The sequence below is a fragment of the Rhinoraja longicauda genome, chromosome 27, assembly GCF_053455715.1.
Source record: "Rhinoraja longicauda isolate Sanriku21f chromosome 27, sRhiLon1.1, whole genome shotgun sequence".
In the NCBI taxonomy this organism is placed as follows: Eukaryota; Metazoa; Chordata; class Chondrichthyes; order Rajiformes; family Arhynchobatidae; genus Rhinoraja; species Rhinoraja longicauda.
In genome coordinates this window covers 4,387,978-4,507,913 of record NC_135979.1, presented here as the reverse complement: position 1 = coordinate 4,507,913, position 119,936 = coordinate 4,387,978, and the positions used below count along the sequence as shown (strand labels likewise).

At 44.3% G+C, this 119,936-nt stretch overlaps 4 protein-coding genes across 7 annotated transcripts; 1 reads left to right on the top strand and 3 right to left on the bottom strand.

Annotated features, from left to right (window-relative positions):
* Positions 1–2,098: 2,098 nt before the first annotated feature.
* Positions 2,099–25,703, bottom strand: selenon (selenoprotein N). Its single transcript, XM_078423037.1, has 12 exons — positions 25,419–25,703; positions 23,991–24,108; positions 20,198–20,328; positions 17,885–18,097; positions 16,592–16,716; positions 14,958–15,095; positions 14,351–14,432; positions 13,271–13,459; positions 12,252–12,357; positions 11,657–11,769; positions 10,716–10,817; positions 2,099–6,290 (listed from the first exon to the last, which is right to left on the bottom strand). Exons 1-12 carry the CDS (start codon positions 25,620–25,622, stop codon positions 6,123–6,125), a joined length of 1,689 nt encoding a protein of 562 aa, XP_078279163.1. The 5' UTR covers positions 25,623–25,703; the 3' UTR covers positions 2,099–6,122.
* A 4,719-nt stretch (positions 25,704–30,422) lies between these two features.
* On the bottom strand, positions 30,423–46,580 carry znf593 (zinc finger protein 593). 3 transcript variants are annotated; one of them, XM_078422951.1, is made up of 4 exons: positions 46,443–46,580; positions 32,442–32,655; positions 31,081–31,143; positions 30,423–30,663 (listed from the first exon to the last, which is right to left on the bottom strand). In XM_078422951.1, exons 2-4 carry the CDS (start codon positions 32,639–32,641, stop codon positions 30,531–30,533), a joined length of 396 nt encoding a protein of 131 aa, XP_078279077.1. In that variant the 5' UTR covers positions 32,642–32,655; positions 46,443–46,580; the 3' UTR covers positions 30,423–30,530. The 3 variants fall into 3 exon arrangements, with proteins under 3 accessions (XP_078279077.1, XP_078279075.1, XP_078279076.1); XM_078422949.1 differs by lacking the exon at positions 46,443–46,580 and adding an exon at positions 34,934–35,098; XM_078422950.1 differs by lacking the exon at positions 46,443–46,580 and adding an exon at positions 33,680–34,063.
* A 194-nt stretch (positions 46,581–46,774) lies between these two features.
* Positions 46,775–91,827, top strand: rlf (RLF zinc finger). Its single transcript, XM_078423006.1, has 8 exons — positions 46,775–46,909; positions 76,262–76,416; positions 76,965–77,046; positions 77,693–77,828; positions 81,292–81,494; positions 81,987–82,123; positions 83,933–84,074; positions 85,172–91,827. The coding sequence occupies exons 1-8, from the start codon at positions 46,781–46,783 to the stop codon at positions 90,770–90,772; spliced, it is 6,585 nt and encodes a 2,194-aa protein (XP_078279132.1). The 5' UTR covers positions 46,775–46,780; the 3' UTR covers positions 90,773–91,827.
* An 11,836-nt stretch (positions 91,828–103,663) lies between these two features.
* Positions 103,664–112,210, bottom strand: dynlt1a (dynein light chain Tctex-type 1a). Of its 2 annotated transcripts, XM_078423039.1 has the most exons (5): positions 112,110–112,210; positions 110,264–110,305; positions 109,435–109,558; positions 108,250–108,327; positions 103,664–104,164 (listed from the first exon to the last, which is right to left on the bottom strand). In XM_078423039.1, the coding sequence occupies exons 1-5, from the start codon at positions 112,134–112,136 to the stop codon at positions 104,094–104,096; spliced, it is 342 nt and encodes a 113-aa protein (XP_078279165.1). In that variant the 5' UTR covers positions 112,137–112,210; the 3' UTR covers positions 103,664–104,093. The 2 variants fall into 2 exon arrangements, with proteins under 2 accessions (XP_078279165.1, XP_078279166.1); XM_078423040.1 differs by lacking the exon at positions 110,264–110,305 and having other exon boundaries at positions 112,110–112,204.
* Between the last annotated feature and the right edge of the window lie 7,726 nt (positions 112,211–119,936).

The window sequence follows — 119,936 nt, the reverse complement described above, 5'->3', positions numbered from 1 at the left end:
ACCCCCCAGCTTAGTATCATCTGCAAATTTGCTAATGGTACTTTTAATCCCTTCATCTAAGTCATTAATGTATATCGTAAATAGCTGGGGTCCCAGCACCGAACCTTGCGGTACCCCACTGGTCACTGCCTGCCATTCCGAAAGGGACCCATTTATCCCCACTCTTTGCTTTCTGTCTGTCAACCAATTTTCTATCCATGTCAGTACCCTACCCCCAATACCATGTGCTCTAATTTTGCCCACTAATCTCCTATGTGGGACCTTGTCGTAGGCTTTCTGAAAGTCGAGGTACACCACATCCACTGACTCTCCCCTGTCAATTTTCCTAGTTACATCCTCAAAAAATTCCAGTAGATTTGTCAAGCATGATTTCCCCTTCGTAAATCCATGCTGACTCGGAATGATCCTGTTACTGCTATCCAAATGCTCAGCAATTTCGTCTTTTATAATTGACTCCAGCATCTTCCCCACCACTGATGTCAGACTAACTGGTCTATAATTACCCGTTTTCTCTCTCCCTCCTTTCTTAAAAAGTGGGATAACATTTGCTATCCTCCAATCCACAGGAACTGATCCTGAATCTATAGAACATTGAAAAATGATCTCCAATGCTTCCACTATTTCTAGAGCCACCTCCTTAAGTACCCTGGGATGCAGACCATCAGGCCCTGGGGATTTATCAGCCTTCAGTCCCATCAGTCTACCCAAAACCATTTCCTGCCTAATGTGGATTTCCTTCAGTTCCTCCATCACCCTAGGTTCTCCGGACCCTAGAACATTTGGGAGATTGTGTGTATCTTCCTCAGTGAAGACAGATCCAAAGTAACGGTTTAACTCGTCTGCCATTTCTTTGTTCCCCATAATAAATTCCCCTGCTTCTGTCTTCAAGGGACCCACATTTGCCGTGATTATTTTTTTCCTCTTCACGTACCTAAAAAAACTTTTGCTATCCTCCTTTATATTATTGGCTAGTTTACCCTCGTACCTCATCTTTTCTCCCCGTATTGCCTTTTTAGTTAACTTTTGTTGCTCTTTAAAAGAGTCCCAATCCTCTGTCTTCCCACTCTTCTTTGCTATGTTATACTTCCTCTCCTTAATTTTTATGCTGTCCTTGACTTCCCTTGTCAGCCACAGGTGTCTCTTATTCCCCTTAGAGTCTTTCCGCCTCTTTGGGATAAATTGATCCTGCAACCTCTGCATTATTCCCAGGAATACCTGCCATTGCTGTTCTACCGTCTTCCCTGCTAGGGCCTCCTTCCAGTCAATTTTGGCCAGCTCCTGCCTCATGCCTCTGTAATCCCCTTTGCTATACTGTAATACTGACACTTCAGATTTTCCCTTCTGCCATCTCTGCCTTGTGGGCGGCCGGCTTCATCTCTGTCTTGAGGGCGGCCGGTTTCTTCTTTGCCTTGCGGGCGGCCGGTTTCATCACTGGTGCTGGTGGAGTGGTTGGGACAAGTTTGTTCTCCTTCGAGGAAATGCCCAGATTGCAGCACAGCTCTGGATCTGCATTATTCAGACTCTGAATTAGTTTTTCAATGGCACGAGGTCCCTTTCCCCACACCGTATCAATAAGGCGTCTAGCCTTGTTTTTGGGTGTTTGATTTGATTGATCAATCACTTCAAATTCAGAGGTGTTTATCACTTCTGCCTCCAGCATTGCATCCATTAGATCACCAATGACGCCCTCACTGATCCCTTTCACCAAAGCGGTCCTCAACGTTTTCTGCCGCTTGTTTGCAGGTTCCATCTTCTCTCCGTGCACCTCGAAACTAAACGCCGCTGCGCCTGCAGAGCGGATCTAAAAAACTAATTGCGCAATTTCCAATTATTGGAAGTGAAACAAGTTCCGTCATCGAGAGTGCAAGAAGGAACTGCAGATGTTTGTTTAAACCGAAGATAGACACAAAAAGCTGGAGTAACTCAGCGGGACAGGCAGCATCTCTGGAGAGAAGGAATGGGCGACGTTTCAGAACGAGACCCTTCTTCAGATCCAGCGCCTGTGTACGTCTTCCTGCATCAAGAATTTCAGCAGTTCAATGAACAATCAACATCGAACAAAGGAAAGAAGCCACACTGAAAGACCACCAGTTGGATTCATGACTTTGCTTTATTCAGCAAGGGTGGCATCAGGAAATTCTTACTGAAATACAGCTCTCTATCATCAGGCTGAACCCCGTCCTCTTCGGGCTTTGAGGCAGAGCCGTCACAAAATGCTGCTGGTGTGAAAAATAACCCCTGCCAATCTTGACCTTGCTCCAGATTGCCAGGTCTGGATTGTCTCCACAGCCATTTGTTTGACACATATCCAGCATAAAAATGTTGGTATCACCAGCATAAAAATAATACTGATAAAAGCTGGGCTGTAAATGTACAAAATTAAAACAAAGCACAAAAATCTACTTCTGATTATAAATATTTTGTAAACTTGATAAAAAATAGTTTTAAATGGAGAAGTAATCTTTGCATAGGTACAGTAATGGGATCAGATTGTAGATGCAATGGTTTTAAATGACATGCATGATATTAAATGACATGGCTTGGAGCGCACAGTGGCGCAGCGGTAGAGTTGCTGCCTTACAATGCCAGAGACCCAAGTTCGATCCTGACTAGGGTGCTGTCTGTACAGAGTTTACACGTTCTCCCCATGACTGCATGGGGTTTTCCCCGAGTGCTCCAGTTTCTTCCCACACTCCAAGAAGTACAAGTTTATACATTAATTAGCTTCTGTAAATTGCCCTTCATGTGCAGGATAATGTCAGTGTGTGGGGATTGCTGGTCTGCACAACCCAGTGGGCTGAAGGGCATGATTCTCTTAAACAAAAGAGGCAACCCGCAGAAAATCTAGAGGCAGTTACCTTTGGCCTTCCATCACAGTGAGGAGGGGACTGGAGGAGACTCACTGTGATGGATGTTTCTTTTTTTTTGTGTTGGTTGGGGTTGTGTAATTTGCTTATTTGTACTGCTTTTATTGTTGGACTGTGGGTGACTAAATTTCGTCAAAAAAACTTGTTTTTTGGATGACAAATAAAGATATCCTGAATCCTGAACTCCCTGCTCAGATTGCAAGATGGTCTGACAGGACTTTTGTGTTCATGCAAGTCCAAGGATGGTGCTGTCATAACTTTGCCTTTCAAATACCTTGATAAATCCACTTGTTAGCTTCAAGTCTACCTGGGTTTTAGTTTAGTTTAAGATTAGAAACAGTCCCTCGGCCCACTGAGTCAGCGCCGACCAGTGATCTCTGCACACTAACACTATCCTACACCCACTAGGGACAATTTACAATTATACCAAGCCTATTAGCCTACAAACCTATACGAAACCAGATCCCGGAGAAAACCCACGCAGGTGACGGGGAGAATGTACAAACTCAGTAAGGACTGCACCTGTAGGAAGGATCGAACCCGGGTCCCTGGTCCTGTAAGACAGCAACTCTGCTGCTGCGCCACCGTGCTGGTTTTGTATGGAACTAGATGATGCTGACATTACAACAACCCAATTCCTCTTTCCCCAATGATAAGATCACATTGGCATGTGCCAAAGTTCAGGATAGAGGAGCTGTCTGCATTGAAGGTGAAGATCCCTCCAGCATTGTGAGGCAACCACTCTCTTAGCAGAAGAAAGTGGAAACATAGTTTAAAAATCTGCTATGGTGCCACAGCAGTGTTCCTTGGGCAGTGGTGGAAGCATTTAATACAGATTGACTTAAATAGATTGCAGACAAGATTTATATCAAAAATAACATTTTGAGACATGGAGTATTAGATTATACGGTTGGATGCAAGTAGTCTAAGGAGATACATAGGTTCACTGGTTCCTAAAGCACTCCAACTCTTGGGTTCCCCTCTACTATAGGGGCCTGGTGTAGAGTGCTGGTAGAACCTGACTGGATAACAAAAAGACACAAAATGTTGGAGTAACTCAGCAGGTCAGGCAGCATCTCTGCAGAACATGGAATGGTCTTGTTTTGGGTCAGGACTCAATCCCAATACAGCAACAACATTATTACTGCTGTTTAATGGGACAGTGGAAAGTGAGCTGGATGGGTTTTTGGTTCTGAAGACTGACAAAATACCCAAAGGTTTTCTGTTCATTAACAATTTTTAAGGGATAGTTAATTGTCATTTGGGTTAATTCTGTGCGAGTTAATAAAAGTAGAGGACCATTGATTCGCTGCACAGTTGCCGGCCCTTTCAACAAGACAATTAATTCTATTTCCAACAAACCTTGCCTTTTAAACATCCATCCCATTCCTTCAGATATGCTCTGCTGTTCTCACATCCTTTCCACCATTACATTTGTGTGGTCTTCCGTTTACTGATTCTTCCATCAGTGCAAACAGTTTAGCTTAATTTACTCTTAAAACCCTTCATAATTTGGAGTTATTGTCGATTAAAATTTAGTTGAATCAGGCTTGTAAATTACTGCAAGAGATTCTAATATTAAAACTGGGTTTTTATCCAGGAAATGGGCAATCTTCCCAAAAGCTTAATAATAATTGCATTGGAAAGTTGTATATGAAGTAATATGGAAGTACACCTTCCAGTTCGTAAAAGATGTCACAAGTCAGTGTCTCTTTTTCAAGTTGTTGTAACAGATAAAGGATGCTGCTAAGAGGCGTAGTTGCTGACTTTGAGGGCCTTATAAGGAGTAGTTTTCCTGCTAACCAGAATCAGTCTCATTTAAAAAATAAAAAGGATGCACCAACTCAGGTTTAGTGCCAATTTTTTGACTGAAACAATTTTGAATAGAGGGGCTAGAAACACAGATCCTAGATCCTATGCCCCAAACCAGCCTCTTGCATTTTTGCTCCTTATCTGAACCTTAACCACCACTCTATCTCCAGGTCCCTCAGGTCGGCCGATTTGGAGCTACTCACTATCCCGCGGTCTAGGCTTAAGCTCAGGGGTGACCGGACTTTTGCAGTTGCAGCTCTGAGACTGTGGAACAGCATCCCTCTCCCCATCAGAACTGCCCCCTCCATCGACTCCTTTAAGTCCAGGCTCAAAACCTATTTCTACTCCCTAGCGTTTGAGGCCCTCTGAGGGGGCGCTGTGAACTGTTTATGTATGTGCTGTTATGTTTGTGTGCCATTGTATGTTCGTTTCTTAGTACCTGAACTGATGTACAGCACTTCGGTCAACGTGGGTTATTTTTAAATGTACTATACAAATAAAATTGACTTGACTTGACTTAACCTTTACAAAGTGAGCTTGTATTGGAAAGTTTGGGGTTTAAAATCTTGCATTTGACACCATGTATTTGGACCTCTCTCCAATCTTGCCCTACCCTATGTTGACCTTGCAGAGTAGGTGAGAATGTACAGCATTAATGAGCCGCACATTTGCGAAATGGAGGAGCAAGATCTCCTCAAAGCAGGCAATTTAAAAAAAAGTAATGGGACCAGAAGTTGTAACTGGGTTTCAAGCAAATCACTCAAATATCCTGATACAGGAACAAGGATGGAGATGGCAGGGAGGCAAGGATTCAAGCTCCAATAATAAAAGTCCCTGCTCATCCTCTGAATGAGGAATAGTGTTCCACAGAAGGGACTGGGAAGGGATAGCAAGTCTCACTTAGGAACTGATTCAGCAACTGAACCTCACCAACACTGCTTACTAAGCGGGAAATATGAAATTCATTGCCATATCTTGGAACCTGCCAGTAATCATTAAAGTTTTACCAGAAAAAGAGGTGAAAATGTAAAATAAAATTCCTGAAATAATACTGATTACAAGTGTTGAAATTAACTTTCTTCCTTTGACTTCCTCTTCTCCGACTATTAATGGGAGAAGGAGATTTCCTAAAGCGACAATTAAATCCTTCAGTGATAACTCGAGCAACACTAGTTTCTCACTGTGCCTTTTCCATCCGCCCAGCAATATTTACGTAGAACAATTGATTCATTATCTTATGAGGTTGCAGTGCAGGAGAGGAATATTTCAACATATACCTCATCTCCGCTCAGATACACACTTCAGCAACAAAAGTAGTCTACTTCAGGGTTTCCGATTTGGTTTTCTGAAGTCCGACTTACTGGGTTCCCTGGGCATTTAGTTAGTGAGGTCCATGCACCAAGGCATGCAGGGGAGGAGCAGTGAGATCACTCCCCAGTTTCGTTACGACGGTACAAACTGCTTGGCCAATTCAAGCCCTTCCTTCAAAAACTGGACGTAAGCTGCAGTGGAAGGATCCTCGAACCGTGAAGAGGTAAAGAGGCCTTTGTCCATCTCGTCCAGCTTCATGGAAGTAACATCCAGGAAATAGTTTGCATTGATGTGGTGAACCTGTTAATACCAATCATAAATTTAGTTTAGTGTAGTTTGGAGATGCAGCTCAGAAACAGGTCCTTTGACCCACGGAGTTTGCACCGACCAATGATCACCCATACATTAGTTCTCTCCTACACACTAGGAACAATTTACAGAAGCCAATTATTCTACACATCTGCACATCGTTGGAGTGTGGGAGGAAACTGGAGCATCCTGAGAAAACCTACACAGTCACAGGGAGAACTTTCAAACTCCGTACAGGCAGCACCCGTAGTTCATGATCAAACCCAGGTCTCTGGCACTGTAAGGCAGCAGCTCTATCACTACGTCACTGTGCCATCAAACAAACCAAGAATCAGGTAACTAGGGTGGGAAAGAAGGCTTTTGGTATATTGGTGTTCATCAGTTAGGCAGTTAGAGTCTTGAGTATAGTAGCTGGGATGTTATGTTACAGTTGTACAAACATTGGTGAGGCCGCATTTGGAGTATTGTATGACTAATTTCCATCTTGCACTCAAATTTACTAGGCCCATCTCTGTCATCTCCCTACCGTTTCTGGATCTCACCATCTCCTTTACAGGAGACAGACGATTGACCGACATCTACAAACCTACTGACTCCCATAGCTTTCTAGATTACACTTCTTCGCACCCTGCTTCCTGTAAAAACTCCATCCCCATCTCCAATTCCTCCGTCTACACTGCATCTGCGTCCAGGGTGAGGTTTTCCATACTAGATCATCGGAGATGTCTTCATTCTTTAGGAAATGTGGGGTTCCCCTCTTCCATTACAGATGAAGCTCACACTGGGGTCTCCTTGATATCCCACGGCACTACTTTTGCTCCCCCTCAGCAACAAGGATAGATTCCTCCTTGTCCTCACCTTCCACCCCATCAGCCGTCGTATACAGCATATAATCCTCCAACACTTTTGCCACCTCCAACGGGATTCCACTACTGGCCACATTTTCCCATCTCCGTCCCTTTCTGCTTCCCCCATTCCCTCTGCAACTCTGGTCAACTCATCCCTTCCCACCCAAACCACCCCTTCCCCGGGTACTTTCCCCTGCAACCGCAGGAGATGCAACACCCGTCCCTAGGGACTTACCTCGCCCCTCAACTTCATCCAAGGATCCCGACAGTCTTTTCAGGCGAGGCAGAGGTTCACTTGCACCTCCTCCAACCTCATGTACTGTATCCACTGTGCCAGGTGTCAACGTCTGTACATCGGCGAGACCAAGCGCAGGCTCAGCGATCGTTTCGCTGAACACCTCCGCTCAGTCCACCTTTTAACCTACCTGATCTCCCGGTTGCTCAGCACTTTAACTCCCCCTCCCATTCCCAATCTGACCTTTCTGTCCTGGGCCTCCTCCATTGTCAGAGAGGCTCAGTGCAAATTGGACATGCAAAAGATGTGATAGCATTACATTTGGAAAGTGGTGATATCATCGGACAAAGTCAGCATGGATTTACCAAAGGCAAATCATGTCTGACGAATCTTATAGAATTTTTCGAGGATGTAACTAGTAGAGTGGATAAGGGAGAACCAGTCGATGTGTTATATCTGGACTTTCAGAAGGCATTCGACAAGGTCCCACATAGGAGATTGGTGTACAAACTTAAAGCACACGGTATTGAGGGTTCAGTGTTGAGGTGGATAGAAAATTGGTTGGCGGACAGGAAGCAAAGAGTAGGAATAAACGGGTCCTTTTCGGAATGGCAGGCAGTGACTAGTGGGGTACCGCAAGGCTCAGTGCTGGGACCCCAGTTATTTACAGTGTATATTAATGATTTGGACGAGGGAATTGAATGCAACATCTCTAAGTTTGCGGATGACACGAAGCTGGGTGGCAGTGTTAGCTGCGAGGAGGATGCTAGGAGGCTGCAGAGTGACTTGGATAGATTAGGCGAGTGGGCAAATGCATGGCAGATGCAATATAATGTAGATAAATATGAGGTTATCCACTTTGGCGGCAAGAACAGGAAAGCAGAGTATTACCTGAATGGTGACCGATTGGGAGAAGGGGAGATGCAACGGGACCTGGGTGTCATGGTGCACCAGTCATTGAAAGCAAGCATGCAGGTGCAGCAGGCAGTGAAGAAAGCGAATGGTATGTTGGCATTCATAGCAAGAGGATTTGAGTTTAGGAGCAGGGAGGTTCTGCTGCAGTTGTACAGGGCCTTGGTGAGACCGCACCTGGAGTATTGTGTGCAGTTTTGGTCCCCTAACCTGAGGAAAGACGTTCTTGCCTTAGAGGGAGTACAGAGAAGGTTCACCAGATTGATCCCTGGGATGGCGGGACTTACATATGAGGAAAGACTGGATAGACTGGGCTTGTACTCGCTGGAATTTAGAAGACTGAGGGGGGATCTTATAGAAACATATAAAATTCTTAAGGGGTTGGAGAGGCTAGATGCGGGAAGATTGTTCCCGATGTTGGGGGAGTCCAGAACCAGGGGTCACAGCTTAAGGATAAGGGGGAAGTCTTTTAGGACTGAGATGAGAAAACATTTCTTCACACAGAGAGTGGTGAGTCTGTGGAATTCTCTGCCACAGAAGGTAGTTGAGGCCAGTTCATTGGCTATATTTAAGAGGGAGTTAGATGTGGCCCTTTTTGCTAAAGGGATCAGGGGGTATGGAGAGAAGGCAGGTACCGGCTACTGAGCTGAATGATCAGCCATGATCATATTGAATGGCGGTGCAGGCTCGAAGGGCCGAATGGCCTACTCCTGCACCTATTTTCTATGTTTCTATGTTTCTATGGACGATTTCGCTTGGGTAGCTTACACCCCAGCAGTATGAGCATTGACTTCTCCAACTTCAAATAGCCCTTGCTTTCCCTCACTCTCCATCCCCTTCCCAGTTCCCCCACCAGTCTTGCTGTCTCCGACTACATTCTATCTCTGTCCCGCCCACTCCCCTGACATCAGTCTGAAGAAGGGTCTCGACCCGAAACCTCACCCATTCCTTCTCTCCAGAGATGCTGCCTGTCCCGCTGAGTTACTCCAGCATTTTGTGTCTACCTTTTGAGTATTGTATTCAGTTTGTCAACCTGCTAGGCTGTCCTTAAGCTGGAAGCAGTGCAAAAAAGATTTACAAGAATGTTGCCAGGACACAAGGGCCTGAGCTATCGGGAAATTTTGGTCAGGCTAAGACTCTATTCCTTGGAGCGTAAGAGGCTAAGGGGTGATCTTAAAGAGGTGTATAAAATAATAAATAGGGTAAATGCAGGCTTTTATCCAGAGTGGAGGAGTCAAGAAGCCAGAGGACATGGGTTTATGGTGAGAGGGGCAAGATTTAATAGGAATCATAATTACAACTTTTTCCCCACAGAGGATGGCGGGTATATTGAACGAGCTGCCGGAGGAGGTAGTTGCGGCAGGTACTATAACACCATTGAAAGAAACTTGGACAGGTACATGGATAGGAAAGGTTTGGAAGGATATGGGTTAAATGGGACTAGCTTAGATGGGCATCGTTGTCGGCATGGGCCAAAGGTCCTGTTTCCATGTTGTATGACTCCAAATGCAAATAATCCCAGCACATAATTTTCAATCAGGTAGCCACTGCCTGGCAAATGGAACATCAACAGCTCCAGCAGAAGGAATCACGAGCAGTGAGTGGGGACCTGATTTGCGGCAAAGGAAATGATCATCATTCAACTTCCGGTGTTCTCTGACACGCACTTGTTGCTAACAAACAAGTTAATATAAGAAGACACAGAGTGTTGAGTAACTCAACGGGTCAGGAATCACCTCTGGAGAACATGGATAGGCGGCGTTTCAGGTCAGGGCCCTTCTTTATACCCTTGAGTCTGAAGGAGAGTCCCCATCCAGACCATCACCTATTCATGTTCTCCCAACATGCTGCCTGATGCGCTGAGCTTCTCCACAATTCTGTGTTTTCTTTTGTAAATCAGCATCTGTAGTTCCTTGTTCCTAGAGTGTTAACATGTTTGGCTGAAACATTGATGAGATTTAAACAGACCATTTGCTCGGTTTAAGTGGCACCTTCCTTCGAATTATTTTCAGTCCCATCATCGACACCAAACAGTAGGCGGAACGGCCACCAGGGAGCAGACAGCACGACACAAGCTTAAGTTTAATTTACCGCTTCAGGAGCAAACCACCTCACAAAGTGCAAAACAGCTCAGCAAACAAATTGAAGTATTCAAATATTTTTCCAAAAGCATTATGCATGCAGACAATAGGATACAACTGGTCCAGAGATCTGAGAACAGTCAGATAACATGTATAGGAAGGGACTCCAGATGCTGGTTTACACCGAAGATGGACATAAAATGCTGGAGTAACTCAGAAGGACAGGCAGCATCTCCGGAGAGAAGGAATGGTAGACGTTTTGGGTCGAGACTCTTCTTCAGACTGACCAGATAAGATGACCAGCTGGTTTTGACTGACATCAATAGGCGACTGGACTTACCACTTTTCCATTTGGTAAAGCGATCATCATCTCGACAGGAAAGTTATAGTGTTCTAAATGCAGGCTTGCTAGATGGGCGTGCTTTTCATTGCCTTGGTTGCTCTGGAGAAAATAAAACACAAATCAGCCTCATGTTTACATCTACAGCTCACACCTATGCTCTAGCCAAACATCAAAAGGAACTTCCTTCTCAATGGAACTTCACAGCTACACTTGGATTGTCTGTCTTCCCTCTTGTCTCTAAATAAGGGCACAAAATGCTGGAAAGGTCACAAAGTGCTGGAGTAACTCAGCAGGTCAGGCAGCATCTCTGGAGAAAAGGAATAGGTGACGTCTGAAGAAGGGTCTCGACCCGAAACGTCCCCTCTTCCTTCTTTCCAGAGATGCTGCCTGTCCTGTTGAGTTACTCCAGCATTTTGTGTCTACCTTCTATCTTTAATCTGGCAGCTAACAGATGCAATCATATCACACCCAGGGTATACAAAATTATGTGAAGGACAGATAGGGTAGACAGTCAGAACCTTTCTCCCAGGGTGGAAATGTCAAAGACTCGAGGGCAAGGCTTTAAGGGGAGACAAAGTTTAAAGAAATATGCAGGGCAAGTTTTTTTTTTACACAGAGCGTGTGGTGAGTGTCTGGAATGCATTGGTGGTGTTGGTGGAGGCAGATATGATAGTGGCTTGTAAGGGACTTTTGGATAAGCACATGGATATGCAGGAAATGGAGGGATATGGATTATGTGCAGGCAGGTAAGAATTGTCCTTGTCATCATGTTTGGCTTAGACACGGTGGATCGAAGTTCTTGTACAGTACTGTTCTATGTTCCATCCTAAATCATTCTCTGAATTCACATATGTCCTGTGAACCTCCCAATGAGGTCTAGCCTGTTTAAGCCGACCGGTTCGGGATTCCAACTGATCCCTCATTATTCCCGCGTTTACCTGAAGATCCTCCAGCTCCTTAACCAGGGCCCAGCTGCTGACAAAGCTCTCGTTCAGCAGCGAGAGAACGGGCGAACTCTCGAGAACGGTCTCTCGAAGAGTCCGCCCCGAACCTGCAGAAACAAGAAGTAAAACGTTCAGTTTATGGAACTCTTTTGGCGTTTATTATGTAATCTGTGTGCTGTGTTTACAGATCTGTTATGCTGCTGCAAGTGAGAATTTCATTGTTCCGTTTCGGTACAATTAAATGTCAATTGTACCGACAATTATGACAATTAAATGTCATATTATGATTCTTATCTAAGTGATGCCTAACAAAGGGAAGCTCGCTTTACACAAAGCAAACGAGCAGAATCTCAAGCTTTCAGTGCAATGAGCCGTGACGTGAACTAATCCAAGACCACGGCCACTGTCCTGTCTCCCTTCGTTCCCACAGACACTGCTCCAACCCTCACCTGGCACCTGACCCTGTTGGCACTTGGGAAAGGCTGAGGATAGCATAGAACAAAAGCTTTTCACCGCACCCTGGTACACACGAGAATGAACTCAACTAAACTAACCACTGCATGGTCAGGGAGCGCAGGCTAGAACTTGCCTCAGCAGGACTGGTCATCGAGTGCCCCCCAGAGTAATATGGAATGCACAAGCTTGTCTTCTGCCTTGGCGCGGTCAAAGGCTTCGATGAAGGGATGGTAGGAAACCTGGAAAGAAAATAATCCAAAGAGTTAGCTCTTCTCTCTCTACCAGCTGAGTCACCGAAGCTAAGAGACAGAGACCCGACCTGAAACGTCACCTCTCCACGTCCTCCAGAGATCCTGCCTGACCCACTGAGTTACTCACTGGAATATACACTGGAATTTAGAAGGATGAGAGGGGATCTTATCGAAACGTATAAGATTATTAAGGGGTTGGACATGTTAGAGGCAGGAAACATGTTCCCAATGTTGGGGGAGTCCAGAACCAGGGGCCACAGTTTAAGAATAAGGGGTAGGCCATTTAGAACAGAGATGAGGAAAAACTTTTTTAGTCAGAGAGTTGTGAATCTGTGGAATTGTCTGCCTCAGAGGGCAGTGGAGGCCAATTCTCTGAATACATTCAAGAGAGAGCTAGATAGAGCTCTTAAGGATAGCGGAGTCAGGGGGTATGGGGAGAAAGCAGGAACGGGGTACTAATTGAGAATGATCAGCCATGATCACATTGAATGGCGGTGCTGGCTCGAAGGGCCGAATGGCCTACTCCTGCACCTATTGTCTATTGTCTATTGTCCAGCACTTTGTGTTCTACGTAGAATTCCACCGTGTGCGGTTCCTCATCTCTGCAAGTTCAGAAATGCCTAGTTCCGTTCCTCATTAGAACTGAAAGTGATGGAATAACTCAGCAGGCCAGGCAGTATCTCTGGAGAACATGGATAGGAGACGTTTCAGGACAGGTCACCTCTTCAGACACAAGATTACAACACTGATGCACCATTCCAGCATCCGCAGTTCCGAGTGCCTCCATTTTACTGCTCCACTGTGAAACCTCAACTTTAACCCACTTGAAGTTCTCCCAACACTGTGTGTTCTTCACAAGATTCCAGCATCTGCAGTCCCTCACGTCTCCATTTCCCATTACCTTTTTGAACGGATACAAAGTAGTCTCCAGTTTCCTGACAGCCTCTTCAAAGCTGAATTCTGACTGCCAGACAATCTCCTCAAAAACAAACTGAATGGGCTCCCCTGCAGGGTCTGAGCTGTCGATGACGTTTCCATTCTCATCGACGATGATGCTCGGAATGGACGGGCCAGCAGACTTGAGTTCCATCTGTGGAGAACAGAGGGAAGGGCACTTTGAAGTACAGGTCCACCACCGATTTTCCGGCAACTGATAGTCCAGCACCTCCTTTGAACTGGACAAGCGCGCACTTGAAATTCACCCGCGGAAGTCTCCCCAAAAATGTGGCGCCTAGGCTGGGTGAGGCTGTCGATCTCGACCTCATTGGGATTTCCAATCGGCCGAAGGTCAAATTTCCCCCCTGCGGCCGGGGCTCTGGAACTCCGGCCCGGCCAGAGCCGGCAGATCCTTCCCCGTAGCCGACTTCCGAGTCCGACTTTGCCGGGGCCGGTATCTCCGCTCCCCGGCGGCCTAGGCAGACCGTGCAACTCCTCTTGGAGGCCATGACCCCTGTTGGTCCGGCAAAACAGATAATCAGGCAAGGCTCAGGAACCAAGAGTGCCAGAAGGAAATCAGTGGTGGTTCTGCACTCAGTCAGGTTTTCCAGGCAAACATTGAAAACATTTTGAGACCATATATTATAACATCGTCCCTTCTCAGCCCACCATGAAACAGCGCCAATTTCGTAGAATTACTGAGTTTCACATCTGTGGAAAAACATATAATCCACCATCTTCAGTGCCAACTTTCTGGAAACGTGATCAAAGCCCCACTCCTCACCTTATGCTCTCCTGAAGTGACATGCTACTCTTTGTGTGTCTGTACACAAAGTTACTGTCAAAGCCTCTTCCAGCAGTAAATCCCTGAGGTGTAATAAAGACTACTCCACTCTCTCCCCCCCCCCCCCACTGGCTCTTCTGCAAAGGAATCTCTCCCTGCATCTGCTGATTATTGAACTTCCCATCGGGGATATTGATCTTTATTTACCAATGAAACCACTTATAGGAACTGGAAAGCAGGGAAGCAATGGTGAGAACAAACCTGGGGCAGGTAGCCTATGTCCACTTCCATGTTGCCCCCGTCCCCTGTCCCGTACAGCCACTCCATGTCCACATTCAGAGACCTGGATGGAAGACAAGCCGGCCTTTACAAAGGTGCATTAAGATGGACTGTTGACAAACGGCAAAATCTCCCAACATATCCCGGGGCAGGGAATCATCAAACCACTCTCAATGGAACAGCTGAACAGACACTGATCGGTCGGTCACAGTAAGCAGGCACTCAACCCGAGAAGGCAAAAAAGGTGTCCTTAATCCTGGGAAGGAGAGACAAGATTATGAACACAAGCCATGGTCCTGGCTAACTTTCTCTTTCAGATGAATGTTAATTCACTCCAAAGGCACACAGGTTTGTAGGTTAATTGGCTATGGTAATATTGTACTTGTACCCAGTGCCAGTGTATGGGGTGATCGTTGGTCGGCGCGGACTTAGGGGGGAGAGGGGGGGGGGCGAAGGGCCTGTTTCCGCGCTGTATCTCTAAACTAGTCTAACGTAACCTCAAGATCGGAGATCCTCTCCAAAATTCAATTGAATGACAATAACATCTTCAATGATAATGACACAAAGGCAAGAGAAACGTTGCACTAACCTGCTGTTGGGGACGTACATCCAGAAGTCTCGAACGTGCGATGCTTCCTTAGAGAGGATGACGTGTCCCGTGAACTGTCCCGGCGTGAACCAGAAGGGAAAGTCTGGCGGCTCATTCAACTGGAATTCTCCATGGATCCTGAAACACAAAGACGATTCAGATTCATGGACTGTCAAACCCATGACCTGCGTTCATTAGATGAAGCTACCAGCACAGGCTCATTAATCTCCAGCACTGACATCAGCAGCCAGGGGGATTTCGCACACACACACAGTACAGCAGAGATCCCAATTACTGTGACTAATCCAGTCTTCTCCGTCACAATTAATGGAAATCTTCACAATTAACATGATGCTTATAAATTGGTTTCCACAGTAAAATACACTAAAAGGACAATATTCAACGGCATTACTTGAGGTTTAAGGATGGACAGAGGCGCAATGGTAGTTACTGCCTTACAATGCCAGAGACCCAAGCTCCATCCTGACTATGAGTGCTGTCTGTAAGGAGTTTATACCTTTTCCCTGTGACCGCATGGGTTTCCTCCAACACCCCAAAGATGTACAGGTTTGTAGGTTAATTGACTTTGGTAAGTTGCAAAATATTCCATAGTGTGTAGGATAGAATTAGTGTATGGGGTGATCGCTGGTCAGCACAGACTTGGTGGGCCGAAGGGCCTGTTTCCACGCCGTACCTCTAAAGTGTACTAAGGATTAATTCCTGCTCTGAGTGCAAACCGACCCAAAACTAACTTCACACACACACACACACACACACACACACTAGCCCCAGGTTCTTCTCTGGGTCAGAATAGTTTGCTGAGCATTACACGTCAGCTGTTCTCCGTCAATAGCAATGTTCTTTTCTTTCTTTTCAAATCTTTTTATTAAATTTCAAAAAATGATAAGCATAACAGTGATATTGATACATAGGGATCAGGATTACATTAACAACAAATGTAGCCTTAATATAAATCCAGTTTCAAAATACATATAGGATATAGACCTCCCCATCTCTATGTAATTATAGATAAAAGGTTAAAAGAGAACTTATATATATATATTTTTTTAAAGATAAAAAGAAAAAATAACAAAAAAAGAAATTTAGCAATGTTCTTTTCTGCTTTTCCGCAAACACTTCTGGGATGAGAATAGGGAAGATGAGAAGTTCTCAGATAGACGCAAAATGCTGGAGTAACTCAGCAGGTCAGGCAGCTTCTCTGGAAAAAATGGATTGGTATCATTTCGGGTCGGGATACTTCTTCAGGCTCAAAACGTCCCAAAAGTCGCGGCTCAAAACGTCACCTATCCATTTTCTCCACAGATGTTGCACGATCCATTGAGTTACTCCACCACTTTGGGGGGGGGAGAGGTTTGGGCCCAATGGGTCCACTTGGTCTAGTTGTGTTATAAATGTTACTGGCGTGCCCAGGAGAGAACCGGGATACCAGGGAGAACGTGCAAACTCCACACCGACAGCCGCGGAGATCAGAACTGATCACAGGTCACTGGAGTTGAGTGGCAGTGGCCCCACCTGCTGCGCTACTCTGTCACCTGTATCTCCACAAGATGCCTCAGCATTCCCTAATACCCAGGCGGTACTAGGTAATACCCAGCAAAACAGGGTATACTCACCGAAACACAATGTCGTAATAGAACTCGCTGACGGCTCGGACACAGGCCACTGCCCCCTGCGGGGCAAACCTCGTCTTCACAAACGGCCTTGGGTGAAACATGGCGAGAAGTCTATGAATAAGGACCTGTTTAAAGAAAGGAGATACATTCTGGAGATGCACAAAAGCCCTGACCACTCAACGAGCACACTGCAGTCGCCTCGATATGAAGGGACAGTATTTCTTCGAGATACAGCGGTGCAAGGGTTGCACGGTGGCACAGTTGCAGAGTTGCTGCCTCACAGCGTCAGAGGCCCAGGTTCAATCCTGACTACGGGTGCTGTCTGTATGGAGTTTGTATGTTCTCCCTGTGATGGCGCGGGTTTCCTCCGGGTGCTCTGGTTTCCTTCCAAAGACATGCATTCCACTGTTGCAGGTAAATTTGCTTCTGTAAATTGCCCCTAATCCCTGGGATAGAACTGGTGTACGGGTGATCGCTAGTTGGCACAAACGCAGACGAGATGAGGAAAAACTTTTTCATCCAGAGAGTTGTGAATCTGTGGAATTCTCTGCCTCAGAAGGCAGTGGAGGCCAATTCTCAGGGTGCTTTCAGGAGAGTATTAGATAGAGCTCTTAAAGATAACACGGGAGAAGAATGAGGAGGAGATAAGACTTTTCTTTGCCTTCCATCACAGTGAGGGTGTGCCTGGAGCAATCACTGTGATGGCTGTTTGTGTTAAAAATTGTAATTGTGTGTCTTGTGTTCTTTATTGTCTACTGCCGGACCCTGACGTGAGAGGACGCTGGCGCTATTTGTTCGCCGCTTCTCCGTCAGGACAGTTCGTTTGTTTGTTTTTATGTATTGACTGTTTTTGTAAAGTGTCTTTGAGCATCTGGAAAAGCGCTATAAAAAATAAATGTTTATTATTATATTATATATTATTATTATATTATTATTATTATTAATATATATAACGGTGTCAGGGGATATGGGGAGAAGGCAGGAACGGGGCATTGATTGTGGATGATCAGCCATGGTCACAGTGAATGGCGGTGCAGGCTCGAAGGGCCAAATAGCCTATTCCTGAACCTATTGTCTATGCTTATCTCAGATGTATCTAAGTGCTTATGTATAGTGATACTTGTACTGAACTGTGTACAAAAATGAATTTCACTGTACCTCGGGACACGTGAACAAATACAGTACTGCTGATCACTCCCCATCACTTAACAGGACAAATGTACAGTACGATGGTGGAGTGGTAGCGATGGGTCAGAGAGAGTAGACAGCAGAGGGGGAAAGCCACTACTTTACCTCTCTCCCTCGTGGAGTTGGGGGGTAGAAGCGATTGTTGGAGAGGTATCCGGTGAAGATGTTTAGCTCACTGGGGATGATCCACCATGCCTCCCCCAGCTCAAATTTATTCTTCGGAGGGAGGAAGGCTTTAAACAGGCTGGTACTGAACACAGCAGTGGACATTTCCGCAGTTTTCCAGTTCCTCAGACCAGACAGAGTGCCGTGGGAGACCTGCAACACAGGAAAACATGCATCACCTCTGAACCATTGCTTAAAGAGCTTTCAAACAACTGTACAAGACATTGCTCGAGATTTGCTCTCAGACTTGGCATCAATTTTCTATGTCTATGTCTCTATATCTATGGTCAGCACATAAATTAATTAATTATTGCTTTATTGTCACATGTGAGATGTCACAGTGAAATTCATTGCTTGCACACCCAAGGTATGCAAATAGTCCCCATGTAAAGGGCGCAGACAAAGCTACAAAGTGTGCCGTGCCACATCCTTCTTTGTTCTCCTCCTCACAACGTCTGTGCTGACCATGATGCCCAGTCTGCGCATGATCCTTCCCCCTCCATTCCCCGCATGTCCATGTGTCTCTCAAAGGGTCTCTTAAATGCCCCTGTCACACCTGCACCTGCAGCGCATTCTGAGCGTCCACCACTCCCTGCGTAAAAGAAAAACTTGCCCCACACATCTTTTTTAAACCTTCCCTCTTCCCATCCTGAAAATAGTGTTGGACATTTCCACCCAAGGTAAAAAGATTCTGACCGTCTACCCTTTTCCATGCCTCTGGTAATTTTATGTACACCTATTGGGTCTCCCCTCAACCTCTGACACACCAGAGAAAATAATCCAAGTCTGTCCAACCTCTCTCTTTACAGCCAATACCCTCTTGATCTTAGGATTCAAAATTATAGAGAATCAGATAGCAATTTGTGGAGCTTCTTGTAATTTAACCCAAGTATATATAACTGTTTCATTCCTGCTTTTGTTGCTCCAAGGCCAATCTATCCTTTCAATAGACAATAGGTGCAGGAGGAGGCCATTCGGCCCTTCAAACCAGCACCGCCATTCAATGTGATCATGGCTGATCATTCTCAATCAGTACCCCGTTCCTGCCTTCTCCCCATACCCCCTGACTCCGCTATCCTTAAGAGCTCTATCTAGCTCTCTCTTGTATGCATTCAGAGAATTGGCCTCCACTGCCTTCTGAGACAGAGAATTCCACAGATTCACAACTCTCTGACTGAAAAAGTTTTTCCTCATCTCAGTTCTAAATGGTCTACCCCTTATTCTTAAACTGTGGCCCCTTGTTCTGCACTCCCCAACATTGGGAACATGTTTCTTGCCTCTAACGTGTCCAACCCCTTAATAATCTTATACGTTTCGATAAGATCTCCTCTCATCCTTCTAAATTCCAGTGTATGGTGTCCAGATTAGCTCCCAGGCATGGTGTCCAGATTAGCTCTCAATGCCCCATGTTAATCAGCTGGAGCATAATAGGTGGAACTGGACCCTTCTGAAGAAGGGTCTCGACCTGAAAGGTCAACCATTCCTTCTTTCCAGAGATGCTGCCTGTCCTTCCGAGTTTCTCCAGAATTTTGTGTCTATCTTCAGTATAAACCAGTATCTGCCATTCCATCCTACACATACCTAATATTCATCCTCGTGCTCCAGGTAGAAACACCATCATTCCGTTCACCTTAATTATTTTCTGCACTTAAAAATGACGTTTTAAATCTAATCAAAATTAGGCAGCACAGCACAACATTCCACACCGTCTCTTTACACATTGACTGTTTCCTGCGTTGAGAATATTTTATCCTATTTAGATGTAAAATGGATGGCTGCACAATTGTTATCCGAAACCCCCCAAAACAAATCCATACTGATAAAAATATAAAGATACTCCTACTTGTGTCCCTGATTGAGAATAACCTGGGCGACACAGTAGCGCAGCAGTAGAGTTGCTGCCTTACAGCGCCAGAGTCCTGAGTTCGATCCCGACTACAGGTGCTGTCTGAAAGGAGTTTATTACGCTCCCCGTGATCGCGTGGGTTTTCTCCGAGATCTTGGGTTTCCTTCCACACGCCAAAGATGTACAGGTTTGTAGGCTAATTAGCTGGGTATAAATGTAAAATTGTCCCTCGTGTGTGTGGGAACATGCGGGGATCCTGGTCGTTGTGGACTCGGTGGGCCGAAGGGCCTATTTCAGCGCTGTATCTCTAAACTAAACTAAATTAAACTTCCAGGAGGTGCTGCCTGTGTAATGCAAGGGCACAAACCGAACACTTGAATCAAAAGTGCAAGGCAAAGCACACTCACTCCAAGAAACCCGTCTTTGCTCTTGGTCATCGTTTCCAGGATCAGAGGCTGTAACGCAGCTGCGATTGTCAACGTCTCCGCATTAGGATCTGTCTCTCCGTCACTTTCATAGTCAGGGGCTTGGGTGATTCCTGCAGGCACACAGAACACATTCAGTCACAGAGACGCATAGCAGAGAAAGGAGCCCTTCGGCACACTATGTCCATGCTGACCTTTTCAACCAGGCGCCCAACCCTGGCCACTCTTTGCGTGCTAGTCACTGATGTGGATCTGCAATCACGCGTTACAATCCTCCATTCTTTTAAATCTACACCGTGGAGGGTTCGATTGTAATCATGTAAAAACCAAAAACCAAAACAGTTTCCTTCACCCACTCTGCTCCCTGGTTTACCCCTGAACTCCGCGTGATGAAAACTCATGCCCGTCAACTTGAAAGACTCCGCAACAAAACAGGTCTCACAATTCACTCCCAAGCCTACAAAGACCACATACAGCACTATAAAGATGCCCTCTCCCATGCCCACTCCACCTACTACTCTCAAATAATTCACTCTGGCTCCGGAAACCCCAAAACACTCTTCTCTACAATAAACAAACTCCTCAGCCCCCTGGACACCATCTCCCAATCATTCACAGTTGACAAATGCACCACTTTCCTTTCATTCTTCCAAAGCAAAATAGACAACATCTACAGCACCTTAACCACCAACGCACCTGCTCCCCCTCAAACCACCTGCCCCCCCTTATCCTGTCAGCCCCTGCCTCAGTTCTCCCCAATCTCCACCACCGACCTCTCTGACCTCTTCACAGGAATAAAAACTGCCACCTGCTCTCTGGACCCCATCCCCTCCAGCTTTGTCAAGGCCTGCCTTCCTGCTCTCTCTCCACTTATCACTGCAACAATAAACTCCTCCCTGTCCACTGGCATCGTCCCGCCATCCCTCAAAATCGCTGCTGTCACCCCCATTCTGAAAAAACCTGGTCTAAACCCTGACACCCCAAACAACTTCAGACCAATCTCCAACCTACCCTTTCTGTCCAAAGTTTTGGAACGTGCTGTAGCTTCCCAACTAAAATACCACCTCTCTACCAATAACCTGTATGAAACTTTCCAATCTGGATTCCGCTCAAACCACTGTACTGAAACTGCGCTCCTCAAAATCACAAACGACATTCTCCTCTCCTCCGACGCTGGCAACCTCAACATCCTCATCCTACTTGACCTCAGCGCCGCCTTTGACACCATAAATCACTCCATTCTCCTCACCCGACTTGAAACCTCCCTTAACATCACCGGCACAGCCCTATCCTGGTTTAAATCTTACCTCTCTGACAGACACCAGTTCATCTCCATTAACAACAGTAAATCCCCCACCGCTCCCCTCCCCCAAGGTGTCCCCCAAGGCTCAGTCCTTGGCCCCCTCCTCTTCATCCTCTACCTGTTCCCCCTTGGTCAATTAATCCGCCGTCATGGTCTCAACTTCCACTGCTTCGCCGATGATATTCAGTTCCTCATCTCCACCAAGTCAATCTCCTCCACCACACACTCTACACTGACAAACTGCATTACTGAAATAAAATCTTGGCTTCAATCAAACTTCCTCAAACTCAATTGCAACAAATCTGAAATCATCATCATTGGTCCAAAAATGCTCACCAAATCCACCCAAAACTTCATCCTCAACATTGATGGTCTCCCAGTATCCACCTCACCTCACATCCGGAATCTTGGAATCATCCTTGATCAAACCCTCTCCTTCGACAAACACATCAAACACATCACAAAGACAGCCTTCTTCCACCTCAAAAACATTGCCCGTCTCCGTCCATCCCTCTCCTCCACAGCTGCAGAAACCCTCATCCACGCCTTCATCACCTCCCGTCTGGACTACTGCAACAGCCTCCTCTATGGCGCACCCTCAAAAAATCATCAATAAACTTCAATACATTCAAAACTCCGCTGCCCGTCTACTCACACACACCTCGATCCGTGACCATATCACCCCCGTCCTTTATAAACTCCACTGGCTCCCCATCCCCCAGAGAATCCAGTACAAAATCCTCCTCATAACCTACAAAGCCCTCCATAACCTGGCACCATCCTACCTGACCGACCTCCTCCACAGGCACACTCCCACCTGCACCCTCCGCTCTGCCGCTGCCAATCTCCTATCCCCCCACATCCGGACTAAACTCAGATCCTGGGGGGACAGGGCTTTCTCCATCGCTGCTCCCACCCTATGGAACTCACTACCCCAAACCGTTAGAGACTCCCCCACACTCACCACATTCAAAACATCGCTGAAGTCTCACCTGTTCAGTACTGCCTTCAACCACTGAAGGTCACCTCACCTACTGTCTCCTTTCTCTGTTCATTTATTTATTTACTTATTTATCTATTTATTAATTTCCCTATGTTCTCAAAATCTCTGTAAAGCGTCTTTGAGTATATGAAAAGCGCTATATAAATAAAATGTATTATTATTATTATTATTATGTATTGTCTTTCTGCTGACTGGTTAGCACGCAACAAGCTTTTCACTGTACCTCACTACAAGTGACAATAAACAACTGAACTCAATCTACTCCACTCTCATTTTCCAACTGTATCCTTCAATGCCTTGCATTTTTTTTTATCATCTTTGTGAGATATTGCACTATATTAATTTTTTACTTATTTAACTTTGTTTATGATGTTACCTAATGTTTTCAGTGCTCAAGAGCATGTGGTGCTGCTGGAAATAAGAACTTGAACGAATGATACTTTCATTGTTCTTTTTCGATACATATGACACATAAACGCTCTTGTCTCTTCAAGAAAGCGGCATCTATCATCCAGGCTGTGCCCTCTTCTCGCTGCTACCATGGGGCTGGAGGTACTGAAACCTGAAGTCCCACACCACCAGGTTCAGGAACAGCTCCATTCCCACAACCACCAGGTTCTTGAACTGACCTGCACAACCTTAATCCCACCCCAACAAAGGAACATTATGGAGTGCCTCTTGCAATACCATGGATTCATTTTCTAATGTTGTATGTTTGCACTAATGTCTTGTTTTTGTTTTGTACAGTTTTTCTTTTCACTATCTTGTATAATTTATGTTTTTGCGCATTGGCTGACTTCATGTGTCTGTGATGTTGCTACAGGTAAGATTTTCATTGTACCTGTACCTCACTGTGCTTGTGCATATGACAGTGAACTTGACTTGACTTTTCAAGTGGCTGCCTAAATACCTCTTAAATGTGCTCACTACATTTGGCTTCACCACCTCCTCTGGCAACAAGTTCCACTTATGTAAGATCATAAGTGATAGGAGCAGAATTAGGCCATTTGGCCCATCAAGTCTAAAAAAATTCCTCATCTCTGTTCTAAATTGCCAACCCCTTATTCTTAATCAGATTTTTTTTGTATCAAATAAAATGGAAACATGAAAGGTTATATTTATCTGGCCTTTATCATGTGCCATTAACACCACATAATTAAATGTTGAATAATCCATATTGAACACCAGAACCAATATATCTGGAATAGACACAAAATGCTGGAGTAACTCAGCGGGTCAGGCAGCATCTCTGGAGAAAAGGAATAGGTGACATTTCAGGTCGAGATCCTCACAAAACTATGAGGAAGGGTCTCGACACGAAACGTCACCTATTCCTTTTCTCCAGAGATGCTGCCTGACCCGCTGAGTTACTCCAACATTCTGTGTCTATCTTTGGTGTAAACCAGCATCTGCAGTTCCTTCACATATCAGTATATCTGGGTCTCCGTTATAAAGGGATCATACTGTACCTGTTAATTTTTCAGCGAGAGGTTTAAATTCTTCAGGACTGAGGTGCAAGTCATTGTTGACATCAAATGAGGAAAACAAGAACAAGCCTTCATTCCCAAGTGACCTCAGGGCATCCTCCTATAAAAATAAACACTACTTTAAATACCCAACCACCAAGTAAAAACACTCAACACAATAAATAGCGTTCAGATTTGTTTTTGTAGAATTTTGTAAAAACCTGGGTCGCGACCCAAAATGTCACCTATACACGTTCTCCAAAGATGCTGCCTGACCCAGTCACTCCAGCACTTTGTGTCCTTTTGTGTAAACCAGCCTCTATTCTCTCTCTCTCTCAATGGTTCCCGCTGGAATTAATACGAGACCCGAGAAACTGTAGATCCAGAATGTTGAGAAAAACACAAAGTGTTGGAGGAACTCAGCAGCTCACTTTGTGTTTGGATTAAGGCGTCATTTTTTTTAAAGGTGCATTTCAGGTCATAGATTTGTCAGCACAGAAACAGGCCCATTGGCCCACCTGTGTGGGGAAAAAACTGCAGATGCTGGTTAAAATCTCAGGTAGACACAAAATGCTGGAGTAACTCAGCGGGTCAGGCAGCATCTAGGGAGAGAAGGAACGGGAGACGTTTCGGGTCCAGACCCTTCTTCAGACTGATGTCAGGGGGTGCTGCCTGACCCGCTGAGTTACTCCAACATTTTGTATCTACCATTGGCCCACCATCGGCCAAGTTAGCATACTGGGTGGGGCAAGTCCTATTTGTCTACATTTGGCCCATACCCCTCTAAACCCCTCCGGTCCACATATATCTGTCCAAATACCTTTTAAAAGTCATTACATCCACTCCTCTAACTTCACCCGGCAGCTGATTCCAGATATGGACAATAGACAATAGGTGCAGGAGTAGGCCATTCGGCCCTTCGAGCCAGCACCCCCCAAGTGAAAAAAGTTATCTCTTTAAGAGGTCCATCAAGGGCCTGTTTCCGCGCAGTATCTCTAAATCTAAAATCTAAATCTTAAATCTCCAAGTGGATTTACAAAGTAGATCCTGCAGGAAATGGAAGAAATAACCATCCTTTGCAAGTAGAGGAGATTGGTGCAACTTGGCAGACCACAGACACGGTGGGCCGAAGGGCCTGTTCCTGTGCTGCAACTCTTATACGCAGAAATGAGGAACTGCAGATGCTGGTTTACAAACGAAGGCACAAAGGGCTGGAGTAACTGTGGTTCCCGATGACATAGTAAAGACTCGGTGTGATTTCATGGTGAAAACACGCACTGGGTCTCTGCGTAAAAAAACCCAGCCTGGAAACACAGCCTCTCTCTATCTGTCTGACCTACATGTTTTCTCCAAATCCAAATTCTTAAATTTCAAAACTTAGTGAGATGCATATTTCAGCGGCATTAATCTCTCTCTCTCTCTCTCACTCACTTGCTTGGCCCGTTGGTAATCCAAGGAACATTTCCAGCCCAAGGCTGCCAGTCCCAGCCCGAGTCCGAACAACAGCAGCAGCAATAGCATAAGCGGCGGGGCCGAGCGGCCGCTCCTAGCCGGACCCCTGCCCGGCTCCTCCGGCTCCACGACCGGCGGCGGGGTCTCTTCTTCCCCGGTCCGCTGCGCATTGCGTTGCCGCATCGCCCCTGCGATCCCTGACTCTTATCTCCGGCTGCATTGAATCAAATACATTCTGTTCGTCCTGGCTACGTGCCACGGCCAACGGAGGCGGCAACAGCAGTCTGCAAAAGCCAGCGGAACTGCTGCACTACAACAGGCCCCTTGCATTTACCAATCACATCCCTGCAAACACACTTCCCAAATCCTCCATACCCCTCCCACACCCGCTCCTCCACCACCCCCACATCCTCTATTTTTCCAAAAACAAAAAGTGCCCAGCTCTGGAGATTTACTGTTCTGCTCTGGCAAATCCGAACGCAAAACGCCAGCGAGTTTGGAGAACGAGTGCCAGTCGGTACTGAGACTAACTACCCCTATTCAGCTAAACCTTGACCATTCTCAGATCAACATTGCTTCCCAATCACCAGTTAGAGTGAACCAAATTATTAAACAATGCAAAGAAACCTATCTGGGACATTGGGATAAAGTAACCAAAAGCCAAAGCAGATTAGAATGTTACCGTGCCCTAAAAAGAGATTATAAATTGGCAGATTAAAAAAATTGGCAGATTCTTCAGTCTAAAGAAGGGTCTCGACCCGAAACGTCACCCATTCCTTCTCTCCTGAGATGCTGCCTGACCTGCTGAGTTACTCCAGCATTTTGTGAATAAATACCTTCGATTTGTACCAGCATCTGCAGTTATTTTCTTATAAATTGGCAGACTATCTCTCAACTGTTAGAGACATAAAGCAGAGACAGACACTTACCGAGTACAGGTTAAGTGACCACCATTTGGCAGTTGAAAAAGGAAGACAGAAGAGATCTTGGCAACCAACAGAAAATAGAATATGCGGTCACTGTTTGACAGATGAGGTTGAAACGAGGTGCACTTCCTCTTAAAATGTAAAACAATCGACAAAATAAGGAAAATATACTTTGGAAAACTCAGTCTGGCGACCCCAGATTTTAAAGAACTAGATGATGTATCAAAACTAAGAATAATCCTTGGCGAATGAAATACGGCACATCTTGGCGCACAATACGTAACAGCATGCCCCAACCTGAGAGACAGTGAATGACCAACATGTACACATACACACATACATAAATTGACACTAATTGACACTAAGAAAATTAATATTGACCTGCTAAACTTGCTACCTTGCTGCACTGCTTACAACTGCAAGAACGAGTAGCAATCGATAAAAGGCTATAAATGTATTGCCTATATATATATGTATGTACAGGGGCATATTTACCCCTGCATTGTATACTTGTATTTATATTCATGCATTTTATTCACAAAATGCTGGAGTAAATGCTGCAGTTATTTTCTTATACTTCATGCATTTTAAATACGTATGTTATGTTCTATACTTTGGCAATATAACGATGTATCTTACCATGCCAATAAAGTTTAAAAATTGAAATTGAAAATTGAATTGGGGGTGTTGTATGTCAGAGGGAACGAGTGTGTTGTATCTCAGAGGGTCTGAGGTTGAGACACGTGCTGTGGTCCTTTGTCCTCAGCGAGCCAAGAACCGCCGGTCACAAAGTGCTGGAGTGACTCAGTGTCTGCACCAGATACCAGCACCTTCAATTCAACTGGTTGAGTGATTCAGGGACTTGTACCTATGATGATGATACTTTATTGCCGCTTGTACCTGGCTAGGTGCAGTGAAAATCTTGGTTTTTGCATACAGGCACACAAAAGAGTCGCCCAAAGGTGCCGACAAAGTTACAAAAAATACCCATCACTTCTTTGTCGTCGTCTCCTTTTCCCCTTTCAGACTCTCAGTCTGAAGAAGGGTCTCGACCCGAAACGTCATCTATTTCCTTTTCTCCAAAGATTCTGCCTCTGACCCGCTGAGTTACTCCAACACTTTTGCTTTTGTTTTGTAAACTAGAACCTGCAGTGCCTTGTTTCTACAGGCCAATATAAATGCTGCCTCGCAGAATAATGTGTTTGTGTTAATGTGAGGAAATTCCAATTGATGCTGCAAAGCTGTCGTGCCTGGTGAGTTTGTAGCCTGCAGCAGAGTATTCAAACATATGAGACACGAGGATCTCGAAATAAAGTACAAAGACGCTTTGCAGATGGCCTCTGCAATGTTCTATAAATATTGTTGCCCAGGAGCTGTTAGGCACATGACACAATTTAACAGGGATGGCAACGATATTATAACTATTAATACCGGTTATAATACCAGTTATAACTGGTATTATTTTTACTACTCTTCTGGAAAAAAAACCTTAAGAATTTAACCAGAACATTCGTTTTTTCATTCCCTGCATCTTCCCAGAGATGTACCAATGTTAGATGGCGATACAAGAAACTCCAGATGCTGGAATCTTGATCAAAACACAAGTGCTGGAATAAGAACTCCTCACCTCCAGCTCTACTCCAAAGACATACAGGTATGTAGGTTAATTGGCTGGGTAAATGTAAAAATTGTCCCTAGTGGGTGTAGGATAGTGTTAATGTACGGGGATCACTGGGCGGCACGGACTTGGAGGGCCGAAAAGGCCTGTTTCCGGCTGTATGTATATGATATGATATGATGATATGATATGATGATATGATATGATACACCCACCCACCCACCCCCAACTTTCAGCCTGAAGAAGGGTCCCAACCCAAAACGTTTTCTCCAGAGATGCTGCCTGACCTGCTGAGTTACGCCAGTGTTTTGTGTTCATCTCTGGAAGAACTCAACAGGTCAGGAAGCATCTGTGTGGGGAAATGGGCAAATGGTGTTTTGGGTCAAGATCCTTCTTCAGACACTGATGTGAACTCTTTGTTGAACTTGTGGAGCTCTTTGATTAAAACCAGATTTAATCTTTGTCTGTGTCTCCGTCTGTTTGTCCTAATCCTGCTGCCTTTCTCAACCGGCATCCTTACTGTGTAGGAAGGAACTGCAGATGCTGGTTTACACCAAAGATAGACACAAAGGGTCTATACCCAAACATCACCAATTCCTTTTCCCCAGAGATGCTGCCTGACCTGCTGAGTTACTCCAGCATTTTGTGTCTATCTCAGGCAATTGAACCATTCCATCAACAACTCGAGAGCAGTCCTGAGCTACCATACACCTTGGAGACCCTCAGATTATCTTTAATCAGACTTTATTTTGCACTAATTATTCCCTTTATCCTGTATCCATGTGCTGCGGACAGCTCGATTGTAATCATGTGGTCTTTCTGCTGACTGCATAGCACTTAACAAAATGCTTTTCACTGTATCTCAGTTCACACGACAGAGAATTAAACCAACAATGCCATTCTAATCGGGTTTTTTTTAGTTTCACAATTCACTGTATTTCCAAATAAGAGAAAAGGACAATTATTTTAACAACTGCTTTAATATTCCTCGTCTTCTTGCTCTACCGGGAGGAGGTGGCTGATCTGGCACTCTGGTGTCAGGACAATAGCCTCCTCTTGAATGTCACTAAAACAAAGGAGCTGATTGTGGACTTCAGAAGGGCTAAACATCCAAGGACGTACACGCCACTGGAGATAAATGGGTCTATTGTGGATAGGGTGAGCAGTTTCAAATACTTGGGAGTCCGCATCGCAGAGAATCTGACGTGGGCAACGCACATTGCCGCACTGGTGGGTAAGGCTAAGCAGCGCCTTTACCACCTTAGACAACTGAGGAAATTCAGAGTGTCGCTGAGGATCCTTCATTGCTTCTACTCTGGGGCTGTAGAGAGCATCCTGTCCGGCAACATTACAGTCTGGTTTGGGAACAGCTCTGCCCAGGACAGGATGGCCCTGCAGAGAGTAGTGCGTTCGGCAGAACGCACCATGGGAACTACACTCGTCCCACTGCAGGACCTATACATCAGGAGGTGCAGATCCAGAGCAAGCAAGATCATGAGGGACCCCTGCCACCCCAGTAACGGACTGTTCCAGATGCTACGGTCAGGCAAACGCCTCCGCTGTCACGCTGTGAAAACGGAGAGGATGAGACGGAGCTTCTTCCCACAGGCCATCAGGACTGTCAACTTTGATAACCCCAGAGACTAAATTTTTGTCGACACTTTTTGTGCTATGTTTAGTAACTTATTAACTTTATTTATATGCTGTAACTGTAATTATTTTTGTGCACAACCCGCAGGCATTGCCACTTTCATTTCACTGCACATCGAGTAAGTGTATGTGACAAATAAATTTGACTTGACTTGACATTGTTATCCCAACACTATTCCAAGGTCTTCATAGAACTGAATACTAATTTCTTCAACATAATGGAAAGTTCTTCCCAGATTTGCAACTCCATCTCCCTTGCAGTTGTCAGGCTGTCGAGCTGACCCTGGAACTGAATTGCTATCTTCTGCTGTTAGTTGACATTTGGCAAATTCATTCAAGCATGAATCTCTATAACCAAATAACTCAAATTATAGTTTGCTTCTTCCAAAGTCAGGTTTACACAAGAGTAGCAGATTGCCGCTGATGGAAGAACTGCTGCCTCACAGCGCCAGAGACCCAGGTTCAATCCTAACCTCAGGTGCTGTCTGTGTGGCGTTTGCACGTTCTCCCTGTGACCACATGGGTTTCCTCCGGGTGATCCGGTTTCTTCCCACATACCAAAGACACGTGGGTTTGTAGGTTACTTGCCCTGTGTAAATTGCCCCTAATATATAGGGAGTGGATGAAAATGTAGGATAACATAGAACCAGTGTGAACGGATGATCGATGGTCAGCATTGACTCGGGTTGAAGAGCCTGTTTCCATACTGTGCGTTTCAATCAATCAATTCAAGATGCTGGAAGATAGCCATCTTCAGCCAATAAAGCACCACAGCTTGCTTCATGTTACTGGTTTTGGGTATATTTTTAATATAATTTTAACAGAAACATGGTCAATAAATCAGCAAGATCAAAGCCAGTTCATAATGAAAAGGACAAAACATATCTTGTCCATGAGTTATGATACTGTCATTTCCTCCTCTATGGTCTGTGTCTCGACCTTGACTTTCTTTGCTGGGATGTAGGAACCCATCCCGGCTGCTCGCTCTGCCTCCTCCTGCGTGTACGGCTCTTCCCTCAACTTTTTTAGTCTGGAAAGAAAACAAGCCAACAAAAATCAGGACAAGAGCTTGATGCCTTTGATTTTATTAAGCTGCAAGGATGAGCAGATTTTTGCCATGGTTTTGTTCCAGGAGTGAATTCCATTTGAGACACTGATTTAAACACTTTCAACTGAGGAAGACTACTCCAAATGGTCTACAAGTTAATTTGTTAAGTGCCTGATACAGGTGAAGTTGTGTCTCCAATCTGTCAAGCACGATGCCGCATTGGACAAAGGAGACAAAGCCAGGATCCCCGTTATTAAGCACCAAATAAACGCCTAGACGGGCTGAAAGGCCTGTTTCCACGCTGCAGGATTCTATGATTTAATGCCTCAGACAATTCAGTGCTCGTCTTCCCGAAACATTAATGAGTCTTGGATTGCCTTTCAAGACAATTAACGTTACCTGCGTTTGTGAACTTTTGTTCTGAAATGTTCTTTGAGACTTCTCTGATCAATAAAGTATCGCCTGCAAATGAAGCAATAGAAAAGTCACTAAAATGATTTGGAAGCATATGTGGCTATCTATTAATCCCTCTTTATATTTTGCCCCCTCACCTTTCAAATCTGTTTCCAATGATCTCCTCATGCACTTTTGGTCACAGCTGCAGTAAACACTGCTGCTCCCCTCTCCTTTGAGTCACTGTTTGGTCAATGGTTCTTTATTATTACATGTACCGAGCGAGGTACAGTGACATTTATGTTTTGCATAGTTTAGTAAGTTATTACCATACACAAACACAATCTCAGATTAAGTACAAAGTGTGTAGAAATTGCTCGCCAAGGCTGTGTAGAAGTTGCCATCTTTTGGCACCATTTTCAAAGTCGAGGCAACAAGCTGGCATTACCATCTACCTCGTATTATTGATCATTTGTTGTATGACTTGATTATTGTATATGAAATTGTTGTTTTGGTACATTTTATGTGCAGCAAGTGAGAATTTCACTATTCTATTCCCGAAGCATATGACAATTACCTTGCAGGCTCTGTCCTGCCTCTCCCCTTTTCCAGCTTTCCTCCCTCCCCCCCCACCCCCCACCCCCACCCCCACAATAACTGAAGGGTCTCAGCATGAAAATGTCACCTATCCAAGTTCTCCAGAGATGCTGAGTTACTCCAGCACTTTGTGTCCTTTTGTGTGCTCTTGAACTTAATCTGTAATTCTTGAGATCGAATATGAAGTTAGCGTTGGTTTAGTTTAGAGATAGTTTAGCCTGTTGACCGAGTTAAAAATCCACATCAAGCTCTGGTGTAAAAATGCCCCTCAGCATTGTCCAAGTGTTCACAGAACAAGTGAGATTTAGCACCAGATTTTTTAAACTTTATTCTCCTTAGGTGTTGTGCCTGTTAACTGCTTTTCTAAACTGCTGAGATCGTAGACGGTTTATGGAAGAATTAGTTTAAAAACTATTCGTTATTTTAAGTTCAAAAAGTATTTTTAAATAACCGGCTGTAACTAAATTTGACCTATAACAATAGGAAAAGTGAACACAGCATCTCCTCAGTGTCTCAATAAACAAGTAATGGACGAGCCTCGTCATCTTCATGATCCCCACCCGTCACTGCCTTCAGCAAAATCAGTTTTATCACGTTCCAAAGTTCCAAGCACAGAATGGACTGAAGGGGCCCATCCTATGGACATCCCTCTGGTTGCAGATGTGTTCAATACCATTAAATGTAACATTCCCACAGAAGATAAATGGGCATCCTTGTTAAGGTGTACATTAATGTAAAGAACACATTGTTCATACAGGACAGTTACTTACGCGCAGTGCAAGCAGTAGAACTGCGCATTTCCAGTAACGTCACAGTCTGCAGCCTGGTGCAGTAATTTGCTTGCATTTTCTGGCTTCATGTCTTCATGAACCTCGTCCAAATCTTTAGTTCGCCTTTTGGTCTTCCACAGCTTTGCCATGTTTTTCTTTCTGCCATTGTTGTGATTGCCGATCTTCTTTGACCGAGTCATTTCCACCAACAATCCTGAAAAATAAAAAGGTAAAACAACCATTTAACACTTCATGTAGGAAAATAACTGCAGATGCTGGTACAAATCGAAGGTATCACAAAATGCTGGAGAAACTCAGCAGGTCAGGCAGCATCTCTGGAGAGAAGAAATGTCGAGATCCTTCTTCAGACTCGACCCAAAACGTCACACATTCCTTCTCTCCAGGGATGCTGCCTGTCCCGCTGAGTGACTCCAGCATTTGTGTCTATCTTCAATGTAAACCATCATCTGCAGTTCCCTATAAAAATTTAAACGACTGCTTCTGAAAAGAACATCGAAAATATTTTTAATGTTTGAAATTCAATTGCCAACTGACATCTTGAACCCTAGTTGTTGCAACATGTTTGGACTAGATTTGACAAATTAATTCAGAGTTGTAGCATACGCCAAATCATTATAAACAAGGATGAAGTAACTCCAGCACTCTGTGACTTTTTATGGTAAGCCAACATCTGCAGTCTCTTGTTTCTGCAACAAACAAGCTGGAGACACGAGGGACTAGAGGTGCAGGATACGGTAAATCAGAATGCGAGGGAAGGTTGTAGTTAATTTGGTGCCTCAAACCTGTTCTGTCTTTCACCTTCCAAATTTAAAGTGCTCCCAAATTGTCAGGCGTCAAATTCACCTTGAATCTATTTTCATGGTAAGTATTCTAAATATAAATAGGACAAGAACTAATTGATACAAGATAATCCAGGTGAGTTAAATTTAGATATCTGGTATCCCCCATGATTTGATGGTCAGTAAATCCTTGAGAATCACTTGGCACGGAGTTACGGCTTTGTCGAATTCCCTACTCATAAAGTCCACAATCCCAAGTATTTGACTTATACTTTCACTTTTCAATCTTCAAAGCTCAGTTCTTGCAGTTCTTGCAGCTCCACTTCAAACTAATCTTTTGCACAGTTCTCAATTAAATTTCCTACAACCACTCCCATCTCAGTTTTGTTTTTCCTGAAATCAGTTAATGTGGAAACCACAAAAAATTGATATACATACCCTCAGGAATCCATCTCAACTAGTTCACAATTAGCCATTTTTAAATGCCTTCCTTTTTTACTCATCTCCCTCACCCCCACTGCCCCATGACTAACAAAGCACTGAACCATGTCTGTTCTGATTCCTGTTTTTTTGCCCTCAAACCCCTCCTGCCAAGAACAAAGATATTGGTGCAAGTCGATCTATATCAAGACTCAAATATTACAGTGACCACTGGCTTAAAAATAGGTACATTCACTGAGGAAACACTAAAGTAGACAGCAAAATGTTGGAATCTGCAGCAACAAACAGGAGATACAGGAAACTACAGAAGGTGCTGGAGCAATTCAGCAGGTCAGGCAGCATCTCTGGAGGGCAAGGGCAGGTGACGTTTAGTGTCAGGGCCCTTCTTCAGCCCCAACCCAAAACATCTCATGTCCATGCCCTCCAGAGATGCTTCCTGACCTGCTGAGTTACTCCAGCACTTTGGTGAACCAGCAGTTGCAGTTTATTGTTTCTCTGTGAGACCACAGAGCATCCAACAAACTAGAAACACAAGACTTTCAAGAAGTGACCTGATGAATTATAGTTGCTCCAGATTCCTGCAACAACTTGTGTCTCTTGTTGTTCCAGATTCGGACACCTGTGGTCTTTTTGTGTCTCCAGTCATTTAGAGACACAAGAGACTTTATAGTTGCAGGAATCTGGAGCAACGACCTCCTGGAGGAACGCAGAGGGTGGAGCAGCATCTGTGGAAGCAGAAAGGCGATGGATGTTTGTGGTCCAGGCAGGCCCTGCCCTGGGGAGGTGAATGAAGCCACATAGACACAACAAACATGCCGGGGTAACTCAGCCACACAGGCAGCATCTCCGGGGAGAAGGAAGGGGCGACGTCTCCCATCCATGCTGCCTGCCTGTGCGGCTGAGTTACTCCGGCATTTTGGGTGTCAACCACCATCCTACATAATACAGACTGCGACAGACCCACAACAACAAGCGTGCACTCTCTCTCTCTCCGTCTGTCTGTCTGTCTGTCTGTGCGCCTGGCACCGCCGGCCCGGCACCTCCCCCACTCTCCCCTCCCCCACTCTCCCCTCCCCCACTCTCCCCTCCCCCACTCTCCCCTCCCCCACTCTCCCCTCCCCCACTCTCCCCTCCCCCACTCTCCCCTCCCCCACTCTCCCCTCCCCCACTCTCCCCTCCCCCACTCTCCCCTCCCCCACTCTCCCCTCCTCCACCCCCAGCCCCGCGGTGGAGCCGCCTCCCCGCACGCACCGTCCCGGCCCGGCCGCCGGCGCCTGGTTGAGGGAGATCCTAGGCCGCGGACGATGGAGGAGGCCGAGGGAGGGAGAGCGGAGAGTGAAGCCGCCGCCGCCGCCGCCGCTACCGCCACCTGTAGGAGACGAGAGGCGTCGGCTTCCCGGAGCTCGGCGCGTTCCCCGTGCTCGCCCCGCCCCCCGTGCTCGCTCCCGTCCCAGGCGCGTTCCCCGTGCTCGCCCCGCCCCCCGTGCTCGCTCCCGCCCCAGGTGCGTTCCCCGTGCTCGCCCCCGCCCCCCAGGCGCGTTCCCGTGCTTGCCCCCTCCCCATGCGCGTTCCCGTGCTCGCCCCGCCCCCCCCCCCCATGCGCGTTCCCGTGCTCCCCCCCCAGGCGCGTTCCCGTGCTCGCCCCCTGCCCCCCCCGTGCTCGCTCCCGCCCCGCGGGCACCCGCCTCCAACACACAATGGAAGCGGCGCTGAGACGTTTGGGGAGCAGGAGACAACGCTCCCATCCCATAGCAGAGGGACGCGGAATGCCGGGGTCACTCAGAGCATCAGCATCTCTCCTGCCCCCCGAGCAGTTGTTGGGTGGAGTGGATGAGGAGGAGACGATGTTTCCACTCGTGGGAGAGTCTGGGAGCAGAGGGCACAGAAAGTCTCAGAATAAAAGGACGTACCCTTTAGAAAGGAGATTTAGACATTTGGAGATTTAGAAAGGAGGGATTTCTTTTGACCAGAGGGTGGTGATTCTGTGGAATTGGTTCTCACAGACGGCTGAGGAGGCCAAGACATTGGGTATTTTTAAAGTGGAGATTGGTAGGTTCTCAGTTAGTAAGGGCATGAGTGGGAAAATAGATCAGCCAAGATCGAATATAGACACAAAAAGCGGGAGTAACTCAGCAGGACAGGCAGCATCTCTGGAGAGAAGGAATGGGTGATGTTTCGGATCGAATGGCAGAGCAGAGTCGATGGGCTGAATGGCATAATTTGTTCCTCTGGTCTGATCTGCTTTATCTGCTGAGTTCCTCCAGCAGTTTGGTTTATTTGCTCCAGGTTCAAAGACAAACAAAAAGCAAAGTGGATTGTTTTTAGCAACGTAATTGCAAGGACATTTTTTGCTGTAATTGGAGACTTTGTGTTGTAAAAGAACTACTTTGTAAAAAAGGAAAATGTGACCTTTTGTTTTTGGTTCTCCCATTCCCACTTCGCCCCGCTCTCGTCCGGCAGAAGGTAAAGAAGCTTCTAAGTACACACCACCAGACTCAGGAACAGCTTATTTCCCCGTTATCAAGCTTCTGAACGATCCTTTCACAAGACGGGGCACTGTCCGATTCACCTCTGCCCCATGGAGGACATTGGAATGTGTCTTTGGAACGGATGCGCGACGATGATGAGAACTCTATTCTGCACTTTGTATCTTCCTCATTGCTTTTCTACTCGAGTTTCCCTTGCTTTTATTGTGACAATAATAAACCTCATGTGACAATAATAAGCCCAAACTCCTTACAAATCAGTGTTAGGTTCAATTGCATTTGCAGTTTGTCTTGCTGCACGTGGTGTGGTTAAGCTGACTCTAGTCAGTGTTTGATTCAGGCACAATTGCAGTCACCGGTTTAGCCCCGGACGTCTTCAGATTGATAGAGTGTGCAAAACCTTCATCGTTCTGTTACATTTAATGAGAGACCTTTTCTCATTTAGTTTAGATTAGCAATATAGTAGGCCCTACTGTTGGGGCAATTTTTATGGGATTTTCACATTCATCCAGTGAGTTCATGGTTTTACCGTGGGTACTCTGGTTGATAAGTAAATTGGCTATTGTAAATTGCCCCTAGATGTGTTTAGAGAAATAGCATGGAAACAGATCCTTTAGCCCACGCTGAACATTGATCACCAGTTCACACTTTAGTTTAGAGATACACCGCGGAAACAGGCCATTCGGCCCACCGGGTCCGCGCCGACCAGCGATTCCCGCATATTAACACTATCCTACACACACTAGGGACATTTTTTACATTTACCAAGCCAATTAACCTAGATACCTGTACGTCTTTGGAGTGTGGGAGGAAACCGAAGATCTCGAGGAAAACCCACGCAGGTCACGGGGAGAACGTACAAACTGTGTACAATTCTTGAAACACACAGTTCCACAAAACATATACACGAATACCCTTTTACTTATGAATTCTTAAACACAGTTCTGCAAGACACATACACGACTGTAAGATGGGGAACGTACGACGCATCGCAACCTTGACCAACACATATTTTAATACACACCCAACGTTTATTCACAACCACCCTCCCCTCTACACTAAACTATGTCCAGGATATGTAGGATTTGGAATGCATGCTCACCATGGGGCTATTACTGGGGTTACTTTCACCATCCGGCGCTTTTTTCACCGCCCAGCGGGGGCTTCAATATCGGGAGCCCCGACCGCCCCGACGTGGCAACTCCAACAGCCTGACCGCGTGACAAGACGGCAGGGAAGAGAAAAAGACATTCTGGCCTTCCATCACAGTGAGGAGGGACTGGAGGAGACTCACTGTGATGGATGTTTCTTTTTGTTTGGTGTTAGTTGTGATTGTATGTGTTATTGCATTTTTATTGATTAATCTTATTGGTCTTATTGTTCAACTGCGGGTAATGTTTCATTTTACTACACATTTATGTGTATGTAACAAATAAACGACTATTGACTATTGACAGCGCCCGTAGTCGGGATCAAACCCGGGTCTCCGGCGCTGCATTCGCAGTAAGGCAGCAACTACCGCTGCGCCACCGTGCCGCCCTAGTTTTGTTATCCCACACTAGTTCTGTTGTCCCACTTTTGCATACGTTAGAGGCAATTTGCAGAGGCCAATTAACCTACAAACGTATTTGGGACAAGTTCACAAGTTATAGGATAGAATTAGGCTATTCGGCCCATCAAGTCCACTCAACCATTGAATTATTGCTGATCTCTGCCTCCTAATCCAATTTTCCTGCCTTCTCCCCATAACCCTTGACAGCCATTCTAATCAAGAAATTGTCTCTCTCTGCCTTTAAAAATATCCACTGACTTGCTCTCCACAGTCCTCTGTGGCAATGACTTCCACAGATTAACTACTCTCTAACTAAAGAAGTTCCTCCTCGCCTCCTTTCTAAAAGAGGGTCCTTTAATTCTGAGGCTATGACCTCTGGTCCAAGACTCCCCCACCTTTCCACATCCACTCTATCTATGCCTTTCATTATTCTGTAAATTGTAATGAGGTCCCCTCTCAACCTTCTAATCTCCAGCAAGTAGAGGCCCAGTGCTGTAAAACACTCATCATATGCTAACCCACACATTCCTGGAATCATTCTTGTAAACCTCCTCAGGACCCTCTCCAGCGCCAGCACATCCTCCTTCAGATATGGGGCCCAAATTTGATCACAGTACTCCAAATGCGGCCTGACCAGCGCCTTATAGAGCCTCAGCATTACATCTCCGTTTTTGTATTCCAGTCCTCTCGATATAAATGCTAGCATTGAATTTACCTTCCTTACTACCGATTCAATAGACAATAGACAATAGGTGCAGGAGTAGGCCATTCAGCCCTTCAAGCCAGCATCGCCATTCAATGCGATCATGGCTGATCACTCTCAATCAGTACCCCGTTCCAGCCTTCTCCCCATACCCCCTCACTCCGCTATCCTTAAGAGCTCTATCCAGCTCTCTCTTGAAAGCATCCACCGAACTGGCCTCCACTGCCTTCTGAGGCAGAGAATTCCACACCTTCACCACTCTCTGACTGAAAAAGTTCTTCCTCATCTCCGTTCTAAATGGCCTACCCCTTATTCTTAAACTGTGGCCCCTTGTTCTGGACTCCCCCAACATTGGGAACATGTTGCTTCAACTTGCAAATTAACTTTTTGGGAGTCCTGCACCAGCACTCCCAAGTCCCTTTGCACCTCCGATTTCTGGAGGAAACCGGAGCACCCGGAGGAAACCCATGTATTCACAAGAACATACAAACTTCACACTGCTGTGAAGTCTGAAGAAGGGTCTCGACCCAAAACGTCACCCATTCCTTCTCTCCTGAGATGCTGCCTGACCTGCTAAGTTATCCAGCATTTTGTGAATAAATACCTTCGATTTGTACCAGCATCTGCAGTTATTTTCTTACATTAATTTCACACAGACAGCACTCAAGCGTAAAGATCAAACCCAGATCACCGGCACCCAGAGGCAGCAGCTTCACCAGCCGCACCACCCCTGTTTTGAATAATTTGCATGAAAAGTGTGCTTATGTGAGCCCTCTGAACATTGATATCTCACTCCAAAGAAACTGCACTTCAGAACAATATTGATGAAATGCTACACGGTTTTGCAGGTGAGTATTTAAACTAAGGCCTCATTCTTTTACACTATATGTGTAATCAAAATTGGAAACACCACAGGTCAGAAAATATATGTGGGGAAGGGAACAGATTTGTTCATGTTGATTATCTTTCGACAACTATATCAAGTGCAAATTAACTGCCTTGTTTCCGACATCATAATCAAGGTTTTAAACCATTTTTAAGGTGCTTGATTATCAAAAAATGTTAGGGCACTCTGAGTTAAATGACATATGCTAAGGTATCTATTATATATGTTTTTATGATGTGGAGCATCCTGATCTAATGTCTTTTCCAATTCTGGTTCCACCAATTTCATCCCAGTATAACCTCCTATTCTCTTTATCACACCCATGCCTCTGATATAAAAAGCAGAAGCATAAATAATCCAAAGGTAGACACAAAATGCTGGAGTGACTCAGCGGGACAGGCAGCATCTCTGGAGAGAAGGAATGGGTGATGTTTCGGGTCGAGACCCTTCTTCAGACTAGTCAGGGGAAAGGCAAACAAGAGATATAGACGGTGATGTGGAGAGATGTAGAACAAATGAATGAAAGATGTGCAAAAAAGTAACAATGATAAAGGAAATACGGCATTATTAGCTGTTTGCTAGGTGAGAACAAGAAACTGGTGCGGCTTGGGTGGGGGAGGAATGGAGAGAGAGGGAATGCAGGGGTTACTTGAAGTTCGACCCCGACGTGGCAACTTAAACAGCCTGACCGCGGGAGAAGACGGCAGGGGAAGAGAAAAGACATTCTGGCCTTCCATCACAGTGAGGAGGTGACTCACTGTGATGGATGTTTCTTTTTTTTTGTTTTGTGTTGGCTTGTGATTGTGTGTGTGTTATTGCTTTATTTTTATTGGTCTTATTATTGGACTGTGGGTAACGGAATTTCGTCCAAAAGACTTGTTTTTTTGGATGACAATAAAGGTTATTCTGATTCTGATAAATCAATATTCATACCACATGGGCATGTGTGTACCTCTTCTATCCCAATGCTCCAAGGATCTTTTCGGTCTAACTGTGAGGCAAGGTCATGACTTCATTTCAACATTTCATCCATCTCTGACATTGCCTTATTGCTCAATGTGTTTTTACACTCAAGTCTTTAGACTAGATTTGAACTGACAACCACCATGAGTAGAAACGAATGCCATCAACTGAATCCGTGCTGACACATATGTTTAAAATTTTACAAAGGAACTCACAAATGCTGATATGATTAAAGGGTGAATTTTGGTAAAACTATAATTAAAATAATTGGATTAATACAATATATTTATAGCACTATTATCTTTAAATCACAGTAAATAAAGTGACAATTTTCTGAAAATATATTTTGAAAGCTTTGTGGGAGGTGGGAGTATATTCTCCAGTGATTAAATTAGTCGAGGAAGCATTTAACAATTCGCCACTAAAACAATTCCATTGGGCATTACAAAATGTTCATTCATCAGTTCAAGCTGAACATTTGACAAATGCAATATGTAGCTTATGCTCTTGAGGGAGTAGTGTCAATTATTGTAATCTTTTGAGGTTGGGTGGAGGCTAAGTAGATCTCTTGTAGAATTTTCATCGGGGAGAATGCTGTGGACCAAAATGAAATATTACACTTGTGGAACCAAAATCCCAGCTTGTTGCGATATTCTCTGATGGTTTGACGCTCTGATTCTCTGATGGTAAATACTACAGATGTGATAATACACCATGCAGATGAGAATAGTTCCCAGGTTCAATTCTTGGTCTGTGCTAAAACAGTTGTTTTGAGAGTCATTTTATGTAATAATTGGCTCCATTCCCAATGGACAAAAGGGGAAAAAAATATCCAAACAAGATCACAGTCTGAAGAAGGGTCTCAACCCGAAACATCAACTATTCCTTCTCTCCAGACATGCTGCCTGTCCCGCTGAGTTACTCCAGCATTTTGTGTCTATCTTCACTGCACATTGAGGTAGTCAGTGGGGCTGCTGCCTCATAGCATCAGAGATCCGGGTTCCATCCTGACCTTGGGTGCTGTCCGTGTGGAGTTTGCACGTTCTCCATGTGGGTTCCATCGGGATGCTCCAGTTTTCTTTCACATCCCAAAGGTGTGCAGGTATGTAATTAATTGGCCTCTGTAAATTGCTCCCAGTGTGTACGAGGAGGATGAGAGAGTGGGATAATGTAGCATAGAACTGGCGTAAATGTGTGATCAATGGCCAGTTTGGACTCGGTGGGCCTAAGGGCCTGTTTCCATGTTGTATCTTGAAACTAAACTAAACATCAATTAATGACTACTGTTAGAAAGTAGTTGCTGAATAACGGCAAAATTAAGTAAAAAGATCATTCACCCCAATTGTGATATGAGAAAGGACTGTAACAGAATGGTAAATGTAAATGAAAACTAAACATTACTCGAAGATGCTATCTACTGCCTGTGAGCCCTGAACTTTTCAGAGATTTTTCTCTGATCCTAATGTTTCATTATTGTAAGAGCTTACACATTACAAGGTGTGAGACTCCCAGATTTGTTGTTTCTGATAAGACAGGGGGCTGCAAAAGCTGTGTCTCTGTGAAGAACTGTGAAGTGTGAGCTGGCTGCACAGCAATTTAACCCCTGCGAGTTTCGTCCAGGATAGCTGTATTTAAAGGACATCAACCTCCCCCTGAAACCCAACAACCAGTCAAATTTAAACAGCCTCTTACACTGCCTTGAGGACATAAAATGTTGGATGGCACAGAACTTCCTCCAATTAAATGTGAGCAAGTCTGAGGTCATCCTATTCGCCCCCCCCCCCCCCCCCCCCCCCCCCCCCCCCCGACTCCATCAAATCGATAACAGGCAGTCTTGGAAGTCTATCCTGCCTAGTCAAACCGCATGTCAAAAACCTCGGCATGATATTTGACTCTGCATTAAAATTTGATAAGCAAGTCAACGCTGTGGTAAAAGCCAGCTTCTTCCAACTTCGAACCATAGCTAAAATCAAACCTTTCCTCCAATTCGACGACACAGAAAAAATCATTCACGCTTTCATTTCCTCCCGCCTAGACTACTGCAATTCCCTATATACTGGGATCAGCCAATCTTCCCTGTCCCGCCTGCAACTTGTCCAAAACGCTGCAGCGAGACTCCTGACGGGTACCCGTAAAAGGGACCACATCACCTCGATTCTGGCCTCTCTCCACTGGCTCCCTGTACGGTACAGAATCAACTTCAAGCTCCTCCTATTCACGTATAAAGCCCTAAATGGACACCCCCCCCCACATCAAAAATCTTCTAACCCCCCTCTCTAACTCCAGGTCTCTCAGGTCGGCCGACTTGGGGCTACTCACTATCCCGCGGTCTAGGCTTAAGCTCAGGGGTGACCGAGCTTTTGCGGTTGCAGCTCCTAGACTGTGGAACAGCATCCCTCTCCCCATCAGAACTGCCCCCTCCATCGACTCCTTTAAGTCCAGGCTCAAAACCTATTTCTACTCCCTAGCGTTTGAGGCTCATTGAGGAGGCGCTGTGTACTGTTTGCGTGCTACTGTATGTTTCATTTTTTTTCCTTAGTACCTAATCAGATGTACAGCACTTTGGTGAACGTGGGTTGTTTTTAAATGTGCTATACAAATAAAATTGACTTGACTTGACTTGACCCTATATAGATAAGGAAGCTTGTTTTTCAGCAGTGTATTCTGTTCTGGAAGAGCGTTATCCATGAGTTATCCAATGAGCTGCTCATCTCTTTTTCTCCACAGCTTGCAACTATGTACATGTTTTAATGTCCCACGTGCATGAATATTACTTTTCCTTCCCATTTTCACCATCTCTAATTGAACAATTTTTCTTGTACTTCAATTTTATTTTAATTTATTGCATGAATAGTGTTTCTGTACTACATTTAACAAGTGATTCATTGGTTGCATCTGTATCATCTTGAGATGATGAACAAGAGTAAAGGACTTCCATTTAATTTGATGTGTCTATTGCAAATTTATGATTGCTAAAGTTATATTTAAAAATGTTTGTGCCTGCTTTCCTGCTGATGTTAATGTCTGCAGACAAGTAATTGTGGATGACGAATTAGCGATAAATGTAATGTCATTCCTTCCAAATGTTGCCTCTGCTATTTGTTATTTTCTAGAAGGGGAACGAACCCAATTATAAAACCACACACTCAAATTATGCTGTGCATGAATTTTCTACGAGTACATTCCCTAGCTAGAGTAGTTATGGATTTTATAACACTAACTCCAGAAGAGTTGTTACAGCTAAACAAAGTAAGGTCAGTAACAAGTAGATGCCAGGATTTGCAAAAAAAAGTCTCAAATGCTGGAGTGACTCCACTGAAAGTCATCGAATGCTGACGTTTCGGGTCGGCATCCTTCTTGTGTCTGAAGAGTGGTCCCAACCCAAATCGTCCGTGTCTTCCAGAGATGCTGCCTGGGCCAGGCCAGAGCTGTTGCCTGACCCATTGAGTTACTCCAGCACCTTGTGTCATTTTTTTTAAGGTCAGTGACCAATACAAGTCCATGGATAGGAAAGGTTTGGAGCGGTATGGACCAAATGCAGGCAAATGGGGCTAGCTTAGATGGGGGACTTCGCAGTCGGCATGGATGAATTGGGTTGAAGGGCCTGTTTCCATGCTGTACGTCTCTATGAATTTACTCTGAAAATTTAGGGTCCAGCCGATACTTAACAATTAGCTTGCTCAAGTATAAGCTTTGATAGGAATTTGACGGAAATGAATGGCAACACTTTAACATAGATCAATACAGCACAGGAACAGGCCCTTCAGCCCACAATGTCGGCGCTGAATATCGTCAAGTTAGACTAACTCCTCTGCCTGCACGTTTTAATTTTAGAGATACCGAGCGGAAACAGGTGTTTCGGCCCACCTAGTCCATGCCGACCATCGATCAGCTGTACGCTGGTTCTATGTCCTACACAGCAGGGGAGTTTTTACAGAAGCCAATTAACCTACAAACCTGCATGTATTTGGAATGTGGTAGGAAACTGGAGCACCCGGAGATACCCTACTCAGTCACAGGGTGAACCTAGAAACTCAGCACAGACATCACCTGTGGGATCGAACCCGGGTCTCTGCACAGAGGCAGCAGCTCCAGTGCCTTACAGCAGCAGTACAGTGATCCATATTTCTCTATTCCCTGCATATCCATGTGCCGATCCAAAAGCCTCTTAAATGCCACTATCATATCTGCCCCCACCACCCTTCCTGGCAGGGTGTTCCGGGCATTCACCATCCTCTGTGTAATAAAATACTTGCTCCACATTTTTTAAGTATTGTTACAAGAGCAAAACAGGGGAAATGTGGATTGAAACATTTTCAGACACTGAGTGAGTGAGGCAGCAATATGGAGAAGAAAACAATAAACATATTAGGTTGACTATCTTTCATCAGAATTGTACATTCACTTCAGAAGTTGACATAACATTAAAAATATCCAGTAATGTTGTTGGAAGTGATCTTGACCCCAATTTAAGTATGACTAATGTTCCTTTTCTGTTGGCGGATTATTTTAACTTGAAAGAGGTCTGTGCTGTCAAAGGACGTTAAACTGAATAGCTCACTGCTTTCTCAAGAGAATGTAAAAGATCATCTGTCCTTGCCAAGTTTTGAATTCAAATGCACAATGTGATGGTTGCTGCAAGACCAGAGATTATTGCCCATCCCTAATTGCTATTCAGAAGGATGTGGTAAGCTACCTTCATGAACCACTTTAAGTCTGTGTGGGTTATGATACTCTCAGCCACAATACTATTAAGGTCTAGTTGAGTTTATTGCCATATGCACAACCATGGTAAGATTCAAATATAATGAAAACCATGTTTACAGCACCATCACAGGCACGTAGACACACAAAACTAAATTATACATAAAATCTAAAATTTCGAAAAGATAGAAAACTGTGAAAGAAACAAGGCAAAAAAAACAAGATAGTGCAAAAGCAAGGGGGTTCATGAATAATGAAAGACCTGGATAGAGTGGATGTGGAGCGGATGTTTCCTCCAGTGAAGAGTTTAGGACCAGAGGGCATAGACTCACTCAGAATAAAAGGACTTCCCTTTGTAAAGGAGATAAAGAATTTATTTAGCCAGAGGGTGGTAAATCTGTGGAATTCATTGCCACAAACGGCTGTGGAAGCCAAGTCATTGGGGTATTTTTAAAGCGGAGATTAATATGTTCTTGATTGGTAAGGGTGTCAAAGGTTACGGGGAAAAGACAGGAGATTGGGGTCAAGAGGAAAAAATAGATCAGCCATGATTGAATGGCAGAGTTGACTCGATGGTCTAATTCTGCTTCTATGTCCTATGAATATGATTCTGACACAGATTTGTTATAGTGATTTCCAATGCAGGTTAACTGAGTGTGTGGCTTAAAAGAAATTTTGGAGATGGTGGCACTTCAATCCTCCAACCAGATCTTGTCAATTCTTTTGCAGATGTGGTCAGTTAGGTTTACAGCCCAGAGATGCTGCCTGACCCGCTGAGTTACTTCAGCAGTTAAAACTAGGATCCACAGTTCCTTCCTACTCTCAATAAATGCCTTTGTGTAGGAAGGAACTGCAGATACTAGTTTACGATATGGTAGAACTTTATTTATCCCAGAAAGGAAAATGGTCTGTCAACAGGACCACTAGAGATCAGTGGGTCACACTGGAGATCAGTCGGTCAGCCGCCTGTCCCGCTGAGTTACTCCAGCATTTTGTGACTATCTTCAATAAATACCATTGACTGATGAAAGCCACTGTGCCAAAAGCCTTCTCCACCACCCTGTTTTTAACGCAACACCACTTTCGGCCATTGGGAACTAAATGGAAAACTTTGTAGGACTTTGTGGACGCCTAAGATGTGGCGACACTTTGCATACTTGTGTTTGCAAAACAAAGGGAACCTCAACTGTGACTGGTCACATGTGATAACGTACCATTCATTTCAGGGAACTATGACTGTCATAGTCTAGACAATAGACAATAGGTGCAGGAGTAGGCCATTCGGCCCTTCGAGCCAGCACCGCCATTCAATGTGATCATGGCTGATCACTCTCAATCAGTACCCCGTTCCTGCCTTCTCCCCATACCCCCTGACTCCGATATCCTTAAGAGCTCTATCAAGCTCTCTCTTGAATGCATTCAGAGAATTGGCCTCCACCGCCTTCTGAGTACCTGTCTGTATGTACCTGTCTGTACTCTTATTCCTGTGTTCACTTATCCCTGGTTGACCTCTCGGGCATTTCCAGTGTGGGATAAGGTTGTTGTCCTTGAAGCGCACTCGGCAGCTCTGACCCAGATTTGGCGGCGCCCGAGGGGGCCAGGCCGCGTTGCTATGGAACGTGATGGCGTCGCGGAGAGGACGCAGGGGGGCGTGGTCGAGCGCGTCGCGTCACAGAGGGCGGTCATGCATGCCCGGTGACGTCAGGCGAACGCACCCTTCCGCTCGGTGCGGGCGGGGCTGGGAGGGGGGGGGAAGGGGGCTGGTCACGTGAGCAGTGTCTACGCGCAACAGTGGAGAGCGAAGATGGCGGACGGAGAGAGCGAGCAGGCCCCCGAGTCTTTAACCGAGCGGCTGCGGCTCGTCCAAGGCGAGCTACGGAGGCGCGGCGTGTCCCCGGAGTCTTCTGCGCTGTACTGCCAGCGTTTCTGCGAGGTGAGGTGAAGGTTGCTGAGGCTGAGGTGTTTGTGCAGAGGCTGGGCACGGAGGAGGGAGAGGGAGTGAGTGAGGGAGAGGGAGGAGGGGATGTGCTGCTCTGGTGGAGGGGGGCCTCTTCACCACCTCCTCCTCATCGCCCTCTTGCTGCCCGTCCACGGCCACCCAGCCCCAACAACAGCAGCAGCAGCAACAACAACACTCCCTCCTCGTCCCCTCTCGCCATTTCCACTCCTGCTTTTTACACACAAAGTGTAATCTGCAAGAAAACATCGTGGTGCAAAAGTTAACCTTTACGTGAATTCTTGTTTGCTGTGCTTAGCGACGCACCCGAGTACTAAATAGTTAAACGTGTTTTATTTCCCCCCCCTCCATTTGCCCAGTGTTCCCTCAATACTGAACAATAGCCTGAGCAATCAGGGCAGAGGAGGGTGGAAAAGAAGCTGCCAGATCTTTACATTGAACCCTCTATCGACTCCAGAAAGAAACACTCGATTGTCTTAAAATATTTTCCTTGCTGGTAGTCAAGTGTAACATTTTAATCGTGCAGGGATTACCATGAAAATACTCGTAGTTTTACTGCAGTGACCGATCGAGGTTTACCCTTTTTTTCTGACTGGTATCTGTTTAGGTCGGCAATTAGTAACCAGTTCTTCGCTGTTTGGAAATACAACAGATGTTTTAATTTCGGTGGACTTTTGCTTCTGTTTAATCGAACTTTTGATGAGTTAATCGTAACATTTTAAAAAATGCTGATTTTGAGGATTTCCTGAAAATGAAACAGCTGCAGTAGTTTGTTGATATTCTGTGGGGATAATGGATGTGTGTTTTTACGTGTTGTTCAATCTGGAAATGTTGCAAGATCATGTTAAATCTATCAAAATAAATTCAGGATTTCCAAATAAAAAACAAAATACAACGATAGGATTTCATCCCTTTAATATTTTTATTTATAAATTAAATGTTTGAGTTATTTGTTTGTGTTTACAGTACAATTTTCCGTGGCTTCTTTATAATTCGAATGGATTGTTACATTTCCTACTGACGATAGTTTAAGTATGCATTAGTTTGAAAGCAAAAATAAAAAGGATCTGACATTGAATTCCGTCCGCTTGGTATAAGCCACATCCTTCCAGGGTTCTAATTGTTCTTTGGTCGAAATGTGAAGGTGGTTAATAGAATTGCTCCTGAAGCTTGCTTCATTTCATTCAGCCAGGATAAAGCAATGCACCAATGTAGTAGGTGTATGTGCAATTAATGGTTGTAACTGTAGTGTTAGATTGAGTGTTACAGCTTTTGAAATGTTATATAGGTCATAATCCATATCTCATTTGGTATGTTCTTGGACTCTAAAGCTATTTGAAGAAACCTGGAGTTAAACTTGGGTAAACCACTGTTCATCCTGTACTCTAGTTTTCAGGGAATATTATTCCAGGAGCTTCAGTATCTCGATATCTGATTTTTGCCGATGATAGAAATATTGTAGAGTAATTATTTTGTGGCATTCAACTGTTCTCAATCGCATTGTAATGAATTATTTGATAAACATTTTATTCAATGCTTCAACTGTTTCACATGCATTCTATCCATTGGTCTTATTCTGTTGTGCCACCATCTCAGAGATTTTACATTGTTTATATTGTTTTATGATAGAATAATTTGATATTAACTTATTTGATTGGATGTGTTCCATGCCTTTATCATTTCTTTTAAATAGAACAAAAACAATGCTGTTTGATTAGAAATGCATTGATCTCAAACAATCAAAAAATCGAATTCAGTACAGTTCCTGAACAAACCTGATGACATAAGGCAGAAGATGCTATAATCTTGAGCAAAAAACTGCTGGAGGAACCCGACAGATAAGGCAATATCTGTGTAGGGAAATGGGCATGCAACATTTCTTGTCGGGGTCCTTCTTCAGACCCTGCTTCAGTCTGAAGAGTCCCGACCTGAAATGTTGCCTGTTTGTTTCCCTCCATGGATTCTGTCAGATCCATTGAGTTCCTCTGGCAGTTTTGTTTAGCTCCAGAATAAACGCTCTTCATTTTATTTATCACAAAAAATAGCACTTGAATAATATAGGGGTATATGTTTGTTTCCAATCAGATAAGTTATTATTGAATACTCAATTCCACCACAGTGAGATAGATTACATCAAAATGACTTCCCATGTCCCAACAGATTCATGTTAGTTTTTTTTGTCATATACATAGAGCTATGAAATATCTTATTCGCATCTCGTGTCTAGAATACAGTTTTTTGATAATGATAGGTACATCAATAAATAACGAATGTAAACAGCAGAATGGTGCAATGGTTGTGGTGCAATTTGAAGAAGTGCTAAAGTAAATCAAGAAACGAATCCCTGCCTGGCAGAGTGCAGTTCATCGCTTAATTTGTGCTCAAATTTCCTTTGAGGTTGCTTGGAAATGTTGTGACAAATAGTATGATATCACATTGGTTGTCATGGTTCCTAGTGAATTGGAGTAGGAGTTGGGCAAAGGGGTGAATATTATATGTTGAAACAGTGCAATTTGTTTGGTCATTCATTTGCTAGCCTTGGTTAAAAGCAAACACACCAGAATCACTGCACATCTTGGGGTGTTATTCTAATCCTATTCTATTTTCTGAATCCCAATTGCAGGCACACCTGACGCTAAACCATATTGCTACCTTTCTTAACTGCTCTACTGGCTCTTGATTTTAACCCAACTTGACCGATGCAAAATACAAAGTATTTGGAAGATTGAAGTAATTGTCTACAGTTTCCAACATGAGCATGAACTCTGTTTCTTGGCCAGTGTCTTCCCATTGTAATCTGTTCTACCATCTGAGACAGAAAACGCCTGTTTACAACTGTAATGAATCTTTTGGTCCCAAGGTGAACTTTTCCATCTCAAAACCCATCACCAAGACTGTCTTCTTTTGCCTTTCTGAAATTCTTATGTGGGGCTTTGTTACATCTAGATTTAACTATACCATTGCTCTCTTCCTCCCCACCATCCAATTTCCTCACCCTGACACCCTGGTCCAGAGTTGCTTTATTTCTAAACTCCATTATAATTTTGTCCCACTCCCTCTTTGTCCTATCCACCCACAACCATCCAAGATTTCTATTAATTCTCTTCTGACAGCTTTTACTTCCCTAGTTTTATTTACTTCGCAACGGGCAATTTACCTTCAGCACCCTTGATGGTAAGCTTTGGAATTTCCGATCAAATCCCTTCTGAAATGCTGAAAGTTTTCTTCATTGACTACATTTCATGGTTATCTTCATTTTCTGGTGTGTCTTTGTGGCTATTGTTTGATTGTCTCATTGATGCTTTATTCGTTAGAACATAGAACACTTCCACAGGAACAGGCCCTTCCACCCATCATGTATGTGCTGAACATGATGCTAAATTAAGCTAGTCTCTTAATGGTTAAATGGTACTTTATTTTCATATGTATATAGGTACAGTGAAATTCTTTTTTGCATACAATTCAGCAATCATCCTATACCTCAACACAATCAAACTTAAGTACAAAAGTGTGTACTAGTAGATAACACTGAGGCAGTACACGAGTTGCCATCTTGCACCCTTCATGTTCACAGTTGTTAAAATGTTAGTTTTGTCTTGGTCATAAAGGCACATTGTCCTGGTGGCGACACTGCGTGGTAGGGGTTGACTTGGCCACACGATATTGTTGATGTTCTCCACTGCTGCTCCACCACTCCGTGCCACTGAAGGCCATGTCTGATCCACGCGTCTGGCCTCTTGTAGTGGCAGCCAATCTAATTAAGCTCCAGGCTGTTGCAGAGACTCCACTGATGCATCGACCTGTGAATGTGCATCCCTCACCTCACATGGCCACTGCTCTGCTCCAATTCCCAGGGCACCTCCCACAACCAACCTCTGAACTCCCGGAATGCCTCCAAGGATGGGCGAGTTATGTCACCGGCCCCGTTCCTCTGCTCCATCTGCCGCCATCTTGAAGCTTGATCCATAGCCCCCCTTTCCCTGCATATTTGCAGACCTATCTAAAAGCATCTTAAACATCACCATCATATCTGCTTCCACCACTACTGGCGCTTGGCTCTTTTTGTTTGTTTTTTGTATCTAATGAGAGCTGTGTTTACATAATTGTTGTACTGCTGCAAGTAAGAATTTAATTGTTCTGTTTGGGATATATGACAATAAAACACTTGACTACATAAAAAACTTCTGCTGCAAATTCCCTTAAAACATTTGCCCTCTGACCTTGAATCTATGTCTCATGCTTTACATTTCCACTTTAGGGGAAGAAGATTCTGATTGTCAACCCTAACTATGGCTCAGTGATGTATAAACGTTTATCAGGTCTCCCCACAGCCTCTGCTGCAGAGAAACCAATCCAACTTTATCCAATCTCTCCTAGCTAATACTCTATAATCCAACCAGCATCATGATAAACCATTTCTGCACTCTCTCTCCCAATCCTTCTTGTAATGTGACAACCAGAATTGTGCACAATACTCCAAATGCAGCCAAAATTCCACAAAGCTGCAGCAGGATTTCCTGACCCTTATACTCAATGCACCTGCTCATGAAGGTAATCATGCCATATGCTCTCTTTATCGCTCTATCTGCTTGTGTTGCTACTTTCAGAGAGCCATGGACATGGTCCCCAGGATTCCTCTGTACTTCTGTGTTGTTAAGAGTCCTGCCATTAAATGTATACATTCCTTACATTTGACCTTCCAAAGCGCAGCATCTCACAATTCTTTACCCATATCTGTAACTGATCTATAATCTTCCTGCATCCCTTGACAGCCTTATTCACTAAAAACAACTCCACCAGAATAACACTCTTTCACTACTACCCTCTATGGGTAAGTCAGTTTTGAATCCAAACCATCAACTCAGTGTGAATCCCATGCAGCTTAATCTTCTGGATCGGTGTACCGTGAGGGGCTATATTAGTACCACGTGAATGCAATTTGCTGTTGTAATGCCATGTGACTGGTGCCTACCCATTACAACATCAAAGATGTAGAAACAAGGAACTGGAGGTGCTGGTTTATACAAAAGCATACAGTTCAGTTTAATTTATTGTTACGTGTACCGAGGTATGGTGAAAAGCCTTTGTGGCATGCTAATCAGTCAGCAGAAAGACAATACATGATTACAATCGATCCATTTACAGTGTATGGATACTTAAGGGAATAACATAGTACAAGGTAAAGCCAGCAGAGTCAGATCAAGGATAGTCTGAGGGTCATCAAAGAGGTAGCTAGTAGTTCAGCCCTGCTCTGGTTGTAGTAGGATTATTTGAAAGAAACTGTCCCTGAATCTGGAGGTGTGTGTTTTCACACTTCTATACCTTTTGCCTGAGGGGAGAAGAGGGAGTGGCCAGGGTGTGACTCGTCCTTGTTTATGCTGCTGACCTATAAATGGTGTCAATAGAAGGGAGTCTGAAGAAGGGTCTCGACCCGAAACATCACCCATTGATCAGTCTGAAGAAGGGTCTCGCCGCGAAACGTCACCCATTCCTTCTCTCCCGAGATGCTGCCTGACCTGCTGAGTTACTCCAGCATTTTGTGAATAAATCGATTTGTACCAGCATCTGCAGTTATTTTCTTATACTCAATAGAAGGGAGGTTGGTTTATGTGATTGTCTGGGCTGCGTCCACAATTCGCTGCAATTTCTTGCGGTTTTGGATGGAGATGTTCCCAAACCAAGCTGTGATCCGTCCTGATAAAATGCTTTCTTTCTATGGTGCATCTGGAGAAGTTAGTGAGAGTTGTAGGGGACACGCCAAACTTCCTAAGCCTTTTAAGCAACTGGAGGTGAGCTTTCTTGGTCGTTGCTTCAATATGGGTGGTCCAGGAGAAGTTGTTGGTGATATTGACTCTGAGGAATTTGAAGTTTTCAACCATCTCTACTTCGACACTCAATGTAAACTGGGGTATGCGTCTGGGGTCGCTTCCTGAAGTGGAACATTATCTCCTTTGTCTTGCTGACATTGAGGGAAAGGTTGTTGTCTCAACACCAGGACACGAGTTTCTCAGTCTCCTTCCTGGACTCTGTCTCGTCGTTATTTGATATCAAAATTCTGGATTAACTGAGTAGGCGGGCCAGGCAGCGCCTGTAGAGAACGTGGATAGGTAACGTTTTGGGTCAGCAACCTTCTTCAGACTGAAAACGTCACCTCTCCATGTTCTCCTGAGATGCTGCGGCATTAAAGATACCTGATGCACCTTTGTATCTGGTTGCATTCCATTTATTCAAAATGCCATTAAAAGCATTAGGTTATTTGTTTTGCCTTGAAATTTAAAACACTGACAGAAATTGTAAATCTTGGCTTTGATTAGAACAAAATCTGATGTGAATGATAGATGATAAAATGTGGGGATATAGTCGGTGTGACTATTCTAAAGGAAGTTTGGCATCAATGATTTTTCTAATGTGCAATACAGAAAAAGATGTACATATAAGCACAAATTACATTTTGCCGTTGAGTTTGCTTCCTCAGGTAGAATCATTGGATTACCTTAGCAGCATCCAAATAGGCCACAAGTACACTGATGACACACACCTCCACACTATCTCCTTCTGCAGACTAAATTGTCAGACTACTTTTCCACGAGTCCAGTATCCATCTTCCTTCCGCAAAGTCTTTATCCAAGCTGCTGACTGATCATCGTTCCCTGACAACTGTGTGAGGCTGAACCAAACAGTTCACACGGTAGTGATGAATTTGACCTTGAGTTGAACTCCAAATCATACTGCCATGTCATCACAAAACCCCTCCAATATTGTCTGTCTTCAGCGTGTGAGCGTTGCCCGATATGAAATCCTCATTTATCATTGTAAACCCCCAGGCTTCACAATTCTAGCACTTACCTGGCTGGCTGCTTTCATTTTAACTCTACAAACTGAGTTGTCCCAACACAGGTACTTTTGTCAGAGAACTAATTTTCACTTGTTACCCCGACACTCACTCCAGCTCTAGGTTAAGCAATGCCTTGATTTTTAATCAACCTTTGCAAATGTGCCGGATTCCTTGTTTTTTATTAGCATTATAATGGCTAACCAAATAGTGATGATTCTCCAATTCTGGCATTTGATATCTTCCTGATAAGTTCTCCACCGTTGGTCATGCCTTCAGATGCCAAGCTCCCATGAACATCCCTCTAAATCTCGGTCTCTTTCCTTTTACAATGTTCCATGGAAACTTCATGTCAAATTCCTTTGTCAATATTTTTGACATTTCTCCTTTAATTTAGAGGCATGGAAACAGGCTCTTCGTCCGAGTTCATGTCGGTCAACGATCACCTATTCACTCTAGCTCTATGTTATCTCACTTTCTCATCCACTACATACACTGCAGAGGCAATTTTACAGAGGGCCAATTAACCTACAGGTCTCCACGTCTTTGGGATGTGGGAAGAAACCAGAGCACCCGCAGGAAACCCAGGGGATCACAGCTAGAATGTGCAAACTCCACACACAGACAGCACCCAAGGTCTTAATCAAACCTGGGTCTCTCACACTGTGAGGTAGCAGCTCGACCAGCTGCACCTCTGTGCTGTCTTCAATTTAGTGCCTCACTGGCTGGGATGAAGGATCTGGCCATTTACTGCATGCTGTCCTTCCAATGTATACTAATACTTCCTGTGAAGTGTTAATAAATTAAAGTTGGCTACATAAGTGCGAACTGTGGTTGAAAGTTCCAAGTTTGATCCCAAGTAGATGCTAGATGGAAACAAAAAACTGCAGGTGCTGGTTTACAAACAACTGTGCAAAGTGCTGGAGTATCGCAGCGGGTCAGGCAGCATCCTTGGAGAACATGGCGGGGTGATGTTTTGCATTGGGACTCTTCTTCAAACTAGGCTAGATACAAGATCCCATTTTCCCAGTTTGATGTGAAATTGATTATGATTCCTGTTAGAACACACAAAAATGTTGGCCTTTTTTTTGTCCCCATGCAATCATTGTTGAAGATTGATTTGTAAATGTGGATTTTCATATGAACATCATAATGAATATTGATTCTTTGTATTTTATAGCTTAAAATGTAGTAGTTCTCGGGCAGGGGCATAGGTGAAAGGCACATCAACTCATCAGTCATCTGAGACAATAATAGTGGGGGTTTTTTCGTCTATCCGAGGATGACATAATTTCAAGTGTCTGTGTCCTTGGCCACGAGTCCACTTTGTTCACTAGCTATACAAACTATAGTCAGGCTTTTGAGAATGCTGTTTTGTCGTTCCCCTTAAATCAAGCTAATCTTGAACATTTTTGCTTATCACATCTTTTCAAGGCTGAAAAGAATAAGCAGGCTCTGTTTCTCCTCATAGCCAAGTCACTTGTCACTGTGGTTCAGTCATTGCATCTAAAATTCAAATTCTGCTTAGTCTCCCACTGACAGGACCTGGAGCAGTCAAATAGTATGTTGACTCAATGAAAACTGTTGAAACAGAATTTGTTTCAAATAGATATATAATTTGAATAATCTATCTACTGTGAAGAGCCTTCACTTTATCCTTTCCCATTTTAACACTATTCACGGAGTGTTTTGTGGACGTCCAATGTGTAGAACTTGTCCAGTTTGAGTACTTTTGAGAAGCTTCTGTCATCTAAATGTTTTTATCAAATGCATCTTATAGGTCCTGTACACCTATTCTCAAAGATATATTTGATTTGGAAAATGGTTGTTAGCTACCTTACGCTGTTTCTCAAATTGGCAATATTGATTGAGGCAGTTCTATCATCAATTTTTGGAGATCTCCCCTCTCCTTTCCTTTTCCCCTTTTACATCATTAATCTTCAAGTTTTTGTCCAATTTATTATCCATACCCCTGCTGCTATCTTGAAATTACCCATGATTTAATCTTTGGAAGCGTATTTTGTAGATGTGGTGAAGATATTTCCACTAGTGGAAGAGTCTCGGACCAGAAGACACAGCCTCAATAAAAGAACGTGTCTTTAGAAAGGAGATGAGGAGGAATTTCTTTAGTCAGATGGTGGTGCATCTGTGAAATTCATTGCAACAGACGGCTGTGTAGGCCAAGTCATTGGTTTTTTTTAAAGAGGAGGTTGACAGATTCTTGATTAGTAGGGGTGTCAAAGGTTATGTGGAGAAGGCAGGAGCATGGGCTTGAGGGGCAAAAACAGATCCGCCATGATTGAATGGCAGAGTAGACATGATGGGCTGAATGGCCTCATTCTGCACCTTTGATTTATGAACTTATTGCCACTTTAAAAAGAAATGCAGTTACAGTGTAATAGCAGAACCCTAGCCGATCCATTTCCCAGACTAGGGGTCACATCTGTTGTTACAACACGGGCTTAATTTATTAAAGAGTGCTTTACTTCTTTGAAGGATGCTTTTACCCATTAAAGTTTATATGAATTCCACACTGCTATTCTGGAACCATGTCTGTGGGTTAATTAAAGATGAATGAATAGACTCTCGGCCATGGATAGGGAGACAATGGTGGATCATTGAAAATACATTTTTAATGTTTTAAAGATGAAGCAAAGTTATAGAGAATTGATGTTGCTGAGGTGTCTGTTCACCAATCCTGGGGTAAAGGAATTCCGCTGAAAAGACAGGAGGGAGTAGAGGGTTGCTGGAGGAGGTGTTCGGTATTGGTTTGTTATTGTCAAATGTACCAAGGGACAGAGAAAAACTGTTTTTGCATGCTATCCAGGCAAATCATGCCATACAATAGTACAATAGGTAATGCAAAAAGAGAAACAGCACAGAATGTAAGTATAACTGCTAACAAGTGCAGATTTATCTTTTAATTTAAGTAAAGGTGGTGTATGGCTGATAATTTAATATTTTGGTTGGGGATGTGCAACCAAGGCTTTGTAAAAGCAAAACAATTGGATTATTTCCCCCTGAAAATAGACACAAAATGCTGGAGTAACTCAGAGGAACAGGCAGCATCTCTGGACAGAGGAAATGGGTGACTTTTCAGATCGAGATCCTTCAGCCTGAGGGTCAGGGGAGAGGGAGTTACAGAGATAAGGATTTTCAAAAATTTCTCCCCCATGTTTGCAGCAAGACTAAATATTAAGGCGCTTTTTTCGATCAGCCAATGTAAAGACTCTGTTTTACACTCAAGGAAACAGTTGAGTGTTAGCATTTGAAAGGTCTCTTTAAAATGTCATGGTGTTTGATTCCAAGTTTTAATTCCCATCTGGTGGTCCTTTATATGAAAGGCTCCTGTTGCGATTTTGAGGAAATGTAAAACTTAAATGTGTAGGTTTGAACTTTGGAAAGTTACCATGACCGATGTTGATCTGTCTTTCTAAATGTATCTGATAATTTAAGATACTGCAATCATAAAACATTTTAGATTTGGTAGTTGGTAGTTGGAGCGATTTCAGGATAATATGTGCCATGGCATTGAAGTGTAATTCTTCAATCCATTTTTTATTTATGTGATGTATTGTACACTGTGACCGGTGCAGTAATTTTGGTTTATAAAATAACTGCAGACTTTGCCAAGACAAGCAAGTTATCTGCAGAGAGTGTAATTTTCTTAGTTCGTAATCTTTTGTCGATCATAATAGAGGATGTCCATCATGTTCCATCTTTTGTAGTAAATGAAAGGATTTTGAATGGGCTTTATTTTGGGTGCCACTCCTTATAGTAACTGTATTCATAGTTGTGAAGAATTTGTTAAATGGCATTTGAGATGCACAAATTGAATGTTTCGTCATTGAATGATTACAATACGATTTTTAAAGATTTTGCTTCACTATTAGCATTCGTAGAAAGGGATGGAAGGTAATTTCTGAGCCTCTGCCTGCATCTTAGTATGCCTAGTTTTAATAAAAATTTATCTTGTTAAAATTATCAGTCTGAACATTTCTATATCGTGCCTCATGTGTATTTGAGATGTGAAAATAAAACAGTACAGGAATAGGCCCTTCAGTCCATGATGTCTGCTGAGCATGATGCCAAATTCAACTACTCCCTTCTGCCTGCACATGATCCATATCACTCCATGCCCAGCATATCCATGTGCCTATCTAAAAAACCGTGCTATCATTTCTGCTTCCATCATCATGTCTGGCAGTGCATAAAGTCTAATACTTTGTGAAACATAATTTGCCCTGCAAATTTCCTTTCAAGTGCTCCCTCTTGCCTTCATAAGTATGTCCTCTAGTATTTAATATTTTCACCTTGGGATAAAGATTCTGCCTGAATATCCTATCTATGTCTTTCATAACCTTATAAACATGTATCAGGTTTCTCTTTGGTTTTTAATACTCCAGAGTGAATAATCTTAGTTTGTCCTTGCAGTTAATACCCTCTAATCCAGACAGTATCCTAATAAACCTCCCTAAAGCCTCCTTGATTTGGAAAATAGTTATCTTACACTGTTCATGTAATCACGTAACCAGGGCACAGTACTCCAAATGCTGCCTAACCAAAGTTTTATAAATCTGCAAATTCACTCCCTACCTCTTAGAATTAATGCCATGATCAATGAAGCCTAACATTAATATATGCCTTCTTTATCTCTGTCATATCTCCACCTGTATTTGTACCTGATCAGTAGCCTGCTGTATCCTTTGACAACTGCCTTCACTGGCCTTAACTACAATTATCGTGTTGTCTGCAAACTTGCTAACCAACCCATCCATGTTTTTGACTAAATCATTTATTTATCTATTGTAAACAATAATGATCCCGGCAATGATTCCCGCTGGTCACAAAGCTCTAGCCAGAATGACACCCTCCCACCACTTCCATCTGTCTTTTATGGATAAGCTAGTTCTGAGTTCAAACTACCAAGTCGTTGTGTGTCCCATGCATCTTAATCTTCTGGATCAGCCTACATTAATTCTATGATTCAATGATTCTATAAATTGCCATCGGTAATTTCTTTGCAATGTCATGCTGGCAAGACTGCAACATTAGGTTCTCTTCACAAGGACTTGGGTGAGCTGTGTTCTTGGTCGTCTTCCAATGTGCACTGCAGTTTTATATCATTGCTCATTGAAAAGTTCCTCTTTGACACGCTAGCGATGGAACTCTTGGAATAGAATTTGGAACACCATCGGCTGGATTATCTGCAGTGGCTACTGTGTGCTTTTCTTGTTCAGTGTTTTCCTGAAAGCTGAGTGTTTTGAAAACTCTGGCGAGGCTGATGCTGTTTCATGATTTGTGAAAGTGGTGGATCTTTTCCAAATGAAATCCCCTGACATGTCCTTATCAACAGTGAACAATTTCCAGCTGCTGAGATTGTACAGAATTTAGAAAAAATTGGCTTATTGCTGCCTATTGATTTGTCATGTAGTTTGTTTGAACTAGAAAGATTGCCCTGTAACCTCTTGGGAATTTTCAGAAGGATTTTATTAGGGAATCACCTAAGGTCCTAGAAGATTTATTGAACAGAATTTGAATTTGTTTTGGAAAAGTGATAGAACATGTGGCTTTTTAATGAGCTCTTTATTGCACTTGCATGTACAATTTGTGAACTTCAAACTTTGGCTGACTCTATCATATCTCCTTTGAAATATGACTGTAGATACTTGAACCTGCATTTTAGTTTTATTTATCATGGAAGCTGAGGTATCAGTTTTAGATTTCCACAACTTTGTTTTCAAGTTTCATCTCTATCCACTGCCTTGCCATGGCAACATTGTGGATGATGTTAAGATCCTTAAATTTGTTAACTGTCTGTGGCAAGTATAGGTCCTCCCCAGCTGCTAAGAACTGTTTGTGACCCAAACAGTTCACATAGAAAAATAAGTGCAGGAGTGGGCTATTCGGCCCTCCGAGCCAGCACCGCCATTCAAGATGATCATGGCTAAGCATTTAAATCAGTACCCCGTTCTTGCTTTTTTCCCATATCCCTTGATTCCTTTAACCCTAAGAGCTAAATCTAACTCTCTCTTGAAAACATCTATTGAATTAGCCTCCACTGCTTTATGTGGCAGAGAATCCCACAGATTCACAACTCTCTGGGTGAAAAAGTTTTTCCTCATCTCAGTCCTAAATGGCCTACCCCTTATTCTTAAAGTGTGACCCCTGGTTCTGGTCTCCCCCAACATTGGGAACATTCTTCCTGCATCTAGCCTGTCCAATCCTTTAAGAATTTTAAATGTTTCTATAAGATCCCCTCTCCTTTCAAAATACTAGTGAATACAAGGCCAGCCGATCCATTCTTTCATCATATGTCAGTCCCGCCATCCAGGGAATTAACCTGGTGAGCCTATGCTGCACTCCCTCAATAGCAATAATGTCCTTCCTCAAATTAGGAGACCAAAATTGCACACAATACTCCAGGTGTGGTCTCAGCAAGGCCCTGTACAACTGCAGTAAGACCTCCTTACTCCTAAACTCAAATCCTCTCGCAATGAAGGCCAACATGCCATTAGCTTTCTTCACTACTGCTGTACCTGCATGCTTAATTTCAGTGACTGATGTACAAGTACACCCAGGTCTCGTTGCACCTCCACTTTTCCTAATCTGACACCATTCAGATAATAATCTGCCTTCCTGTTCTTGCCACCAAAGTGGATAACCTCTCATATATCCACATTATACTGCATCTGTCCATTCACCCAACCTATCCAAGTCACACTGCAGCCACCTAGCATCCTCCTCGCAGCTCACTGCCACCCAGCTTTGTGTCATCCGCAAACTTGGAGAGATGTCATAAATGTGGCCGTGAACCTGGCTCCCACATGGCAGAAGATGGCTGTAGTACAGGCCCACCGGATCCGCACTGACCAGCGATCCCTGCATGTTAACACTATCCTACACACACTAGTGACATTTTTTACATTTACCAAGCCAATTAACCTACATACCTGTAAGTCTTTGGAGTGTGGGAGGAAACCGAAGATCTTGCAGAAAAGCCATGCAGGGAGAACGTACAAACTCCTTACAGACAGCACCCGTAGTCTGGATCGGACCCAGGTCTCCGGGCGCTGCATTCGCTGTAAGGCAGCAACTCTACCGCTGCGCCACTGTGCCACCAGCTCAATTTGCATCGCTCAATTTAAAAGAAACAGGTTATTGTGGTGCTGGGCATTATTTCACTTGGATTTGTGGCAAGGGTAAATATATATGTGTTGAATGTCCAAGATATACCAATGTGTCCTGCTTCCTAACTTCCTAACACCATTTGTACCCTTTAATCTTCTCCACTTTTCACCTCCAGCTTTGGATGCTATCTCCACCCTTCTCCCCATCTGTAAATCAACCCCTCCACCTAGATCCACTATCCCATGTTAGTTCTTGCCCCTTCCCCTCGCCTCTTTCAACTGGCCATCTTCCCGCCACTCCATGGATCTGAAGAAGAAGGATCCCACCCGGAAACCGCCTGTCCATTTCCCTTCACGATTACTGCCTAACCCATTGAGAATCCTCCAGGTCTGTTTTTTGCTAATAAGATACCATTTCTAGTCTGATTTCTGGTATATTGAGTGCCATAAATTACCTTTCCCCAAGTTGGTTTATTTCAAGTGGAGGTCATTGTTACTGACCATAACTATTTTGTGTTGGCCTAATTGTTTTTTTTAGTGTCTTGTATTGGAAGTAAGTTAATTGACTTTCAATGAATAGTGTCTTTAGCCAATATGCCTGCCATATATAAAGTGAGAATTACTTACTCTGATCCTGGTTGTATAATCACCCAATTTATTTATGAATGATTGATTTTAAATAAAACCATGCAAATCAAAGGCTGTATTTTAATGTGCCATTAGCTTGGAAATGTAGCAGATGATGCCTATTACTTACCTTGTAATGAATTCATTATATCCCAGATGTAGTGTATGAAGCATTTCATTTTGGAAGGTAGCTCTAACAAGCCTTGGGAAATCTGTATGGAGTTTTAAAGCAAGCATATCTTAATCTATGGCGATGCTTGCAATCACATTTTTGATTGTAACAGTGCAGGTTCAAGTTGAAGATTTTTTTTTGTTCAATTAATAATGGCCATGTTGGATTGAGTTATAAAATTGAAAACTAAAGCAGAGCCTGGAGATTCAAGAGCCTGCCGATGTTGAAATCTGGAGCAACAAACAACCTGCAGGATGAACTCGAGCAGGTCAAGCAGCATCTGTAAGGATGACAAGTGTTGTTAATGTTTTGGGTGAAAATGCTGCATCAGGGCTAAGAATGGAAAAAGAAAGATAGCCACTCTAAAGAGAGTGAGACAGTGGTGAGACAAGAGCCAAAAGGTGATTAGTAGACAGAGGTGAGGGTGAAAGATTGGGTCAAACAGCTCTTCCGTCCTAATCTACATTCAGTGCTCCTGAGGTGATGTCTCCATCAGTGAGACCAAGTGCAGACAAGGCGACCTGCAGAGTCTTCAAAAGGGACCAAACCCAAAACATCACCTATCCTTTTTCTCCAGAGATGCTGCCTGACCCGCTGAGTTACTCCAGCACTTTGTGTCTATCTTTGGTATAAATCAGCTTCTGCAGTTCTTTGTTTCTGCACTCTGAATTGCGGAGCACCTGGACTATGGCCACAGTAGCCATGCTATCCTCCCATTTAATTTATTCTTCCACACTGACCCAATACAATCCCATCTTGCGCCCATGGACAACTATGCTAAGGATGACTTTCCAATCTACCTCTGCGGTCCTTGCACTTCTTTTTAATTAGCACTTTCTCTGTACCTGTAACACTATATTCAATACTATTTATTTCCTCATTTGCATTCCTGATGTACTCGATTATGGTATGATCTGCCTGGATAGCATGCAAAGCAAAGTATTTCTTTGCATCTTGGTACACGTGACAATAATAAATCTTTTTGGTACCTGACTAAACGCCTAGCCATAGTCCAGTCCTATTGAAATTGGGTAGGGTTTAAAGTAAAGTCATGAATGCAGAAATTGGAGACACAAAGAACTGCAAATGTTGGTTTCCCACAAAAGACACAAAAGCGCTGGAGTAACTTAGCAGGGCAGGTAATATTTTGGGAGAGTATGGATAGGCGACGTTTCGAGTCTGAAGAAGAGCCCGGCCATAAACATCGCCCATCCATGTTCTAAAGAAATCCTGGCTGTTGTTCCAGATTGAGTTATTCCAGAGCTTTGTGTCTATTTTTGCAGAAATTGGAATTGCTTCCTGTGCTACTTGCACTCCTGAACATTTGACGCCTGTCTGTCCTTTCACATCCTACGATCATTTTAAGTTAACTTTTCATTTTATTTTTGAGCAAAACCATCCTGAAAGAAGAATACTGACCACTGCATTGTGTTTTCTACATTGACATTTTTTAAATGGCCACCAGATGTAGAGCTATAACCACAAGAGCAGGCCAAATCTAGTCCCTGAAGCCTGCCACTAATTTTTATCTTGTCAAGTCTGATGCACTGTAGATGATACCTGCTAGTACAGTACACCCAAACAAACAGATGCTTTTAGCTTTCATATTGATATTTTTCCATATCTGAAACCATTGTCCCCAGTCACTGTTTAAAAATATAACTTTAGTTGGCAAAATCTTCTCGTAATATAGCCCTCAGAAGGTCTGAGTCATTCTTATAAATGTCTTGCAAGGTCACTGAATCCTGTTTCGGGCACGGAGCTGTTCAATATTCCAGGGTTTTGCATGATGAGACACTTGTGCTTGCATTCTATTTCACAATATCTAAATAGTGAGTGCAGCAGTAGAATTACTGCTTTACAACGCCAGAGACCCGGGTTCGATCCTGACTACGGGTGCTGTCTATACAGAGTTTGTACGTTCTCCCCGTGACCTACGTGGGTTTTCTCTGGGAGCTCCGGTTTCCCCCCACACTCCCAAAGGCGTATAGGTTTGTAGGTTAATTAGCTTGATAATTGTATATTGTCCCTAGTGTATGTAGGATAGTGTAAGTGTGCGGGGATTGCTGGTGGGCCAAACTCGGTGGGCTGAAGGTCCTGTTTCTGCGCTGTATCTCTAAACTGAACTAAACTAAATCTGCATTCTGTCAAAGTTTTTTATTTTCTATACATAACCAAATCCAAGCCTATGTACCATGTATTTAAAAAATCCATTCTTGCTGTTTACCGTGCTACTTTTCTGTCATTGCAAAGTTAAATGTTTTTCTTTGATTCTCTCTTTTGCTGCTATCTTCCTTTCCTTCATACCTAATATCACAGCATCTCTTCAGAAATCATGGCTATAAAAATCATAAACATTCATGCTGTACAAGGCAGCCATTCAATCTATCATGCTCATCCTGGTCAAATATGGACTTCAATCTGCTTATCAGCTTCTGATCTAGAGGTCTGTAGGCAATTGCTCTTTTTTAAGTGCTCTTGAGATACTTTTAAAATGTGATGAGTTTTTGCCTCCTATACCCTTGGGCATGTAGCTTCAGGCCACCACTGTTCATCGTAAATATATTTCTACAACTCCTTGCTCAAAACCTTCTGCCAATCACTTTTGTTTTATGGCCTCCCTATACTTCATTGTCCTCTCTGCTAAGACAAATGATTTGTTTCTATTTATTCACCTAGACCTCTCTTAATCTCCAGTCTTCCTTTCAAGTCCCTGACGATGTTAGTCTTCCAGATTATGTCCACCTTTGCCAGACTGCCTGTTTGAACCTCTTCAATCATTGTCATGCCTGCCAAAGTACGAGGACATTCTCTCCTATTAGTCAGTCTTCAGACTTTGACATGGTTGAACACATCTTTCTCCTACAAAGCCTCCACCATTTTGAGACAAAAGAACGAGTTCCTGAATTAGTTGAACCAGAAAATTGCACACATGTAAAATATAGTGGAATAATTAAGCATGATACTTTTGAAAATGGAGAATCCTTAACTACCACATGGGTAAAACTGACTGCTTTGTTTACTATAGTGAGTGCATGTCGATTGTTTGCAAAAGAATAAGGTCGTGTTGCTGATTTAAAAGCCATTTTGAATAAATCACATCTAGGTAATAAACTGGTGTTGAAAGGACATGATTTTTATTTAATGTGGTTTGGAAAGTGACAAGACTTGCATCCTATATTAATAGACTTGCAAACAAATATACAAACGAGTTCAAAGGTTATTTTGCACATTTTTGCATTTAAAACGTATGTATTATGAAGTTGGTTGTCTCATGGTTAAGTAAAATTTTGATCTATCGTTTCACTTTTGCAGGAAACATATAAGTACACAACTTCACTGGTTGTCTAATGTGTGAAAGTTTTGGTGTGTTTGTTTTGACTGACCTATTCCTCAGTGCTCTATTTTTAAAAGGCACTTCTGGTGTGCATTTGAAATATGTTGGATAGCATGAATTGTACTCTATTGAACGTGCAAAAGCCTTTTCCAATTTTCAGTTTGCTTTAAAGAAACCAAAGATTCAGGAAATGTATTTATTGAGTTGGAAAACCATGTTAGGAGCTACAATATGTAACACAAATAGCCTAATAAAAGTACACAAAAAGCATAGGCTTCTTGTCCAGTATCATATTTACCATTACATAATATTCCACTTAAAAATAGCCAGACATTGCTATTGCTAAACAGTTGGCAGGGTGGCAGCTGTAACATGTTACTTGTAGAACATCTCCTTATACAAATCTTTAAGTGATATTGCTTAGAATAATATGCACATTTTATTGAGAGATCTTTTTAATAAATAATTTGAATCCTGCTTTTGTGGATGGGCTAAACGAATTGCATCTGCAAGTTCCATCCGAGTCTGTTTCACAGGATTCCCTCGAGACAGTGATATGTCTCATAACATCTGCGGTTCTAGCTAATCCCTTGTTAGCACTCAAATTGTGAATGAATCCCATCCCCCATATTGTACCTAATTTGCAAATTGTGCATGAATTATACGTTACACAAGTTCTGCAGTACAGTAAAAGAAAAAGACTGCAAAAAATATTACCGCAAAACATACTTTAAAAACAGCATCCTGGTAGTGCAAGAGGCGGTCTGTAGTGTTCTGCCGAGGTTGGATTAAGAGTATTGTTTCAAAACCTAGAAATTTGGCCATTTCATGGCAGTACTCGGACAAGATTGCTTGATCAGATATCTTGGATCCTAACACATTTTGGACTATGAAAAAGATTGTTATTAGTTTGTTAGGATCCCCATAATCATGTTCTGTTCAAGCCAGCCAGGTGGATTGCACCCATCATTTATTAGGCTTTGTCTTGCCCCTTCCCTTCTTCCAGTTCTCTGCCCCCCCCCCCCCCCCCCCATCAGTCTGAAGGGTTCCGACCTGAAACGTTTCTTCCAGAGATGCTGCCTGCCCTGCTGAGTTACTCCAGCACATCTTTTAAAAAAATTAATTGATGACTTCTTGAACCATCTTAATGCTGTTATGATGCCTTTTGCTGAATAATTGATACGGTAACACACTTGCATTGTGTTCATGTGTTACATAGTGGATCTGTAATTGGTAACTTAAATATCACTTTTGCTGGACTAATTATACCACTGAGCCTTGTCGGAAAATGATTTGAAAACAACAATTTTCCTTCCCCAAAGACTGTTAATAACTTAAAGTGTCACTCAATCTTGAAGACACAAGCTTACTTACAAAAAAGACATAAAGTGCTGGAGTAACTCAGTGGGTCAGACACCTTCTCTGGGGTTCATGGATAGATGGTTGATGTATTGAGTCAGTCTGAAGAAAGGCTTTGACTCAAAACGACCAAATTCCCTCCTGGGATAAATAAAGTTAAATTGTATCGTATACGTCAAGACCCTTTTTGCTGTGCGGTGAGAAAGCTGGAAGCCAGGCAAGTGCAGATGAGGGGAGTTTGATTGGGTGATGTAGGAACAAAGGCCAGAGATGAAAAGACAAAAGGCTGTGAGATTAAGATGATGTTAAATGTGATGTCAGAGGAAAGGATATAGGTGGAAGGGTTATGGGGAGAATGGGAATAAATTAGAAAATAAAATCATTCTCTACAAATCAATTTTCAAACCATCCTTGTTAATAATTTTGGTTCTGTTCAGAGTAAAAGAATGATTGAGAATGATCAGCCATGATCACATGGAATGGCGGTGCTGGCTCGAAGGGCCGAATGGCCTACTCCTGCACCTATTGTCTATTGAACCAGAAAAGAAAGGAAAAAAGTAAAATATACAACTGTTTTTACATGTAGCAACAGATTTGTGATCTTTTGAGATGTTTAAATCAAAAACCTCTGTTCAATGCCTGTACATTGAATGTTCTAAAAATTCTTAATTATGACCCTCTCCTTAAATAACAAATGCTTTGTAGACATTTCATCTTGCTGGAATCAACCAATATTTTGCTTTAATTTGGAAGAATGTCAAACAATTATAAAGAGAATGTGCAACCATGAACTGTAACATTTAAGCCCTGAAGGCATATCCCATTAAAAATGCATTCATTGTAAAAAGAAAAGCTTTGTTTTTTATGAATGTGGTTTAAATGATTTGAATGTAAACTACCCATGTATACTTGCAACCCAAATGTTCTGGTTTATGTTTAATCTGGCAAAATATTTTGGGGCAAATGTCAAATGAAATAAATTTTCTGTGAAAATCTATGATTCAGATCCTTGCTAATTCTTGGTTGACTTTGGTGCATATACTCTTTTACTATGCTTAGTGTTGTGACCTTTTGAACTGAGTCACTCAGAGGATGAAGCTGGTTGATATAAAAGTCATTATTCTTCACGAGAAAAAGTCTTGGGGCTGCTTTTGCTAGATTCTCCCAAGCTCAAAAATATTGGGTTTATACTTCCTTTAAACACAACAGCAATAAATGATTAACTACTGTTTTGATAGCTATAACTATCAAATAAAGTTGAGTATAAATAAGTAACCTTGTAGAATTAAATATTTTACATTGTGAGCATGTTGTGACTGCTAAGATATCTCTATACATTGAAACACCATTGCTGGGATTTAAAAGTGTTAACAACTGGGAGATCCAGAGAGCCTTGGCAAACCAATGAGGGTAAAGGGAGAAATGGGTGGGCATACAGATGGGTCAAAGAGAGGAGAAAAAAGGGGGCAAGGGGGTGAAATGGTCACCTCGTCTCGCTGATGCATTTCTGTTTGAAGTATTTAACATGTCTACGGTGTGCACATTGAATTTTCAAATTTTAGGTAACTTGCCCCCTTTTTCCCCCTCTCTTTGACCCATCTGTATGCCCACCCATTTCTCCCTTTACCCTCATTCCCTTCCACCTATATTTCTTCCTCTAGTTTTACAATGGAGGAGGCCCAGGAGAGAAAAGTCGGTATGGGAAGTAGGGCTAAAATGGTTAGCAACTGAGAGATTGAGCCGCCCTTGGTGGACGGAATGCCAGTGTTCAGCAAAATGGCTGCCTAGTTTTTGTTTGGCCTCGCCAATGTAAAGGAGGCCACGCCGAGACCACCAAATGCAGTAGATTGGGTTTAAATAGGTGCATGTGAACTTTTGTCTCACCTGGAGGGCTGTTGGAGTCTCCAGACAGAAGTGAGAGAGGAGGTGTAGAAACAGGTGTTGCATCTCCTGCAATTGCTGGGGAAAGTACCTGGAGATGGGGGAAAGCTCGGAAGGGATGAGTGAACCAAAATGTTTTTTACGGAGGGAGTGTTCTCTATGGCAAACTAAGAAGTGGTGACTGGAATATGTGCTAGGTGATGGGAATGTGTTGTTGGTGGTGGAAATGTCGGAGAATGATGGGTTGTTTGTCGAGGCTGGTGGGGTGAAAGGTGAGGCTGGGGGAACTCTATCCTTGAAATTTAATGTACTTAATGGAAGTCCCTTTAATTTAGCATTCTGATTTTGGGAATAAAGATTATCCAGAGTTTCTGCCGGTGATTTTCAGAGATGAGAGCTTATATTAAAAATCTATATTTTACAATGTACATTGTGCAGTTAAATAGAATCTTTTGGTGCTATGGAGTTGAAAGGGTGTTTGTAAGGTTGAATAATCAGAAACCAGATGCTGTATACTTCATACCAATGTGCAAAACAAAGGTTTGATTAAGTTAAATCCGTGTCATTATGATTTCAAAAGACTAGGACTTGTTTTTGTTGACATGGGATACCATCGTGTCCTAATAAGGAAAATAGAAATGGGCATAAGTTTTGTTTTTAAATTTTGAGTTGGGCAAACACCTGGGTAAAATGGACTCGTGCCAAGTTGCCCAGGTAAACTCAGTCATGCTTCTCCCCGGTGCTTATTCTGTAACATTCGGATCTCATTGAAACAGAGGAATTAGAAAGCGGTCGGTGGTAATGGTCTCTCAGATTATGAATGGACCTCCTACTCTTTATGAAGGAGTTACCACAAGGACAAATGCATCTGGGAGAAAGCGTATCAGGCATCATAAACTATTTGCAGTTGATGCCAGTTTTTGATTAATGTGAACTGTGTTAACAGATCCTTAATCAAAGGTAGACACAAAATGCTGAAGTAACTCAGCGGGTCAGGCAGCATCTTTGGAGAGAAGGAATGGGTGATGTTTTGGGTTGAGACCCTTCTTCGGACTGGTCTTCAGGCTTAATCAAAGGTAATTGTGTTGAATTTATCATACACTGTTACTCATTACTTAGGTTAGGCACCTCTGTGGAGATTACAAGCATTTTGGTTTAAAATATGTTAAGATGTTTTCTGTTTAAGAGTTACTGAGCTGATGGTGAAAATCAAAAACTGCAGATGAGGGAAATCTGAAATAAAACAGAAAATGCTGTAGACTCGGCAGGTCAGACTACATCTGTGAGAAGAGAATCACTTAGTTTCAGTTCTGAGACTGTCAGGTCTTTGTTATAAATTTACATATTTTTGCTTCCAAAGGGATACAAAATCAAATCACATGATTGCCTGCTTTAGCAGCTTGCTTATCATGGTGCAGATTATTTCATGGCTATTTCACTAGGAAATGAAATTACTAAGGAACTGGATGGTTTGTTATTTGCATTTCAGGTCACTTCAGAGTCTAGTTTATTAACCACTGCTCAGAAGCTTCCTTCTCGCATGAAACACGGGATTTCTGCCACACTTTTGAAAGGGCTTATGCCTCTGTACTCTTGAACTGCATTTTAGCATAATTATATACGGATGCATTATATTGCTGCAGGGAAATGTACTGTGAGGGGAAAGGAGGCTGCAGTGGTGATATAAAGAAAGTGCCTGACCTGCTGAGTTACTCCAGCATTTTGTGAATAAATACCTTCGATTTGTACCAGCATCTGCGGTTATTTTCTTACACTAAAGAAAGTATTGTATCAATTCTCCAGTATCTTAAAACATATTTTTTAAATGATACTTCGGCAAACACGTCCTTCACGGTGAAGTTAATATCCAAATTCTCGTCAATCCTACTGTTAGCAAAGACAGATTAGCAAATGTTACGATTGCAGTTGTAGAAAGCTACATCTGTACATTTACGTGTAATTAATTCCTAATATTCTACAATTTACCTGTAAGATGCTGAGTGAATGTTAGGATGGAGTATGTATGCATTGTTGTGTTGTGCTTTAAACTTGAAAATCATTTGAAAGTCAAATCAAGTTGGTTTTTTTTCCCAAGTCAAGTCAAAAACAAATAGTCACACTTTGTAAAAATCAGTTCTGATTCTATTTATTGCAGAATACGAGTAATATCTCAAACATGGCTCTAAATTGGGAAGTGGAAGGAAGGAAAGAAATTACAATCACCAGGGAAGTGGTGCTTAGAAGAAAAGTCAGAGCTATGGGCAGGCAAGTCTCTGGATCGTGATAGTCTTCAGTCCAGTGTCATAATAGAAGTGATCATTGAGAACGTCGATAGCTTGGCTTTAATTTCCCAAAATTTCTTAGCTTAATGGAAAGTCCCATTTGATTGAAGAATAGGAAATATAACTCCATTATTTGAAAAGGGAAGATAGCAGGAAACTATAAACTACAGGGATGGCACTGCGGTGGGGCAGTAGAGTTACTGTCTTACAGCGACAGAGACTCGGGTTCAATCCTGACTATGGGTGCTGTATGTGCGGAGTTTGTACGTTCTGCCCGTGATCTGCGTGGGTGTTCTCTGGAAATTCTGGTTTCCTCCCACATTCCAAAGACATACTGGTTTGTAGGTTAATTGGCTTGGTAAAATTGTAAATTAGCCCCAGTGTGTGTAGGATAGTGTTAGTGTGCATGGATCGCTGGTCGGTGTGGACTCAGTGGGCTGAGGGGCTTGTTTCCGCCCTGTATCTTTATCTCTAAACTATACTATAGACCAGCCAGTATCAAATCAGTTAAATGGTGACTCAATTAGAGGTCATTATTTAATGATTTTTTATTTCAAGAAAATCTAAGACATCTTAATTGTTTGAAAGAGAAAAAGTGTTTGACCAATTTATTGGAGTTCATGAAGAAGTAATGTGCTGTGTGATTATGCTAGACTTTGACACCATAAATCACTCCATTCTCCTCACCCGACTTGAAACCTCCTTTAACATCACCGGCACAGCCCTATCCTGGATCAAATCTTACCTCTCCGACAGGCACCGGTTCATCTCCATTAACAACTGTAAATCCCCCACCGCTCCCCTCCCCCAAGGTGTCCCCCAAGGCTCGGCCCCCTCCTCTTCATCCTCTACCTGTTCCCCCTTGGTCAATTAATCCGCCGTCATGGTCTCAACTTCCACTGCTTCGCCGATGATATCCAGCTCCTCATCTCCACCAAGTCAATCTCCACCACCACACACACTACACTGACAAACTGCATCACTGAAATAAAATCTTGGCTTCAATCAAATTTCCTCAAACTCAACTGCAACAAATCCGAAATCATCATCATTGGTCCAAAAACGCTCACCAAATCCACCCAAAACTTCATCCTCAATATTGATGGTCTCCCAGTATCCACCTCCCCTTACATCCGGAATCTTGGAATCATCTTTGATCAAACCCTCTCCTTCAACAAACACATCAAACACATCACCAAGACAGCCTTCTTCCACCTCAAAAACATCGCCCGTCTCCGTCCATCCCTCTCCTCCACAGCTGCAGAAACCCTCATCCATGCCTTCATCACCTCCCGTCTGGACTACTGCAACAGCCTCCTCTATGGCTCACCCTCAAAAATCATCAGTAAATTTCAATACATTCAAAACTCCGCTGCCCATCTACTCACCCACTCCCCGATCCGTGACCATATCACCCCCGTCCTTTACAAGCTCCACTGGCTCCCCATCCCCCAGAGAATCCAGTACAAAATCCTCCTCATGACCTACAAAGCCCTCCATAACCTGGCCCCATCCTACCTGACTGACCTCCTCCACAGACACACTCCCACCTGCACCCTCCGCTCTGCTGCTGCCAACCTCCTGTCCCCCCCCCATCCAGACCAAACTCAGATCCTGGGGGGACAGGGCTTTCTCCATCGCTGCTCCCACCCTCTGGAACTCACTACCCCAAACCGTCAGAGACTCCTCCTCACTCACCACATTCAAAACATCACTGAAGTCTCACCTGTTCAGCACTGCCTTCAACCACTGACCGTCACCTCACCTTCTGTCTCCTTTTTCTGTTCGTTTACTTATTTATCTATTTATTTTCTTCTCTATGTTCTAGTAATCCCTGTAAAGCGTCTTTGAGTGTTTGAAAAGCGCTATATAAATGTAATGTATTATTATTATTATTATTAGACTTGGATTCCCAGAAGTTTTTGATAAAAGTGTGCTATTCAAAAATTATGGTAGAAGATGAAAGCTTTCGGGTCTCGACCCGAACATTCGCCCATTCCTTCTCTCCAGAGGTGCTGCCTGTCCCGCTGAGGGGTCTCCAGCTTTTTGTGTCTGTCTTAGGTGGTAACGTATTGGCTTGGATGAAAGATAAGACACCAGGAAACCATGGGTATTAGTTTTTCTGTGTTTGGCAAGATGAAATGATCTAGTGTCACAGGAATCGGTGCAGGGCCCTCAACTTGCAATTTATATAAATGATTTGGAAGAAGGTGCTGAAGTTACACAGGACACTTGTGGAAGGGTCTAAAACCAGGGGTCACAAAAGCAATGGATGGCCCATTTAACATGCGAGATAAATTTTTATCTGAAGTCTGAGTCTTTCGAATGCTGTGCCTCAAGAGGCAATGAAAGCTATCTGAGTGTTATTTAAAGCAAAGATTGCTTGATATTCAAGGAGGGAAATTTACAATAGGTAGACAGGAATACAGAGTTGGGATTAGAATCAGGCCTTCATTTTATTAAATGGCAGAGCAGGTTTGAAGGATTTGGGGGCATATTCCTAATTTAATATGTCTAGTGCTTGCATTTCTGATCAATTGGGGAACCCTAACTCTTGTGGTGTGGTGGCTGCTGTGTAGCTGGGCCTGCAACCAGAGACTGTTTCAGATCGTGTCTGAAGGGAAAGCAGTTTTTTAAGGGGCAACTGCAAATTTCAATCTCTTTGATATGGAACTGTTTTTTTTAAAACACTATTTTGTAATACAGTCTGATGTGATGTAAAGCATTCTTTCCGATTTGGGAATATAGTGCAATCTATGACAGATCGTGTGGAAAATAAGTTTATTTGAAAAGAGGAACTAGTATGTTTCACTACTTTCTTATCCCATTGAAAGAGGAACTTCATTGTGGGATCCGGCTTTGAGTTTGGGCCTATGATTATTACCCATTGTTATGCATTGTCAAGCTCAACCCTGTTATGCTGCCTTTTGCTAAGCATAAATTGGTCCAGTACAGATCTGTTTGAAACTCGAATACCTTCAAGTAGATTGACCAATTGCTGACACTGGTGAAAATACAATAAAGGGGAACTCCTTTAGTCATTACTTGCGGGGTTGATTATTACATTCATTGTTATCTTGTGAAAATAGTAGTAAAAAATGCATGATTAAGAAAAGAAAAACAAAAAGTGCTGGAGTAATTCAGCAGGTCAAGCAGCAAACCTGAAGAAGATATGTGATATTTCTGGTCCGGGACCCATCTAACCAATCCATGTCCTCCAGGGAAGCTGCCTGACCTGCCAGAGTTACTCCAGCACTATATTTTTTTGTAAAGCAGCATCTGCAGTTTTTTGTTTCTACGAGTGTGCATTAATACTGCACCAAATACCCAATTATTCAAAGATGATGTAAAGCTAATTCCATTGCCTCTCATTTACTCCACAGTTGTTTTTTTGTGTATGCGAGAATGCATTTTGGGCTTGCTTTTCCTGAAGTAACTTTGTGAGAGATTAGGCACAGGATGATTGTTTTTGACTTTCTTCCTCAAATTTCTCTCTGGCAGTTCATATCACAATCGTTAGGTTTTCTCTTGCACCACTGGTTTTATTTTGATCATGATCTAAATGCACAAAAAACAATCACACTGTATCCAGGTTTATTGGCCTATCAATGAGATGCGGATTCACAAAATAAATCTTCACTATTTGCCAGTGTAGGTAGTTATATAATAACTTAACTAAACCTGCAGGGGAGCAACTAAACCTGCAGATTGATCTCCATTGAAGTAAAAAGACTTTTTTACTAAAGTTGTGGTATGTGTTTTGGATCAGGTGGCAGTTCAAATGCTCAAACAAAAATACCAGAACTCGGCCAGTCAAGCAACATCAGTGTGAAAGTGAAACCAGGTTTTTTTTGTTTCTACGAGTGTGCATTAATACTGCACCAAATACCCAATTATTCAAAGATTTCAGATCAAAGACCCTTTATCGAACTGAGCAAGTTGGTCTAGGAAGGTGGGGGAGGGCAATAGGTAGGAACTCAAGGAATGTCTAACGGAGAATTAATAGAGAGTTAAGCTCTATCTCTCTGCATTATTGTCCATATCTCTCCTTTCCCTTTTCCCAAACTAGTTTGAAGAATGGTCTAGACCCAAAATGTCACCCATCCCTTCGCTCCAGAGATGCTGCCTGTCCCGCTGAGTTATTCCCGCTTTTTGTGTCTATCTTCAGTTTAAACCAGCATTTGTAGTTCCTTCCTCACAATAAGAGCTCAGCAGGCCAGGCAGCATCAGTGGAGGGAAAACAGGAAGACAGTGGGAGATCTGGGAAGGGGGAGGGGAAGAGAGGGACAGAGGAACTAACTAAAGTTGGAGAAATCAATGTTCATACCACTGGGCTGCAAGCTGCCCAGGCGAAATATGAAGTGCTGCATCCGCTGCTCTAGCTGTCAACTTCTTTACATCGGCAAAACCAAACGCAGGCTCGGCGATCGCTTCGCTCAACACCTGCGCTCAGTCCGCCTTAACCAATCTGATCTCCCGGTGGCTGAGCACTTCAACTCCCCCTCCCATTCCCTTGGAGGAATTCCCATTCCCTGACCTTTCTGTCGTGGGCCTTCTCCAGTGCCATAGTGGGGCCCACCGGAAATTGGAGGAACAGCACCTCGTATTTCGCCTGGGCAGCTTGCAGCCCAGTGGTATGAACATTGACTTCTCCAACTTTAGATAGTTCCTCTGTCCCTCTCTTCCCCTCCCCCTTCCCAGTTCTCCCACTGTCTTCCTGTCTCCACCTATATCCTTCCTTTGTCCCGCCCCCCTGACATCAGTCTGAAGAAGGGTCTCGACCCGAAACGTCACCCATTCCTTCTCTCCAGAGATGCTGCCTGACCTGCTGAGTTACTCCAGCATTTTATGAATAAATGCCTTTGGGATTGAAGCGTGGGAGGGTAGAGTTGAGCTTTATCTGTGTATTGTCTTACAAAGGTCGTAGAGTTTGTGTGATGTTATGCAGCCTGCCTACAGGGATATTGGGCAATCCCTGGTACAAACAAAGGAAGCAGGTTATTTGAAGCTGGAGAATTCAATATTGAGTCCTGCAGGTTGCAGTGTGCCCAGATGGAAAAGTGTGCCTTGAGCTTATATTGCGTTTTGTAACAGTGCAGGAAGCCATGGAGAGGTCAGTGAGTGGAACGGTGAATTAAAATGGCAGGCAAACTGAAGCTCGGGGTGCACTCCACACTGCAAAGCGATGACCCAGTATGTGGTTGGTTTCTCCACTCTAGAGGAGGCTATATTATGAAAACTAAGCATGGTGCAGTGGATTGACAGAAGTGTAAGTGATTCACTCCTTCACTGGAGAGGTGATTTTGTTTTATCTGATGGCATTGAGAACCGTGTTGAAAATATGCTTGTGAAAACTGGTATCTTGCCTAATTAGACGGAAACTCCAACCTGTTGCACAGTCCTTGAACTTAGATACTAATGTTTCAATTGGTAAAATGAAAAGGATTGAATGTTACTTGCAAACAGAATGGCATGTACCAGCGGCCTTCCCACTGAATTAACTGCTACATGGATCTGCACAAATATCTTGTCTTCTTACAACTAACTGCAAGTTCTTTCTGCTTGTATTGCTTTGAATCGAAAGTCGTAGCATGAAACAGTTAAAAGTTCTTTAAATTAGTTGAGTTAAGTACACATTAAATTGTTTGAATTTAATTTGCATTGGAGTTTCAATGTTTTCTTCCCCCCCCCCCCCCACCCTACTGCAGATCTTGATACAATATGGTGAGAAATACAAAGCTACTGAAGAACTCTTACCTTTACTGGAAGTCTATCGGATTTCTATCCAGAGCTACACAAGTGCAAGGCCTTGCCTAACTACAGAGTGCGCTCACATTAATTTTGTACTTGGTCAGTTAGCCGTGTAAGTGTCTCTTTAATTGCCAGCTTTTTCAAAGACATTGGAGCTGTAAGAATCCTGTGTTTTAAAAAAATAATTACATTTTTTTTAATAAATAAAAAATCATCTATATTTTATGTTCTTGACTACATTTCTGTGGATTATAATGAGATGTGACATGAAATGTTCGTTGATGAATTTGCTCAGCACAGCTTGTGTCTTTAGTGACAATCAAATGCACATCAGGTGATCTTTAAATCTGGACCTAACCACATTAAGGAAATTAATTATTTTTGTGAAATATCTAAAATACAAATTGCATTTGGTAAAAACATTGAGACGTGTTTTGTCAGCAAAATAGCTTTAAGTTCAGAAGTTCTGCAGCTAGCTTGTACAATTTTCAAAAGCTGTTTGTGACTGGATTTGTCAGCAAACCCTATAACTATGTAATTGGAACTGATTGCACAAAAAAGGTAGACCTTTAGTTTCTGTGCAAGCGTAATAAATTTAATAAAACGGTTCTGAATCTTTAAAAATCCAGATTATTCATGTATTTTTTTAAACTACTTTAGGAGCTGTTTTGAACTACTACTTTCACTTCCTGACAAAGATGTTTCACAAGACTTATGGCAGCAGCTGCAAGAGACATTGCAGGTGAGGGATTTGGTTCAGAAACTTGCTTAAATGTCTGATATTTCAAACAGAAAAATGCCATTTGGGTTTAGCATTAACTTCATAAGACGCAAGTCTAATTTATCAGTGTTCTTAAACAGCAATATCTGTATTTGGAGTGTTTAGATGAACATCACTTAATCCTTAGAAAAAACATACTATTTCAATGTTCTTGTTCTATCAACAAAAAAAATTGGTTTCAATTTGAGTCACTTGAAAGTCTAGCCTGTATTGAAACAAAAAACTTCCATTTATATTGCTATGAACCACACCTTTCAGATTTTCAGTGTAGTCATTTTCCATTGACCTGAGGGGAAATGTAGCAATGTCTATTATTATTACTATTGCTGTGCATTTTGGCAATACATCCTTACAATGCAACTGTTTGCATGGAATTGTCATTTTGATCTAAAATCTAGATGTTTCTAAGCTCATTTGCTGCTCTCTCTTAAATTGTAACCAAATCATACAAACTGGATCTTTGAAAAATAAATATACCGTTGCAGAAAATTGTGTCCGTACAAAATGTTGTCTTCATTTTTGTTTAATTCTGCAGTTGGGCATAATTCACCAGTGAATAATTCTGAAGTGTCTGTACTCTTAAATTATTGTTGTTTTATTTTGATAGGATTCTCACATTGCATTACTGGAATTTGGAAATAATGAATTGCAGGCACTGCTTGCAATTTCTAGAGAGGGGGGAGTTTGGAAAAATCCAGTTCTTCAGTGTATTCTTTCCAAGCAGACAGCACCTATCGAAGAGGGTAAGCATTAAATTAAAAATCCTGTGTGATTTAATTTTTAATTTGCCAGATTTCTCTTTTCCCTGTCTCTTTTTCCCAAGCAATTCAGCTGAGATGCACTTGAGATTGGCACAAAAAGGTGGAGTAACTAAGTGGGTCATGCAGCATCTCTGGAGAAAAGGAATAGGTAATGTTTTGGGTTGAGACCCTTCTTCAGACTGAGAGTCAGGAGAAAGGGAAATGAGAGACATAGATGGTGATATAAAGAGGTATAGAACAAATGAATAAAAGATATACAAAATAGTAACTGTTCATGGACAGGTGGAGCCCACAATGGTCCATTGTTGGCTCTGGGCTAGGTGATAATGAATTATACAGACAATGAAACTCAGCAGGATGACGGTGAAACTAGTACGACGATTAGGGTGGGGAATGGACGGATTACTTGCATAGCGCTGGATTGCAAGCTGCCCAAGTGAAATATGAGATGCTGTTCTTCCAATTTGCGTTCGGCCTCACTCTGACAATGGAGCGGTCCCAGGACTGAATGATCTGAATGGGAAGGGGAGATAGTGTTTGGCAACTAGGAGATCCCATATGCCAAGATGGACTGAGCGAAGGTGATCAGCGAAACAATCGCCCAGTCTACGCTTGTCTATGCTTGCTGCCCTTATCTGCTTTGAGGCACAGAGCAATGTACAGAATGGAATATTGTGGGGCAAGGGATAAACCCAGGGTTAAACAATCAGCTCACTGAAAGTCAGCATGCAGGTTAACAAGGTAAATGTTTGCTTTTACTAAGAGTGTCCCAGGATAGGAATAAATGTCTCGCAATTATACAGAGCCATGGCTACAGCATGCCTGGAGTATTTATGAAACATATACTTTCCATAGAGGGAGTCGAGCAAAATAAATCACCAGACGGGTTCCTGGGATAGTGGGTCTTTCATATGGAGGGAGATTGAGTAGCCTAAATGTACTTTTTTTTTGTTGCTCAGTTTCGGAAAAAAAACTTTGGGAGTCTAGAGTTGGGGATCACGTTCTCAAAATAAGTAGGCTGTCGAGAACTGAAATGAGAATTTCTTTCATAGAACGAGTAGTGATCATTGGGGATTGTTTACAACCAGGGAGCTGTGGTGGCCCAGTCATTGGTGCTGATTATTATTGTCACTTGAACTGAGATACAGTGAAAAGGCTTTGTTTTGCATTCTATGCAGGCAATTTGTGCCATAGATGAGTATATTAGGCAATGCAAAAGAGAAAATAGAGTGTAGAATATAGTGTTACAACTACAGAGAAAGTGTAGATTAAAAGCGCAAGGGCCACAATGAGGTAGATTGAAAGATCGAAAATTCAACCTTGGCATATGAGAGAAACATGGAAACATAGAAAATAGGTGCAGGAGGAGGCCATTTGGCTCTTCGAGCCAGCACCGCCATTCGTTGTGATCATGGCTGATCATTCACAATCAGTAACCCGTGCCTCCCTTCTCCCCATATCCCTTGATTCAGACTTGAATGGAGAGGTCCATTCAAGTCTGATAAGACCGGGAAAGAAGCTGCTCCTGAATCTGGTGGTACGCACTACCGAGTCCAAGGGGAGAAGAGAGAAAGATCGGGGTGTGGGTGTTTCTTCATTACATGAGCTGCTTGTCCAAGGCAGTGCGAAGTGTAGGTGCGGGTGAGGCAGTGCGAACTGTAGGTGGTTTGTTGGATGGTTGCAGCTTGATTGATTTCTGGCTATCGGAAGAACCAAGGAATATGAGGATAGGGCACAAATGTTTTTTGTTAAAGTGGAGCTTGTCAAACCTGGGCTTGTTGAATGGTGGAGGAATCTCAAGGGCCTCAAAAGCCGGCTCCTGCGACTTTCCCCTGTGTTCCTTAGGGTGTGCTCGTCCAGGTGATTTATGAAGTCATGAATCGTGAGATTTTTACAGAATGCGTATTCATGTCCACAACCAACTGGAACAATATCCAGTGATGCTTTAGATGAGATAATTCCAACAGAAGACTGTGATGTTGTTATCCTCAATTTAACAGCAGGAATAATTTGTCTCAAAATGGAATGATTTTATTCTAACTATCATTTTTGCATAAATTCCGTTTGTTTTTAATAATTTTTAAAAAAATTGCAGAGTAGGAATCCAAGTAGAGGTGAAGCAGTTTGCAGGTTAGACTAAATATATTTGACCTGTTCCAGTTAAAGTAAAGAACATATTGGTTTTAAGCGATAAAATAAACTTGTTTCTGGTTAAGCTGGTGGTGAAGTTGTTGATTAGATTTAGTTTAACATTCTTGTTTCATGCCGTGCTTGCCTATGTTGCTGCAATGTTTATCAAACTAGCCTTATTGTTTGCAGTAATGCCCTACGGTAGTATCAATAGTTTCACGTGAAGGGTTGCTCAGAAACTAACAGGGAAGCTTTCATGAGAATACAAAATGGACAGGCAGTTTAGGATTTTAGGAGAGGGCAGAAACAAAACCCAGGTCAGGAATTGTCCATGGTAAAGTTAACAAATGGGAATAGAGATTAACAAAACACTATGTTCAAAATTTAATTTCTAGCATAATTCAATTTTGCACAATGCAATTAGTACCACTTGTATTGGCAAGGAATAGAGGGAAAAGGTGACCTTCCACTTAATTATAAACTTTACTACCAAAGCTGCTTTAAATGAGTACACATTTCTTTTGCCTCCGAAAACAGAAATTTTGCATACATAATCTTTGTAGTTTTGAAATTACTGTTGCACATTGTCTTCCCAGGATGTTATGATGGTGTTTCTGAATTACTATTCCACAAATTAATAGGGGTCGATAGGGGTAGGTAGGGGTCGAGCTGTCTGTCCGTGGGTGCGGGGGGGGGGAGAGGGGAAGTTTTGTTGCCTCCATCACAGTGAGGGGGTGTTTGGAGTCACTGTGATGGATGTTTGTGTTGGGGTCGTGTGTCCTGTGTTCTTTTCTTTTTTGCTGTGTCTTGTGACTGCTGAAATTTCGTTCGGTGTTGTGCCAAATGACAATAAAGTTTTGTTATGTTATGTTATGTTATCACGTGTGCCGAGGTACAGTGAAAAGCTTTTGTGTGCAGAAAAGACTATACATGAATACAGATCAAGCCGTCCACAGTGCACTGATAAAGGGTACAACACTATTGCAAGCACTGTGAAGTGCATTTTAACCTAAACTTCTAAAATTCAATTTTTCTTTATCTCACTAATGTTTTCTTGGGATTAAAGGTTAATTTAATTCAAGATATTTTGGTTATATTTGGTGGTGACATGCCATCAGGACGTTGAAGCTCACAGAATATAAATAAACTATTGGGTATACTTCCTTTAATCTCTGGCACAAAGTTTAACTTGTGTAAATTAATTGTGGAATATATTTTTTTAGTGCAAGCTAATGCCGATACGCTGCAAAGTTGAATTCTGCAACCTGTACCTATATTTGTAGAATGTAATTAACAAGCGTTTTTGTTCATACAGTGAATGATTATTTGATCCATGAAGGACCAGCATTTCTTGAGATTCGCATTAAACATCTGATGAAAACTGATCGCAAGTTTGATGCAGTACTGCTTGCAAAGTGTTGTACAGAAAATGCAGAAATTAACAGCAAAGGTGCTTTTCGACAAATCTACCTCACTTGTCTCTGCACTATGGGACCCAATGAGGAGGCAGCTAAAGAGGTTAATGACTTTATATAATCATGTTTACCAGCAAAGTAGCTCCATGGAATGATTAGCTCTCGAGCTGAAAACGATTTGAAGTTGCCATTGGCCTGTCTATAATTCAGTTCTATACCGGCAAAAGCAAATTCTTCCATAATTGGTGTTACTGAATGTTGACAGAGGAAATAGATCCTTCACAGCACTGGGGGCCCGGGTTCGATCCTGACCTTGGGCGCTGCCTGGGTGGGGATAACTAGAACGGACTGTGGAATTTGAATGATGAGCCATGATGATGTTCAGTGGCTGAGCTCAGATGCTCCATTTTTCTGTGTGAATCTTGAGTGGAATGGAATTCAATATTAATTTATAGAGTTGGCTGTTGGCAAAATTGGGAGGAGCTGTCCATTTTGTTTTATCTGTTGGGAATAAATGATGACATTGAGAGCCAGCATGTGTAAACTGGTATCACCAAGATCATCCATTCTAAAATCTGAAGCATTCCTTTTGTAGATTGCACGTGTTGACTGCAAGGAAGTGCTGGATATTATTTGTAACTTGGAGTCTGATGGTCAGGACAATGCTGCCTTTATCCTGTGTACAACATTCCTAACCCATCAACTGCAACAGGAGAGTGTCTATTGTTCCTGGTAAGTTAGTGCATGGTTGTTTAAGACGACCAAGCAGCAGCTTTATATTTCATGTATTGTTCGTGCTTGTTACTGGTGTATCTGGCATGTTAACTACTTGTTTCCATTTAAAATCGACCGTTTTCCTTTGCAGTCATGTGAGGATTTGGAATGGTTGGGAGAGAAAGATTGCAAACGTTTATCTGAATTGATTGCACATCATGTTTCGTCATTAACTTTGAGGCAGGAACTGCACATGATGGTCTCCAACATTCACTTGCTCTCTTGAAGATGCAAATTAATTTTGTGCTTGTGTTAGTCCTTTTTAGATCTTTGCTTGGGTATTATCATTGGTTTTCATTGTATACAACTTTTGTGATGTTGTTTTTGTGCCTTTATCATATCATATCATATCATATATATACAGCCGGAAACAGGCCTTTTCGGCCCACCAAGTCCGTGCCGCCCAGCGATCCCCGTACATTAACACTATCCTACACCCACTAGGGACAATTTTTACATTTACCCAGCCAATTAACCTACATTGGGAACATTTTTCCTGCATCTAGCCCCTCGGGACTAAAGATTGTTTGTTCATGATGTACACAGAATTGGAATTGATAATTTGCTCTTCAGAACATTAAAGAATCACCCACAATAGATCAAACATGGTTAAAAATAACTATTGTGGACACACTTTTACATTATTGTTGCTTTTCTCAATGCATGCTGCTTTTATCGCGGTAATCAGTCCAAAAATATCCTAACCTAAAAATTCAAAGGCATATTGCTTGAAAAAAAGGGTTATTCACCTAAAAATAGATATTTTTTCTTCACAAAGGTAAATTGCTATAACAATCTTTTCTAGTTTGTTTAAGTAAGACCAGCATTATTATCCCATCTGGAATGCTCTTGAGGATGGTGAGCTACCTTTCAAAATAGGTGCAACCCTTTAAGTGGGAGTACTCTCATAATGCTTTAGCAAAGGGAGTTCCAGGATTTTGTCTGAGTGTCAATGAAGAAACATTGACATATTTCCAAATTGTTGTGGTGCATGACTTAGAGAGGGCATGCCTGTGGTGGTGTTCCTATGAGAGGCAATCTTGGCACAGAGTCACAGCATTCATCATGCTTGAAAGCAGAGCTAAATGTTAATACTGTCCTTTGGATAACTAACAGCAATGGCAAGTCTTGTTGACTCTCTCTAATCAATTGAATCGAAATTCTAATTACTTCCTAGCTCCCATAGCTTAGAGTAGATAGTTCAGTATAGAGCAGAAATAACCCCTGATGCTTTGTTTAAGCCTATCACCGGCTTGCTTTGGGCAACCATGGGAAAGCAGTTTTGTTATGTATTAGTTTAATTCCTGTTCAAAATGTAGTTTTCTTCCAGATCAAAAGCAAGTTTACAAGTGGCAGTCGATATTCTCAGGGTGCAAGTGGTAGTCAAGAGCGTTTGTCATGTGTTCCAAATAGGATAATGGAATTCTTACTTCCAGCAGCACAACAGAATATGTAAACAATATAATAAAGGAGAAAAAAAGATTTCATAAAACAAACAATAATAGTGCAAAAAGACAAAAGCAATGCCTCCAAGTCTATAGTTCACAACTTAGCTAGAGTTCACTGCACCTCAATAGCATTTACCCCCTACAGCCACTTCTGAATTTGTTTTTGTACAACGTGTTTGTTAGAAACCTCCAATCTGTGGCTGCACTCGGTCAAGGTTGGAGAATTGAATCAGTGCACTGCCACGTTATAAATTCAGATGGCGTAAAAATCTGTAAAGATATAATTGAACAGAAGATACCTTTTTTTTGCCCCCCAAAGGGAGCTCACTCTGTTTTGGAGCAAGTTGCAACGGAGACTGGATCCATCTCTGGATTCCTTCCTGGAGCGTTGTCGGCAGCTTGGAATTATTGCTAGGACTGTGTACCACATATTCTTCCTTATAAAAGTTATCCAATCTGAAGTAAGTAACCTGATGATTTCTTGTAGATGAAAACTATAGAATATGTATCTATGTACAATGTTTTCCTTAAGTAGATTTTTAACTATAATCTTGAAATTTAACTCAATACTTGCAATTTGTTATTCTTAACTAGAAAATTTCCTTATTGTCATAATGTACATAATGCTCTTTAATTATTTTAGTTACTAATTTGAATGTAATCTCGTGATTTTTCCCTCAAAAGCCTTTAAACCTACACCACCTTGGTTAGAATATAGTTCAATAATAAACACCCATAATTGTCATAAAATTGGAAAAGCCAATAATGATATCATGCCACTTGCAGTTAAGTAAGCTTGCAATCGCTAGATAAATTTTGACGGTGCTCTATGGAACTCTGAGTTGGAAAGGAGTAATTACTCTCTCCAGCGAATGGATATTTATCACACCTCAGAGTAAGCCTGCGTGTTCTGTTTAAAACAAACGATCAAATTCGGCACGGTGGCGCAGCGGTAGAGTTGCTGCCTTACAGCGAATGCAGCGCCAGAGACTCGGGTTCGATCCTGACTATCGGTGCGGTACTGTACGGAGTTTGTACGTTCTCCCCGTGACCTGCGTGGGTTTTCTCCGAGATCTTCGGTTTCCTCCCACACTCCAAAGACGTACAGGTTTGTAGGTTAATTGGCTGGGCAAATGTAAAAATTGTCCCTAGTGGGTGTAGGATAGTGTTAGTGTGCGGGGATCGCTGGGCGGCGCGGACCCGGTGGGCCGAAGGGCCTGCGCTGTATCTCGAAATCTAAAAATCTAAAATCTGTAGGGGAGATGCTTTGAACATTTTTCTCATGTTGTAAATTCTACGCCCTTAATTTTTTCACACGGCATGCATCAGTAGTTGTTTGCGTGAGATTGTAAGTGTCTGAGGTGGAAGGTGCAGCAATTGACCTGCTTATTAATGTTCTTCCCCCTCTCCAAATGAAGCACTCGTTTGTACCTCCCTGCACAACAATGTCACAACTTTTTAATTGAAGTATCACGAGGAGATCCTAACGCGCGCGGTATACATTTATTCTGCAAGGGAAAAACAACCTTAACCCTTTCTCCCCTGTTTGCTTCCCCAGGCAGAAGGAGCTGGTCTCCCAATCTCAATTGAACTTTGTGTAGGAGCTCTTCGTATTCCGTTTAATGAAAACGCAGAGATGAAGATTTCCATTTGTAAAACCATTGCCTGCTTGATGCCAGATGATCTTGAAGTGAGACGTGCTTGTCAACTCACCCAGTTCCTTCTGGAACCCACAGTGGATGCATACCATGAGGTGGAGCGGCTGTACAAGCAACCCGATCAAAAATACGATCAGGAAAACGGCCCTATTCCCAACTCATTACACTGTGAACTGCTGTTGGTTTTGAAAGCCCACTGGCCTTTTGATCCAGAGTTTTGGGATTGGAAAACTCTCAAGCGTCATTGCCGTGGGCATTTGGGTGACAAGGCTGATGCCATTTCAGAGGATGAACTCAGTGACAATGAGCTGGATGGTAATGAACTCTTTGATCAAATGAGTAAAATACCAGAGTCAATATATGATGGAAGGGGGAAGGATGGAGATGCTAGCAACAAAAAGAAAGAGAAGGTGATGTCTGAGCGATATTATAGGTGGCTTCAAAATATGTTCTTCTGCGTGTTGTGCAAGAAAGATTATGTTGTGGCTCGAATGGTACACCATGCTAAGACGCATGTCAGAGATGGGATATTTTCTTGCCCTGTATGTGCAAAAAAGTTTAAGAGAAAGGAACAGTTTACTCCACATGTAAAGGAACACATTAAAAAGCCCAAGAGAGAGAAAAAACAGAAGAAGAAATTCGAGATGGCTGAAAAATCTTTGCATCCTGCAATAAACGTGAATGTTCCCACTAAGCACCATTCTATCTTCGATGATGTGAAAGATTCTGTTAAAAAAGAGATTGAGGAAAATGACTACATAATATTCAGCGGAGCGGACTCTGTGGACGAAGATCAAGGTGATGTGTCCAAGCCTGAAGTAGATGAAACTGTTGTGACACAGTGGACAGAAAGTTATCCATGCCCGGGCACGGCATGCTCGAGATCTTTCAAATACTATAAGAACCTCACTGCCCATTTGAAGAACGATCACTTGGACAATGATGAAAATGTAAAGCACTTCCTTGAAATGAATAACAGGAAGGCACTATGTAAATACTGCAGGCGCCATTTTGTCAGTGATTACCATCTGAAAGCCCATTTAAAGGTCCACTCGGGCTTGCAGCCCTATATTTGCATTCAAATGGACTGTAGTGCCAGCTTCCAGGCTTTTGCCGATCTGGTGAAGCACAGAAAGCAACACAAGGAGTTCCGATCCAAATGCACGTTCAAAGGCTGCAGCAAAGTTTTCAGCGGGTCATGCTTATTGTATCACCACGAAGCCCAGCATTACAGGGAAGCAGCTTATTCATGCAATTTATCGGGCTGCAAGAAATTCTATTTTTCCAAAAGAGAATTCCAAACTCATCTGCAAACACATGGCTTGTCGAGTCTGGAAGAATTTGAGGCCAGACTTCTGAAAAAAGGAAGCGACTCCTCGGAGGACGACGGGTCTCAGCTCATGACCGGAGAGGAGAAGCCTTGTCCTGTGGTTGGCAACGTTGCAGAAAATGCAACTGAGAAACCAAACGAGAGTGCAGAGAAACCTTTACAGAGTTGCAGCTATTCTCTCCCGCAAGGAACGATAAAAACGGAAAAGGAATATAGTCCAGATGATTCTTATTGCCCTGCAAGGCTGGATGGGGATGGGGTTGATTCAGCCAGCAAGGGTAAATCTGCATATCCTAAACTCCAGGGTGTTTATTCAGAAAACCTGCTTGTGCCGTTAGAAAAGCTGGCATCGTTTAAAGAGTTGAGTGATATCGAGGACATGATGAAGGCAGCCACACTTCATCCTGAAATCAACAGGAGCTTAGCCAAGCACAAAATCACCACTAATGTTGCAGACAGCTTGCCAGGTTTAAATAAGCTTGCTTGTGGTATCGATGGCTGCAGCATGGTGTATACCTTGGCAAAGGACCTGAAGAAACACATTAAGGCAGCTCATCCAAATTATTATAAAGCGAAGAGGATTGATAAACACAGCAGAAGTGTTCTGAAAGGCTCTGATGCAAGTCAAGATGGGGATAAAGCTGAGATGGGAGAGCAAGCCTTATCAACGCAGCTGTTATCATTGCAGGGACAGGAAGGCCAGTCAGTTGCACCCATTGATGAACTTCGCAAAAACAAAAGTGTGTTACTCAAAGCGCAAAGAATTAAAAGGCCCAAGAATAACAGGAATGCCAAGTGGCCCGCTATCTTTAAGGACGATAAGTTTATATGCTCTCGATGCTTCAAGGAGTTTTCGAACCCCAAGTCACTTGGTGGCCACCTTGCTCGCAAAATAAAATGCCCTTTACTGGCCGGGAATAGCGCAGGGACTGATGCAGTTGAGCAGCTTGATAAAGTCGAGCCTCCAATCCAGCCCGCTGATGTTCCTGAGGTTTCAACACTCGAGGATCTCGTAAGGGCTCTGCAAAAGCTGCAGCTGAATAAATCTGAGGCAGTTGTGGACGAAGTGACAGAGTGTGCCTCTGCTTTATCTTCACCCCTGATAGAGCCTCTGCCGACCTCTACCACTGTCGCTTCCATGTCCACACCTTTAGGTAATGTTTCCCAACCACAGCCACTCTCTCGTGAGCTCTTCCAAGTCGATACATCGAATGAGGACTCGGGGGTCATTAAGCCATTTGTTTGCGACTATGAAGGATGTGCCTTTAAGGCAATGACCAAAGATGGCCTCATTAACCATTACGTTAAAACTCACAAGTACTCCAAGGACAAGGTTCTCCAGTTAAGCCGGTTTCAACTCAGGTTCGCCCCATTCAAATGCCACATCTGCCTAAGAACATTTACGAGAAAAACAAATCTCAGAACTCATTACAAACAAATGCATAGGTTCAGTAAAGAGGACATGCAGAAAGGAACGTTCTCGTATATAAACTGTGTTTCTGTTCCTAGCAATACAAATCCTCAGCTGATTGTGCCAAATATATTAATTAAAACTGAGAATGACTGTCAACTGCGCACTGAAGATAAATTGTGCAGCGCACCGAATGTCACTGAAAGGCTGGGTTTGTCTGAAGATCCTGGGTCAATTAAAACAGAAAATGGTTCCCTTTATCCAATGACCGTTCCTTGCCAGATTAAAGACTATAATTTATTTGGAGATGATGAGTATGTACAACTTGGCACACTGGGTGGAAGCTGGCGCCAGCCTGGAAGTGATTCGGAAAACACGATGAATGAGTCTTTCACGACAGAGATTGAATGTTCTGAATCTGCGGAATCGTTAAAATCCGAGGAGCTGCATCTGAACGGCAGCGTGGAATCTGGCGGCATGATGGCGGACAGCGCGGACGAATCTGAATCCAAGGAAGAAAGTCGGGGAAGCCGAAGAATTGGTGCTAAAAGTAATCTGTGTTACATGTTGAACAAGTATCACAAACCTTATCACTGCATTCACAAGGGCTGCTCTGCGGCATTCACCGGCCAGCCTAACCTGATACGCCACTACCAGACGGTTCATCAGTACAACCGGGAGCAAATGTGTTTGGAAGAAGATCAGGGAAATGCCAGGAAAGACATTACCAAAGTAAAGAAAATCTTCAAGTGCAAGTTTGAGGGTTGCACCAAACGCTTCCAGTATCCTCGCGTGCTTTTGCGACACTACAGTGAAATCCACAAGCTCGCAGGGGGCGAGGCGGGAAAGTTTGCTTGCAACCAGCTGGATTGTCTGTCCTCTTTTAACATGTATGGCAACCTCAGACGCCAGGCTTCCGACTTACAGTTCAAGTGCAGCATAGACGGCTGCAGCCGTACCTACACTATCCGCTCCAGCTACCTGCGTCACGTCCAAAGACAGCACAAAGCCCATTACAAGTCAATACTACTGAGGCCACGCAAAAACTCCAAATCCGACCGCAAGTCTAATTTGGAAAGATGCAACCAGGACTGTCTTGCTGGTGGTGCCAATGGTTCAAGTTCATCGGTTAAGGCTGACATGAAGCTGTTTGAGCAGGAGCCGCTCACTGATGAAGACAGCTCCAGCTCCCTGTTACTGCGTCCACCCAATTTGGGTCGAAACAGCAGAGAGAATCTCTCTGACGAGGAAAGCTGCGACTCCGAGTCTGAGGACGACTCCAATTTTGAAAATTACAAGGCGGACCTCGACTTGTTCAACTCATCCCTGAAACAGGAGTCTGCCTTTGAAAGCCGAGGGCATCTCACAGACGAGGCTTGCAACAGGAAAACAAAATTGGGGGCGGACATAAAAAGGAGTCTGGCGGACGATCATTCGGAAGACTCCAATGACTCCTCGGTGCAGGATGAGGACTGTGAGAGGAGTGGATCCTCTCTGGCTTACTGCGGTTCCTCAGTGGATGAGTACGATAAGGAGTTGAGGAAGTCGGGCAGGTGTCGTGATTATTTGTTGAAGAGCGCAGACCATGGGTTTGCGATGTGCAAGAACGAGGTTTTGAGGGATCAGTTCCCCTGCATGGTGGACGACTGCCAAACCGTTGTCCTGAGCCGGCGCAGCGTGCTGAGACACTACAAGATACTCCACAAAATGACCGCCAAGTACATTGAGCAGAATTTCAATACTCTTCTGGTGTGCAAGAAATATTCCGATCCGTCCCGCGAGAAAAAGGAACCCGATTCTCCGTTTCCCAAAAAGGCCCACTCTGAGCAGGGGGACGATGGTCCAGACTGCAGTGTACTGAGGCAACAAAATGGGGAAACCCCGCTGAAAACAGAGTTCAAAATGGAGCCCGAGCAGATTGGGTCAGGGCAGCAGTTGCAGAACTGCAGCGCGACACACGGAAACGGCGCCTTTCCCGGTGGTGGGAAAGCACTGTTTCCCGGGAAGTCGGTAAGCAGCAGTCTGGCATTGGGGATGGCGGGCAGAGGTCCGGGCTTCAAGGAAAACTATGCTAATCGGGCCTTCCTCCCGAAGAACGGAGGAGTCATTGCAAATATAGTGAAGCAAAGTGGCACCCAAAATGGCTCCGTGTTCCCCAAGTTGAAGCAGCCCTTGAAAAGGAAATCTGAAATGGAAGTTCAGCCGCAGAGAACGGACTCGGAGTATTTGACGCAGGGCTCCTTCTTTGGTAGCAAGGAGAACCAGCAGAACCAGAGTCCTCTGCAGAAACCATTTGATCTGACCACCTATAAACCTATAGGCTTCGAGGCCTCGTTTCTGAAGTTCATTCAAGAAAGTGAAGACACCGAGAACGACGTTGATGAGTCGTGGCATTGGGAGCCGCCTAAACGATGCAAAAAATTTGCTTCACACCAGAGGGAGTCAGCAGTGAACACTGGCCCGAATGATTCGACAGTGGAAAACTGTAAAGGGTGCAGTGCAGACTGTGACCAAAACGACACTGCTGTGCATAACAGTTTTGCAGCAATCCAGCCTCTAATTTCACAAGGGTCAACTCCTTCTTTGGAGAACTTACGAACGATATTGGATAAGGCGTTGACAGACTGTGGAGATCTTGCCTTAAAACAGCTTCATTTTCTTCGGCCAGTTGTGGTCTTGGAGAGGTCCGAGTTTTCCACTCCCCTCCTAGAACTGTTTCCAACAAAAAAGAGCGATGAACTCTGTGTGGGAAGTTCATAGGACTATTTGTATCTATTTTGCAAACTTAAAATCGCCATACTGTAACCTATGTAGAGAGATAAAAGCAGTGCTGCAGAGAATAAAAAGCGAATATGCCTGGGGCTTCCATTTGGGAAACGAAACCTTGGTTTGTTCTGGTTTTGTGCATGATTGTGTGTGTGTATACGAACAAGTATTAGGGTACTTATCGGGGATTAGTAGTTCTCACTAAGAACTTGAATGTGCACATACTGGTGCTTTTCTGTAATATATTATACACTACATCCCCTTTATGTATGGGTTTTGAGATAGTACACTGTCAATTAAATGGCAATTTTTCACAAAAAAACATTGTGCTGATGGATTTGTGCTATAAATCACATTGTATCGATGCTTTTGGAAAAAAACAGATTGGTCACCTTATTGATTTTTGGGGATCAAAGTAGCCTTGACAGTTATCAGTTTGTTTTTTTAAATGCTGCTTTTACTGCAGCAGGACTTTGGCAAACCCAGAATGGTTTTCTCTGAAATATTCTTGTAATCGTGTAAGAAATCTTCAAAATGGAACGTAAGAAAGCTACAAATTGGAACAAACACGGCAGCTGATTTTAATTTCTGATGAACTTCACTTTGACCATGACCGTCCACTGAAATGTTATTTAAAATGGGCTCAAGTTTTTTTCTGCTGTAAATGGAATTCTCTCTCTTAACTTACTACTGTGTAGCAATTCTGTTCTGAATTCAGCTTTTGTTTTAAAAAAGGACCAAATTGATCTCTGCAGTATTTTCCTCTGTATATTTTACATATTCTACTCTCGTAATATAGATTTTAACCTGAAAGATAGTGATATCATAAAGAAAATTAATTTGGTGTGTATGTATTTGGAGGTGGTGAAATAGCAAGAGATGACCTTCTGTTTAAGATATTTTGAAGTAGTGTTACTTATTTAACATGCAGTTTTTGCTAAGAAATTTCAAAATGTCTAAATAAACCTAGAACATTTTTGCCAGTACACTATACTACCTTTCTAGTGAGGTTTATTAGTGACACTTGGTGACAAACACAGAATGAATGATCAAAGCAAACTTAAATAGTTCCTTGGAAGCACCAAAAAGGGTTTGGTAACATGAAATTACTAAGACAGACACAAAAAGCTGGAGTAACTTAGTGAGTCAGGCAGCATCTCTGAAGAAAAGGAATAGGTGACGTTTCAGGTTGAGATCCTTCTTCGACCCGAAATGTCACCTATTCCTTTTCTCCAGAGATGCTTCCTGACCCGCCGAGTGACTCCAGCTTTTTGTGTCTATCTTCGGTTTAAACCAACATCTGCAGTTCTTTCCTCCATATGAAATTACTAAGTATGTAATCAAGTTTGATATTTGATACATTATTTTAGAATACTCCATGTCAATCCAAAGATTTTTCAATGGAGCTGTTGAAATATACTAAGGTAGGTTAACTTTGTGAACCCTTGAATCAAATGCCATTAACTGAATATAAATTTGTTGTAATTAGAATCACATTGAACTGTCTATGTCTTGTGATTTTTAAAGATAGTGAAATCTGTGGTTGTACTACCTGTGGGTTAGAGGTATTTCCTCAGAGAATGCAAAATGTGTTCAGTAGTAACAGTGGGGATTTTAGGAGCTCTTGAGATACCCTGGTTTCTTTATCACAGCATGATATCCTCTGGGCTGTAGTGTTAGGAATATTAAGAGGCTCTTAGTCCAAGATTTATGGCCCATGATTAACTAAAACTAAGGTAAAAAGTAAACACACAACTCGTGATAGGGATTGTCAGGGTGAATGCAGTCTTTTACCCAGAGTTGGGGAATCAAGAACCAGGTTTAAGGTGAGAGAGGAAAGATTTAATAGGTTCCTGAGGGACATATTTTTCACACACTGGGTGGTGGAGAGGTAGAACGAGCTGCCAGAGGTGGTAGTTGAGGCAGGTACTATAACATTTAAAGGATATTTGGACAGGCACTTGGATAGGAAAGGTTTAGTGGGATATGGGCCAAATGGGGCAGATGGGGCATCTTGGTCAGCATGGGCAAGCTGAACCTGTTTCCATGCAGTATGACTCTGACTTCAGAGGGAGAAAGGGAATTGGAGATAGTTACAGCCTTTCTGGTTTTTCTTTCCTGGTTGAAAAGTGGGCTTCACTTTGCAAATGTACATTTTTATTTTTTAGGTACAAGTTGACTACAGAATTCCATGTTATCCTTGTTTGTAATGACTGGTGTCACCTGAGCTATTGGTTTCTATTGAGTTGCTTCAGACTGAAGAAGGGTCTCGACCCGAAACGTCACCCATTCCTTCTCTCCTGAGATGCTGCCTGACCTGCTGAGTTACTCCAGCATTTTGTGAATAAATACCTTCAACATGCATGTTCTGATCGCTGTTGTCTCGCCTGCCTGTGACCAACTGTAGCAAATTTGAACTGAATTTATCCATGTTTGTGCTGCAATGTTTCATCCAAAATGTAAATGGAAAGTTAAACCGCTCAGTGAAACGTAAAGCAGTTCACAAACTTTTGCAATCGTTGTAAAAACAGAGCCACGCTCTATTTTCCAACACTTTAAATAACATTATGACTTATTTCAGACACATCTGTTCAACTCTATTCAGCTTCCCCATCAAAGTACCTATTGCTGGAAGATGCTGGGAGCTCAGCATTTCCTTCTTACTGATTTGTATGGACATGCATCTGCCTCTCTGTTCCCCCCACTTTAGCTTTTCTATCCTCATCTTTTGTTTATTTTGTGGTGGGTGGAAAGGTGGTAGAAGAAACGATAACTATAACCAGTCTTTAAATGGAAAATTGATAGCAAAGGGGCCCAGTGTCTCCATTTCCATCGCTCCCTCGATTTGCAATGGTTCCTCTTCTGATGAGAGGTGGAATCATTTTTCCTTTGTCATGCACCAGTCTTTACACAAATGTCTCATTCCGCTCCCAGTCCTTCATTGAGTGAATCTCGCACAACACAAGACCAAAGCTACAAAAAAGATGATTATTTTCCTCACCATCTATGTTAAATTGGAAATAAATTGTAATCTTAGCAGTGCTTTTTAAGCAGTAATTTGTAATAGTCTGTCATGTGGAGGCAAAATTTGCCAATTTAAAGTAGTTTCTTACGAGAGGTAGTTTTGAGGGGAAGCCTATAGAACAGAGAACAGCACAATGTCTATGCTGAACATGATGCCAAAATAAACTAATAATAATAATAATGCATTACATTTATATAGCGCTTTTCAAACACTCAAAGACGCTTTACAGGGATTACTAGAACATAGAGAAGAAAATAAATAAATAAATAAGTAAACGAACAGAAAAAGGAGACAGAAGGTGAGGTGACGGTCAGTGGTTGAAGGCAGTGCTGAACAGGTGAGACTTCAGTGATGTTTTGAATGGTGAGTGAGGAGGAGTCTCTGACGGTTTGGGGTAGTGAGTTCCAGAGGGTGGGAGCAGCGATGGAGAAAGCCCTGTCCCCCCAGGATCTGAGTTTGGTCCGGATGGGGGGGGACAGGGGGTTAGCAGCAGCAGAGCGGAGGGTGCAGGTGGGAGTGTGCCTGTGGAGGAGGTCAGTCAGGTAGGATGGGGCCAGGTTATGGAGGGCTTTGTAGGTCATGAGGAGGATTTTGTACTGGATTCTCTGGGGGATGGGGAGCCAGTGGAGCTTGTAAAGGACGGGGGTGATATGGTCACGGATCGGGGAGTGGGTGAGTAGACGGGCAGCGGAGTTTTGAATGTATTGAAGTTTACTGATGATTTTTGAGGGTGAGCCGTAGAGGAGGCTGTTGCAGTAGTCCAGACGGGAGGTGATGAAGGCGTGGATGAGGGTTTCTGCAGCTGTGGAGGAGAGGGATGGACGGAGACGGGCGATGTTTTTGAGGTGGAAGAAGGCTGTCTTGGTGATGTGTTTGATGTGTTTGTTGAAGGAGAGGGTTTGATCAAAGATGATTCCGGATGTGAGGGGAGATGGATCCTGGGAGATCATCAATATTGAGGATGAAGTTTTGGGTGGATTTGGTGAGCGTTTTTGGACCAATGATGATGATTTCAGATTTGTTGCAGTTGAGTTTGAGGAAATTTGATTGAAGCCAAGATTTTATTTCAGTGATGCAGTTTGTCAGTGTAGAGTGTGTGGTGGTGGAGATTGACTTGGTGGAGATGAGGAGCTGGATATCATCGGCGAAGCAGTGGAATTTGAGACCATGACGGCGGATTAATTGACCAAGGGGGAACAGGTAGAGGATGAAGAGGAGGGGCAAGGACTGAGCCTTGGGGGACATCTTGGGGGAGGGGAGCGGTGGGGATTTACAGTTGTTAATGGAGATGAACTGGTGCCTGTCAGAGAGGTAAGATTTGATCCAGGATAGGGCTGTGCCGGTGATGTTAAAGGAGGTTTCAAGTCGGGTGAGGAGAATGGAGTGATTTATGGTGTCAAAGGCGGCGCTGAGGTCAAGTAGGATGAGGATGTTGAGGATGCCGGCGTCAGAGGAGAGGAAAAGGTCGTTTGTGATTTTGAGGAGCGCAGTTTCAGTACTGTGGTTGGAGCGGAATCCGGATTGGAAAGTTTCATACAGGTTATTGGTAGAGAGGTGGTATTTGAGTTGAGAAGCTACAGCACGTTCCAAAACTTTGGACAGAAAGGGTAGGTTGGAGATTGGTCTGAAGTTGTTTGGGGTGTCAGGGTTGAGACCAGGTTTTTTCAGAATGGGGGTGACAGCAACTAATCTTTCTGCACATGATCTATATCAGTCTGAAGAAGGGCCTCGACCCGAAACATCGCCCATTCCTTCTTTCCCGAGATGCTGCCTGACCTGCTGAGTTACCCCAGCATTTTGTGAATAAATACCTTCGATTTGTACCAGCATCTGCAGTTATTTTCTTATATTATATCCCACTGGATATCTATGTGATAATCTTAAAGCCTCTTAAACGCCACTATCGTGTATAGCGATATGCCTGTAGATAATAGTGGCAGGGTAATCACACTTTGGCTATTTCCTGCATTAATGAACAAATATTAACATTCTTTTTGGGTTTGGGACTTTACAGGTTTTGTATTTATATTTTGCATTCACTGTTTTGAAACCCCCTGCGTGGCATCTAAGTGGCACAGTGGGGCAACAGTGGAGCTGCTGCCTTACAGCGCCAGAGGCCCGGGTTCGATCCTGACTACGGGTGCTGTCTGTACGGAGCTTGTACGTTCCCTCCGTGACCTGCGTGGGTTTTCTCCAGGAGCTCCGGTTTCCTCCCACCCTCCAAAGACGTACAGGTTTGTAAGTTAATTTGCTTCGGTAAGATTTTAAATTGTCCCCAGTGTGTAGGATTGTGTGAGTGTACAGGGATCGCTGGCCGGGGCGGACCTGTTTCCAAGTTGTATCTCTAAACTAAAGACCTGCAGTATCTAATACTTGAATTGAGATGCCAGCTTCAGAGAGAGTGGAGAGAAACAATGCAGGAAGCCATGCACAGATTTACACTGCAGCTTGACAATTGCTGTCATCAGCTCGATAATCTGCCAAGAATGTGCCAAAAGAAAGTTCAGGCATCAATTTGTTTTAAATTACTGGCCAGTCTATTCAATGGTTTGGAATGGTAAGGACATTTTTGATGAGCAGATTTTTTTTAAAGCCTTAAATGATTCAAAAGTCAGCTTAATAGGGATTCGAGTTTGCTTCCAGCCTGGGTCTGTAATCTTAATTTGTATAATTAAATAAAAGCCTAATTAAGTATGAAGAAGGGTCCTGACCCAAAATGTCACCTATCCATCTTCTCCAGAGATGCTGCCTGACCCGCTGAGTTACTCGGGCACCTTGTGTCCACCTTTAGCCCAACTTGTACTGTTCTTTCTCATTTAACCGCTTTGGCATTGTGTTCTTGATGGTGAATTTACACTCCCTGCACTCTCCTGATGCATGGAACTGTAGGCAGTGGTCCAGCATTTCTTCGTCAGTTTTGAAAGCATCCCCACTGGAACTACAGGCCTTGATTTCAAGCAGCCAAATAAACATTTGGCTGCAATTGGAAATGCAGCCTAGCAGAATTGAGTGCGTGCGGTGTGGCTGGTAACCGAAGATTCCTGAGAAACATCAGTAAGAAAGCTGCCAGTTGCTTGTGGCTGGGATGACTGTCATCTTGGAGATAAAAGGCACCCACTTCCTCTTATTCTGGCTGTTATTATGTACTCAGGACTGTTCTGACATGTACTCGGGCAACCCTGACATTTAGATATATTAGGTTTCCTCAGCCTGAGAAAGCAAATCCAGTTACCATCTTCTGGCACAGAAAAGAAACAGCTAAATTATTGAGACATGAACTGCAGATACTGGTTTACAGAAAAAAACCCCGCCAAGTTCTGGATTAACTGTGGGTCAGGCAGCATCTCTGGAGAACATGGATGTTTTTGGTCAGTCCCCTTCTTCAGACCAAAAACGAATGAATTTTTGAGTTGCTACCAACCTGGAAACCGATTATCGACCCACAGTGCTGGAGTAACTCAGTGGGTCAGGCAGCATCTCTGGAGTAAAAGGATAGATGATGTTTCAGGTCGAGATTCTTCAGACTCATCTGAAGGATCCCGACCCGAAACGTCACCCATCTTTTTTCTCCAAAGAGGCTGCCTGTATCACTGAGTTACTCCAGCGCTTTGCATCTATCTTCGGTGTAAACTAGCACCTGCAATTCTTTGTTTCTACAACCTGGATACCCAGGTCTATACAGTAAATCTAACAGAAAATGGATTTGTACGCGTAAGTGTCAAAGCATAACATGAGTGCTTGCCTTGCAGTTTGTGGAAAATCTGCATGTGTATTTGATCTCCATGGACCTACAATGTGCTAACAAATTAACTTGAGCTTGGCAGCAACCCCATGTACATATTTCACTTTAACATGCTCAGCCAAAGACGAATCTGGCGACAAATGTTTGGCACAAATCTCATGGCTAGATTTAGAATATAGCTCTCTGGTGCAGAGAATTCCAAAGAATCCTGTCCCTTGAAGAAGAACTCGGATATCACCATTTTAAAAGGCAACTTTTTTTCTACAACCAGGTTTTAGATACCGTAGGCCAACTATGACGCAATCTATACTCATGATCACTAAATTACACTGAAACAATAATCTCTGACATCCAGCCTATTAATTTCCCTTGAGAATTACTGCTTTCAGTACAATCATCTTTCATTCATCCAAATTCCAATGACTTTCAACCTTTTTATACATCAACGTCTTTATTACATAGAGCTCTTCATCCCAGATATCAACCAAGTGGTCTTCTGCACTGTCTTCAATACGACTACATCCTTAAATTTAGTTTGAGAAACAGCATGGAAACGGGCCCTTTGATTTACCGAGTCCACACTGACTAACGATCACCCCTATTCCACTTTTGCATCGTACACACTGAGGGCAATTTACAGAAGCCAATTAACCTACAATGGAACACCTGGAGAAAACTCACGTGGTCACAGGGAGAACGTACAAACTCTGCACAGACAGCTGCTGTGCCACTGTGCCCACCCTTAAATGTGGAGACCAAAACTGTGTTCTTGATAGTACCCTGTACAATTGCATCAAATAATCTCTCTTGTATTCCATAACCTTTGTAATAAAATCCAGAATCCCAATGGCATTTTAATTTTGTGCTGCATGTCAATCTTTTGAGTTTCAAAGCCAGCCCTTTGAGCTTGTTGGAAAGACCAAGCAGAATGCCTGGTCAGAGACTGATATATGGTTTGCACCTGTTGTTTTGTGCAGTATTAAGTTGCTGTTAAGATTTGGGAAGGTCTTTAGTGAAGGCCATAAGTTCAGTTTCAGTTCAATTTAGTTTATTGTCATGTGTACCGAGGGTACAGTGAAAAGATTTTGTTGCGTGCTAACCAGCCAGCGGAAAGGCAATCCATGATTACACTCAAGCCATTCGCAGTGTACAGATACACGATTGGCTCAATTGTAATCATGTATTATCTTGACGCTCAACATTTTTAGATTTTACACAATTTTGAGGCATTGAGATGTTGCTGGTCAGATCATTCCATCAAGGTCCAGTTCTAATTGACTGTGAACTCCGGCTTCGCATGCTTTTTCAGACGGCACTTTAGAGAACCACATGGGATGGATCTAGATTTGCGTTAAGCCCACACCTGTTAAGGATGTGGCATTTCAACCCCAAACCGCATTAGTGAACCAGATGGGTCTTTCGGACAAGATCGACATAATGCTGGAGTAACTCAGCAACATTCTCAGGCAGCATCTCTGGAGAGAAATGATGGGTGATGTTTTGGTTCGGGTTGCTTCTTAAGACTTTTAGGAATGTTAGGTAGTATTAATGTCATTGTTTTTTTTTCCATTTTCAATTCCAGTTTCGTGACAATTTAACCTCTACAAGTCAAATTGCCATGATGCAATTTAAATTTAAGTCTGGATTATTAGTCCAAGCCTCAAGATTTCTTGCCCGGTAATTTAACATCTGCGTTCCCACCATCTGCCACTGATCTTTAAATTTGCCATACAGTACAAAAAGCAACAGGGCACACAAAATACTTTTTAACATGAACATCCACCACAGTGACTCCTCCACATTCCTCACTGTGATGGAAGGCGAAAAAAAGTTCAATCTCCCTCCTTTGTCCTCCAGCAGTCGGGGGCCTCTAACCTTCCGATGCCGGGGGGAGTGGAGGGGGGGGGTGTCAGCTCCCCCGTGCCGGCGATCTACCCCGGGTCGGGGCTATCGTCACCTCGTGTAGCTTTTGGAGCTCCCGACCGGTTTCAACCCAAGACTGCGAGCCCCTTGACGTTAAAGTCTGAAAGCCGCGTTGGAGCGTCGATCCAGGCAAGGAATCGCACGCTCGGATGTTAAGTCTACCCCCCCCGCGGTGGGGCTCAAAGTCAGTCTCGGGCATGGCATCCAGCTCCACGATGTTAGGCCACAGAGTGACCAGAGACACGATCCGGAAAACAATCGCATCTCCGGCAAGGTAAGAGATTGGGAAAAAAACGTTTTCCCTGACCCCCCCCCCCCCCCCCCCCCCACATAAAACAAAGCACAGAATATTTACACAAACTTTGAAAACTTACCAAAAATAACACACAGATTTTGCAAAGGACAGACAGATGGTAGGTGAGGCAGCCATCGTGCGGCACACCCTGGTTTCATTTTTGTCTCGTTTTGAGTTTTGAGAAGATGTCCCCTTTCAACCCATCTTCCGTATTATGAATCAGACCTGTGAATGTGGGAGGAGACCTGAGCACCCAAATGAAACCCACAGTCACAGGGAAACTCCGCACAGACAGCCTGGTTCTGTGGCACTGTTAGGCAGCAGCTCTGCCAGCTGTGCCACCCGACAGTTAATAGATTTTATTTGGTCTAAGATACATCAGGAGACAATAGCTGAGGAACTCCAGCCACAATCTATACTCCCATCACTCCAAATTACAGTTAAACTATAATTTATATTGTTAACATTTCAGTATTTATTTACATTGGGCACTTTGAACCACATGTTTCGTATTAATGAACTTCATGAGGCACTTGGCAGATGTAAAGGAACACATCGGATAAGTCTGAGATAAAGCCTCCTAGCTCAGCTTTGACTGGGTTCAATGTGTCAGTCACATGAGAACTGTTATCATTAGAACCTTGAAGGCCAGGAATGCTGATAACGATGGGAACAAAAACTGAATAGCTGGGATTGTCCATCGACAAGTGAACTGTTAATCAGCTATGTACTCGAGGCACAGTGTATTCAAGTAAGGGAGGGGGTCTCTACATTAAACCTGCTTACAAAATGAAGATAGATACAAAATGCTGGAGTAAATCAGCGGGACAGGCAGCATCACTGGAGAGAAGGAATGGGTGACGTTTCGAGTCTTCAGACAATGTACTTGCAAAGCAAGGGGAATCGGTAACCTGACAAATAGTCCTGCACATATCCCAATGATTTGCATGTAAAATACCTTGTGGAGACGAGGAACTGCAGGCAGACACAAAAAGCTGGAGTAACTCAGCGGGTCAGACAGCATCTCTGGAGGAAAGGAATTGGTGGCGTTTCGGGTCGAGACCCCTCAGATTGTAGATGCTGGTTTACAAAAAAAAGACAATGCTGGAGTAACTTAGCGGGTCAGGCGGCATCCCTGGGGGACATGGATAAGTGATGTTTAGGGTCAGCATTACTGTTCTTTGCCTGGCCTGCTGAATTACTCCAGCACTTTGTGTCTTATTTTGTAACCCCGCATCTGCAGTTATCTTATGTCTCAATGCTGTTCTTCTGGCTGCTCCACATAACCTTAGATATTTTTTTAGAGTGTCGAAGGAAACTGATGTCAGGCTTGAATATACCTGGTGTTTCAGTGCTTTCTGAGAGGGGAGTTTGTAACTCATGTAGCTCTTGAGATATGAAATTCCTCCTCCCCTCGATTTTAAATGGGTGACCCTCGTATCCCCAGAGTATCCACTGCTCCCATCACCACACTCTCCCACCAGGAGCTACACCCTTGAACTATCTAGTTGCTTAAGCCGCTCAGAATATTCAACACTTCCAAGAAATCCAAAGGGAAATGTGTATGCTTGTTGCCCATCCCCCCTACTTTGCATGTTATCTGCCAGGGCCAAGGATGAGATCTGTTGGCCAGACACGTGGCCACATTTGTGTACTGCCTAGGTGAGGTTTGCTGTATGATTTACCGGGTTGCAGGCAAAACAAAGAATTTCACTGTACATTAGGGTTGCCAACTTTCTCACTCCCAAATAAGGGACAAAAGGTGACGTCACCGCCCCGCGCCCCACGTGACCTCACCCAGTCAGCGGTCACGTGCTCCCGCTCCACCAATGCAACCTCTGTTAGTGGCCTCCGGGCCTACACTGTCCAGGCCTACAGCGGCCCCCGGGCCTACAGTGTCCAAGCTAACAGCGCCCCCCCCCCCCAGGCCTAATACGGTACAAGGGCGGTCCCGTAGGGGACAAACCAATTTAGCCCAATATACGGGATGTCCCGGCTAATACGGGACCGTTGGCAACCCTACTGTACATGGGAACATGTGACCTACATGTATGTAGGTTAATTGGCTGGGTAAATGTAAAAATTGTTCCTAGTGGGTGTAGGATAGTGTTAATGTACGGGGATCGCTGGGCGGCACGGACTTGGAGGGCCGAAAAAGCCTGTTTCCGGCTGTATATATATGATATGATATGATATGATAAAGTATTGAATCATTGAAATCTGTTTGCTTTTTTCAGTAGAGGCTTCAATGTGATAAGTAGGAAGAAACTGCAACTACTGGTTCACACCAAAGATAAACTCAATGATGGAGTAACTCAGTGGGACAGGCTGCATCTCTGGAGAGAAGGAATAGGTAATGTTTCAGGTCAAGACCTTTTTTCAGACTAGTCTGAAGAAGTGTCTCGACCCGAAATGTCACCTATTCCTTCAATATGATGAGATTCCTCTGTAGCTGTGTACCTTACTGGATGTTGCTTTAATTGAGTATTTCTCCCATGCCCGAGTTGCTACTTACACCTGCCATGCTTTATCCAGCCCCTCCTTTCTTCTAGCATTCTACCCCCCCCCCAATCTTTATGAAGAATGGTCACAACCCAAAATGTCACCTCTCCATGTTCTCCAGAGCTGCTGCCTGACCTGTTGAGTTACTCCAGCACTTTGTGTATTTTTCTGTAAACCAGCCTTGTTCCCAGATTGCTACTTGTACATAAGATGGACACAAAGTGCTGGAGTAACTCAGTGGGTCAGGGCAGCATCTCTGGAGAGAAAGGATGGGTGATGTTTTGGGTCGGGACCCTTCTTCAGACCCTCCTCCTACTGTTTAAGTCAACGTTCTCCTCCAATGATATTTCACATTTAATCTCCAGTGTGTTTTTATTAATAGCTAGCTCACATGCAACCTACTATTTTTTTTAAAAAGCACAGTGAAGATTAAATTTACACTGCGTTTTGCATTTGTTGGTTTATTAGAACACTTTCACATGCTCTGGGTGTAAATGTGCTAGATCCAGGAAGATCTGCAGTTGGGTAAATCAAATGAGGAGGGCACAGTGTGGCAGTGGGTAGAGCTGCTGCCTCACAACACCAGAGACCGTGCGGGGCACATTCGTGACCTCGGGAGCTGTCTGTGTGGAGTTTGCACAGTCTCCCTGTGCTCCGGTTTCCTCATACCTCTCAAAGATGTGCTGGTTTGTAGGTTAATTTGATCTCTGTAAATCGCCCCTAGGGACTGGATGAGAAAGTGGAATAACCCTGAACTAGAAACGAGAACTGCAGATGCTGGCTTACAAACAGAGAGACACAAAGTGCTGGAGTAACTCAGTGGGTCAGGCAGCATCTCTGGCGAACATGGATTAGCTCTGAACTACTGTACGTGGACTTGGGGGCATTGGTTTGGTCTTTTTGCGTGTGTGTGCGTATGTGTGTATATATAGGAAAGAAAACTGCATATATATACGCACAGACACAATAGTGCAAAAAGACAAACATATCTACAGACATATATATAGGTTATGTACACATACAAACACTGAACTTTTTAATCAATGTTATTATATTGTTTACAGTGCACTATGTTTACATATTCCGTTGTGCTGCTGCAAGTTAGAATTTCATTGTTCTATCTGGGACACGACAATAAAACATTCTTGACTCTTGAATTGAATAAGTGACGTTTCGGATCGGGATGCTTTAGATTAATTGCAGTGGAGGGGGAAGCTGGAAGAGCTGGCTGAAGTACAGTCCCAACCCGATACATCACCTGTCCATGATCTTGAGGGATGCTGCCTGACCCACTGAGTTACTCCACCACTCTGTGTCTCTTTTATATAGAACTAGTATGAATGGGTGATTGATGGTCATTCTGGACCTGGTGGGCCAAAGGGCCTGTTTCCATGCTCTACCTCCCAATCGCTCAATTTAACAATCCCATACACTGAGAAACGCAGTGATATCTCTCTGCTTTTATCAGGTAGCAGGTTTAGTTATGTGATGCCAATGAGTCAGAATAATTGTAAGAATACATTTCAATACATCAACTATTACACAAAGTGAGATATTGAAGTGAACAGTACTTCCCCTAACATTGTTTTAACAGATTAGTACCAATGGTATAACATTTAAATAATTGGATTGCAATGATTTCCAGTAGGTCTTTCGTAAGTTACATCCACTTTATATAGTTGCCAAGTTACAGTTATATAATGCAGCGTTATTCATAGAGATCAGCACTTAATATTCAATTAATTCTGCTATAGCACACTCAAAGAACAATTCTGAAAATGACTTGAAGTAGTTCACACATAACATGTAGCAGTCATTGAAGCCTGTTCTAGACACCAAGACCAAAGATGCTAACGATGCAGTACATAGTCTTGTTCTCCCACCTCACCGTGCAGCTTCCTGAAAGTGAAAAATAGACTTTCGACTTTAGGCATACAGAGTGGAAACAAGCCCTTTGACCTACCGAGTCCGTGCCCAACATGAGCACTATCCTACACACTAGGTATAATTTTTTTACAATTTTACACCAAAGCCAATTAACCTGCATTGCTTTGGAATGTGGGAGGAAACCGGAGCACCCGGAGAAAAACCACGCGGTCACAGGGAGAACGTACAAACACAGTACAGATGGCACCCGTAGTCAAGATCAACCCCTGTAGCGCTGTGAGGCAGCAACTCTACCGCTGCGCCAATGTGCTGCCCCACAGTGGAGCAAGTGACAAAATTAGACCAAGAGATGCACATAAGATCCATCTTGGTTTTTACTTTGTTCCTTCAAGATTACTGTCCTTAGGAAAGTTTATTTTCATTCATAAATTCATAAGTGATAGGAGCCATGTGGCCCATCAAATCTATTCCGCCATTTAAAAATAGCTGATCTCTCTTTCCCTCTCAACACCATTCTCCTGCCTTCTCCCCGTAACCCCTGGCACCTGTGTCCTGATATATTCTTTACTCAGTCTTACTTTTGGCACAAAACATTTTGGCTGACAATGTATTCAAAACTGTAATCAAATTCTCAGTTGTCTTGCTTATTTAGAACAAGCTGAGTGGGAGGGAATGAGACGTCTCATCTCATCTCATGGTGAAGCAGAGCAGTTGAAGGTGCATTCAAGAGAGCTAGATAGAGTTCTTGAGGATAGCGGAGTCAGGGGGTATGGGGAGAAGGCACGAACGGGGTACTGATTGAGAACGATCAGCCATGATGATCACATTGAATGGCGGTGCTGGCTCGAAGGGCCGAATGGCCTCCTCCTGCAACTATTGTCTATTGTGATCAGGCCTCAGCATTACCCTGTACACCCAATGGAATTGGTGGGGTGCTGGAGACGTGAGGGGCAAGGGCCGGTGGGAGGGTGAGCCGGGGTAATACCTAGAGCGCCTTCAAGGTCGGCTGCAGGAGGCGCCCCCGAGAGAGGAGAGGAGAGGGATGTCGGTTCACGGGAACCGCTCCAGAACCGAGCACGCGGGCCGACCGGACTTTGAACTTTAAACAATGGCGCCAAAAATGGTGGCGCCCGCATTTGTAATATATGCAAAAACATAGAAACATAGAAAATAGGTGCAGGAGTAGGCCATTCGGCCCTTCGAGCCTGCACTGCCATTCAATATGATCATGGCTGATCATCCAACTCAGTATCCCGTACCTGCCTTCTCTCCATAACCCCCTGATCCCTTTAGCCACAAGGGCCACATCTAACTCCCTCTTAAATATAGCCAATGAACTGGCCTCAACTACCTTCTGTGGCAGAGAATTCCACAGATTCACCACTCTGTGTGAAAAAAAACGTTCTCATCACGGTCCTAAAAGACTTCCCCCTTATCCTTAAACTGTGACCCCTTGTTCTGGAATTTGACTGTGCAGTTGCACATGTGACAAATAAAGCACGGTTGTCTATTGAGGAGTTTTGGCCTGCTAGACCCAGAGCTGAGACGATTACTAACACCGGCAGCCCAGCACAGTGGCCAGGGAGTGGCACAGATGAAACATTAAACCAAAGCCCTGAGTGAAGGACAACTGGAACGTTTTCTGTCAGGCTGCTGAATCAGTGGTGTGCAGGAAGGGACTGCAGATGCTGGTTTAAACCGAAGATAGACACAAAAATGTGGATGTGGAGAGGATGTTCCCACTAGTTTTGAGAGTCTAGGACTAGAGGCCATGGTCTCAATTAAAGAATGTTCTTTTCGAAAGGAGATGAGGAGGAATTTCTTTAGTCAGAGGCTGATGAATCTGTGTAATTCTTTGCTGCAGAAGGCAGTGGATATTTTTAAGGCAGAGATAGATTCTTGATTAGAACGGGTGTCAGGGGTTCTGGGGAGAAGGCAGGAGAATGGGGTTAGGAGGGAGAGATAGATCAGCCATGATTGAATGGCAGAGTAGATTTGATGAGCCAAATGGCCTAATTCTGCTCCTATCTCATGATCTAAGATCGTATGACTGGTGTTGATCAATTGAACCTGTGGTCAATGTGTCCCTGCAGTTCCTGCCCACACTGCTGGCCCGGTCGGTGGGTGAGTGCACTGTTTAGCAAAGGGTTTGGTTTCAACGCCAGTCCTTGTCTTAGATGGATTATGACGTATCTCTTATGATCTGAAGCTGTGGAAGGAACTGACGGGGAACGGGACAATGACCAGACTCCTAACAATCTGACAGTGCACCCTGCTGGACAATGTAGCATCTAATGTGAACATGACTGGAGAACGTGGGCAGGTGACGTTTCAGGTCGGGACCCTTCTTCAGAGATGCTGCCCGACCTGCCGAGTTACTCCAGTACTTTGTGTCCTTTGTGTCTAAACCAGCATCTGCGGTTCCTTTGTTTCCCAGTTAAGGAGTCTGCTGTTTCTGGCAATCAAGGCCTTGCTGTGAAGAATGACCTTTGCTAACAGGCTGCTGACTCCTGTGGATCTGTACGGACTGAATTGCTACCGTCTCAGGAAGAAATGCAAGGGGGAGTGAGGTGGAACAGGTGTGTGGGTGACGTGTACATTGGGAGCACCGCTTCCTTGGATGGTCCCAAATCTCCACGTCCTAAACAAAGCTCAATGCACTGTAACTGTTGAATAAATATTCTCACTCTTGTCAATACAGATCTTGAGAAGTTACCCAGCTTCTCGTTGTTTAATAATTCACCTATACCCTGCTACAACGGGATCAATGCTTCATGGCCTGTATTTACTGTCCATTTACTGTCAGGCAATAACTTGAGGCAACGACCTACATTGGTTGGAACAGCATGTTCAACAAGTCATAAATGTTGTTCAAACTGCAGCGGGGGCTTTTTATCAAGACCGTGCAGAGCTGAGAGTGAGCTGCAAATCTACAACTCAACCAACAAGGTTCAGTTGTTGAATCTACTATAATGCCCCCCCCCCCCCCTTGCCCCAACTAGACTCACACGCACCCCCCCCCCCCCCCCCCCCCCCAATTTCTCTTGTTCCCCCTCCTACTGGAATTTAGAAGGATGAGAGGGGATCTTATCGAAACGTATAAGATTATTAAGGGGTTGGGCACGTTAGAGGCAGGAAACATGTTCCCATTGTTGGGGGAGTCCAGAACAAGGGGCCACAGTTTGAGAATAAGGGGTAGGCCATTTAGAGTTGAGATGAGGAAATACTTTTTCAGTCAGAGAGTTGTGAATCTGTGGAATTCTCTGCCTCAGAAGGCAGTGGAGGCCAATTCTCTGAATGCATTCAAGAGAGAGCTAGATAGAGCTCTTAAGGATGGCGGAGTCAGGGGGTATGGGGAGAAGGCAGGAACGGGGTACTGATTGAGAATGATCAGCCATGATCACATTGATTGGCGGTGCGTACAGGCTTGAAGGGCCGAATGGCCTCCTCCTGCACCTATTGTCTATTGTCTACATTCCTTCCTCTGGCTTCACAATTTTCAATTTGAGTTTGAAGAAGAGTCCTAACCCGAAATGTCACCCATCCTTTTCTTTCAGAGATGCTGCCTGTCCCGCTGAGTTACTCCAGCCCTGTGCGTCTGCCTTCAGTGTAAACCAGCGTCTGCAGTTCCTTCCTTCCCAATTTGCAACCTTTCACTGCATCTTTCTCACACCTTTTGTTTGTTTTTTAAATCTCCGGCCTTTGATCCAAACATCTGCACCCACCCAATACTGGCCTTGCTCTGCCCTGGCCCTCTTCTCTTGCAGCCGCTCTCTACCACCCCCACTCCCCCCAATGCATCAGAAGAAGGATCCCAATCTGAAACGTCACCGATCTGTGATCTCCAGAGAGGCTGTGGGTAGGAAGGAACCGCAGATGCTGGTTTAAACCGAAGATAGGCACAAAAAGCTGGAGTAACTCAGCGGGTCAGGCACCCATTCCTTCTCTCCAGAGAAGCTGCCTGTCCCGCTGAGTTACTCCAGCTTTTTGTGTCTATCTCCAGAGAGGCTGCCTGTCCCCCTGAGTTACTCCAGCACTTTGTGTCCTTCTGTGCACAAATCAAGGGGCTGACTCCCAAAAGGCAAAGGCTTTCTTACCGTCGATGGAATTGTCCCAGAAGCACGAACTGGCGGTGTGTAAACCTGCTCCATTCTTCTGCATTATAACACAGGTCACTGAAAATGGGAGGAGAAACATCGTGAAAGGCAGAGACTGTTGCAGTGGCTGGAAATCTGAAATTAAATAATGCTGGAAAAGCTCGTCAGGTCAGGCAACATCTGTGGTACAAATAAAAACCAGGAAGAGGGTGACACGGTGTCGCAGCGGTAGCGTTGCTGCCTCACGGAGCCAGACCCTGGTTCAATCTGTAGGTTAATTGGCCTCTGTATTATTATCCTGAGTGTGTAGACAATAGACAATAGACAATAGGTGCAGGAGTAGGCCATTCAGCCCTTCGAGCCAGCACCGCCATTCAATGCAATCATGGCTGATCACTCTCAATCAGTACCCCGTTCCTGCCTTCTCCCCATACCCCCTCACTCCGCTATCCTTAAGAGCTCTATCCAGCTCTCTCTTGAAAGCATCCAACGAACTGGCCTCCACTGCCTTCTGAGGCAGAGAATTCCACACCTTCACCACCCTCTGACTGAAAAAGTTCTTCCTCATCTCTGTTCTAAATGGCCTACCCCTTATTCTTAAACTGTGGCCCCTTGTTCTGGACTCCCCCAACATTGGGAACATGTTATCTGCCTCTAATGTGTCCAATCCCCTAATTATCTTATATGTTTCAATAAGATCCCCCCTCATCCTTCTAAATTCCAGTGTATACAAGCCCAGTGTAGGATAGAGCTAGTGTATGGAGTGATCGCTAGTCAGCGTAGACTCGGTGGGCCGAAAGGCCTGTTTCCATGCTCTATCTCTGAACTAAACCAAAACCAAACTAATCAAACCCCCCCTCATCAATTATATTTATTGATCAAAGGTCATTGATCTGAACAGCAGAATCCAAAGAGAGGGTTTTCTTGGGTGCTCTGGTTTCCTCCCACACTCCAAAGATGTGCAGGTTTGTAGATTAATTGGTTTTGGGGAAATTTGTAAATTGGCCCTAATGTGTGTCGGATAGTGTTAGTGTGCGGGGATCGCTGGTCGGTGTGGACTCGGTGGGCTGAAGGGCAGGTTTCCGCACTGTATCTCTAAAGTATAAAGGCTGGGCGATAGACACTGAGCAATAATTGCTGTCTGTGTCAGAAATGCTCACAAACTATGAGACGTAAAGAACTCACCGATATATTTGAAGGGTTTGGCCAATTTGGTGAGCTGGTTCAGGCACTGCTCCACCACTGAAGATGTCCACTGGTTCACCTTATTGTGCTGATAGGCGTTTCCTCCAATGGTGTTTTCCACTGCCTGCAATGTTAACCCAGGAGACATCAACAGAATGAAGATGATCATGGAAAAACCTGACTCAGAAATGGAGTCAAAGCCCTCAGAGGATGGTGGGTATATGGAACGAGCTACCACTCGATTAGTACAGGTGTCAGGGATTATGGGGAGTAGGCAGGAGAATGGGGTTGAGAGGGAAAGAAAGATCAGCCATGATTGAATGGCGGAGTAGACTCGATGGGCCGAATGGCCTGATTCTGCTTCTGTCACTTCTGAACTTGTGAAGGAGGTAGCTGAGGCGAAATGTAGAAACAACGAACTGCAGATGCTGGTCAATACATGAAATGACACAAAGTGCTGGAGTAACTCAGCAGGTCAGGCAGCATCTCTGGAAAATATGGATAGGTGACGTTTTCGGTCAAGACCCATTAGACAGATTGTGGGTGGGGAGAGGGGAGAGGGGAGAGGGGAGAGGGGAGCAGGGATAATGCTGGAAGAGAGGAGGAGCTGGATAGGTGACATTTCACGTTGAGACCCTTCTTCAGACGGTACTAAAGCAACATTGAACAGAGATTTTGACAGATAAATGCAGAGGAAAGGGTTAGGCGTCTGTGGGCCAAACGTGGGCAGGTGGGACTAGTGGAGATGGGACATGTTGGTCAGCATGGGATGGGTAGGCCGAAGGGCCTGTTTCCGTGCTGCATGACTCCATGATTCAACGGCACTCACTTCTTTAATGACGGTGCTCACATCATCCACGACAAATGCAACCTGCAAGACAGGAATGGAATTGGTCACTACCATGCATGTTTAACATGTCTGGAGTCAATGCAATCCCGGCGTCTAATGCCGTGGCACCTCCCAAGGTAACCCATGACCAGAGGGGGAGGGGGAGGGGGAGGGGGGGAGGGGTGGAAGCGTGGAAGCTGTTCGCTCGCCTCGAGTGTGTGATGACATTGGGCAGCAGCCGAGCAGACTGAACACAGGGAGAGCTCGGTCCAGCAGCAGCAAGGTCCAAGTCTACTGGAGATCTAGCTAGCTTTGCTGTGCAGACCTAGAGTACGTGCATGTACGCACACACATGTACTAATACACACACTCACACTATAACACACACATGTACTAATACACACACTCACACTATAACACATACACACGTACTAATACACACTTGCACTATAACACACATACTAATACACACACACACCATAACACACACACATACTAATACACACATGCACTACTACACACTTGTACTATAACACACACACGTTCTAATACACGCACACTCGCACTATGACACACACATGCTAATCCACACACGCTAATAAACACGGCTGTAGATGGAGGACGCGCTGCCGAGACTGGGGGGGGGGGGGAGGGAAGAGGGAATATATTGAATACTTTTGTAACATTGTCGGCGCCCTTTATGTCGAGACTTTTGCATACTTGTCCTGTACTACCACACACAGGTGTACTACTATACACAGGTGTACTACCACACACAGGTGTACTACCACACACAGGTGTACAACCACACACAGGTGTACTACCACACACAGGTGTACTACTACACACAGGTGTACTACCACACACAGGTGTACTACCACACACAGGTGTACTACCACACACAGGTGTACTACCACACACAGGTGTACTACCACACACAGGTGTACTACTACATACAGGTGTACTACCACACACAGGTGCACTACCACACACAGGTGTACTACTACATACAGGTGTACTACTAAGCACACACATACATATACACACTAAGGCACACAAACATACATGCACTACTACACACACACTACTACACACACACACACACTACTACACACACAGATATATTTTTACCACCTAAACACCATGAACACACACATAATCCTGTATACACTTTCTTCCCCTCCCTCACTCCCCCAGTCTCCCACCGTCTGCCCCCTTTACAAACTGCTCCCCTCCCCCTCCCCCTACACTTGCCATCCTCGTGGATAACCTGACCTCCCTCTCCTGGTTCCCACCCACCCGGCCCCAACCTCTCCAAGGACTCGCGGGCATGGACGTTATACCGTGAGAGGGGCAGGTGATTGCCCCCCTTGTCTGGCCGTCTACTTGACCCACTAATGGCCATCTTGGCCGGGCCCAGCGGCAAACTGACCAGGAGCGCGGCCCACGTTGTTGCAGCAGCAGTCCAGTGACCTGGACCAACGCGGGTCCCAATCCCAGCCCCGCAAACACAGGCGGGTGAAACAATGAGCTGGGATTAATTGTGTGGCGGCCACAACACTGCTCTCACTCTCCCTCTCTCCCTGCCTCCCATTCCGGCCCGACCCTGCCCCACTCGTGCCTTTGGCCGGTTGAGAGTGAGTTGCCCTGAATCCCAGTGTCGCGGTGTGGAGAGGCCGGTACCAGGCAATCGTTCCCCCAATGTCCCGCTCAGGGTTTAGACAGGAACCAGAGCAACATGCACCCAAGACCCACTCTCCTCCCCAATGCACACGCGTCGCTTTTGAAGCTGGGGCGAGTTTCTCAAAAAGTACAAAGAAGAGTTTAATTGCAGTTCGGCAGTTACCTCCTCCGCCTGCTGAAACTCATCCATGGCCGCTCCTCGCAGTCCCGCTGTTACCACAACAAAGCGAGTCGCCAAGGAGCCGCACACAGCAGGCTGGGCCGGGGACAGGGGGACAGCGACAGGGACAGGGACAGGGACAGGGACAGGGACAGGGACAGGGGGACAGCGACAGGGACAGGACAGGGACAGGCACGGGTCAACACATCCCTTCCTGCAAACCGACCCGCTTCACTCATCCACGTCTCGGGGCGCTTACCTGCTGCAACTCACAATCACACACACTCACACTCACGCATACTCACACCCACACTCACACATTCACACACACTCACACATACTCACACTCACACACACACTCCCGCACACTCACACACATTCACACACACTCCCGCACAGTCACACACACTCACACAACCCCATACCCACACTCATACCCACACATCCTCACTCACATACCCACACATACACACACTTACACCCACACCACACACACTCGCTCATTCACACTCATACTCACACTCACGCACACTCATACACCTACACCACACACACTCATACACCCACACACACTCTCATACTCACACTTACACCGACACCCACACACACTCGCTCATTCACACACTCATACTCGCACTCACACTCACACACACTCACTCTCACACACAAACACTCACTCACCTCCACACACACACACACACACACACACACAAAGTGCTGGAGGAACTCAGCACGTCCTACATGTGGTCTATATGTTCTAAGTCATGAACCTCTCAGTGTAACAAACTGACTTGTACTTAATTGGATTCCGTTTTAACGCGACTGGATGCGGAATAAAGACATCTTTCAATGAAATAGACACGAAAAGCTGGAGTAACTCAGTGGGTCAGACAGTATATCTGGAGAGAAGGAATAGGTGACGTTTTGTGTCTGACCCGTTGAGATTACTCCAGCTTGTTGTGTTTTTCTCCGGTTTAAACCAGCACCTGCAGTTCCTTCCAACACGTGCCTTTCCATGAAGCAGCGCCATTCAGCAAATTAATTGGAAACTCTCGGGCTATCTTTAACCAAACTTTACTGGACTTTATCATGTATCTGTACACTGTGGACGGCTCGATTGTAATCGGATATAGTCTTTCCGCTGACTGGTCAGCAGGTCACAAAAAAAGCTTTTCACTGTACCTCGGTACACGTGACAATAAACTATAAACGAAACTAATGACAGCGGTAGAGTTGCTGCCTTACTGCGCCAGAGACATGGGTTCGATCCTCACCACGGGTGCTGTCTGTACGGAGTTTGTACGTTCCCCCCCCCCGTGACCTGCGTGGGTTTTCCTCCGGGTGCTCCGGTTTCCTCCACACCCCAGAGACGTCCAGAATTGTAGGCTAATTGGCCTGGTGTAATTGTAAATTGGCCCTAGTGTGTGTAGGATAGTGTATCTCTAAACTAAACTAAACCTAAAATCAGTCTGAAGAAGGGTCTCGACCCGAAACGTCACCCATTCCTTCTCTCCTGAGATGCTGCCTGTCCCGCTGAGTTACTCCAGCATTTTGTGAATAAAAACCTAAAATCAGAAATCGGTATTCAAATGAGTTGTAATTGAATGCATAATAAGGGGCCATCACAAAGATCTGATGACTACGATTCACCTCACAAAACGCCGATTGTTTCAATTGTGTAGGTGGTAGTGATTGAGAGAGAGAGAGAGAGAGAGAGAGAGAGAGAGAGTGTTTCTGAGACCACCTTTGACATCTGATTAGTTTGTTTCCTTCGGCCTAAAATGGCCAAACTAGCCTCTGGTTTCTTTAATTCCAAGTGTGCGTCCGATTCCAACGAATGCAAAGCCAAGGACTCCTCAACGTGGTCCCAGATTCGGACAGAAAATATCCCCAACGATTTCACGGGCAGTGTCTGCGACAACGCCTCGCCTCTCTCGAGAACACCCCTGACAAGCACAACCTACACTGAGCTCATTAGCAGCTTTCCAGCGGCGGCCCTGCTCGGCGTCTGCTTAATTATCCTGCTTTTGATCGGTTTCTTGAATCTCAAGAGAAGCACAATGCACTCCAGGTTGAAGGTGAGTTAGAGGATGCATCGTACTCGTCGTTTTCTCCGGGTGCACCCGTTTCAATAGACAATAGACAATAAACGCAGGAGGAGGCCATTCGGCCCTTCGAGCCAGCACCGCCATTCAATGTGATCATGGCTGATCATTCTCAACCAGTACCCCCGTTCCTGCCTTCTCCCCATACCCCCTGACTCCGCTATCCTTAAGAGCTCTATCTAGCTCTCTCTTAAATGTATTCAGAGAATTGGCCTCCACTGCCTTCTGAGGCAGAGAATTCCACAGATTCACAACTCTCTGACTGAAAAACTTTTTCCTCATCTCCGTTCTAAATGGCCTACCCCTTATTCTTAAACTGTGGCCCCTTGTTTTGGACTCCCCCAACATTGGGAACATGTTTCCTGCCTCTAACGTGTCCAACCCCTTAATAATCTTATACGTTTCGATAAGATTCTCTCTCATCCTTCTAAATTCCAGTGTATACAAGCCTAGTCGCTCCAGTCTTTCAACATATGACAGCCCCGCCATTCCGGGGATTAACCTAGTGAACCTACGCTGCACGCCCTCAATAGCAGGTTTCATCCCAGGGAGAGAGGTGTAGAGAGAGAAATAATGTTTGGAGAGGAGGAGTGGAGAGAGAGAGAGAGGGGGAGTGGGGAGAGAAGGCAAGGCGTATATTGAGAGAAGGAGTAAATAATTGGGCTCTTCCGAGAGAATGTCTGTAGTATGTGGAAATAAGTCATGTTGTGGTGTGCTGGGGAACGCAAAAGGTAGATGTGTAACAATTTTGCGTGTAGGAGGAAAATGGCTAAACCCAGGCGGTGACAGGGAGAACGTGCAAACTCCACACAGACAGCACCCGAGGTCAGGATCGAACCCCGTCTGACGCTGTGAGGATCTGATAGCTTCCTTCTGTTCCTGGCATAAGACAAAACATAAGACAGACACAAAATGCTGGAGTAACTCAGCGGGACAGTCAGCATCTCTGGAGAGAAGGTGTGGGTGACGTTTCGAGAAAGTCGAAAGTCGAGACTTTTCATCGGACTTGAGACTTCAAGGAACTGCAGAAGACATGTTCTCCACAGATGCTGCCCGACCCGTCGCTTCTTCTTGCGTTTGAGGCAGCAGAAGTTATGAAGCTGCTTCTGTTTCTGCTTCTGTCTCTGTTTGTTGTCGTTCGCCTGACTGACAATAGACAATAGGTGCAGGAGGAGGCCATTCGGCCCTTCGAGCCAGCACCGCCATACAATGTGATCATGGCTGATCATTCTCAATCAGTACCCCGTTCCTGCCTTCTCCCCATACCTCCTGACTCCGCTATCCTTAAGAGCTCTATCTAGCTCTTTCTTGAATGTATTCAGAGAATTGGCCTCCACTGCCTTCTGAGGCAGAGAATTCCACAGATTCACAACTCTCTGACTGAAAAGGTTTTTCCTCATTTCCGTTCTAAATGGCCTACCCCTTATTCTTAAACTGTGGCCCCTGGTTCTGGACTCCCCCAACATTGGGAACATGTTTCCTGCCTCTAACGTGTCCAACCCCTTAATAATCGTATACGTTTCGATAAGATCTCCTCTCATCCTTCTAAATTCCAGTGTATACAAGCCTAGTCGCTCCAGTCTTTCAACATATGACAGTCCCACCATTCCGGGAGGTCAGTTGACTGAGGTCAGTTGACGGGATCACCACGGGGAGGTCGACAACATGAGCACTGAGTCACTCACTGAGGGAGAGCGTGAAGCTTTGTTTTGCAAAGGGGAGATACAGAGTGCGGAATAGAGACTTCAATCTGACCCGAAACATCACCCATTCATTCCCTCCACAGTTGCTGCCTCTGACCCGCTGAATTACTCCAGCACTTTGTATCTATCGTCGGTGTAAACCAGCATCTGCAGTTCCTTCCTACACAGAAACAAAACAATCAGATCCACACAGAGCAGCGGCCTCTGATCCGGCACATGTCAGCTGCACAATTGATGATCCCAGCCTGCGCTTGCCCCCCACCCCCTCACGAACCCAGTCCCACCTCCCCATCCCCATCCTCCCCCCCACCCCCCTAACTGACCCAGTCCCACCCACTCCACCCCCGCCTCTCCCCACCCCTCACTAACCCAGTCCCACCTCCCCATCCCCATCCTCCCCCCCACCCCCCTAACTGACCCAGTCCCACCCACTCCACCCCCGCCTCTCCCCACCCCCTCACTAACCCAGTCCCATCCCCCCCGCCTCTCCCCACCCCCTCACGAACCCAGTCCCAACCCCCCCCCCCGCCTCTCCCCACCCCCTCACTAACCCAGTCCCACCCCCCGCCTCTCCCCACCCCCTCACTAACCCAGTCCCACCCACCCCCCCCCGCCTCACCCCACCCCCTCACTAACCCAGTCCCAACCCCCCCTCTCCCCACCCCCTCACTAACCCAGTCCCACCCCCCCCTCTCCCCACCCCCTCACTAACACAGTCCCACCCCCCCCCCGCCTCTCCCCACCCCCTCACTAACCCAGTCCCATCCCCCCCCCCGCCTCTCCCCACCCCCTCACTAACCCAGTCCCACCCCCCCCCGCCTCTCCCCACCCCCTCACTAACCCAGTCCCACCCCCCCGCCTCTCCCCACCCCCTCACTAACCCAGTCCCACCCCCCCCCTCTCCCCACCCCCTCACTAACCCAGACCCACCCCCCCCCCCGCCTCTCCCCACCCCCTCACTAACCCAGTCCCACCCCCCCCGCCTCTCCCCACCCCCTCACTAACCCAGTCCCACCCCCCCGCCTCTCCCCACCCCCTCACTAACCCAGTCCCACCCCCCCCCCTCTCCCCACCCCCTCACTAACCCAGTCCCACCTCCCCCTCCCCCCCCCCGCCTCTCCCCACCCCCTCACTAACCCAGTCCCACCCCCCCCTCTCCCCACCCCCTCACTAACCCAGTCCCACCCCCCCCCCGCCTCTCCCCACCCCCTCACTAACCCAGACCCACCTCCCTCCCCTCACCCTTTCCCCGGCCAGGAGACTCCCGCTGGGCAGGGGTCTTTCCCGCCGAGGGGCAGATGAGGTGGGGTCGCCTCATGCATGAACGAGAGCCGCTGGAATGCAGACAGGGACTCGAACAACTTCCCCCAGAGTTAACCCCTTCAGGATAGACACAAAATGCTGGAGTAATTCAGCGCGTCAGGCAGCATCTCTGGAGAGGAGTGGGTGGCGTGTCGGGTCGAGACCGTTCTTCAGACTGAGAGTCAGGGACAGTGGAGATAGATATGTTGAAAGACTGAAAGGCTTGTATACACTGGAATTTAGAAGGATGAGAGGGATCTTATCGAAACGTATAAGATTATTAAGGGGTTGGACACGTTAGAGGCAGGAAACATGTTCCCAATGTTGGGGGAGTCCAGAACAAGGGCCACAGTTTAAGAATAAGGGTAGGCCATTTAGAACGGAGATGAGGAAAAACTTTTTCAGTCAGAGAGTTGTGAATCTGTGGAATTCTCTGCCTCAGAAGGCAGTGGAGGCCAATTCTCTGAATGCATTCAAGAGAGAGCTAGATAGAGCTCTTAAGGATAGCGGAGTCAGGGAGAAGGCAGGAACGGGGTACTGATTGAGAATGATCAGCCATGATCACATTGAATAGCGGTGCTGGCTCGAGGGCCGAATGGCCTCCTCCTGCACCTATTGTCTATAGATACAACTTGCACACAATGTTGTTCCATTTACTGTGAACGGCGTGATTGTATTCATGTATTTTCTTTGACTGGACAGCATGCAAACAAACGTTTTTTCACCTCGGTACACGTGATAAACCCAACGAAACTAGACCTGGCGGTAGAGCTGCTGCCTCACAGCGCCAGAGTCCCTGTTCGATCCCGGCCACGGGTACTGTCTGTACGGAGTTTGTACGTTCTCCCTGTGACCGCGTGGGGTTTTCTACGGGTGCTCCGGTTTCCACCCACACTCCAAATGACGAAACGAACATGTTCGTAGGTTAATTGGCTTCGGTAAAATTGTAAATTGTTCCTAGTGCGTGTAGGGTGGTGTAAATGTGCGGGGTCGGCGCGGACTCGATGGGCCGAAGGTCCGCTGTATCTCCAATCTAAACTAAACTAAAAATCACCCTACAATGCGATACGATAGAACTTTATTTATCACAGAAGGGAAATAGTTCCGCCAACAGCCAACAGCCATGAAACACAAGATACATGAAACATTAAATTAAAGTCCAGGACTGGGGATGTGCAAAGATTGAGGCGTGGTGGTGGGGGGTGGTGGGTGGGTGGGGGGTGGGGGGGGGGGGGGGGGGGGGGGGTGGGGGTGGGGTGGGGGAGGGAGTCAGTCTACCCCACGACAGAAGGGGAGGGGGGAGTTGCACAGTTGATGGTGTTAACATGGTTGAAGGGTCTCGACCCGAAACATCACCCATTCATTCTCTCCATAGTTGCTGCCTCTGACCGATGGTTAAAGGGCTTGTTTATCGGCTGGACTGGTTTCTCCACCTGAGCCCTGCAGTCTGACTGCCTTCCTGGCCTGGAGAGATGGCTTGGGGTGGGTGAGGGAGGAGGGGGGGTGGAGGAGCGGCAAGGGAAACAAAGAGCCTCCTTAATCTCATGCCGCTCCAGTGTCACAGGATATTCTTCTCCACTGGCGACGCTTCATTGAGCCGGCAGGCGGTTGTCAGAAATCACTGAAGGAAATAGGACAAGGAAAGTCACAGCGAAGAGAGAGAGAGGGTGGTTTCGCCAGCCCCAGTTACCGGGAAAGAGGCCAAACTGCAGATGCTGATTTCAACCAGAGATAGACACAAAAATGCTGGAGTAACTCAGCGGGACAGGCAGCATCTCTGGAGTAAAGGAATGGGTGACCTTTCCTAAGGCAATAGACAATAGGTGCAGAGTAGGCCATTCGGCCCTTCGAGACAGCACCTCCATTCAGATTTAGATTTAGAGATACAGCGCAGAAACAGGCCCTTCGGCCCACCGGGTCCGCGCCGCCCAGCGATCCCCGCACACTAACACTATCCTACACCCACTAGGGACAATTTTTACATTTGCCCAGCCAATTAACCTACATACCTGCACGTCTTTGGAGTGTGGGAGGAAACCGAAGATCTCGGAGAAAACCCACGCAGGTCACGGGGAGAACGTACAAACTCCGTACAGACGGCGCCCGTAGTCAGGATCGAACCCGAGTCTCCGGCGCTGCATTCGCTGTAAGGCAGCAACTCTACCGCTGTGCCGCCCGTCAATGTGGCGGTCGCTAAGAATGGAACTCTATCTAAGACCCAGTCTGAAATAGGGTCCCGATCCGAAACATCATCCCCACCCTTTTCCCCCTAGAGACGTTGCCTGCCCCACTGAGTTACTCCAGCACACAGTGCCCATCCACAGTTCCACACACTCTGCAGGAAGGATTTACGAGGATGTTGCCAGGACTCGAGGGTCTGAGCTACAGGGAGGGGTTGAGCAGGCTGGTCTCTATTCCTTGGAGCGCAATGGGATGAGAAGTGGTTTATAAAACCATGTGAGGAATAGATCGGGTAGACGCACAGTCTCTTGCCCAGAGTTGGGGAATCGAGAACCAGAGGACATTGGTTTAAGGTGGGAGGGGGGGGATATGAAAATCTGAGGGATAACTGTTTCACACAAAGGGTGGTGGGTGTATGGAACGAGCTGCCGGTGGAGGTAGTTGAGGCTGGTACTATCGCAACGTTTAAGAAACATTTAGACAAGAATATGGATAGGACAGGTTTAGAGGATACGGGCCAAACGCAGGCAGGTGGGACT

Bases quoted from the DNA above. Each gene is read 5' to 3' on its own strand.
- znf593 (XM_078422951.1), bottom strand. From the start codon at position 32,641: ATGACTCGGTCAAAGAAGATCGGCAATCACAACAATGGCAGAAAGAAA. The intron at 31,144-32,441 runs GTAAGTAACTGT...CTTCATTTGCAG, and splicing joins TTCTACTGCTTGCACTGCGC to GCGATACTTTATTGATCAGA. The intron at 30,664-31,080 runs GTAACGTTAATT...TTTTCTTTCCAG, and splicing joins ACAAAAGTTCACAAACGCAG to ACTAAAAAAGTTGAGGGAAG.
- rlf (XM_078423006.1), top strand. From the start codon at position 46,781: ATGGCGGACGGAGAGAGCGAGCAGGCCCCCGAGTCTTTAACCGAGCGG. The intron at 77,829-81,291 runs GTAAGCATTAAA...TTGTTCATACAG, and splicing joins GACAGCACCTATCGAAGAGG to TGAATGATTATTTGATCCAT. The intron at 82,124-83,932 runs GTAAGTTAGTGC...TGCCCCCCAAAG, and splicing joins GAGAGTGTCTATTGTTCCTG to GGAGCTCACTCTGTTTTGGA.
- dynlt1a (XM_078423039.1), bottom strand. From the start codon at position 112,136: ATGGATGAGTTTCAGCAGGCGGAGGAG. The intron at 110,306-112,109 runs GTAACTGCCGAA...CCTGTCTTGCAG, and splicing joins AGTTTCAGCAGGCGGAGGAG to GTTGCATTTGTCGTGGATGA. The intron at 104,165-108,249 runs GTAAGAAAGCCT...TTTCACTTTCAG, and splicing joins CTGGGACAATTCCATCGACG to GAAGCTGCACGGTGAGGTGG.